Source organism: Pelmatolapia mariae, linkage group LG17 (assembly GCF_036321145.2).
Source record: "Pelmatolapia mariae isolate MD_Pm_ZW linkage group LG17, Pm_UMD_F_2, whole genome shotgun sequence".
Classification (NCBI taxonomy): Eukaryota; Metazoa; Chordata; class Actinopteri; order Cichliformes; family Cichlidae; genus Pelmatolapia; species Pelmatolapia mariae.
Window position 1 is genome coordinate 30,035,098 of NC_086242.1, and position 144,179 is coordinate 30,179,276.

Consider the following 144,179-nt stretch of genomic DNA (forward strand, 5'->3'; position numbering starts at 1 on the left):
CATGTGATGATTAGTTGGTCTAGTGTACATGTCTATCTGTGCAGTGGATATGTCATTCATTTTGCATATAATGTGAGTTTGTGTCATCCTGAAGTATTTCTGTTTTCTCTTCCTGTATCTCTGCCACTCTCTACAGAAGCAAACTATTGAAAAGGGGAGGGAGTGTGTCCTCAGGGCACTACCTCTTTACCTGAATGAAGACCCAAGCATCCTCTTCAAAGAATACCTGGTTGGTAATTTTCGTTTAGCTTTTTATCTGTACTAAACCAAATCTTGAATAACTAATGTTGTCGCATGTTGTAATGTTGTTGTTGTTATAATTTGCATGGAACCTGTTTAAATGTTTTGGTGAATCTTCTTGTATACCCAAATTATTTATATATTTTGTTGAGTCTGTAGTCTAAATTAGTGGTGCACTGGGGTCCATGTTCCTAATATTGTGTTTACTTTATTAAAGGGTAGCTTTGGCTTTTTTTTCTTTTTTTTTTTAACTGGATGCCATTTTTATATGTTTTTGTGTCTAATTGACAAATGGGTTTGGTTTTTGTACTCTCCATTGTAAAGGATTCTGATGCTACAGCTGTTCAAAGGGAGCTGGAACAAGTTACCCTCCTCCAGCCGATGTGGGTATAACCATCGAGGGTGTTCTGCATGACCTGGAAGACATGGCCTCTGCATGTGCACTCTTAATGGGTGGGATATATGCACTGAATCTCAGTTAACCTCGAGACTGAAAGCTTTCTTTGAAGTACTTTAAAAGCTCTCCCTTCATCTGGACGTCAGCAGACTCTTGACAAAGGTACAGATGCTCAAGAATAAACTGAATGAATAAGCCAACCCTTAATTTGGATGATGGATGTTCTGTCAGATGGAAAGAAGTTTTTCGGAGGCTGAATGGGAATAAAATGGTAATTTGTTGAAAATGACAGATAAAGGGAAAACCTACATTTGAGAGAAATTTAGAAAATTTCGAAAAGTTTGTAAACTACTACAATTAGAGAGATTTTACTCTTGTGGGGGGGCTAGTAAGAGACAATCAAAAGTATTGAGATTTAAAGGATTTAATTGACAGATGCTACTGCACCAGAAATGTTGAAGGGTGGTGTGTATATTAACGTTCAAGGCATATTGTTATGAGGTGGAAGTATGTTCATATTGTGTTTGTGCTACTTTGTGTGCATTGTAAAGGTAATTGCAATACATACTAAGAATAAGGGTAAGTTAGGAATCCAGGATGAATGTATATTTTTTGGATTTTTAAAGACGAACAATTGTTTCCATGTTAAAATGTTTGCAACTCGAGTTTTTTGCCCATACAGTGGTAAAATAAATGTTGACAGTGGCAAGTGTTAAATGGTTACTGCTGTGCTGTTGCAAAAAAACTGAAAGCTGACAAGCTGTTTGTTAGACCATAATGTTGGCATGCTTTAAAGTTTTATTTGGGATGGTGATAATTGCTATATCAGTGGACTATTTATTATTATTATTATTATTATTATCATTATTATTATTATTACATAAAGTTTTAAAATTTTGGCTGTTGAGGTGGACACTTCACTTTGCGTTGTTAAAGGAAAGCACTTCATTGGCATTGTGTTATTGGACTGACCCTAAGCAATCATTGCAAAAAGCAACTTTGCTATCTATTTTAGAAACTCAAAGAAAAAGCACTCCACAGACCTTACTAGCATCACATGTGCATAACTCAAGTGTCGTCTTATCAATGTGTTATGTGGTCTTCAATGTTTTTTTTCTTCTATTTTTGGCAGATATAGACATTTAATTTAAAGTCTTGATGTTGCATCTGTCTACATACTGTTAGTTACTAACCCTAATGAGCTGTTGTGTTTTATTTTGGACTGGGTTTACACAAATGCTCACTGAATGTGTTGGCAATAAAAGAAATTAAAAAAAAATAAGTTGGATGTACTTAATTCATTTGTGTGGAACCTGTTGACAAAATAGATTTATGTAAAACTAATTAGTAAAGCACAAGGTGGCTGAAAATATATTATTTGAATTAATCTAACTTAAATTTAACATTTTACTGCCACAAAAAGAAATGTGTTTAAAAAAATTAATCTAAACTATCTAATGTTAAGATTCAAAAGTTAAGGAGAGATATACTGGAAATCCAAATAACAACACTGGTCCGGCCGGGTGGAGTCAGACGATAGTTTTTAATGAACACACGCAGCGTGGGGAGATAACACTGTACGCAGACAGCATCAAAAATCTCCGCCCAGCAATGACACAGCAATGCTTTTTTACATCAGGGTATATTTCTTGACGCCCCCCCATGCGTCAATCAGATACATACATGCATACGTCAAATCAAAACCACAATGACTTTTAACACAGTTTAAAAAGAACATTGTCGGCAGGTGCATCCTGTCATCATCCTGCCCGTGCTTATCTGTCTGGAACATCAAGTTCAGTTCTGCATCAGACAGTCACTCATGCAGGCACAATTTTGCAGTTGCAAGCAAAACATGATTAAACTTTCACCTATAAATGAACCTCTCTAACTGTATGTGTGTGTATGTGTGTGTCAGCCTCTGCTGCACTCATTCTCACTTCTCACCTCTTCAGCTAAGACTTGTAACCTCAAGAACCTCTACTAAAAGCTTAATCGAAAGATATAGATACATAAAAGATACTAAAGAATAACCTGATTGTTCATAACCTGCTTAAAATACTTGCACTCAGACTCTGCTTTCGGTTTCACTTTTGCAAAGCATGGCGCTTCCTGTCAGCCTGCAACCCAGTCTAGTCTGAAGTCTGGACTTCAGTGTAAGAGTATAAAAACATTCAAAAGCATTTAGGATTATAGATTCAACTCAACAGTTTAACGTGGTTCTTACTGGACCTGTAATAAAGGCTAATATGATACCAATATGTTTGAACATCTGAATGCAATATCAATAGTGTTATTAATGGAATGGTAATGATGATTATAAAAATAGCAGCAAATAATAGCAGCAAAATATCTTTCTACTCTTCACACTAACCTGTAAATATATCATTTATGTTCATACAACATGACTTGATTTAAGTAGTCTTACATATCTCTTGTTAATCCTAATTAGTTTTTTAAAATTAGATGACCTAAAGATTTTTGCTTTAAACTAACACAATGCAATTTCGTGGAACCTGTTGACAAAATAATTTTAATTAAAGTCAACGTTTCATTTTTTTGAGTGTATGAGATATTAGCCTTAAATATAAAAATAAATCACAACACGTGGAAATACTAAGCTGTCTGCACATAATTCACTGTGAGGTTTTTTTCCTCAAAAACACTGCAAATGGATCATTAATCCCCCCTCCCACCTGGAAACTTTTCTAACCAGCACGCTGCACTGAGCATGCATGTTTGTATACTGCCAGACAGGGACAAATATGGCATATTTTTCAGACTCAGTGTCATTTGGATTTCACAAAGAGGATGTCCAACAAAATGTGGTAATTTGCAAAACATGCCGTAAAACTCTTATCTCAACCGTAAAAGGTAGCAGCAAAGTAGAGTCTGTTGACATCATGAAAGGTTTATGAAAGACTCCTCAAAGCTGGGGTGCACAGGCCTTGAGTGATAGGTAGGGGAGGGGTCTCAGGACTTTCACAGGAGACTATGGTGCAAGGTGGAGAGAGGGAGAGAGTAGTGTAGCTGTGGATTGTAGGCTGGCTACAGGTAAGTCAGAAGGGGTGAGCATTCACTGCAGTGCCAAATCTGTTGAAAAACACATTCAACTCTCTGGCTCTGTCCTCATGCAGATCTATACAAAATCTGCCATAAAATCCTCATAGATAAATATTTTTTCTGCTTCACCTAATAAAGTTGAGCCCTTATCAAATGATTAAACATTCAGTCAGGATTTCAGGATTTTAACTGTTTAAATGCCAGTTTCATTATTTGAATTGTCAATTATTTATTTTGAAAAATTATTATTATTAATTTCCATATAATAAATAGTAGGGGGATGGAGCATTGGTGGTGATTAGAGTCTTGGATATGTCAAAGATCAGCAACACAATGGATTTGATTGCATTTGTATAAAATACTTAATTCACTTTCATTAAAACCATTTTTTTTATCTCACTGTACCAACACCTTGGTCCATTGTTTTATACTTTGAAAATTATGATATACTGATCATGAATTTAAGTTCATTTGTGAATAAGAGCACAGAATGTTTTATAAACATTTGGATGTGTTTTTTTCTCTTTTCTTTTGGTAATTTATTGATGTAATGACCTTGTCCTCTTTCCACTAAAGATTTTTCTTAACTGGAAGTGACATGAGCTGCCTGAACAAACATGTAAATGAATGACAAGGACAATGGTAAACAAATCACATAAAAATTGCAGAATAACTCTGTGTGTGCCAACAGTGTGCTATATCTTTGTTTAATACTTAGCGATATAAATATTAAATATTTTAGTATACTTATATTTAATACATCTCATGAAGAGTAACCAACAATTGCAAACACAAATAAATCAGAATAATTGATTTTAACAATACACTGTGTGTGTGTGTGTGTGTGTGCCAGGTGAAAGGGTTAAATGCCAGTGTCCCTGAGTAAGTTCACAGCATGCACATATTCATGTGGTAAAAGAGTTCAGTCTATGTAAGTGTGGAGGTAAATCACTTCTTAGGCAGTAATTCCTGAACACAGCAATCCCTTATTTGAATAATGAGACTCTTTGGCCTTCCTTGGCTTTTTCTCCTGTGGCTGAATCCAAATGAATCTTTACAGCACAATGGTAAGAAAGTCTGATTACTAGTTTCTGTCATAATAATAGTTTACAGTCACACAATAGATGTTTAAACAGTGGATTGAAATCAGCCTTTTTATTAGTCAATGACACATTTATTCATATACTTATAATCTTACAGAGCTATAAAAAATGACATTTTTTTGAAAGCAAAAGAAATAACGATTAATCCGCATTAATTGTTAGCAGATTGATTTTTCATTTGATCAGTCCAGTGTCTATGATCATTAGCATAAGAAAAGTTCCCTGGGGAATTAGTTATACATTTTGCATTTTTTAATCCAATTTTAATCTTGTAATTGGCTTGGGAGTTTGGGGGAGGCCTACTGACTTTTGGGAATTCCTGGGGGTGTAATTTTGTTTGTCGGAGTATTTGGACAGATGCTGGGTTGCCCCAGATCTGGCCGAGACAGTTATGTTTACATATGTGGGTTTTTTTGCGTCTCCGAGAATGAGACAAGGGAATTATATGAGATATCTGAATATAATGTGTAATCTGGCAACATAATGTGCAATCTGCCGTTTTTTTTATTTTTTGCCCCACATATTTTGTTCATTCTGTTTAGTCTGTTCCTTTTGCGTTTCCTCCCTTTTTCATTAATTTTTATTTGTATGTTCTATAAACTTGGAACATTAAATCAGTCATTTAAACATGACTGATTTAAGATGACATAGCAGCAAGACCCACAATTGCTGAGGGTCTGTTTCACCCTGTGTCAAAAGTGAGGACTTCATAATACATACTAGTTTTTAAAATGTGTTGATAGGCCAAGTAAAACCAGTTATAATAAATAGATTTTTGCCATGCTTTTTCATGAATATTGTTGATAAGTTTGCTCCAGGAAGGGTTTTCTAAGGACAGTAAGAAAAAAAACATGATTCCCACTTTCCTATTAGTGAAAAAATGCACTATATCAGCCACTCACAAAAACACACCACATTTGTTTGCTAAGGAAATGAGTAAAATTGTGGGATGGACACCAAAAGAAAGAACAGTGAATGAGAGAACAGCAATTATGACAGTTTTTTGGATATTTAATGTGTTTAGAGTGTGTAGTGTGGTTGCTGCGTTTTTTGTTTTGTTTTGTTTTGTGTGTCAAAACAATGAGGCGACTACTGAATGTCACAGATGCTGGCCAAAAAGCCATGAAAGGCAGATTGCAATGTAAACACTGTCTCCAGGTGGGCAACAGGAGGAGCGACACACCCTAGAGGTCTCAGGCATGTGATGTGATCATCTTTCTTGTGGCAGACAGGAGGCCTTGGAAACTGCCAAGTTCACAGTGTTGGCCAGCCACTTAAAGAGGCATATCAGAGAGATAGAAAGCAAGAGAATAAACCAGCTCTCCTCCACGGAACCAGCCAAGGTGTACTTCCAGTGTCAGCTGAACACTATGAGAACAGCACCACCAACGCTGGAGATGGAGCAGTACTGGAAGAGCATATGGAAGAAGGATGCAACTCATAACGGCAATGCTCAGTGGCTAGTGGATCTAAAAAAAAAACCACAGCAACCTCCCTGAACAGGGTCCAGTAACCATTACAGAGGCAAATATCCAAGAGAGGGTCTCCAGAATGAAGAGTTGGACATCACCAGGCCCCAACATGATTCATGCCTACTTGCTGAAGAAGCTGACAGCACTCCGTGAGCATCTGGCAGCACAAATGAACCAGCTGCTTCTGGGACCTCCAGGTACAGACAGACAAACTAGTGATGGCTAACTGTTAAAAACTCCCAGTTGTTTTAATCTTTGGGCTGAAGGAAGGACAATACTCGGTGTATACATGCTCAATCAATAATACTTTATTTCCATATAATTCAACACTTATGAGCATAAGAACCATCATGATGGGGAGAGATGCCTGAAGAGGGTCACAGCATGTCTCAAAATGGTGACGGGTTACTCAGCCTTTTATAGCCCATAGTGGCCCCCACCTATTTGTAAAAGCCTAAACATTCACATGTTTTCTCTCTTACGGCGCCTAAGTTATGACCTCGGCTCCCTGTCTTCATGCTCTAAGGAAGGTGGGGGTATGGAATGTAGTCTGTCTCTCCTGAAATAGGCACAAGGTCTCCTGCACACAACATTCTCTTCATGATTCAGCAGTATAATATGTCAAGAAACAGTATTACACATTCACAGCAGATCAAGGATACAGAGTGGTGCACACTTATCTAATGAACTACGTAATGATTATATTCTTCTAACCCAAACGTATGATGGGAACTTGACCACTCATACAGCACACAGTCTAAACTAAAAGATAATATATGTCCTACAGTTGTTAACATAAATCAGCTATCTTGACTACAGGCATAAAGTAACATATGTTTCTACTAATAATCTCACAATTCCCCCTTTGATCTCTCCTTACTGGAGAGATCACTTACAACATGCACTCCATCGTTACAAGGTCCAGTTCTTCTTGGTCCTGAGGCCCTCTGTCCCCCTTTAACGGGTCGACCATATGCGGAATGACCTCTGCGTTTAGCAGTTCAGATGCAAGAAAAACTATGATTACAACAACAAAATACAGACGACACTCCCATCACTCCCCAATTTTCCCACAGCTTTATTTTGGTGCTCCAGTTTTCCACCCCCATTTTGGTGCCACCTTATACCTTTCAAATGTACTTAGACTAGAACCTCTGTCTAAGGAGCTTTTAACCTTTATTTTATTGCTGCAGCTACCGGTATCTTCCAGTTGGGTGATTCTCAGCTTCTTTCTTCGACCTCTGGGGTTAGACCACCCTTTAGTCGTTGCACAGATCAGGGGATTATTCTGCCCCGATTTCAAACAAAGATCTGTGTAATTTTGGGGTCACAGCCGTGTCCCCCTTTTTACCAAGAGCCTCTCGAACCTCGTTGGTCTGATGTTCCTAGATTTGGCCAACCCCTTCATGGTTATTGCTGTGTTTTATGGGATCCATCTTCTCGAGGAGCCCAAACGCCATGACACTTGACCCCAGTTGTTGTGAAGGATCCTCATCTCCGTGTCCTCATCTGGTGTCTGTTCCTCTCTCTGCAAGAGACAGAAAACGAGAACACCTCTCTCCCTAGCCTTGATAATCTAATGTTGTTATCCATTGTTCTTCCGATGACGCAGAAACAAATTAACCATTTTTATTCTAACTTTATAAGCTTAAGTTTTACCATACCTAAATTATTAAACACACAAATAAAGTCATAAAGTGTTCATAAAACCCATTGTTTGATGTTAAGACCTCGTCATCCTGTGTTGGGGAATACAATCAATTTAATTATCACGTTAGATCTGTTAAACTCCTGGCTCTGCCCAGGGACTGCATCTGCAGAACTACCTAGAAACAAAACCTGTGTGTTAGTATGAACTACACATTTGTCACCCCCTTTGTACCCACTGATTTCAAATCTGTTAAATAGAATCCTTAAACATGAAGTAAACTGTGTCCACAACAAGTCAACACAGCTGTAAATGTGGCCAATTATCAATCAATTAACATTCAATAACAAAATGATTATTTTATGCATGCTTTAGTCAACCACTCACCCTGAGGATCTTTAATGCCAGAAAATTCCCTTGTCCTCATGTAATAAAGTCTGTCATGTTTCCATGCCCTGGTAACTGATCCATCCAGAGCTGTAACATCTTAAAATGTACATACAACAAGCCAAACCACACCTTGGTCACACCAACCCTCTTTCACCCTGAGGATGTCCAACTCCATCCTAGTGGTTTGCCAAATTATGATTATTCAGAACTCCTTTCTGTCTCTAAGTTTTGGAAAATTTTATGCTTGTTGTCAAACTTTTAATTAACCTCGTTTGGTGGTAAAAAACTGTTGGTGTGGTCAAGTGGGAGCTATAGAAAACAAAAGCTCAGGACAGAACAGTTATCAGTCACGTACTTCACACAAAATTTGCATATATTTGATTTTATATTGATTCTCTGAGTTTAATGGTATATTTTAATTTGAATTTAATTTTGAATGTGGCAAGACATTCATAAATATTGTTAAAGTTTTGGTACTTTTCCTTTATAAACCTTAATTAACTTTTTACAGTGGCCTGCTATGGTTAATAGTAACATATTCCAGTCATAAGTGATATCAAAAGTTTTACCCACTGTAGCATTTGGCATTCCCAATAATATAACATGATACCTTAATCAAAACACAGGTAACAAGGCACAGTTGTCTTAATGCAAACATCAGTGACTCAAAATTAGCAACCAAAGGGTTAAACCTGCAGTTCCACACTCTCATGTGAAGCTACCGTCTCTTCCTCCAGTCTCTCTTATCCTCCTGCTCCTGCAAAAACAAAACAAAACAAAGCGAAGCATCCACCCTCTCTTGCCGGCTGGGTGAATTGTTTGTCAGCATTTACTAATCCTAAAGTTTGTGCAGTCTTTGTCTCAGTATCAAGTCAGTCCATCACAGTCCAGTCACATGCATTCATTCACACACATTCATACCAGATGTTGCTGATAATGGAGTCTCACGCGCGACCTATTCGAGCATCCATCACCAGCAAGATGACGTCATCATTTTAAAAGAAAACAATTCCTTGTTTTTTTTTTTTGGAGTGGATTGTCTCACTGCAATCCTTTTAGACTCAGGACTTCTCACGTGATCAGTGTCCCCTATAAGTGAATTTCTCCCAAGCCAATTACAATCATGGAGAAGCACAATCTCCAACTGTTTTCAGTAAGAATGTTTTATAGCGCTTTAAATTTCAATCTCTTAGGCCTGGTTTAAAGAGCTGATTGTTAAATCATGAACTCACAAAATATCAAAATATCACCACCGGTGGATCACACCTCTCAAATGTTCTTATCTCAGTGCACTGTAACAAAAACAAAGACAGACACAACCAACAAAATACTAAAAAACAACACAAACTAGGGCCCATTGTAGACATGTCCAAGCATAAAACTATCTCTCTCTCGCTTAGAGAAAGAACACAAGCCAAAGCTCACTGATAAAATCAAGCTAGCGCTAAGCAAAACCAAAAAATCGACCAGAAATTCGCAGGAAAGTTTTACTTCCTGCTGGGACAATATTGTGTAGGAATGAGAACCTCAGGTACCATAGCACCTTTTGTTCCTCCTTGAATTAAATTTCAATCACAGAAAATGCCGTACTCCGACCTAAAACTTACACTATTAATTCATCACTTTCACTCTGTGCCACTGTTCCTCACCAGGCTGTGTGAAGCACAGCAAAGAATTCAGTCAAGGCCTTTAGCCATAAACAGACATCACGCACAGACATTGTTTTCATAACCAAACTGTTTTAGACCTTATTCCTTAAATCTACATAAATGCTCTTTGGGTGACATAAAACACACAATTTTTATAAGAAACAATGGCTTCTTATAAAAATTATATATTGGCATGTTTGTGTGCAGCATTTTGCATATCAGCATAAGCATTTGTTAGCGAAGCATTCTTCATTGCATCAGCGTGTGTGTGTGTGTGTGTGTGTGCGCATCACTCTACATTGCGCAAGCGTGTTCATGTGTATGTGTATGTGTGTGGATCACTTCTCAGTGAATTGAATCAGCATTTTGATTTGTGTGCGTGTGTGTGTGTGTCATTTCTCACTCAATCAACGAGTGCACATCTGTTCATTTGTGTGTTTCTCTTCATTCTGAGTTAATGTATGTAAATGTGTGTGTTTGTGTGTGTGTTCATCACTTTCCTGTTCTGGTGTCTTGGGTAAACCATGGCCTGAAGCGTGCCCTGGGGTCCTGCCCTCCTCCTTTTCAGTCTGTTTGCGACCATTGCTGCTGCTGCTGCTCAAAGTTCTGTCCATCCTGGTTCTGACCCCAATTGGGGCAGTCCTTTCTCCAATGTCCATGCTCACCGTAGGTGAAACCTGCATCTTCTTCTTCTGTGTTTTTTGTCCATTCTGAGGTGCCTTCTGACCTCAGTTGCTCCTCCTGTCTCGGTCACGCCCTTTTTGCTGCTGTGTTGGTCCATCACTGTCCTGCACAGTGTGAATGCAGAGTTGTTAAGGTCAGCATTCTTTTGTTCAGCCTTACTTTTCATTCGGGTTTGGCGGGCGTCTCGTCACAGCTCTGTCAGCTGAAGCTGTCGGAGAATTTTCCCCCGTGTAGTGAAACGGGCCTCAGGTTTAGTGCTCTCCGTCTCTGCTGCATGAGATCGCTTTCCTGCAGCACTGTTGACATTTTTCAGGTTGTTGTTGTGGGTCCAGCTGTTGCAGCATTTGGTCAGGGTCACGTAGAGGGGAGAGCAGGAGTCCAGGTCAGCCTCGGCTTCTAGGGCCGGCAAAGCAGCCTGTAATTAAACATAAAGAGAAAAAACAAAAAACAAAACAAACACAAACACAAACAGAAGTGTACGAACAGGAAAATGATGTTGTGTTGGCTGTGTTACAAAGAGAGGGGAGAAACACCGGGCCAGGCCCTGTGTCAGCCTTCTCTCCCCCTTTTTTTTTTTTTTTTTTTTCCCTTTCTTACGATATAATCAAGTCATAACCCACCAAGTTGACAGGACAACATGCACATGTTCAAATTTTTTTAAACTCACAAAAGAGAAATTTTCTTTCCGTCAGTAATCACTTGTGTTGTTCAGAAAACATCTCACAGTTTGACTCTTAACCACTAAATTTGTTGTTTCCTCACTGGTTGGTCATACCAATCTCTTTATTTTCTTTTTCTTTGAAGTTAAATTGTTGTCCTGCAACCCAGAGGGTATATTTGTTAGTAATGGATAAACTTGATCATTAAAAAACAACAGGTGTATGTTATTCTTTGCTGCTTTATCCTTGCTGGAAAATCTTCACATGTTCATGAGTGTAAGCTGTTTCTTCATTACGTGAGTGTGCATTTGTAGGCAGGCAGGTTAATTTGAACTTTTTCTCAAACTAGGCATTACCTTAAAAGGTGCCTTTTCGCTCATATTTCTCTGCTTGTGTGTGTTTTTGTTTCACCTTTTGTTGTGATGCTCCGGACGCTTTCCCAACCTCCACAAGTCTGTTGGCCCCAATTTTGTGTTAAAACTTCTCTTAGTTTCTCCTCTAATTCTCTCCTCGCTGCTGTCTGTTTCACAGCTGCTGATTCTTGCTGGGTGTGGTTCCCATTACTATAATTTTGCTTCGGCCGCTGTGCTTGTGGGGGCAGTTGGTCCAGGTCCGTAGCTTCCTGTATTAACACACTAAGAAATTTATTTAATATCATTTTCATCACTGTTTAACAGATAAGCGGGCAACACACCCACCTTGACAGCGTAAACTGCACGCCAGTCTCCCAACACATTCCTCTCTCTACTTTTCCATAATTCTCCACTACACACCTCTTACTATCTCTCTCTCCTCCTTTTTTTTATTTATTTTTTTTTATTTTTATTACACCACAGAGTAATACACCCAATTATGCCCGTCTGTCTCTATGTGGCTCCAAATTCCCTCTTTATTTAATTTCACGCTATCAGGGGACAGGCACACAACAATTTTAACCACTGAAACGTCACTATAACGAGGACTCTAACCTCTATTTTAAGAAATGAGGACTCTAACCTCGGTTTTCTTTTTTGACTACTATAGAACTCAACCTTAGATGTCAAAGCATTTTCTTGTTCTATTCCAGAATAAATGTGAACCCGTGATTACACGGCCGTTCCAGTGTTATTCTGTAGCTATGCGGGAGTCCTCAGTTCCCAAGTCGCCACCTCGGCACCCAGACGACGCTGGACCGGCCTGTGCGTCCACAGACAGGAGGGTCGCCACACCATGAACAAAATTAATTTCCACAGGTACACTAGGCGTCAACCTTAGATCTTAAAGCATTTTCTTCGCGCTAATGTCCTCCTAATCACACATCAACCGTCACTGTCACTGTGTTCACGCTGCACACACAGAAACACACCCAGAGCGCGCCTCACACACACAGCAGCACCCAGAGCGCGCCTTACACACAGCACTTTTCACCAGCGGAAAATTACACAGAAACCTCTTAAGCTCAACTGTTAGAACTATTCCGAAGCACCACCGCACCATACCCCAAGTACCCCTTTCACTGCGCTTATGACCGCCACAACGGGGCAAAATCGCATCATAACACAAAAGTGATGCATACGTCCCCGATGCTCAAAACCGACACCATAAACCAGGTCTGCTTTACCTTTAATCGGGGTGAAGTAAGTATTTTACTTATAATTTTATGGCCGCAACCCTCGAGGCTTAACCGACACCACAAACCACCGTCTAACCTCTATTCAATGTGCTGAAACCAGCTACCCCTCACTACTGCACTTATGACCGCATCACCAGAACACGCCGTATCATAAACCAAAACCTACGGACGCGTTACGCATCCTGCGTAGCTGGCGCTTAACCGACACCGTAAGCCAGCATCTGCTTAACCTTAATCTTATACTAATTTCATGACCGCATCAACGAGGGCTTATATCCGACACCATAAACCAACTTCAAAACCTCTATTCAATGTACTGGAGTTATGGCCGCATCAACGAAAAATTCTAATATCTATTGCTACAGAAGCCAGTCTTAGACTAAGTTAAATGTGGAAGGTAAAGTGGGCTGCAACTAGACTCAACGTAGTATGTAATTACTATCTTGCTAGAAGCAGTTTAGCTGCAACTAGACTCAACGTAGTATGTTATTAGTATCTTGCTAGAAGCAGTTTATTACACACTGGAATTCAGCCTCAACTTATGTTGTTAGTATCTTGCGCCAAAAACCAGACACGGACAAATTTAATGTGAAAATACGTGTGACTCAGCGAACAGATTAATTTGGAAAGCCCAATATGCACATTTGGTATTTATAATACAACAGGCTGTGCTTACCTTTCTATTTAGGCCGGCCCTCTGTTCGCCTCGCCCCACGATCTCACCAAAGGCCAAATCTGCACCTCCTCAGCACACCAAAGATCCGGGTCACCAGGCACCAAGTTGTTAAAAACTCCCAGTTGTTTTAATCTTTGGGCTGAAGGAAGGACAATACTTGGTGTATACATGCTCAATCAATAATACTTTATTTCCATATAATTCAACACTTATGAGCATAAGAACCATCATGATGGGGAGAGATGCCTGAAGAGGGTCACAGCATGTCTCAAAATGGTGACGGGTTACTCAGCCTTTTATAGCCCATAGTGGCCCCCACCTATTTGTAAAAGCCTAAACATTCACATGTTTTCTCTCTTACGGCGCCTAAGTTATGACCTCGGCTCCCTGTCTTCATGCTCTAAGGAAGGTGGGGGTATGGAATGTAGTCTGTCTCTCCTGAAATAGGCACAAGGTCTCCTGCACACAACATTCTCTTCATGATTCAGCAGTATAATATGTCAAGAAACAGTATTACACATTCACAGCAGATCAAGGATACAGAGTGGTGCACACTTATCTAATGAACTACGTAATGATTATATTCTTCTAACCCAAAAGTATGATGGGAACTTGACCACTCACACAGCACACAGTCTAAACTAAAAGATAATATATGTCCTACAGTTGTTAACATAAATCAGCTATCTTGACTACAGGCATAAAGTAACATATGTTTCTACTAATAATCTCACAACCAGATATAGTAGCAGTGGACAATCAGAGGAAGACGGCTGTAGTAATAGATGGAGCTATACTGAATGACAGCAACATCTAGAAGAAAGAACACAAGTAGATGGAGAAGTACTGAGGACTCAGAGAAGAGCTCAAGAACATGTGGAGGGTGAAGGTAACAGTGGTCCCAGTGGTAATCGGCGCGCTCACTGCAGTGACCCCATAGCTGGGCGAGTGGCTCAAGCATATCCAAGGAACAACATCCGAGATCTCTGTCCAGACGAGCGCAGTCCTAGGAACAGCTAAGATACTGCGCAGGACCCTCAAGTACCCAGGCCTTTAGTAGATGACCGTAGGGGCAAGAGGGAAATTTGTTTATATTGTGTGCGTGTGTGCGTGTGCGTGTGCGTGTGTGTGTTCCTGTAGCGTTCACCATTGCCCTTCAAATCTCAGTTAACAAACTGCCATCTTTTATTATAACATATTAATGGTCAAAGTGCCTCATCTTCCAACAATTTCAGAAATGAAATGTCAACTGACGCTTCCACCACTCAGAGGAACCACATATGAACCTGCTTATAGAAGTTTGTTTTCACCCGGTGAGAAGATACGAGTTACATGTGGGGAGGGTTACTGGATTCTGAACACTCAGACAACCTCGGCTGAGACTACTTGCAAAAATGACGGAGACTGGACTATCAGACCAGTGTGTGAAGGTATAAAACTGCATCTGCTTTATACACATATTTTAAGGTTATTGATTCTTGTTTTGCAGCGGTTCATTTATACATGAAGATGATCTGCCCCTATTAGTTAGTCTATATCTCTTTCTAGAGGTTACATGTAGCCATCCACAAGCTCTGTATTTGGATCACTGGGGTGATTCTGGGCAACAACAAAGACTGGGCGACACTGTCAGTTACACATGTGGATCAGACTACAGGAGTACAGATGGAGCTCCCTGGGCCACATGCACCAGAGATGGATGGAAACCAAATCCACTTTGTCAAGGTATTATGAGGTTTAGCTTGTTTTTCTTCGAATTCTGGTTTTATTTCTTTCATTTCATGTATTTGCAAAAGTATGATTTAAAAAATCTTGTGAATAACTGCACATCTTTTCAAAACTTGTCTGTCAATAAATGAATGATGCATGTTGTATTAAGTATACTGAGTGCTCACATAGAGAAGAAATGCACCATATTAGAACCAGTCCACTCACAATATTATTGTAAAAATTTAGTCTGAATAAAAGAAAGATCATAGTGTCCAGTATAAATGCAAGAGAAGTTATGAAGGAAGTTTCACTCCAATCTTTAGGGAAGATGGCCTGCATGGCTCTAATGAATGTAGAGGTAAGAATGTTCAGGATAAATGTGATTGTTCGCATTCATTTGTGATCTACTGCTTTTCTTGATAAAGCTAACTGTTGCAAGGTAGGGACTATTTATTCGGTGTTCGAGCACAAGGGCACCGCAGCTTTTACTTAGCTGACCTTGAACAAAAAAAAACATCATTAGGAATTATTATTCATAATAAAAATAAGAAGAATTAGAAGAATGGGATTTGAATGAGTTAGATGTGGGAGATGGCAGTAGATGAATAAACAAATAAAGCAGATAATTGCAGCAGCAACGTTTCCTTTACGTTTGGCAGGACTGTGAGGAGGGAATTCATTAGAAATCTCAAACATAAATTTGATACCTGTCCAACACAGTTTATCATTAGTTACAATGAGTGCTAACCACTTTCTGAGCATAACAGAAGGACATATATCAATAGGAGAGATCATAAGTAATATCAGTCGTTCAGTGGGCTGTTTGAATCAGAATTGGCAGTTTGTTTGACAAAGCTGTCTTAAAGGAAGGTTATATAGAATATCTAAGACAAATGTTTTATGTTTTATTGTGAAAAAATCTGGGTTTATGAAATTTTTAAATCATTGCATTCTGTTTATATTTACCTTTACACAGCACTAGAGCTCGAATCATAAATACAAGGGACAAATACGTTTATGACCATTGAGTTACTACTAACTCCTTATTATAGGGAATACTGAACCTGATTCTAAAGTAACTTATCAGTGCTTAATTACATGATAGAAGGAGAAGCCACAATTAAATGCACAGCGAAATGGAAGAAGCTCAACATTCAGTGTATACGTACGTACATGAAAATAAAATATTGTTGTGAATAAGCTTTAAAATTGGAGTCTTAAAAGTTAAAAACACTGCTGGCTATTATTCTGCCTGCTGACATATTTCATCTTTATTCATCTTTCTTTCCCCACCCTTGGTTAAGGGTAGAGAAAGAATATAGTCCTGCTTTGAGGGACAAAACAATGGAAATAATATAATGCAACATTGTACCAAAGACACAATCGTTAACTGTCCTTAAATATGCTGTTATACGGTAAAAACAATAACAGTAATAATATTTATATTTATAACAAGGTGCAATAATAATTAATGTGCAATAATAACAGTGTGCAATACACATACACTTATTCTTCATTTTTTATTACTAAGTTAAGTTACTGTGTTGTGTTGTTTGTGTTGCGTTGTGATGTGTCGTATCGTATCGTGTTGTGTTATATTTAGTGCCGACGTAGGACAGATTTCCAATTTCATTGTACTACTGTACTATGTATGACTGTGCAATGACAATAAAGAGTTATCTTATCTTATCTAAAAGACTGGACATTGATTACATCTCCATTACAGCAATGAGAAACTGAATGCCTATTAATAATAAATATTTAAAGAAAAACTTGCTTAGTTTGAAAATGGAGTAAAAAAATGTCTTATTACTGTGAATCTGATTTGGTTTCATGTTTATAATGTAAACCTGATTCTCTTTTTCAAAACAGAGAAATGTAGAGTCCCTGAAACACCACCAGGTCTAAAAATCACCACAGATGTAACAGACAATCAAATAAGAAAAGGACAACATCTAACATTTGCTTGTAAAGACAGTATGTACATCATCAAAGGGAATGCAACGCTTGAATGTTTGGAAAATGGACAATGGAGCAATCCTCTTCCCACATGTGAAGGTACATCACTTGTCCTCTTGTAATCTTACTGTTTATCAGTACAAAGGATGGGAAAAGATTGCTATTGCTGTTTTTGGTATTTCATGGGGTGTCGTGTGAATGAGTGTAAGTTACACACACTTTAAACCAGAAATTAATAGTTGGTTTTGAGGCAAAAACACATTTCAGGTTATCAGTAAAATGTCCTCTGCCTGATCTGCTCTTCTGCTAATTAGTTTGTGTGAACATTGTTTCTAGTTAATTCTATGTCACAGATGGCCACAGTGTTAAGGTAAAGTAGAGTGATGCACAGGGTATATGACAAATATTTCACTTGAAATGAAAAAAGATGCATGACAGCAGATCAGAGTGAAAATGTGATTATTGTGACAAAATAGTATCTAATGTTGGTTTTTCCTCTGTTATTGCCCACAATTTTTAGCTGCCAAGGATTGTAGGACTCCACCACCTCTTTCACATGGACGGACCAAAACATGGACTGGAAACACGCACAGACACAATGACAAGGTTGAATATGTGTGTGACACAGACTACGGCATGGAGGGTGGGCCGTTCATAACCTGTGTGGATGGTGATTGGGTTGGAGAGATGAGATGCCGCCGTGAGTTACATTTCCCTTTTGCTACACACAAAGTTTTTAAATATGTTCTAAGTAAACAAACAGCCAGTGGAGGGACGCTAGAACCAGTTTGAGAAGTTTATTAAATCTGAGAAGTTGGTTAAGTGTGACGTTGAAAAGTTGTTTTCATTAACACAGACAGTGGCTCAAAACTGTTTGAAATGTGGTGCATTTAAGATAATATCTGAACACACCACAATGTAGACTTCAGGGTTAGTTGCAGTTATATCATTAAATAATAATAATATTAATACGAATGAGAAGAATTAGTTTATATAGACACCTGTGTAATAACCCACCATCCCCAAACTGTGCTGCAGCTCTGAGATCATCACAATGGCTTCAGTTTTTAAGTGGATGGATTTTACTTGTTCACCACCCACTAGTTTTCCTATATACACTATTGCAGTCTGCCCAAAGTCACACTTTGACAGATTTAATGTCAGGTTTGCTTTTCCACAATTTCAGTGTTTTTAAGTGGCCCTCTAAAATTGCCACAGACATCACACATTTCATCACCAGTTAACATGGGTTACATGGAGGAACAGGGAAATACAACATGCTTTGGACATGTCAGAGGAAATGTGAGAACCCGATGAGCACACACGAACCACAGAAGAGTTTGAACTTAAAAAATATATATTTTTTTTCATAATAAAATAATTAAAATAATTAAATTCTAGTGCCATACTCCTTCCATTTCTGAATGATCGCTTGAACAGTGCTCCGTGGGATGTTCAAGGCTTGGGAAATCTTTTTGTAGCCTAAGCCTGCTTTAAATTTCTCAATAACTTCATCCCTGACCTGTCTGGTGTGTTCTTTGGACTTCATGTTGTTGTTGCTCCCAATATTCTCTTAGACAACCTCTGAGGCCGCGACAGAGCAGCTGTATTTGTACTGACATTAAATTACACACAGGTGCACTCTATTTAGTCATTAGCACTCATCAGGCAATGTCTATGAGCAACTGACTGCACTCAGACCAAAGGGGGCTGAATAATTACGCACCCCCCACTTTTCAGTTATTTATTTGTAAAAAATGTTTGGAATCATGTATGATTTTCGTTCCACTTCTCACGTGTACACCACTTTGTATTGGTCTTTCACGTGAAATTCCAATAAAATTGATTCATGTTTGTGGCTGTAATGTGACAAAATGTGGGAAAGTTCAAGGGGGCCGAATACTTTTGCAAGCCACTGTATATAGGATGACAAAGCAGTCTTTAAGGCTGATCTGCAAGACTCGGATTGCATGATGAATACTTCACCTGAAATGTAAAATGATATGTGACAGTATATGAACATAAAAATGTGACTAAAAAAATTATGGTGACTAAATGTTGCCTAAACTTTTTTTTCTCTATTGCTCACACTTTTGCAGCTGCCCAGGGTTGTGGGAGGCCACCACCTCTTTCAGATGGAGACACCAAAACAAGTACCAAATACTGGTTCCAACATAATGACAAGGTTGAATATATCTGTCAGCGTTACTACGTCATGGAGGGTGGACCGTTCAAAACATGTAAAGACAGTGAATGGACTGGAGAGATTAGATGCCTCCGTAAGTAAAAGTTTTCTTTATATTTTTCATGTTACATTCTGTGAAGACAAACGTAAAAAGTCATTTTGGTTTCTGTTTTTTAATTTTGTTTAATTCCAGAGGTGTGACCCATTTTTACAAAAATATAGACGACTGCTTGTGAGCCTCTCAAGATGAGAAACTATGTATAAAATATGAAATTAAATATGTTACTCACAAACAGCGACTGCATTACTTTGTTGAAGCCTTTCAATAAACATCTTAAATGTTCAGTTTAAAGTCCACTGTGGTGGTGTACACAGCAAATATTTAAAATACAGACAAAAACATTCATTTCTGACAAAAAGTCCAGAACCCTTTACTGTTAAGTTGAATTCTGGAACTTTGTCAAAAAAAACTAAGACTTTTGAGAATTTAATGTCATAGATCAAAAGCTCACAAAAGCTGTGTCTATCAAATATGATACACTAGGCATCAGTGTATCATATTTGATAGATTTTTGGGAGCATGTTGTTTTGAGAAATGATTTTGTACCTGTTCATTTCTTATGTCAGTGTGTGGATAGTAGGGTCTGAAGTTTACTGAAAAACATTTTTTATGGTTTTCCATGATGAGCTCCAGTAAGACGTTCTTTAATTTTTTTCCTGTTGACTTCAGGTTATGTTATAAAACAGACATGATGAAGTTGAATTATAGTACAGAGCCCTTGTCACACGCATAGTTATACGAGCACACCACGCAGTGAAATGTATCCTGACACGCTTCTTGACTGTGCAAAAAGAGAGAGAGAACATTTTGTACATGCAAAAAGAGAGAACATATATGCATATAACCATAAAAGTGAATTAAATAAGACAATCTGGAAAATTCAAATTGAAACATCTGAAAAATGTACATTGTGCGGGTGGGTATTAAAGTCTCGAGTGCTGTAGTGAGGCTGAGAAGAGTCAGGCTGGGATGAAAAGGATTTCAGCATGTAAAATAGTCACAGAAATATTACATAAAATTAACACTGAATGTAATCACCCCACAAGAGCAACAGCAACAGTAGATCATCTGTGTACCATTCCAGCGTTTGACCACAATTTAGAATTAGGCAGGAGAAAATCAATTTCACTTGTAGCCACAAAGTCCTTTACAGAACACAATATTCTGTACATTCATGTATTGTACTAACATTAAAAGACTGTTTATCTTTTATGTCTTACAGGGCCCTGCACTGTGAATAGAGAAGACATGAACAGACATAATATTCAGTTCAGATATTCAAGTGATGATAAACTGTATTCAGAACATAATGATCTAATCGAGTTTAGGTGTACCAGAGGAAGACCTGTTGGGACAGTGGGAATGCGTCCGAAGTGTGAACATGGTGTGATACATTTGCCGACTTGCCAGTAATGCTTTTGTGTACAAGACTAGTTAAACATGAGGGCACTAATGTGTGAATAATTGAAGACCAGATTAAAGACTTAGACCAGTGAAGTACCAGTGCTGTTTGTGGTCATTTTAATTAAAGCTAATAAATGCTGACTGAGTCTGTTTTCTGCTTCTACGTGTTTTCTGAGTGAAATCTATCTTGCATAAATCTTCTAACACAAATTCAGAACCCTATATGCCTCACTTGGCTTAGCCTGATAATTTTATGATTTAATAAAGGTGAATTTTGAATACTAATGATCTGATTTAAAGAGTTATCAAATGATCTCTACAAAAACATGGCTTGGATGATGTTTGTTCAGTCATAAAAACCTATTGATGGTTCTGGAGTTTCTGTAACTTCTCTCTGGGTAGAATCTTTTTTTTTTTTTAATCCACCTGATGTGTACTTTCCTCTATAAGTTTTTATCTGCTATTATTTGGTGCTGTAAAATAAAATTCAGTTATATTCATTTCAAGAATTTTGAGTTAAAATGTTTTCTGGTCCAAACAAGGATTTTTTCCTATAGTCAAATACAGCCCATACAAGCGTTTGCAAAAATAGCGCCCCTACAGGTGGCAGACCCAACAAAACCAGTTATCATGAGATGGCTAATAAATATTACTTCACTTTAAGAGCATTCATGTCAATACAAGCTGTTTGTGTAGTATCTCATGCCCTTTATTCCTCACACACTCCACTGAAATGAGACAGTGTGTCATTTTATGATCAGCATTTTATTTTAAATAATTTCCCCTAGGGATCAATAAAGTATTCTGATTCTGATTCTGATTAACAGCACAGTCTGCTTGAAATGAAAATCATGACCCCGATAATAACTAAAAGAGCCGAGAAAAAAAAACTGTTAGAGACAGACGTTCTCGTTATTTTTAGCCTCCACTTTGCATTTATTTGTGGGTTTAATATATGTTTTATTAAACAATAATAAATTATTAAACAATTAACATATTCAGTTACATAAAATTTGTCCTTAACTATGGAAATACCACTAGACCCACATCAAAACCATCAAAACCATCAAAATAACACCAAATAGAATCTAAACAGTGCAAATCATTTTCCAATTCAAAGTCTTACTTAAATATTCTACAATTTATACAGAGGCTTTTTAAAACATGTCAAAAATCCTCATTAATTCTTTAGAAAAATAAATATAAGAAAGGGTCACTTATTCCAATTGTGTTGGTTTTTTTCCATGAGCGAGGACAAATATGCTCAAAATAATTAGATTTCACTTTTTATTAGAGAAAAAGAGACAAAGCAGCCAGGCTGCAAACACTTTTATTGCATGTCACAGAAACATAATGTTAACATGACTGGTCTGAACAGTTGAGGGTGGTCTGATATGATCTCATGTTTCTTCTTTTGCACCTCTGAATCTCCTTATTTAGAGATGACCCTCTTGCAGGCAACGCTCCCTTTACCATGGCAACCACCTCTTGCCCTCCGCTCAGGTCTGCATAAAGAGATAGGGAAGGGAGCGAGGAAAAGAAAAGGGGGAGAAAGAGCTTCTCTAACCCCAGAAATTTGCAGTCCTGTTTCCTCTAGCAGAGTGGGCCTCAAGGTTTTGTACCTTCTGGTGCCATCACCAGTCCAGGCAGACGTTGCTCCTCACACATTCCTCAGAAAAGAAGGCTTCTCTCTGTTTACGTCTGTTAGTGGCTGAGGGTAGCAGTCTAAACATAACTATGTTCAGTAAATGATAAAACAAATGTGTGATGCAAATTATGAGGTAAAAGCATTATTGATGAAAATTAATTTGAGCAACTGCCATTCTTAAAACGTTTTTTTTAAAGTAACGCAATAGTTACTTTTCAAGTAATTAATTACTTTTAGAATATTGTAACTCAGTTACTAACTCAGTTACTTTTATGAAGAAGTAACTAGTAACTATAATTAATTACTTTTTCAAAGTAACTTGCCCAACACTGGTAGCAATACTACTCTACAATGTTTAACTATGTGCAATAAAGTATAAAACACAAATATGTGAAGCTAATTATGAGATATTTATTATTTATATTTATTGATTTCTGTTGGCATCATGAAAAGTTTATGAAAGACTCCACAAAGCTGGGGGGCACGGGCTGTGAGCACACAGGGACTCACCCTACTTAGACTTGCCTGAGTGGAGTCTTCTCATTTGTCTTTAAACCTGGGCATGAGTGAAAGTGATAGGTGGGGGAGGGGTCTCAGGACTTTCACAGGAGGCTATGGTGCAAGGTGGTGTAGAATTAAAGAAATTAGTTTACTGCTGAACTGTATATAACCATCATCCTTATCATTACATTAATTATCATTTCATCAAAGCATTTATTGAAGCTGTCGGCATTATGTTATAATTTGTATTACAGGGGTTATCATAATCAAATATTAACATGTTTATGACAGGTGCAGTTATAACCACTTTAAATCGTTGAGTTAAATCTATCATCTTAAAAGCTTAGATGCTGAGTATATTGTTACAGTAAAATAGTAGCTGAGCAAAGGCCTGAATGTATTCAGCTTCTTGGGGCATTTGAGTTTGCCTAGCAACAGGTGACACAAGGAGGACAAGTCCATGGGGACCTCAAAGGCCTGAGATCATCACCATATTTGGATGGATGCCAGAAAGGGGAACTTCTGTGTCTGCAGTTATCTCTTAAAATTGATCATTGTCTGTAAAAGAGGCAAATAATGTTCTTAAGATGCAAATTATGTGCTTGTAAACGCATGAGGGGGCGTCATAATACCCTGATGTTATAAAAGCAATCTAGAGTGTATTTTGGGTAGAGATGTACAACTGTTTTGCAGTTTGCACCTCTCCACGCTGCGTGCATTAAAATCAATTGTTTGAACGACCTCTTCTGGACTATCATTGTTTTACTCTCATCCTCAATTTCGAACCCGTAACATTTGGTGCATTGGCCGAGGTTGAGTAGAGAGAGTTGGAGGTTGAGACCGAGAGGGTCCAAGGTGCTCAAACAGGCAGACACGAGTCAGTGGTCGAAGTGAGTGGACATAAGCCGGCTTATTCAAAGGTAAGGCACTACCTGTTGAATTATTTCCAAACAGTGCTGAATTGGTTCTGACAAAATTGAAAGTCTACTCACTGAAAATTACTGGTAAAGGTCTGTTTTGATTTTGGTGAAAATCTCATGAGAATTGAAGTTGAAGTAATGATAATGTAAGGTTAAGTGACAGTACTGATTAAAGGAAAAGCAGTGGGACTGCTACGAGGATTTAAATGCAGTTGGACTGCTAAGGAAAGAGAATTTAAAGTAGTTGGACTACTGAATTTAGGATTATAGGTAATTTGGAAACTGTGTATGGTAATACAGTCATAATTGAATATAAAGCTGGGCTTGGACATCAATAAAGTCGGTTTGGTGGTTTCATAGGATGTCTTTAACCCTCTGGGGTCCAGGGTATAATTGACCGTTTTTGACTACTTTTGATTTTACCTCTATATTTCACCTTTAAAATATGTTTTTCTTGCCTTGTTTGGTATCATTATTTTCAGCATAACCTCAAATATCTGAAATTTGAGTTATTTTTTCATTTTGGCATACTATATTAGCACAGTTGATCTAAATTCAGACAAAAAATTCAAAATCCGAGTAGAAAAAAGTTATATTTTTTACTGTAAAACCCACAAACATGTTTAACGAATCATTTTCATAACTTGAAATGCAAATAGAAATTGTACATTTCTAAAAATTATGCACAAGTTTTGCAAACAACAAAGTTATATGGTACTATTTACCTAAAAATGCAGCCAAGGCCTCAGGCGTTTTTTATATAACCATTTAAATCTATTTACAGAACAATCAGGTGTGCTGGATCAAATAAGAAGGCACACAAATTATTTGTGCCAGTCCAAAAAATGTAGTTTGTGTTCAGTATAAGACAGAGGAGAACACCAAAGGTCTAAACCCTGCAAGTCTGACAACAGGAGGTGTATCAGTCCAGTTTTACATGTGGGAACAGTGTTTACACTAGAATCTGCCTTTGACGGCTTTTTTGGAGAAAATATGAAATTCAGCAGTCTAACTGACACACAATACAAAACAATAACTACACAACACACTAACTATAGCCTCCAAACACGCTAAACGTCACTAATGTCTCACATATGAAAACTCTCTCTCTCTCTTTCTTTCGCTCGTCCGCTATCCTTCGCGGTTGTCACTCCTAAAAACTTCCCCTACTCCCTAAACAACCAAGTGTCACATGTTGCCATATCATTTTTTTGATTGGCTGACATGGTAAACTCTAACACCAATAGGGAAGGGGTGTTTTATATTTTTCTTTTTTCACTCGCAAAGGGAGAGTGTTTGCTAGCGCTGTCTGTAGAAAACGCCGTTTTTACCGTTCTTCCCGCTGTAAACACCACTGTTTTCTTCAGAAAAAAACATCGCGTGTATTTTTTATCATAACTCTGGTTTTACGTGGCCCATCGACACAATTCAAAAACTGGTATATAGTTTGAAGTCTGCACTTTCGACCCAAGTTGAAATGGAGACTCTGACTTGCTGCATCTTGTAGCTGTGTCGTCTTAAATTGGTCATGTGATTTTGACGCGCCGGCGCGTCCAGCGACCCCAGAGGGTTAAAAACATAATTAAATTTATGTAGAACGGAACTGTGGGATGTTCTAAGAAGCGCATTTCTCGGAGGTGACGCTCCAAATTTCCTGGGGACGCTCGGGATTTTCCTTTGGAAGGGATAGTCCGATTGGCGATCGTGGAGAACTTGGGAACCTCCAAAATAGCTAGTGGTTGGACCACTTTACCGTTTGGAACGGTACTTGCGCTTTTTTGGGTAGCAAAGGTTGGACCTTGGGCGTTGGACGCTTTTAAATTGATTTAGGAACTTTAGGAATTAGACCAGATACAGTTTGGAACTGATACTGTGGGAATTGATGATAAAAAACTTGGAGTTTGTCCCTTGGAGGGTTAATTTAAAATTTGTCGAAATTGTGTAGGTTTTAAAATGTCAGGCCTAATACTGCAGTTGTAATTATAAAGACGTCTGGGTAAAATTGTGTGTCAGAGGAGTCTGTGAGTCAGGCTGGTACTATTTTTAGACTGTGTGTGTGTGTGAAAATGCAAATAAGGAAGCTGAGAGGTGCATAGAGTATGAGGAAGTTTATAGAGACTGCTAGACATTGCTGATGGCTGTATTTAAGACGCTGGTTTTGTTTATTACAATATTGTAAGTAAAGTTTTATTTCTTGCCATGACTGTATGACTTTTTGAGGGGTTTTGAGATAGGATACATAAACTGTTGATACTTAGGACCGTTATTTGGGTTCTGAGAACTGAAATTGAATTTGAGATAATTTAATTAATACATATGTCTGTAAGTGATGTCTCTTTTGGTGTCAAACTAAGATGTTTTAGGATTTTTAGATGGGTTTTGTTTCAGTTTGAGATAATATATACAGTTACATTTTTTGTGTGTCTGTGTGTGTGACAACATGCGCAGTTTAAATTGGGCGCTGTTCCTTCCTGTTTTTAGTTTCAAAACACAAAGGCTGTTAGATTAAAAATTACTGTGTGAGTAACGGTTTGACTTTTGACTAGGGAAATAATATGCTTACTTTGGGGTCTATGAAGATATTTGACTTTGAGTGATGTTATGAGAGGTTGAGTTTATTTTTCTGATTGAAAACACATAAGTATATGCACTTAGTACACCCACTCAAGAAATTATTGTGTGACTGATGCTACAAAACTGACCTAAAGAATGGTGATGTGTGTGGAGAAGTGTTAGTTGTCCTGATGTGTGAAAGAGCGCTATTTAAATGTGTGTGAGTGAAATGAAGGCATATTGTTTTTAGATAAAGATTTAGTAGAATTACTGATTATTTGTAGACTGTGAAATTAAAAAGAAGTCTCTGCAGAAGCTGTAGAAACAGGAAAACGTGTGTGTGTCTGGGACAGGAAATGCATGCCCATAAAAGGGAAGCTCACGGTGACAAGTGTGCACCCAGAGTAGAGAGAGAGATTTAACTCTGGGCAGATGAAGCAAAAGGGAGGTTTTAAGATAAACAATGAATATGATACTAATTATATGCTTTAGTGTGCCAATACAGGTGGACTCTCTCAACATTGGAACCTTGAGTTCAGCAGCAGAAAAGTAGATTAAAAGAATTGGGAGAAAATATGCCAGTCTTTGGCTCGAAATTGTGCAGCTTGAGCTCTCACTTTGTCCTTGACCCCGAGAAGAAACGCAAAGGACAGTCAATTTCCTGATGAAGACCGATAGAACATCGTGGACGTGAAGAAGTTACGGAAGCTAAAAGACAGTGCAGGCGAAAGCAGTAACACTGACAACGACTGATGAGTCCAGCAGCATGGAAGAAAGCACGTGATGCAACATGCATGCTGGTGAAGAACAGCGTGATATGTCTGCTTGAAGGCACTGACTGTCATATTTGCCAAGCTTGGAGCAATTTTGGAAGAAAAGACTGAAAAGATGGATGGAGAAGAAAACACAGCAAATGAAAATAAGACTGAAGGAAGAGGAAATACTGAAAGATCAAAACAGAGAAGAAACAGACTGTGTTTGCTGGGGCTCTGAAGCCCGAACAGGACACTGTGAATGAAAAGGACCAGTGAGAGATGAAGCTGGACGAGTTTGACTGCGAGAAGATAGGAGATGATTGGATTGAAATTGAACCCTGAACTCGTGATAGTTTAGGGATGTCCACCACATCACAACAAAGAGGTAAACAATACAAAAGGTAAAGATAACCAAAATAACTGACAATTATATTAATGAATAGAAAACACACATATACAAATTGTTACATGTGAGATTATTTTCGAAACGATTCAGAAGTGAGATTGAATGTTGAGCTCAGCGAAAAGATGCATAAATTAAATATGAATACATGAAAATGCAATGAATACATAAGGATGCAATGAAGAAGCAGCTTACACTCATGCAATGAAGAAAACAGCTTACACTGCATTTACATGACCACATAACGCAAGGAAGAACACGCTTACATACATGACATAATTGGTATTTTTGACTAGAAAAAGAGAAATGGGTCGTTTAGGCGTCCGTGATAATAATGAAAATGTTTTAGTTTGTTATTTTCAGGAGTAAAGCAGACCCGGACCAATTCTCCAGATGCAGCAGTCTGAAGAAATTACAGGTTAACATGAATGGATATGTTAAGGCAAGTTTCTGGTTGAATTGTTTACAGTGTCCAGGAACCTGACAGCAAGCCCTAACTGGTGGCGGAAGATCAGGAGGGCTGTGATTTAAGGTGGGGAAGTAAAATTTGGGTTAGTGATTGGGGGACGGAGAAAACTGACTCTTTAACTGGAGAATGGGAAAGTGTCTGTGAGACTGTGAAGCCATATATGCAAAATAGCACACACAAACATACGCAATGAAGATCGGCTTGCTACTTGTATGAGTGATAGAATGGTGTGAATGTTGAATAAAGTAGTTTAAAAAGGGTGACTTAGGAGCGCTGTTGCACTGATTGATAAAAGCAAGTGATTAGTATAGAAAGAAAATGAAAATAACTGAATAATGTGATAAGGTTTAAACATGTATTTATCTTGTGACTGAGTATGAAAATTAGTTGGAGAGCTAATGTGAGTGATGACAGAGGAGCTTGCTGTGTGTGTGTGATTGAGGCCTTCAAGGAGAAGTAGACAGTTCAGAGGTGTAAATTTGATTAAGAGGTTTATAAATTAGTGTTGACACATTGTTATAACGTGTTTATATCTTAGGCTGAATCTGAGTATGGTGAAAGTGCTTGAAGGGGGATATTGTTGTGTACTAAACGGTGCAGCTTTTGGCGAGGTTTTCAGTGAGTTGAACGGGTGAAAGTTCAGATTGTTGAAGATTTTTGAGGTTGTTGTTTTTATTTTAATAGAGGGAGTTTTAATAAACATGGACATGTTTAAGGGTGGTTTGTAACAGTGCACTTAGAAAGAAAAAACCTGTCAGGTGATTTTGTTTTGTACTTTGATGAGCTAATACTCAGCTCTCTTTTTTCTCATTTTTGTTCTAAGCAGGCCTGCAAAAGAATGAATAACAGCGCGGACAAAAGTCTCAGGAGAACAAAAACTAAGGTGACCTTTTCCAGATTACAATGGGCGAAGGAAAGAGGCCACGTGTGGGGATCTGATCAGATTGTGAGTCCCTGTCTAAAAGGATTGCAGCGAGCCAATCCAGTCCAAAAGTATAAAGAACTATTTTACTAGAAACAAATAAAAAGAAAATAAATGATTATATAAATAAACTGAGTTTGCTGTAAGTGGGAAATCTAATTATTTGTGTGGAAGTCTATCAACACCCGATGTTAATGCGTGTGAGTGAATGTGTGGAAATGGACAGGTGAATGGACGGACCAGGCAGACCATAGGTTGGACCGACTGGACACTGACAAAAGACTGGACTAAGGTTGGACACATGACTGATAACTGTTCTGTTTTAAGTTTTCTTTTATAACACAGGTTGGATGATAAGTGGGAGAAACTGACTATGAAATGTGAAGTTCTGGTTAACACACAGGTTTTTGTTTCTAGGATGTTTCAAGGATGCAGGCTGTGGATGGAGCCAAGAAAAGATTTGACATGATGATTAATTTGATTTCATTCCTTAAACACAGGTTTGAAGGCCCGGAGCATCTATACCTAATATGATATGATTAACTTTTTGTTTTAATTCCCTAACTTGAGTGAAGGATTTTGAGTTTGTAACACATGAGATGTGTCACAAAAAAGGGGGAGTTACAGGATTTAATGTTTAAGTTGAAATGGGTTTTAGGATTACTTGATGACGTTTGGGGTTTTTGATAATTTAGGTATGGTAAAAATGAGGCAGAAAGTGTTATTTTCAGGTTATTTTTGATTTCTAGAATAAGAGGTTATAATTTAGGCGTGCACATACAGATATGTCAAAGGAAAATTGTATATATGTGATTAGCTACATGAAATGTGCTCTTTTAGGGTTACTAAGCAAATGTCTACGTGACTTTTTACCTAATAACTTTTGTGATGATAAACTTGTTTACCGACTAGCAGTTTGCTCTCTTGTAGAACATACAGACTTAGAAAAGGGGAACCTCAGCTCTGAGTTCTGAGAATAACTCTGGTATCTTTGTAAGTTGGTAGAGTTTGTAATTAAATGTGGGCTTGAAAAGAGGAAGCAAATTTGGTACAGGACGTGCTTGAGATGATCAGATGAGAGAAGGGGAAGGTCAGGAATAGTTTAAAGTCTCTTGAGAAATTAAATTGGGTGAAAGGGGGGTGTAGCAAGTAGATTCAGGGCAGCTCACAGCCCGGCGTAAACGCAAGGTGCTGTCACACAGCTTAAGTTATTTGTTTGATTTATTTTATGACAAAATAATAAGTAAACATTGAAAACATACAACCTGTTGAGGAGACAGATAGGGTTGGCCAATCGAAAGGTTTTGTTTGTTTAGCATGATATCTTTTGTTATATTTTAGCGTTTAACATGGAAGATGCCTCTCTGGAGCTTCTCTCCTGATGCTACCCCACCAAAAGACGCTTATCCATAGAGACTATGTCAGCTCCCAAACAGACAACAACAAACCAAGACTAGCAATAAACAATCTAAATATAAATAATAACAAATAAAGAACAATACAGAATCCAAATTTGAACCGAAGAATAAAATAGTGAAATGTGGATTATTAAATATTAAGTATTTGTCTTAAAAAGTCTCTGTTAGCTGACGCCAAGCGGTAGCAGCAGATGGCTGCCCGTACCTGAGCATGGTTCTGCTGGAGGTTTCTTGCTGTTAAAAGGGAGTTTTTCCTTACCACTGTTGCCAAAGTGCTTGCTCAATAGGGGGTCACAAGATTGTTGGGTTTTTCTCTGTATATATGAAGCGCCTTGAGGCAATTTTTGTTGTGATTTGGCGCTATATTTTTAATATGAATCTGCTCATTATCTTGTTTTATGTACTTTAATAATGAAGGCTGGCTTGTAGAGCAAGGCCACTTTTTACTGACAAACAAGTGCTCAGCCAGACTGAAAAACAGGAAGTTTTAGTGCACAAGGCATATTAATAGATATAGACACAAAAAGAGGAACTCCCCAGATAAACAACGTTCAAAACTGTGTGAAGTATAAAGTACCGAAATAACACTATATAAGTCACAGCTGATGATTCTAATGTTAGAGAGCTCTTGCAACTGGCGTCTGAGCTGTGCAGAGGTCTCTCACCCCCGGAAGAGGATTAAATAAAAAAGCTCCAAATCCGACATTTACACATGAAGAAATCAATATGGCAGATTTAATGGGATTAGGAGAACCTCATGATTGTACCAAGAAAGCAGAACTTGAAGGGAAAGTCAGGGAAGATTTAAAAGCAGGACCTGTTGGGATTTGGGATTTAGAGATTGTTTTATTGCTATCATATAATCTGCCTTGTGATGACTGCATTAATAACATGTTGTACAGTATTATTTTAATAGTATTGAATATGTTTGTCATAACAGTGACGTCTGTATTTATAGGTTGAGTTCATTTTATACACAATGCATAACTGTGCTTGTTTAGAGTTGATGTTCCGTCCAAAAGGGTTTTAAGCTTCACTGGTGAGAGTGTCCAGGTGATACATGTTGAGGGAAGATGAGAACATAGCAGGTTAATTGCATGCACGCTTACAAACACACATGATTTAAATATAGGCGAGGCCAAAGGCCTGGACTTGATGTAGCTTTTAAATTTACAGCTCCTAACTTCCAGGAATGGCGTGGAGTGTAATGAATGAATGCAAAACATGCTTACAGACACAAACATGATATGGATTTATTTTACAGGGTAAAGGTGGACCACATGTTGCTTTGTTTCTGCTTAGCCACTACTGAGGTAAAAGGTGTTGAAGATAAATATGCAATAAGTGAACAGGAAATGTGTGAGGGTGAGCCGGGTGAAACAAAATGTTGTAGATAATAGAAACTTGTCTAAACTGGCATTAACAGTAACTTTTGCATGTTAGGTATATGCTTGAAGCCAAAAGAGGCGTAAATCCTGATAGAAGATTTTGAAGTGTGCTTTCTAGCGGAGATTTAGGCTGACAGGGGGATGGTGTAGATTTTACTCGGGTTGTGTTTAAGAAAACTAAAAGCGTTGCTTACACACATAAAGAGTATTGAGATTAAGTAAAGTTAATATAATGGATAGAGCCCAGAACATGATATTGTGAACCGACTTTGAATAATGACAGGAACCTTAGATGAACACAGTAGGTTAGTAAGGTGTAGCAGAGAGAGGCTGTTTGTTTTTTATCCCTTACAGGAGAAGATTTCCACTAGAGAGGGACCCAGAAAAGGAGCAGGGACCACTTAAGCATGAAGTGTTTTCAAGTGGGAGCTGGTGTTTTATTACTGGACCACCTAGAGGACATGAGGTGGTTGTCTGATTTGCTGAGTCAGGGGACGGCTAGAGAGGGTCAGAGCGAAGGAAGTGGACCTGGGAATGGTGGTTTCGGGGCCCATGATGCCATTAATGGATCTAGAGGTGACAGAGTGGGTCGAGGAGTGACACAAGGAAATGGTGTGGTGATGTCTCTGGGAGAGACATCAAGAGAGGGAATTGTAGAATTAAAGAAATTAGTTTACTGCTGAACTGTATATAACCATCATCCTTATCATTACATTAATTATCATTTCATCAAAGCATTTATTGAAGCTGTCGGCATTATGTTATAATTTGTATTACAGGGGTTATCATAATCAAATATTAACATGTTTATGACAGGTGCAGTTATAACCACTTTAAATCGTTGAGTTAAATCTATCATCTTAAAAGCTTATATGCTGAGTATATTGTTACAGTAAAATAGTAGCTGAGCAAAGGCCTGAATGTATTCAGCTTCTTGGGGCATTTGAGTTTGCCTAGCAACAGGTGACACAAGGAGGACAAGTCCATGGGGACCTCCTAGGCCTGAGATCATCACCATATTTGGATGGATGCCAGAAAGGGGAACTTCTGTGTCTGCAGTTATCTCTTAAAATTGATCATTGTCTGTAAAAGAGGCAAATAATGTTCTTAAGATGCAAATTATGTGCTTGTAAACGCATGAGGGGGCGTCATAATACCCTGATGTTACAAAAGCAATCTAGAGTGTATTTTGGGTAGAGATGTACAACTGTTTTGCAGTTTGCACCTCTCCACGCTGCGTGCATTAAAATCAATTGTTTGAACGACCTCTTCTGGACTATCATTGTTTTACTCTCATCCTCAATTTCGAACCCGTAACAGTGGAGAGAGGGAGAGAGTAGTGTGGCTGTGGATTGTAGGCTGGCTACAGGTAAGTCAGAAGGGGTGAGAATTCACTGCAGTGTCAAATCTGTTGAAAGACACATTCAACTCTCTGGCTCTGTCCTCATGCAGATCTATACAAAATCTGCCATAAAATCCTTATAGATCAATATTTTTTCTGCTTCACCTAATAAAGTTGAGCCCTTATCAAATGATCAAACATTCAGTCAGGATTTCAGGATTTTAACTGTTTAAATGCCAGTTTCATTATTTGAATTATAAATTATTTATTTTGAAAAAATATTATTATTATTTTCCATATAATAAATAGTAGGGGGATGGAGCATTGGTGGTGATTAGAGTCTTGGATATTTCAAAGATCAGCGACACAATGGATTTGACTACATTGGTATAAAATGCTTAATTCACTTTCATTAAAACCATTTTTTATCTCACTGTACCAACACCTTGGTCCATTGTTTTATACTTTGAAAATTTGTGAATAAGAGCACAGAATGTTTTATAAACATTTGGATGTGTTTTTTTCTCTTTTCTTTTGGTAATTTATTGATGTAATGACCTTGTCCTCTTTCCACTAAAGATTTTTCTTAACTGGAAGTGACATGAGCTGCCTGAACAAACATGTAGATGAATGACAAGGACAATGGTAAACAAATCACATAAAAATTGCAGAATAACTCTGTGTGTGCCAACAGTGTGCTATATCTTTGTTTAATACTTAGCGATATAAATATTAAATATTTTAGTATACTTATATTTATACCCAACAATTGCAAACAGAAATAAATCAGAATAATTGATTTTAACAATACACTGTGTGTGTGTGTGTGTGTGTGTGTGTGTGTGTGTGTGTGTGTGTGTGTGTGTGTGCCAGGTGAAAGAGTTAATAATAAATAAATCAGAATAATTGATTTTAACAATACACTGTGTGTGTGTGTGTGTGTGTGTGTGTGTGTGTGTGTGTGTGTGTGTGCCAGGTGAAAGGGTTAATAATAAATAAATCAGAATAATTGATTTTAACAATACACTGTGTGTGTGTGTGTGTGTGTTTGTGTGTGTGTGTGTGCGTGTGTGTGTGTGTGTGTGTGTGTGTGTGTGTGTGTGTGTGTGTGTGTGTGTGTGTGTGTGTGTGTGTGTGAAAGGGTTAAGTTCCAGTGTCCCTGAGTAAGTTCACAGCATGCACATATTCATGTGGTAAAAGAGTTCAGTCTGTGTAAGTGTGGAGGTAAATCACTTCTTAGGCAGTAATTCCTGAACACAGCAATCCCTTATTTGAATAATGAGACTCTTTGGCCTTCCTTGGCTTTTTCTCCTGTGGCTGAATCCGAATGAATCTTTACAGCAGAGCGGTAAGAAAGTCTGATTACTAGTTTCTGTCATAATAATAGTTTACAGTAACAAACAGATGTTTAAACTGTGGATTGAAATCAGCCTTTTTATTAGCCAATGACACATTTATTCATATACTTATAATCTTACAGAGCTATAAAAATGACATTTTTTCGAAAGCAAAAGAAACAACGATTAATCCGCATTAATCGTCAGCAGATTGATTTTTCATCTGATCAGTCCAAGGTCTATAATCATTAGCAGAAGAAAAGTTCCCTGGGGAATTAGTTATGCATTTTGCATTTTTCTAACCCCAAATTTCATCGTTGTTTCTTTATTTTAATGCAGTGCTTTACACATTCACTCAGCTCTCCCAGGAGGAGACACAAATCCTTTTTGGAGTCGTGCCAGAAACGGCATTTGTTTAAGAATAGTTTTATGCAAAATGAAAGATGTCATCACAACGTACAGCTCACATATTTTTATTGTTTATATTTAATATTTATAATCAAAAGTGGCGATGCATGTTATTTAATAGAACCATTTAAAACTTTCATGTAGACGCTGGCCTCCATGGAGAAAAAGGCTGAAAGCCAAACTCATTAAAGCCTGGAAGGATTTTAGTCATTTAACCCACTAGTTGCCCTACATGCTGGTGCCTCTAAATCACATGATTGATTTAAGATGATATGGCAGCAAGACCCACAATTGCTGAGTGTTTATTTCACCCTGTGTCAAAAGTGAGGACTTCAAACTGCGTACCAATTTTTAAAATGTGTTGATAGGCCAAGTAAAACCAGAGTTATAATAAATAATTTTTGCCATGCTTTTTCATGAATATTGTTGATAAGTTTGCTGCAGGAAGGGTTTTCTAATGACAGTAAGAAAAAAACATGATTCCCCCTTTCCTATTAGTGAAAAAATGCACTATATCACCCATTAACAAAAACACATCACATTTGGTTGTTAAGGAAATGAGTAAAATTGTGGGATTGACACCAAAAGAAAGAACAGTGAATGAGAGAACAGATATTTTGACTTTTTTTTAGATATTTATTGTTTTTAGAGTGTGTAGTGTGGTTGCTGCGTTTTGTTTTGTTTTGTTTTGTTTTGTGTGTCAAAACAATGAGGCGACTACTGAATGTCACAGATGCTGGCCAAAAAGCCATGAAAGGCAGATTGCAGTGTAAACACTGTCTCCAGGTGAGCAACAGGAGGAGCGACACACCCTGGAGGTTTCAGGCATGTGATCATCTTTCTTGTGGCAGACAGGAGGCCTTGGGAACTGCCAAGTTCACAGTGTTGGCCAGCCACTTGAAGAATCATAACAGAGAGATAGAAAGCAAGAGAATAAACAAGCTCTCCTCCACGGAACCAGCCAAGGTGTACTTCCAGTGTCAGCTGAACACTATGAGAACAGCACCACCAACGCTGGAGATGGAGCAGTACTGGAAGAGCATATGGGAGAAGGACGCAACCCATAACAGCAATGCTCAGTGGCTAGTGGATCTAAAAAAAAAGACCACAGCAACCTCCCTGAACAGGGTCCAGTAACCATTACAGAGGCAGACATCCAAGAGAGGGTCTCCAGAATGAAGAGTTGGACATCACCAGGCCCCAACATGATTCATGCCTACTGGCTGAAGAAGCTGACAGCACTCCGTGAGCATCTGGCAGCACAAATGAACCAGCTGCTTCTGGGACCTCCAGGTACAGACAGACAAACTAGTGATGGCTAACCAACCAGATATAGTAGCAGTGGACAATCAGAGGAAGACGGCTGTAGTAATAGATGGAGCTATACCGAATGACAGCAACATCTAGAAGAAAGAACACAAGTAGATGGAGAAGTACTGAGGACTCAGAGAAGAGCTCAAGAACATGTGGAGGGTGAAGGTAACAGTGGTCCCAGTGGTAATCGGAGCGCTCACTGCAGTGACCCCATAGCTGGGCGAGTGGCTCAAGCATATCCAAGGAACAACATCCGAGATCTCTGTCCAGACGAGCGCAGTCCTAGGAACAGCTAAGATAGTGCGCAGGTACCCAGGCCTACCCAGGCTTATAGTAGACGACCATTGGGGCAAGAGGGGAATTTGTTTATATTGTGTGTGTGCGTGTTTGTTCCTGTCACACTCACAATTGCTCTTTAAATCTCAGTTAACAAACTGCCATCTTTTATTATAACATACTAATGATCAATATGCCTCATTTTCCAACAATTTCAGAAATAAAATGTCAACTGACACTTCCACCACTCAGAGGAACCAGATATGAACCTGCTTATAGAAGTTTGTTTTCTTCCGGTGAGAAGATAAGAGTTACATGTGGGGAGGGTTACTGGATTCTGAACACTCTGACCACCTCTGCTGAGACTACTTGCATAAATGACGGAGACTGGACTATCAGACCAGTGTGTGAAGGTATAAAACTGCATCTGCTTTATACACATATTTTAAGGTTAAGGTTTCTTGCTTTGCAGCGGTTCATTTATACATGAAGATGATCTGCCCCTATTAGTTAGTCTATATCTCTTTCTAGAGGTTACATGTAGCCATCCACAAGCTCTGTATTTGGATCACTGGGGTGATTCTGGGCAACAACAAAGACTGGGCGACACTGTTAGTTACAGATGTGGATCAGACTACAGGAGTACAGATGGAGCTCCCTGGGCCACATGCACCAGAGATGGATGGGAACCAAATCCACTTTGTCAAGGTATTATGAGGTTTAGTTTGTTTTTCTTCAGATATTGGTTTTGTTTCTTTTGTATCATTAATTTGCAAAAATATGATTCAGAAAATCTCTTGAATAGCTGTGCATCTTTTCAAAACTTCTATCACTGTCTGCCAATCAATGAATGACACTTTTTGTATAAAGTGCAATGAGTGCTCAAATAGACAAGAAAAGCATATAAGAGCCAGCCCACTTACAATATTATTGGAAAAATGAGTCTGAATACAAGAAAGATAATAGTGTCCAGTATAAATGCAAGAGAAGTTATGAAGGAAGTTTCACTTCAATCTTTGGGGAAGATGGCCTGCATGGCTCTAATGAATGTAGAGGTAAGAATGTCCAGGATAAATGGGACTGTTCCCATTCATTTGTGATCTACAGTTTTTCTTGATAAAGCTAACTGTTACAAGGTATAGACTATTTATTCAGTGTTCAGTGTTATAAATGCCACAACCTGATGAGCACAAAGGCACCATAGAAGACAACATCAAAGCAGCTTTTACTTGACTTTGAACAAAAAAAAAAACCTTATTAGTAATTATTATTCGAAGAAGAAGAATTAGAAGAATTTGATTTGAATGAGTTAGATGTCAGAGATGGCAGTAGGTGAATAAATAAATAAAGCAAATCATTGCAGCAGCAGTATTTCCTTTACAATACTTGGCAGGACTGTGAGGATATTTAGAAATCTCAAACATTAAGTTAAGTTTGATACCTGTCCAACAGTTTATCATTAGTTACAATGAGTATGAACACTTTCTGAGCATAACAGAAGGACATATATCAATATGAGTGATCATAACTTAAATCAGTCGTTCAGTGGGCTGTTTGAAATTAAGGTTATCATCTGCGAGACTCCGATTACATAATGAATACTTCACCTGAAATGTGAAATGATGTGTGACTAAATAAAATAATTATGATAAATAATTATTGCTTATACTTGTTTTTTCTCTGTTGCTTAAATTTTTGCAGCTGCCTATGGCTGTAGGAGGCCACCATCTATTTCAGATGGCGACATCAAAACAAGTGCTAAATACCATTACCAACATAAAGAAAGGGTTGAGTATATCTGTCAGCAATACTACACCATGGAGGGTGAACCGTTCAAAACCTGTATCAATGGTGAATGGACTGGAGAGATTAGATGCCACCGTAAGTTAAAGTTTTCTTTGTATGTTTAAAGTTACATTCTGTGAAGAAACAAGTAAAAAAATCATTTTGTTTTCTGTTTTTGAATGTTGTGAATCGCAGAACTGTAATCAGTGTTTACAAAAATATACACAGCTGTTACACATCACAGTCATTGGACATTTAAAAAGACAATTCAACTATATAATGACGGTGACTTACAAATATTGTAACTTTAGACATCTAGAACAGTCACAACAAAATAACCCATAAAAATGCCTGCAAATTTTTAGATCACTAAAACAAAACAAATCAATAAATGGTTAAATACTGTAAAACTTACAGCCTAAACAGACTTATTAACGGCATATCTATAAAAAATATTTAAAAAGTACATTCTGTCCTCTTGGTAATTTTTTGTCTGTATGTAACATTCACTACATTCACTGAGACTTACTTAAATGTGTAATACCGGAACCATAGAAGTAAAAATCAAAGCAGTTTTTACTCAGCTGAGCTTGAGCTACAACAAAGATTATTATTATTATTATTATTATTCATAATAATAATACATTTCAAAAAGGTAAGTATTATAAGGGTATGGACAAAGCTTCCAGGACTGACAAGTGAAACCAATGTGGAAGTTCAGTAAACATCCATTCTCTTAAATGTCCAGCAGAGGAGGAGTCCTCTGGATAGAAATCTACTGAAAAAAGTCTTCAGCTTTCTTGATGGCCTCAATAAACACTTTTTTGGCCAAAGTTATATGAAAGAGTAACATGCATTTTCCATCACGGTAACATATGTATCTACAAACCTGAAAACACAATGTAGTGGTTTGCAAATCGTATAAAACCATCTTTTATTTGCAATAGAACATAGAAAATATCTCAAATATTTAAAGCGAGAAAATTTAGTTTTGATTTTGAAAATTCACTTTGAATTTGATAGCAGCTACATGTCACAAAAGAAGTTGGGATGGGGAAAACAAAAGTCTGGAAAAGTGACTAGTACCAGAAAGAAACAGTTAAAATAAAATTTTGCGACTGATATCTAAGAAAAAGTTTTTGTTTGTTTGATTACAATTTAAACCTCACAGTGAAACAGATTCTCTTCTTTAAAACAGAGAACTGTAGAGTCCCTGAAGTACCAGCCAGTCTAAGAATCACCACAGATGTAACAGGCAATCAAATAAGAAAAGGACAACATCTAACATTTGCTTGTGAAGACAGTAGCCACGTCATCAAAGGGAATGCAACGATTGAATGTTTGGAAAATGGACAATGGAGCAATCCTCTTCCCACATGTGAAGGTACGTCACTTCTCTTCTTGTGATCTTACCTATAGAAAGACTTTTATAGCTATCTGTGGTGTTTCTTGAGGTGTTGTGTGCATGACAGTAACTTACGCCCAATTTTAACCTCAAATTGCCGAGAGGATTTGAAACTTTAGTTTTATGAGACAAAAACACATTTCAGCATCCTGCCACTAGATCAGCAGAGGTTCTTGTTTGAAACTATCAGTTCAAAGGTTATCAGTAGGTATCAATAGTAGGAGGCCTCCTCTTCTTACTAGTAGATAGATATTGCCTCCTTGAGTGGTGGTCAATTTCCTCTGCTCAGCAGAAATGATGGGCAATAAGTTTTTATATTACACCCAACTACTGATTCCTGAGTAATAATTTACAATTTGTACATTTAGCAAAGATATATTGAAACATTTTTCTAGGGTTTAAGAAATCTTGCCTTTTATTTCAGTCATCGTTTCAAAGTTCAAATGTGTTCAAGATTATATTTGAACACGCCACAATGTAGACTTCACTGTTAGTTAACAAGGATAACAATGCTATTATTAAACCACCATAATAGCACAACATTTCTTTTACTCTGTAATAACTCACCATCCCCAAACAGTGCTACACCTCACCATGAAATCCTGAGAACATCACAATGGCTTCAGATTTTGAGTGGATGTTTTATAATTGTCCTCCACCCACTACTTTTCCTAGATACACCACCGTGGTCTGCCCAAAGTGCACTTTGAGAACTTTATGGTCTAGATTGCATATGTCAGTCTCTTAAATCCTTCTCCTGCTAAATAGCCTTTTAGGAGGTCCAGCTCAGTTAGAAAAGCTGGAGAGTCAATTTAGTCTAAATAAGCTTCTGTTTCAGGAGGAGGGTGGCAGTCTTTCTTCATCGTGCTGTTGATCTTTACACAAAAAACTGTCAGACCTATTAGACTCATTGGCCAGCTGACAGGATGACCTCTATTAATTACAAGATGTCACCTCAGAAAAAAGAGACCATTGTGAATTAGGGATCCCAGGGAGTAGTGTGTAGGGACTGTGCTTTGCCAGGATTTACAGAAAAAAATTAAAAGACTATAAATGGTGTGGAGTTGGGTGTAAACAAAATAAACAAAGCTGAAAGGATTGATTTCAGGCATTCTTATTTGCAAAGTTGCATCCAAGCACAGGCCTTGTTTATTCTGTCCTTTGCACAGAAAAATCGATAATGGTGATGTTTTTTTGTTTTTTTTAAAAAAATGCACACCGAAAACCAAATGCAGCATATCAGCCCAAGCATCTCATACTGTACCTATTGTAAAGTCTTTTGTTTACCATGTCTTTGAGGATGGAGGAAGTGAAAGAGAGCAATCTGAGGTGACCCTGTTAAAGAGGTGATAAGGGATCGTAAACTCTTTCCTTGGAGATCAAAGGTGTAAACAGCAGACTTTTGTTCTGTTGACTGTATTTAAATCCCGGGATGTTCAGTCCGTGCAGTGATGGCCTCTCTCTAACTTAGGCTTTGGTTAAAGGATGTTGGCTACTGCTCATTGTATCTACAGGCTTCATTAATTAAATTTCCATAACACTGTCCTTGTGCTAATTAGTTTGTGTGAACATTGTTTGTAGAATAGAATAGAATAGAATAGAATAGAATAGAATAGAATAGAATAGCCTTTATTGTCATTGTACAGGGTACAACGAAATTGGAGTGCCACTCCCTTGGTGCAAAAATACAATAATAAATATAATGTAAAATATAAAAGGTACAATAAAACAAACAATAGTAAGTACAGTATATACAGGATAGCAGCATTAATATAATGACAGTAAGAATAGCAGCATAATAATTGACGGTGACAGTATGGAGTAGCTAAGCAGTTTCAGTTGTTTTTGTGCTTATTTACTATGGTGATAGCTCTGGGAAAGAAGCTATCCCTGAATCTGTTTGTCCTGGTTTTATGTGACCTGTACCGTCGGCCTGATGGTAATAGTTCAAACACTTGATTGCTGGGGTGAGAATGGTCCTTGATGATATTGCCAGCTCTGCTGAGGTACCGAGAGTTTGCAATGACCTCCAGGCTGGGCAGAGAGCAGCCGGTGATCTTCTGGGCTGTGTTGATGACCCTCTGCAGTGCTTTCCTGTCTGCAGCTGAGCACCCTGCATACCATGTTGTTATGCTGTACGTTAGGATGCTCTCTATGGTGGCTCTGTAGAATGTCACCAGCAGCCTCTCCTCCAGGTTGTTCCTCCTGAGCACTCTCAGAAAGTGTAGACGCTGCTGGGCCTTTTTTTACCACCGCCGTGGTATTTGCAGTCCAGGAGAGATCATCAGAGATCTGCACGCCCAGAAACCTCATGGAGTGCACCCTCTCCACACAGCTCCCGTGAATGTACAGTGGGGCCGGGTCTGCTCTGCCCTTCCTGAAGTCGAAGATAAGTTCTTTAGTTTTCGTGGTGTTCAGTTGGAGGTTATTAACTGAACACCACTCAGTCAGTCTGTTGACCTCATCTCTGTAGTCCGACTCATCCCCCCTTGAGATGAGTCCAACCACGGTGGTGTCATCCGCAAACTTTATGATGGTGTTTGAGAGATGGGTAGGGGAGCAGTCGGATGTGTAGAGTGTAAACAGGAGGGGACTCAGAACACATCCTTGTGGAGACCCGGTGCTGAGTGTGATGGTGCTGGACAGGTGTGGGCCGAGTCTGACAGACTGTGGTCTATTTGTCAGGAAGTCCTTGATCCAGAGGCAGATGGGGGTGGAGAGTCCCAGGTGAGACAGTTTCTGGACCAGGATCTCTGGGATGATATGATTAAATGCTGAGCTGAAGTCCAGGAAGAGCATTCTCACATAGCTTCCTCGGTGCTCCAGGTGACTCAGCGCAGTGTGGAGCGCTATGGTGATAGCGTCCTCGGTGGATCGATTTGTCCTGTAGGCAAATTGGTGGGGGTCCAAAGTGGGAGGCAGACTGGCCCTGATGTGCTGACAGACCAGTCTCTCAAAGCACTTCATCACTACAGGTGTAAGTGCAACAGGCCTGTAGTCATTTGGGCTGACCACAGCTGTCTTTTTGGCGATGGGGATGATGGTGGAGGTTTTGAGGCAGGGCGGGACGGTGTTTAATGACAAGGAAAGGTTGAAGATTTTAGTGAAGACTCCGGTCAGTTCGTCAGCACATGCTCTGAGAACCTTTCCATGTATTCCATCAGGACCTGCCGCCTTCCTGGGATTCACTGACCTTAGAACACACCTCACTTGATGCTCCCTAAGTGTTAGTGTGCCGGTGCTGGGGGCGGGTGGAAGTGGTGTGACAGCTGAGGGCCTGGTCGTCTCAAAGCGGGCGAAGAAACGATTTAGATCCTCAGCCAGCGAGGCATCAGTCCTAGATGTCGCCTGGTTATTGCTTCTGTGGTTGGTAATGTGATTGATCCCCTGCCACATTTTTCTGGGGTCGTTGTCAGCAAAGTGATCTTCAATCCTCCTCCTATAGGCAGCCTTAGCTTTCCTGATGCCTCTACTCAGGTCTGCCCTGGCCGCCCTGTACGCAGCCCTGTCCCCTGACTTGAAGGCAGTGTTGCGGCTTTTTAGGAGGGATTGCACTTCGCTATTCATCCAGGGTTTTTGATTTGGAAACACCCTGACCCTTTTGTTGACGGTGACATTATCAACACAGTTCCTGATGTACGAGAGTACAGTGTCCGTGTACTCCTGGAGGTTGTGGCTGGAGAATAAATCCCATACAGTAGATGAGAAGCAGTCCTGCAGTTGAGAGAGGGCTCCTTCAGGCCAGGTTTTTATTGTCTTTGTCTGGGGCTTTGTTTTTCTCAGCAGGGGGGTGTAGGTGGGGGTGAGGGACATGCAGAGGTGGTCAGATCCAGCCAGGTGGGGGAGGGGTGTCGCTCTGAAAGCATGCCTGATGTTTGAATAGACACGGTCCAAAGTGTGTTCTCCTCTCGTAGCAAAGTCCACAAACTGAACAAATTTAGGAAGCACAGTCTTTAGGCACGCTTTGTTAAAGTCGCCGGCGACAATAAAAACCCCATCGGGGTGGGCAAGCTGTTGTTTGTTTATGGTGTTGAGCAAGAGGCTGACAGCCGTGCCAACGTTAGCATCCGGCGGTATATAAACAGCTATCACAATAACTACTGTAAACTCCCTCGGGATGTAAAAAGGTCTGCACGAGACTGCCAGAACCTCCAAATCAGGAGAACAGTGTGTGTGAATGATCCTGCTGTTACAACACTACCTGAGTTGCTGTTTCTGTCGTGCCGGTGTAGCGTGCGGCCTGCTAACTCGACTGCAGCGTCGGGAATCAGCGGGTGAAGCCACGACTCCGTAATAAGAATAATGCTGCAGTTACGTGCAAAACTCGTGGTTGCTATCTGTAGCTCCAATTCGTCTAATTTGTGGGTGATGGATCTGGCGTTCGACAGGAAAAGGCTCGGAAGTGCTGGCCGGTGTGGTTGTTTGCGTAGCCTAGCATCTGAGCCCGACCGGCATCCCCTCTTCTGCTTTCTCTCCCTCCGTCGCCTTCTACGCTTGCTGGGCGGGCAGACCATCCACAGTGACCCCGGCGGTCTCGCTATCTCCTCCAGGATGTTGTGTGTTCGCTGATAGTCACCAGAAACAGACAAACTATATTTGAAACCTAGGTCAATTAGGTTCTGGCGACTGTAAGAGATGGCGGCGTTGCAAACATTCAAAAATATACACAGTAAAAGTAAAAACGAACACCAAACTGGAGAGCTAAGAGCCGCTGCACCCGTGAGCGCCGCCATCTTGCCAAATGTTTTTTAGTTAATTCTATGTCACAGATGGCCACACAGTGTTAAGGTAAAGGAGAGTGATGCACAGGGTATATGACAAATATTTCACTTCAAATAAAAAATGATGCATGAGAGTGGATCAGAGTGAAAATGTGATTGTGACAAAATAGTATCTAATGTTGTTTTTTCCTCTGTTAATGCCCACATTTTTGTAGCTGCCAATCATTGTAGGACGCCACCACCTCTTTCACATGGACGGACCAAAACAGCGACTAGATACACGTACAGACACAATGACAAGGTTGAATATGTGTGTGACAGAGACTACGGCATGGAGGGTGGGCCGTTCAAAACATGTGTCAATGGTGATTGGATTGGAGAGATGAGATGCCGCCGTGAGTTACATTTCCCTTTTGTTACACACAAAGTTTTAAATACGTTCTAAGTAAACAAACAGCCAGTGGAGGGACGCTGGAACCAGTTTGAGAAGTTTATTAAATCTGAGAAGTTGGTTAAGTGTGACGTTGAAAAGTTGTTTTCATTAACACAGACAGTAGCTCAAAACTGTTTGAAATGTGGTGCATTTAAGATCATACCTGAACACACCACAATGTAGACTTCAGGGTTAGTTGCAGTTATATCATTAAATAATAATAATATTAATACGAATGAGAAGAATTAGTTTTTATAGAAACCTCTGTAATAACCCACCATCCCCAAACTGTGCTTTTAAGTGGATGGGTTTTTCTTGTTCACCATCCACTAGTTTTCCTATATACACTATTGCAGTCTGCCCAAAGTCACACTTTGAGAGATTTAATGTCAGGTTTGCTTTTCCAAAAGCACTGATTTTAGTGTTTTTAAGTGGCCCTCTATCATTGCCACAGACATCACACATTTCATCACCAGTTAACATGGGTGACATGGAGGAAGAGGGAAATACAACATGCTTTGGACATGTCAGAGGAAAATATGAGAGCCTGATGAGGACACATGAACCACAGAAGAGTTTGAACTTACAAAAAAAATATTTTTGATAATAAAATAATTTTAAAAATTAAGAGAATAGGATTGGATTTGTAAGATGTGGGAGAGGGCAGTAGATGAATAAATGAATGAATCACATCATTTCAGCAGCAACATTTCCTTTACAACACTTAGCAAGACTGTGAGGAGGAAATTAATAAGAAATCTCAAACATGAGTTTGATACCTGTCCAACACAGTTTATCAATAGTTACAATGAGTGCTAACCACTTTCTGAGTATAACAGAACTACATATATATGATGACAACGCAGTCTTAAAGGCTGATCTGCAAGACTCGGATTACATGATGAATACTTCATCTGAAATGTAAAACAATGTGTGATGATATATGAAAATAAAAATGTGACTAAATATTGCCTAAACTTTTTTTTCTCTATTGCTCACACTTTTGCAGCTGCCCAGGGTTGTGGGAAGCCACCGCCTCTTTCAGATGGAGACACCAAAAGAAGTACCAAATACCGGTACCAACATAATGAACAGGTTGAATATATCTGTCAGCGTTACTACATCATGGAGGGTGGACCGTTCAAAACTTGTAAAGACGGTGAATGGACTGGAGAGATTAGATGCCTCCGTAAGTAAAAGTTTTCTTTATATTTTTCATGTTACATTCTGTGAAGACAAACGTAAAAAGTCCTCTTGGTTTCTGTTTTTTAATTTTGTTTAATTCCAGAGGTGTGACCCATTTTTACAAAAATATAGATGACTGCTTGTGAGCCTCTCAAGATGAGAAACTTTGTATAAAGTATGCTAATCCATTACTTTGTTGAAGCCCTTAAATAAAAATCTGGAAATTTTAAATTGAAACATCTGAAAAATGTATATTGTGCGGGCGGGTGTTAATGTCTCGAGTGCTGTAGTGAGGCTGAGAAGAGTCAGGCTGGGATGGAAAGGACTTCAGCATGTAAAATAGTCACAGAAATATTACATAAAATTAGCACTGAGTGTAATCACCCCACAAGAGCAACAGCAACAGTAGATCATCTGTGTACCATTCCAGCTTTTGACCACAACTTAGAATTAGGCAGGAGATCTTTATTTGTATGGCACGTGGCATCATAGCCACAGAGTCCTTTACAGAACACAATATTCTGTACATTCATGTATTTTACTAACATTAAAAGACTGTTTATCTTTTATGTCTTACAGGGCCCTGCACTGTGAATAGAGAAGACATGAACAGACATAATATTCAGTTCAGATATTCAAGAGATGATAAACTGTATTCAGAACACGGTGATACAATCTTGTTTGTGTGTACCAGAGGAAGCCCTGTTGGGACAGTGGAAATGCGTCAGACATGTGAAAATGGTTTGATATATTTGCCAACTTGCCAGTAATGCTTTTGTGTACAAGACTATATAAACATGAGTACACCAATGTGTCAATAATTACCAGAATGAAGACTTAGAGTATTGAAGTACTCGTGCTGTTTGTGGTCATTTCAATAAAAGCTAATAAGTGCTGATTGAGTCTGTTTTCTGCCTCTACATATTTTTTTCAGGGAAATCTATCTTGCATAAATCTTCTACCACAAATACAGAACAATTATACAGAATTTGGCTTTATTATTTAATAAAGGTTGCTGAGCAACTGAATTTTGAATGCTGATGACAGCAAGACAGGTAGGATCTTACTAGCTTCACAAATTAATTTTTTTTTCTAGTTGAGCTAAGACACTAGAGGGGTAATACAGCTTCTGGGAGCACTTGACAAATTTGAATTCATTTCCAAAGATTTCCTACATTGTGATGGCGTGTCAATGTGTAGCATGGTTAGCTCATTAATGCGTTAGCGCCTTGCAGCCCCACGCATGGGGCGATCCGCACTAACGGAGATTTGCCGCATTAATGCGGTGATGGCGTTAACGTCATTTTAACAAGATTAACACTGACAGCACTAATATGTATATACAGTGGCTTACAAAAGTATTCGGCCCCCTTGAACTTTTCCACATTTTGTCACATTACAGCCACAAACATGAATCAATTTTATTGGAATTCCACGTGAAAGACCAATACAAAGTGGTGTACACGTGAGAAGTGGAACGAAAATCATACATGATTCCAAACATTTTTTACAAATAAATAACTGAAAAGTGGGGGGTGCATAATTATTCAGCCCCCTTTGGTCTGAGTGCAGTCAGTTGCCCATAGACATTGCCTGATGAGTGCTAATGACTAAATAGAGTGCACCTGTGTGTAATCTAATGTCAGTACAAATACAGCTGCTCTGTCACGGCCTCAGAGGTTGTCTAAGAGAATATTGGGAGCAACAACACCATGAAGTCCAAAGAACACACCAGACAGGTCAGGGATAAAGTTATTGAGAAATTTAAAGCAGGCTTAGGCTACAAAAAGATTTCCCAAGCCTTGAACATCCCACGGAGCACTGTTCAAGCGATCATTCAGAAATGGAAGGAGTATGGCACAACTGTAAACCTACCAAGACAAGGCCGTCCACCTAAACTCACAGGCCGAACAAGGAGAGCGCTGATCAGAAATGCAGCCAAGAGGCCCATGGTGACTCTGGACGAGCTGCAGAGATCTACAGCTCAGGTGGGGGAATCTGTCCATAGGACAACTATTAGTCGTGCACTGCACAAAGTTGGCCTTTATGGAAGAGTGGCAAGAAGAAAGCCATTGTTAACAGAAAACCATAAGAAGTCCCATTTGCAGTTTGCCACAAGCCATGTGGGGGACACAGCAAACATGTGGAAGAAGGTGCTCTGGTCAGATGAGACCAAAATGGAACTTTTTGGCCAAAATGCAAAATGCTATGCGTGGCGGAAAACTAACACTGCACATCACTCTGAACACACCATCCCCACTGTCAAATATGGTGGTGGCAGCATCATGCTCTGGGGGTGCTTCTCTTCAGCAGGGACAGGGAAGCTGGTCAGAGTTGATGGGAAGATGGATGGAGCCAAATACAGGGCAATCTTGGAAGAAAACCTCTTAGAGTCTGCAAAAGACTTGAGACTGGGGCGGAGGTTCACCTTCCAGCAGGACAACGACCCTAAACATAAAGCCAGGGCAACAATGGAATGGTTTAAAACAAAACATATCCATGTGTTAGAATGGCCCAGTCAAAGTCCAGATCTAAATCCAAACGAGAATCTGTGGCAAGATCTGAAAACTGCTGTTCACAAACGCTGTCCATCTAATCTGACTGAGCTGGAGCTGTTTTGCAAAGAAGAATGGGCAAGGATTTCAGTCTCTAGATGTGCAAAGCTGGTAGAGACATACCCTAAAAGACTGGCAGCTGTAATTGCAGCAAAAGGTGGTTCTACAAAGTATTGACTCAGGGGGCTGAATAATTACGCACACCCCACTTTGCAGTTATTTATTTGTAAAAAATGTTTGGAATCATGTATGATTTTCGTTCCACTTCTCACGTGTACACCACTTTGTATTGGTCTTTCACGTGGAATTCCAATAAAATTGATTCATGTTTGTGGCTGTAATGTGACAAATTGTGGAAAAGTTCAAGGGGGCCGAATACTTTTGCAAGCGCATATATATATATATATATATATATATATATATGAGATTGATTGATTGATTGATTGTAGTATATTGGTAGCCAGTGTAGCAACTTCAAAACAGGTTAAATGGGCTCCTTTGTTTGGGGACTCAGTAATCTCACTGCAGAGTTTTGAACAATCGGGAGACAAGCCAGTCCTTTCTTGTTAAGAAAATTAAGTAGACTATTACGGTAGTCGAGTCTAGAAACAAAAGCATGGATTATCATCTAAAGACCAACAAGACTAACAAGACCAGGACTGTGTATTCTCTGGAGTCTGTTGACATCATAATATCATTGGTAACTTTTAGTAGTGCTGTTTTAGTGGAATGCATTTTAACAGAAACGGTCATAGATGTTGTGTTTATCCAAGTACGCTGTTAGGTGGACAGCAACTGCATTCTCTTCTGACATAAAAGACATATATACATCTTTTGATTTTATATAATAACTAATTGATACTTTTAACATTTTTCCACCTGAAAGAGCTGAAAAAATGTTCAGTCTGTAATCTGTTCTTCTGCTTAGCCAGGAGAAAAGAAAGACGAAGGCGTGAAGGTCAGAGTGGCCCTGCCTCTATGAGCTCTCTGACCAGACCAAGACAGGAATGGAGAAAATGGCCTCAATATTGGCTTTGTTGGAAGGCATGTCATTACTTTACATAAAGAAGACTGATTGTGAACATTTGTTAATCCTGGCTAATCAGCCTCTCCTCTTGTATAATTTTTAATATGTCACAATCACAAAGGCAGGAATCAAACACAGGACTCTAAATAGTGCAATCAAAAGAGGTTTATTTACACAATGCCACCAGGTGAGACATATAAATATATACCGTGTTGGGGGTAAGAGGGGCTCCAGGGAATCCAAGGAGGTACAAGGGAAAAAAGGCAAACACGATTACACTCCTCTTCACATTAGCACTCATTCACAATCCACGGAGGTCCACTCACACTCACTCGATGGGGGTCCGGAGGGAAACAGGGAAGGGTCCAGGAAGTTCTGTACATGGAAAGGAAACACACGTAGAGAGAAAACAGGAATCACAAGGCCAGCTGACACTAACAGAGGTAAGTACAACAATCCAGCGGAGAATATCACTCTGCCATCACCTTAAGTAGTAGGCAGGGTAATCCAGGACAATGAATTACAGGTAAGTCAACTGCCTTCAAGTGTGTTGGTCAAGGGCCCTGTAAATGAGTGACACCCAGGAGGAGAGGAGTGTGTAAAAGAGAGATAGAAAAACACAAACATAGACAACACAGAGAGGAATGGAGGACTGTGACATAATATTCATATTGATATAAGATTCACTCCACTGGGTGAATACGGTAGAAAGACAAAGAGAGAATAAAACAATATTTATTTTTGTTTGGTCACAGACAAACAAAAATAAATTAACCTTTCATTTAAGGTAAGTAAAAAAATTATATACTTTATGCCAGTAATGTTTAAGATTTCCATTCACGGAGGAAGCTATTATATGAAGCATGAAAACCGTGTACAAGAATTGCATAATCTTCTTTTTACACAGCATATTTCCCTTTTTATGGCCTCTTTATACATACCTTATGTACACTGCTGGTCAAAAGGTTTAGAACACCCCAATTTTTCCAGTTTATTATTGAAAATTATGCTGTTTATTGTCTGATTGCACTTTGAAATGAAAGTATAGTAAAAAAAAAAAAAAGCAATTGGAGTTGAAAGAGAAATCATGGCATTAATTTGTAGACCAAAATGTATTTTGAACTTTTGACTTATCAAAGTAGCACCTTCGGCAGATATAACAGCTGAACACACCTGTGGCATTCATTCTACAATAGAAAACAAATATTCTTCAGAGAGTTCTTCCCACATCTGTTACAGATGTTCCCATAAATGTGTAGCACTTGCAGATTGCTTTGCTTTCACTCTTCTGTCCAGGCCATCCCAAACTCTACGGGGTTTAAGTCTGGACACTGTACAATACAATACAATACAATACAACTTTATTTGTATTGCACATTTAAAACCAGAGGTACACCAAAGTGCACAACAAAATCCAAGAAAACAGTAGCAATTGGCCACAGTTGTCTTTCCTAAATAACTAAATTAATACATCAAGCTATTTTCTCCTACTGCTGCTCTCCTAATTGCTGCTTCTCTTATGGGATGATTACATTATTATATATTTTATATTATATATCATAAAATATAAAAATCATAATGATGAATGCATTCATGTGTGGCCTAGACCACTGAACATTTCATAATGGTTGTGCTTGTATGACTCTTTTTTTTTTCCTTTTGGTTATTTATTGATGTAATGACCTTGTCCTCTTGCCAATAAAGCTTTTTTCCTTAACTGGAAGTGACACAAGCTGCCTGAACAAACATGTAAATGAATGACAAGAAGAAAACGGTAAACAAATCACATAAAACTTGCAGAATCATTCTGTGTGAGCCAATATCTTTAATACTTATATCAATATTTCAGTATACATATACTAATATTTAAAACATTTCATTAAAAAAAGAATCATTTCATACAGTAATAAGTCTGAATAGCTATTTTCACAAAAATCAACTAGAATTTCGGATTTTAATAATACAATTCAAAAAAGTATATTACTAATAGTATAAAATGTTGTGGTTGTGGGAAGCCACCACCTCTTTCAAATGGAGACACCAAAATAACTACTAAACAAGAGTACCAACATAATGAAGGAGTTGAATATGTCTGTCAGCAATTCTTGCTCATGGATGGTGGACCATTCAAAACCTGTATCGATGGTGAATGGACTGGAGAGATTAGATGCCTCGGTAAATTACAGTTCCTTTTATATGTTCCCTTTTTATTTTATTAAATACAGAAAAAGAAGAAAAGATTTGTAGTTTATTCTGAATCTTGAGTTTGCATTTGTTGTCTTTTCATTCTTAATATGAGGACCAGAGAGATGTTGATGCAAGTGAAGGTCATCATTAGGCTTGAAAGAAACACAGAAAACCTTGGGAGAGACCAAATCAATAATCCGAGAAATTGTTTTAATTTGATAAACAAATGTACTGACCAGGTCAGAAATAGGGTGGATAATCACAGAATTCTTTCAACTTCACAACATCTACCCGAGAATCGTGAGGAGATAGGAATATCACTGTCAAAATCAGGAGATGCTTCATGAATTTAAAAACTGATAGTTTACAGCTGGTCCACTCAAGTACAAAAATACCAACAACAAGAAGGCCAGTCACAAAACCTCTAAAAGAGCCAGCACAGTTCAGATATTTTTTCCTTTGTAGAGATGAAACAAAGATTAATGTGTAATAGAATGATGAAGAAGAGTATGTAGAAGGAGAGAAAAAGCATTATCTGAAGCATATTACATTTGATAATATATGAGCTATTAAATATCAGCGATCAGCGAGCTCCAGAATGCACACCCCAATGGATTGTTTATTATTGCCAAAGATTTCAACCACACAAATCTCAAGTCAGTGCTTCTGAAATTTCATCAACACGTGGACTTTGCGAGAAGGGGGGAAAACGCGCTGGATCTTGTTTACACAAACATTTCCAGCACGTACAGAGCATAGCCCCGTCTCTACCTCGGACACTCAGAACACTGAGCTGCTAAAGACTCGAGATTCCGCCTTCACAGCAGGCGACAAGGTGGCCTTAGGAACAGCAAGGGCCAAACTGTCTCGAGCCATCAGAGCAACGAAGCACACGCATGGAAGAAGAACCCACAGCCACTTCCAGGACAGCAGTGACACGCCACGCATGTGGCAGGGCATCCAGGCCATCACCAACTACAGGAAGACAACACCTGCCTGCGATTGTGACCCCTCCTTACCAGACACACTAAACAACTTCTATGCACAGTTTGACGCACAGAATGATGTGTTGGTGAGGAAGTCCTCCGACCCTCACAACAACCAGGTTCTGTGTCTGACCTCTGCTCATGTGGGGAAAACTCTTTGCAGAGTTAGCCCATGGAAAGCTGCTGGTCCAGATAACATTCCTGGAAGACTACTCAGAGAATATGCAGACCAGCTGAAAGATGTCCTTACTGACATCTTCAACCTTTTCCTGAGGTGCCTCAAGGCCACCACCATGGTTCCCGTGCCAAAGAAGTCCTCAGTGTCCTGCCTCAACGGCTACCATCCTGTTGCACTCACACCCATCATGATGAAGTGCTTTGAGAACCTCATCATGAGGCGCATTAAGACCCTGCTGCTACCCACACTGGACCCACTGCAGTTCGCCTGTCACCATCATGACGCCATCGCCACCACTCTACATCTCGCCCTCTCCCACCTGGACAATAAGGAAATAGTGTACGAATGCTGTTCATAGACACAATCATTTCTCAGCACCTGATCGGAAAAGTGAGCCTACTGGATCTGAACACCTCCCTCTGCAACTGGATCCTGGACTTTCTGACAGAAAGACAGTTCGGATCGGCGACAGCATCTCCAGCACCACCACACTGAGCACTGGAGCCCCTCAGGGCAGTGTGCTCAGCCCACTGCTGTTCACTCTGCTGACTCACGACTGTGCAGCAATGCGTCATCAAGTTTGCCAATGACATGACTGTAGTGGATTTCATCAGCAAGAACGACGAGTCAGCATACAGAGAGGAGGTGCAAGAGCTAACGGACTGGTGTATAACCAACAACCTGTTTCTGAATGTGGACAAAACAAAAGAAATGATTGTTGACTTCAGGGGAGCACAGAGAGATCACTGTCCACTTAACATTGATGGATCCTCTCTGGAGGTTGTCAAGAGCACCAAATTCCTTTGTGTCCACCTGTTTTTTTGCAGTCTTTGCAGACTGCACTTTACATAGTCCTGTGTTGATTGTCTGTTACATGTCATATGTAGCACCGTGGTCTCGGAGGAACGTTGTCTTGTTTCACTCTGTACTGTACCACTGTACATGGTTGAAATCACAATAAAAGCCACTTGACACTTGAAATGTGGTGGAGGTAATATTATGGCATGAACATGTATGGTTGTCAGGTGAACTGGGTCACCAGTGTTTACTGACAATGTGACTGCTGATAGAAGTAGCAGGATGTCCCAAAAGATTGATTCTATTCATGTGGATGTAGTGTTTTCAGTGGTCGAAATAATTAATCACTCATCCAAGTGACTTCTTCAGTCTCAGCTAAACGCAGGTTTTTTCATCCTGAAACTAGCACCACTGACTAACAGTGGCCTGTTAGGTCAATTTCATGATCACTAATATACAAATGGTCATTGATCAGTGGTCATGAGTACCATTCACAGAGAGTTTAAGAATGGCTGAAATTACAGCACCGCAGCCATACAGGTGTGCAAATTTCTGACTTAAAATTCTGAATATTTGTCTAACAAATAACTCTGCTCTAAAATCCAAAAATAAATAAGTACATAAATTAAATAACTGGCCCACTTATTTAGAGAAAGCTCAGTTTAAATCCAAATGTGACTTTTAAACATTTCTTATTCTTCAAAATTTCAGTACAGAAATCTATGTTAGAGACGGCATGTAAAATAGCCATAGAAAGACAAGATAATAACATTTATAGTTAGGCAGGAAAAAATAAACTAAAAAATAAATCATACCCATAACGTCCTTTAATGAACACAATATTCTGTGCATTCCTGTATTTTATTAACATTAAAAGACCTTTCTTATTTTTTGTCTTACAGAAACCTGCACTGTGAACAGAGAAGACGTGAACAGACATAATATCCAGTTTCGATATTTTAGTGTTGATAAACTGTATTGAGAAAATAATAAAACTGAGTTTGTGTGTACCAAAGGAAGACATGTTGGGGCAGTGGGAATGCATCAGAGGTGGTCGAGGGTGTGATACAGTTGCCAACTTGCCAGTAATGGTGTTTTTGTACTAAATTAGATAGAAATGGGTCTATGAATTTATCAGTAATTATTCTGAGAGAATAATTAGATCACTGAAGTACTAGTGCTGTCATTTTAATAAAAGCATATAAGCTCACTGAGTCTGTTTTCTACCTTTACATGTTTACTAAGTGAACTCTATCTTGCATGCATGCTGTGCCAAGCTACTATCTCTGCACTCCCTTACATTTTCAATATGTATGGAAGGCTGATGGACAGTGTTGGGGAGTAATAGGATATATTTACCACCGTGATATATTTATTTTAAAATACAAAATATGAGTAACTGTATTCCAAATCAAATCAAATCATATCACTTTTATTGTCACGTCACATTACTGTTACACTGGTACAGCAGAGGTGAGTGTGATTCTTGTATATGTATGCATCTATATATGTGTGTGCGTCTATATATATGTGTGTGTGTAAAATATACAGAGGTCAGCAGTTTAAATACTGTGCAAAAGGAATAGCATATATGTAGAATATGGAGTGCATAGTGTTCAGGTTCCGGCAGATGAGAGTGAGGTGTCTATGAAGTGTTAGTGGTCAGTGTTCAGCAGTCTGGTGGCCTGATGGTGGCCAGTCTGGTGGTTTGGGACTGGATACTGCAGTACCTTCTGCCTGACGGAAGTAGTTTGAACAGTTTATGGCTGGGGTGACTAGAATCTTTGATGATCCTCCCCACTTTCCTCAGGCACCGCTTCTTGTAGATGTCCTGGAGGGAGGGAGGGAAGCTCACCTCCAGTTATCCTTTTGGAACACCACACTGGAGAGCTTTGCAGTTGTAGGCGGTGCTGTTGCCATACCACGTGGTGAGGTATGCTCTCAGTGTCACAGCGGTAGAAGGTCCTGAGGATGCAGGGGCTCATGCTGAATCTCTTCAGTCTCCTGAGAAAGAAGACGCATTGCTGCGCCTTCTTCACTGTTTTGTTTGTGTGTACTGACCATGTGAGATCCTCCGCCACATGTACACCTAGGAAACGAAAGATACTCACTCTCCCCACAGCAGCACTGTTGATGGTGATGGGGGTGTGTGCTTCCCTACACCTCCGGAAGTCCACTATCAACTCCTTTGTCTTTGTGACATTGAGGGTGAGCTAGTTGTCTTGGCACCAGTGTGTCAGTTTCCTGCAGTTTCCTGTCCAGCTTTGAGGGACCGATGGTATTGAATGCTGAGCTGTAATCTACAAACAGCATTCTCACATACGTGTCTCTCTTCTCCAGGTGCGAGAGGGCAGTATGTAGTGTCAATTCCGTTAGAGTTACCATTTAAAAAGGTGATAATTAGAATACAGTTACTTTGTTGAAATTAATGGATTGCACGACAGTCTTTTCCTGTTTCATATGTTAGGCTATCCACTCTCTAATTCTGGTAATTCCACGCATTGCCAGAAACCAAAACAAAACACGCAATAAGAGGCTCTAATGTAAGCGTCTTAATAATGCTGGTGGTGTCAGTTACATAATTGACCTGGAGCCAGCACAACAGAGCCAACAGTGCACAGGCACGAAAGCGTTTCTTACTTGGAAATTCCGACACCACTTCACATTTAAAGAAGAAAGGGATGGGCGAAATCTGACCCATGCAATGCAAAGTCTGTTTGCCAGCAACCAAGCTGCTCTCAGCGTCAAAAGACTCCACCTCCAAGCTAAAGAAACATCTGGAAGTAAGTTCTTTCTTAAAAGCTAACATTAGCCTACTGCAACTACCTTGTTTTAGTTGTTGTAGCTACCTGGGTTATGTGCCACTTCAGCATCTTTGATGTACTATTGCTGTGTGATTTATTACTATTACTGAAGGCTACTTGCCACCAAGCTAACATTGTTACCTGGCATTAGCTGAGGTTAGTTCATAGACTGCAGGCTGTTAGACTTGATGGCTAGCATTAACAACCCTGCTAGCTGCAAATAATCATGTGCAGTTCTGAAAGCAGTAGCCTTCAGTAACAGTAATAAATCACACAGCAATAGTACATTGATGTAGTTTTTAAAAGCATTACAATATAATAAGCAATCCAAAATATTCAGAATACCTGACTTGCATTTAGGAACTGAACGGAATACATTACAGACTACATTTTGAGGCATGTATTCTGTAACGAGTAGTGGAATTCATTTTAAAAGTAACCTTCCCAACTATGCTGACGTACACCAACAAGGCACAAACAGGGCACAGGGCCACCTGGCACTGAGCTGCCACCCAGTCCCAGCCCTGAGTGGGAGCTGACCATAGATCAACTGACTGGGATAGGTGGCATTTGACAGAGCCTTTGGAAGGAAAATAGAGTTGGATCAAAGGAAGACCAATTCCCGTACAGCAGCAACCTGCAGCAATCCCTGTGGACCAACACCAGTGGAGAGTTGCCGTTTTCCAAGAAGAAGAACAGGTGGCAATGTGTCGACTCCCTGGAAACAACAAGGTCAACTTCCACCCTCCCGAAGTGGTACCACCTGCAGTTGGACTCTCCACTTCGCTTGCCTTGGATCCCCCTTCGAGATGATGTCTGCTGCCATGTTCAGTGGCCCTGTTACATGAATGGCTCTGAGCGAGTGGAAACAGGGGGTGGGACGAGTGGATAACCCAGAAATGCTTTGAACTGGGAAGGCTCTAGCTTGCACTTTTTGACATTCAGACACACGCCCAGAGTCTAAACATGACACACTGACTATGTGGCCTCATAGGAGCAAGAGCAGTGCCCATGCACTGCATAAGGTCCATGCATAATAATGAAAATCATGAACAATGAAATAATGAAAAGGCTGAGTACGTCTGTCAAAACTACTGCTATACTATGGAAGGTGAGCCATTCAAAACCTGCAATAATGGTGAATAGACCAAATCAATGAAATGCCTCAGTATGATACAACACTAAAATATGTTTATATCTTTGTATTTTATCATGTAATGACTCAGTATATGATAGGATATAGGAGTTTAATGAAAAACCATGTATTCATTACACGGAGTCATTGAAAATCATATGGTAAAGGTGAACAACAAGCAGAGGCTGAACATATAAAATGTCCTGTGTTCAATAAACATGTCAATGATTATGGTGGTGTGAAATGGTCAAGAACTTGTAGAATAGTATTGTATAAGCAAACAGTTTGCATTCATCTTCCACAACTATAGTTGACTTATATTGGTATTTGATACCAAGGAATAATCTGGAAAACTGAATCCCAGAAGCAAATCTATTAGAAAAAGAGTTGGACAACAGACTTCTACCAATTTTGTGAAATTTAAATAGAAATGGTTTTCTGTTCCTAAAAATTCAAAAATTTCTTTCAAATTTTCAAAACTAAGTTTCATCTTGGTTGAAAATTTCTCTAAAAGACATAGATATTGGTTATGTTTGAATTTAAAGATGTTCTCTTAAACAACAACTTCTTTAAAACTATTTACCGACCTGAATCTCTGGCTGACTTTTACAATGGACTTTGTACCTCAGTACCATCTCTATTTATGACTTACTAGTCGTGGTGATCAAACTGCACAGTAACCTTTTCAGCGAACACTAATCATTCTATCACAAAATAAGATATAACATCTATTATATTTTGCAAACTTGTTTTGAGCATCATAGACCAGTCTATATTTTCAGGACTAATTAATCTCATATTTTAATTTAATTATAAGAATAGATGGATTAATTTATATGATGTTTGAAAGAGGACACAAACCTTCTTTTGTAGAATGTTATAAATTATTTTATAGGCAATGAAAGAAACTCTATAAAGTCTATAAATTATTATAGGGTGAGTTTTGTGAAGTGTTGTCTGTGAACTCCTCTGGCGTGTTCAGTGAAACTTGTTGTTTGCGATATGTCATTTTGAGGCTTGTGCAATTCCAGTAGGGAAGTCCATATTTTAACCATTGGCCTCGAATACTGTGATAAACACACAGCAGTTCTGCACAGAAAACGCACAGTTTGTCAAAGGACTTGTGCACAGTGAAAATTTGATTTGCAGTCCACTTGACAGAATGCGACTGTCATTAATCCTTCTGTTTCTCCAGCTATGGGGACATGTGGAAGTTTCTTTCTCAGAAAACGGTAAGTCAGACTTTTTTAAATGCTGTGTTCTTTGTTTAGTTTAAAAGAGAAGACATTTCTTCTCCTTCTACTTACCCTCTTTTTTATTTGTGCTACTATCTCTTTACATAAAAATGAAGATGTAAATTTGGAATCCTTGGTCAATCTATGTATACATCTCTTTCCATGTTGTTTTTTTCAGTATGTTCAAGGCTTCCAAATGTTCCTCACTCCTATGTGTCAGAAAATACTAAAAAAGTTGAGTACCGCGAAGGAGATGTGATACATTTCACATGCGAGACTGGTTATATATCTGGTCCAACCCTCAGATATATATGCACAAATACTGGCTGGGAGAGTTTGCGTCAGGGAAAATGCAACTGTAAGTTAAATGGTTTGCCTGCTATTTTGCTGTTACTCTTATGACTGTATTTATAGGGTTACAAATAATCCTTAATACCTTCTAAGATTCAATTCATAACATTTCACAAAATATCAATTACCAAAGTTTTATCCCAAAACTTTAGTTTTTTGGAATTAGAAACAGTGGTACTGAGAGAGTTGTAAAACTGCTGCAGTATGCTGCTGATAGTAATCTATTGTATGAAAATAGCAAATCGCTTCCTCAAATCCCTGCATCAATAACATTGTACCCACACTTCAATATTGTTATTAACTGAAGAGTTATGTAAAATAGCATAAGAATATATTTATGTCAATGTCGGCAAGCACCTGATTTCATTTAAAAATAAGCAATAATAAGAGAAGAATAAGGTCTAATTCATACTTACTCATGAAAAATATTCTCTTTTCTTTTTTTTCAGTAAAGCCATGTAAACTCCCTGAGGACATTCCCAATGGCTATTATGAAATTATCCGCGGAGAAGAGCTCGTTTTTGGAACAGTTATCAAATACTTTTGCAATCCAGGGTATGTGGATCTATAATGATTCAGTGTCATAATGTACGCTCTCTGAAAGTCCCATGAGGATCACTTATATTTGTGTGTCAAAACAGAAACTCTTCAAGTTGTTTTAAGACAAAAGTCCCGTAATACAATGCTGTTTGGAAAATGTCAACAAGAATGGGACAAAAGGAAGCCATTATTCAAAGGAGCTTTGAAGAAGCCTGGCAGACTACATTAACTACATTATTCCTAAGACTACATTAAAGAAATTACAAGAAAGCTTGCATAAGAGAGTTCAGGCTTATTTTTAAAAATGTTTAAACATAAATTTAGAACTCACTGTTGGTACGACAGTGAGTTCCAAGACCTGTTTCTGCTAATTTTTGCTGTACTTCTTGTGTTAGGTTGACATACCTCAGTCTTTTTTCCCAGTTTCCTTTCCTGAAGAATGGCCACACTTCCACTCAGGTCTTTTCCGATGAGGCTTCAGTGAACAGCAGATAATCAACAGTGTTAAGTGATTTAACAAACAAACATTTCTCTGAAAATGTTTAGGTACAAGGGAAGACCTAAAAATAATTCAGTGTCCAATCACTGATATCCGATCTCAAGACCACTTAAAATGGTTACTTGGAAGCAAAATGATTGCTCAAGACTTGTGCATAGTACTCTATAATTTTTAGTGTGTGGATGAAAATACAAAATGAGATATGAGCTGTAATTGCAGGTATACAATGGGAGATAGCGATGGCACCCGAACTTGTCAGTTGGACGGATGGAGTAGTACTGTGCCAGTATGTGAAAGTAAGTCTTTCAGTCAACACCCCAGCAATGTTACTTTTATCGGCATTTGTAGTTTGAACTAGCTTAACAGTGTATATTTATAAGGTCCTCTGATTACACTCGAAAAATGTGAAAATTTCAGTCGTCCTGTTAGGTATGAGAAATTAGCCTGCTGTATATACCCTGTGTACTACATTTTATATATATTGCTCAAGATTTGTACCAATTCCTGTGGATCCATATTGCACCTGCGATGGTATCACATGACATATAAAGCAACAACTGGTGCTTGTATATAACCCTACCAGTCACTTAGGACAGTGTTTACCAACCACTGTGTCGCAGCACATAGGTGTGCTGTGAGCAATGATCAGGTGTGCCATGGAAGATTATCTGATTCCACCTGATTAGTACTCTAAGCGATCGGTGTAACGGGCAGAACAATTTCATTCTCTTCCAATAGAGGGTAGTACAACTACCTGCTCTAATTAAATGGATTGCCAACTGCCATTAAAACAGAAGAAGACAAAGAAGAAATTACATAATACTCATGCTGTAAAACAATGGAGCACGTAATAGAAACAGATAAATATTTGAAAAGAAAAAGTAATCAGTCTGACCTGGTCCTGAGGAAAATTCTGACCCAGATGGAGGCCCTAGCATGAGTAGTGGTCAGAAGAAAGCAAAAAAGGTATACTGGGAGCAAATCGAACCAATTCTGCTATGCTTGGTGCGCGGGGAAAAATTATCAATATGCTTTTGTGACATTTTTCTTTGGTGGTGTTTTTTCGAATGTGAAATATGTTCCGTGGCTCCAAAAGGTTGGGAAACACTGACTTAGGACACCTAATACACCTTTTGGCTTTTTTTTACATGAACCTTGAACTCATGAACTTATACTTACAGTCCAGTACCTCAGTACATCTTTTTGCTGTTTTCAGGCATTCAGGTTATGCTACTAGAGGTTCATATTTTTAGCACTTCTTCTTCACTCCCCTCTATTTATTTATGACTTGCTTCTTTCTCATATAGTTTATTTATCTTTCCTTATCTTTTTGTGCTCTTGCGTCTTCACCTTACATTATGAAGCATCTTGAGAAAACATTTTTTATGAATTCTTGGTATATGAATAAAACGTAATTTAATTTAATTTAATTGATCAAGGTCAGTGATGTGTCACTCATGGTGAAATGTGATTATTGTGATGAAATCATTCTTAAACTTGTATTTTTGTTGCCCATATTTGTAGCTGCCGAGGGTTGTGAGAAACCACCACATCTTTCAAATGGAGACCCGAAGGAAAGTTCCAGACTGCAGTACAGCCATAGTGAAAGGGTTGAGTACATCTGCCAGGATTACTACAGAATGGAGGGTGGGTCGTACAAAACCTGTGTAAATGGTCAATGGACTGGAGAGATGAGATGCCTCAGTAAGATGTAGATCTCTTTATATTTCTCCATAGTCCATTCTTTGCATTCTGCTTTCTTGCAATTCAGAGGGGAGCACTATGGAGCCATTTTGCAGCCGCTATGTGCAAAACTATAAAAATAGTATAAAGGAAGTATTGTTGCTTGTGTTTAACTCTCAAAATGCATGTTTGGTTATCTTTAAATAAGCTTCTCCATGTTTAACAGTAGCATTCACGGGGCATAATTAAAAAAAAACTTTATTATGTCTACAATCACAATAATGACTCTTACTTATTGTTTTCAGGAATCCCTTGTGCAGTTGGAGTAATGGACCCTAATCTGCAGGTAACTGGATTACCACAAGGGAATGAAGCGATAAGGACTGGGGACACATTACATTTTCGTTGTGCTGATCAGTATAAACTGGAAGGTTCTAAAGTAATCGAGTGTTTAGAAACTGGGTACTGGAATGCTTCCTTTCCATCCTGCTCTGGTATGTTTACTTTAACTGAGAAAAGCTGAAGTGATTAAAGTGATTTGACATGTTTTTTAAATGTCCATATATTTGAGTAACAATTATGTAATCATTATATTTCATTTGTTGAAATTATATAATGATTAAGATTTACATTTTATTTGGTTCCTTTGGGTCTAGACTACTGCTGCATTACACTTTAAACTGAAAGATTAAAAGACTGTCTTCTTTAAAACAGATGAATGCAAAGTCACAAGAATATCAGACAGTGTAAGAATCACATCACACATACAAGGCAATGGGCTAAAGAAAGGACAAAAGCTAACCTTTACTTGCCTTAGGCGTAACCACTTTATGCAAGGCAATAAAACAGTTGAATGTTTGGCAAATGGACAGTGGAGCGATCCGTTTCCAACATGTGGAGGTAAGCCAGTTTTTTTCTACTGTCCACTCACCCGTTATATGTGACAAGAAAAGATCATCCAGTCACAGTGCACTGCAATTTCAGGAGGCTTTAATCACATTTTTTTAATCCCAAAACAAGTTACGGTTACTCAGGCAAAAATTCCATCGGAAATGTTTTTGGACAAGTCTTACGGTTGATCCTAATTACAATCACTGTGTAGGAAATGTCATGTACATATGTGAAGCCCAGTCAGTAATAAGCGCCCAGATAAGCTGCTCATGTTAATAACAGCTGTAAATATAAAAAAGAGAAGTCAGAATAAACCCACAGTAATTTGGAGAGTTGAATCTCTAAAAGGTTTACACAAAAATTGACTGTAAGATGTTGCATAATAGTACTAATAGTACTGCGAATAGATATTAAAAAATATTATATTAACAATTTCAAGTTTTTTGTTTGTTTTTGTCCATATTAATTTAAGATCCTGTGGGTTGTGGGAAACCACCATTACTCTCAGATGGAGACACCAAAACCAGTACTAAAAGGCAATACAGCCATGGAGAAAGGGTTGAGTATATCTGTCAAAATTACTACACAATGGACGGTACACCATATAAAACCTGTGAAAATGGTAAATGGACTGGACAGATGAATTGCCTCAGTAAGTTATAGTTCCATATTATGTTGTATCTTCTAAGATTCTGCATATGTGAAAGTATTTTGGGGTCCCAAGTTTTTTTTACCCTTACATTTAGAGAAAATTGAGTTTACACAGGAATCAGCCTTTCAAGCTGTTGTCATAATTTATTTGAGAAAGGATGCAGAATTTGGGGGCTTCATGTTCTTAGATGTGCTCTGTTTTATGTTATAAAAAAAAAAACGGGAAATTTAAGACAATTTAACTTTAGGATGTTTCACAATTTGATGTTGTGTGATTTCTGTGCTATATCTGGAGTTTTGATACAGATACAAATTGCATTTGATCAGACTTGCTTGGTTTTAAGCACTGTGCCTTTGTAATCAAGACTTGAATAGTTATATATGATATATGTTGTACATTCCTGCATTGATGTACTGTACTGACATTAACAAAATCTTTTCTCTTAACTCTTACAGAACCCTGCACTGTAAATAGAGACGACATGAACAAACACAATATTCAATTCAGATTTGTCAGGGATGATAAGCTGTATTCAGTACATACTGATGTAATTGAGTTCAGCTGTACCAGGGGAAGACCTGTTGGCAGTTTGAGAATGCGTCAGAAGTGCATTGACGGTGTAATGCATCTGCCCACATGCCAGTAACATTTCTGTCTATTGGATACGATGAGCATGAGCACACAAATATATAAAGGATTAGTGCACTGATGTGTGTGGTCATTTTAATAAAAACCTATATACTCAGTCTGTGTTCTTCCTGTACATCTTTTTTTGTGTAAAATCAAAGTCTTTCATAAATCCTTTGTGGACAAATACACAAAATGGTGGCCCTATCTTTCCAGTCTGAACATTTTCTGATTAAACAAAAAGAAGTAAAAAATAAATAAAATTACAAACTCCCTCCCTTTGGCAAGGAGAATAAACAACAAAAAACACTCAACTGTCATTAGACCCTTCCTTTCCCAGATCTTACCTGCCATTATAGTGTTTTGGTAACCCAGATTTGCACACATGCATGTAACAGTAATTGCATGTAATGTTATTTTAATAAAAGTATCACGGGGTCTGTTTTAATTCTTACATAAGTTTAACTCTGCTGAAAGTCTTGGGGCTTTGGGGTCCATGGCCTAACAATGAAATAACCCCTTTTCCACAGACTTTTTAGGCCTGGAGTCCAGCATCCACATGTTGATTAATTGAGTTCACTAATCATTTAAGTTGAGTTACTTTTGCCTTCCCATCAGCTTGATGCATTCTGGCCATTCTCCCTTGACCCCTGGCATCAGCGAGGCTTTTTCAGCAAGAAAACTGCCCATCACTGGATATCTTCTCTTTTTCTGAAAATTCTTTGTAAACCCTTGTAAAGTACATTTGAAAGTCCTGTGCTTTGTACACCTAACCACCAATCCAGTCCTTCTCCGTAGCACTTGTACAATAGGAGTCCAAGGTTGTACTTAAATAGAAACATTTGGACAGAGCCACTGGACAGTCTGTGCTGTGACCTGATCTCTCTGGGTGGAGTTCGAGCTGGGGGAGGTCACTGAACATTGAAGCTACTGAAATTCTCCTCAGAAAACATTCGCCAAAAGAACATGAAGTTGTCTTTAATCCTTCTGTTTCTTCAGCTGTGGGGGTGTGTGGAAGTTTCTTTGTCACAAAATGGTAAAGTGATCTGTAATTGTTTTTCAGTGTACCTAAAATCACATGTTTTACCTTTGTGGAAAAGCAGTTAAAGAAGAGTGCTGTATACAATGCATGTGGTCATTACAGGTATTTACTTACTGCAGGGGAAAAGCATGGTATGAATGTAATTGTCTTATTTTTACACTATTACAACTACTTGACTTTGCATGCATTCACACAACCCTAAAATATGTATATTTTTGTGTTTACATACATATATGTGCTAGTAATATAATGTAGGACTAAAAAGTAATTATAGTTGATTTTACTACTTGCTATGTTTTGGGGTTTTTTTTGGCTTGTTTTTGTTTTATGTTTGGGGTTTTCTTTGAAGGGGTGGGGGGCTCTAGTACTTTTATACTTATACTTATTTTTTCCCTTTACCATTAATGGTAATTGATGGTTAATTTCTTATATTATTCTTTAATGATGTATGTCATACATAAATCCTGCTATCTGTGTTATTAGGTGAAGTATATCCACAAATTATGTAGATGCAACTGAAATACATGTTTTGTGGTCTTAACCGTTTAGGAGAATGGTTGTAGACATACTTTGATTTTGTAACTGTTTTCCTTATAGAGCTTCAGTCATTCTTTTTTAACATCTTTATATGTGACGAATTGTAACTTTTTGTCTTTTAGTGTGTTCAGTGCTCCCAAATGTTCCTCACTCTCACGTGTCAGAAGGAACCAGCAAAGCTGTGTACCAGGAAGGAGATGTGATACATTTTTCTTGTGAATCTGGTTACATATCAGATCAGATCTCAACCTTTGTATGCACAACTGATGGTTGGCTGGTGCTCCGTCAGGGAAAGTGCTACTGTAAGTTGCATGGCTTCCTGTTTTTATCATCACTAACTAAACTTGTGCTATTGCTGCAATGTGGATGTAATAACTCTAACCCTTAATGACAGCATTACCCTGACTCTTACTCTAACTCCAACCATACTGCATGCCATGTACCCCTAAAAATGTCAAACACAAAAAGTTGTAAAGCATACCAAGAGCAACATTATATGGATTTTCATAGGATCGACCCATTAGAGGTCAGGGAAGGCGTTGGGTTTATAGCTAAATAGTAGGGGTGCAACGATACACAAAATTCACGGTTCGGTTCGGTTCGATACTTTGGTGTCACGGTTCGATATTTTTTCGATACAAAAAATGTTCATGCCTTTTTAATTTGTCATTTATTAAAATTAAAAATATATAATTTAACTCAAAAGTACAGTTTTTAAATGTAATGTTGCTGAAACAACAAAGTAATAAAAAAAAAAAAATCTATCTGATCGAGAAATCCCTCATCTTTGGAAAAAGAGAGTTTATTACAGAGAAATGGCTCTTTCCAAAATAAAAGCTATACTATACGCTTCTTCTGGGGTATATTCTCAGCAGCATATTAAACATATCAGGTCCCCATAAGGAGAATCATGTGCTAACGGCTGTCTAAATGACTCGGGTAAAGTTTGTAGCATGCGTGCTTGTTGTTTTTGTCTGCTTCCACTTGTCTTTGCACTAGGATGATGTCGGAGTAAATGTGCAGTCATATTCGTTGTGTTCCCACTAGTGTTGTCAGCGTTAATCTGAAATGACGTTAACGCCACAACACGGCAAATCTCCGTTAACGAGCTACCGCGGATCGCCCCCTGCCTGGGGCTGGACGGCGTCAACACCTTAACGAGCAAACTGCGCTAACGCAGTAGTTCCCACCCATGTAATTGAGCATTGCGTGGCACATCCGACATACTGTTTTACTTTTGTCCATGACGCGCTTACCTTCAGGGTCATACTTCACATGAAGACCAAAATAGTTCCAAAGGCCAGATATGAGTGAGGGTGGGGGAGGTTCAATTTGCTTTGTTGCAACAAGTTTAGCTTCTGTCTTGCTAGCTTGCGCTGCGCTCAGTGGATCTGCGCTCGACAGTGCAGCCTAGGCGGAGTAGTCGAACGCAGATCCACTGAGCGCTCAACACAGACAGCATCGTCAGAAGAAAAGTTGATAAAATTAATTAAAAATTTTGTATTGTTCGATACACATGCATACCGAACCGAAAGCACTGTATCGAACGGTTCAATATCGATACGAGTATCGTTGCACCCCTACTAAATAGGTACATTTTCTGGAGGCACACAATAGGCCTGCTTATAAAAGTGTCTTTAAGAGGAAATTAAATGATGAAAAAGGAGCTGATCGCATCAGAAAGATTGTTCCAAAGCATGATTACCCATGGTCCTCTGCTGAAATTTGGCGATGGCCAGCAGAGCTTAGGACTTTTAGTTTCTGTTATTCACATAGATTGCAAACTACCAACCTTAACAAGCCTTGACAGCCATTGTCCTAAAACAACTGCACATTACTGGCATTACTATTGTTAGTAGTAATGATGGGTAGTCATTTCCTTATACATACATATATCTTGGCTTAGTCACTCAGTATGTTTTTAATCTTTGTGTTTTTTTCTCTTCTTTTCCCATTTTACATTGTTTTGTGTATTAGCATGTTTAACGCTTCCAGATGTTCCCAATGCCCAAGTAACACAAGAGACAAGAAAATCTCAGTATCGAGCAGGAGACATGATACATTTCGCTTGCGAACCTGGCTATACATCAGCTCTCACCATCAAATATGTATGTGCGACTGAGGGCTGGCAGCCACTCCACAAGGGATCGTGCTACCGTGAGTTCAAAAGCTTTCTGTTCTTCTCTCACTCTCATGTGATTGACTACAATTCAATAAGCAGAGATCATTAGAAGGGATTTAACATGAATTATTGATATATAGAATTCAATTTAGGTTTTTAGTGATTACACTCCAGAAATGAAGATGGAGGCTTGGATGGAAGCCTGGGAGAATGACCGCAGCTGCCCTGGGGCGCACTGACAGAGGCAAGGCTGCCGGACACTGGCGCCACCGGGCCCTCTGACCACCACCAGTAGGCAACGGGTGAAGTGTCTTGCCCAAGGGTCTGTCAAGACTGTCGGAGCCGGGGCTCAAACCGGCAACCTTCCGATTACAAGACAAACTGCCAACTCTTGAGCCACGATCGCCCCTACGTAGAGACTTTGTCATGTCAGATCAGATTCCAAATATATTTGAATTCACATCAGTCATCATTTTATTCAACAGTGTTTCTGTCAAGTCATTATGAAATATGACCCTGCATCTCAATGACAGAAAGATCAGTTTAATAACTGTATTACAAGAGAAATTTTGAAAACTCCATTTTTTAAAATAATGTCAGTTGTCACTGGTGACAAACACTAACCGTAATTGTAACACTAGATAATCAGAATTTTTTTTTTTTAATTAAATAGTTCTCCCAAATCTGGGCAATAACGGGAAAAATCATGCTTACTGAAAAAACTATTCACATATTTTCCAGAAACATTCTATTTTTTGTTTCACCAAACTATAGGCTAGAGTTAAAGTTACCCACACTACATAAGGGAACCTATAGGGTTAATGACTTAAATCTTAGCGTGTTTAACTGACACAGCAGATGGTTTGCTTACACAGGTTGTCCTTGTAAACAGTTTGCAAAGGGCAGCTATTTTGAAACTATTTGCCTGGAAATTAGATAAACGTTTAGTGAGTTAGATCCATGAACAAACTCATGGGTATGGGTGTCACGTCTTTGAACTGTTTCCATTCCAGGGTGGAATGATTGTACGGCATACATCTTTAAAATCTATTAAAAAAAGAAAGAATTGTGTGCACAATGTTAAATCAGTCATTTCACACTTAAAAATAGCATTTCAAGGTAATCATTAAAAGCCCCAAATTACAATGATATCCATGTTCATGATGATTGTAAAACTTTTGACTACAGCTGTAGTTTTCACAGTGGTTTATCTCCATTGGTTTGAACCTTCGTGTCTCAAGCACAAATACGTGCACACAGGTTGAAGCCTGGCAAAATGGATTCTGACATGATCTGGCAAATATAAAAACTGCAGCAAATATAAAGATTCTGGCCAGTGATTTCTTGCCTTCTGAAGTCTTTTCTTTTCTCCTTTAGTTTCATCTTCCACATGTGACCCTCCTCCTACACTTCAAGGGTTAACAGTGAAAGGTTTACCGGAAAATTCTATTCCCATACGTCCCGATCACATCCTTACATTCAGCTGTGATGGTCCTGGGAAGTATCTGAATGGCGTTTCTGTGCTGATATGTGGACAAGACGGACAATGGAATAATCCATTCCCGACTTGCGTAGGTAAAGAACATGTTTAAATCCCTTTACTGACAAAATGCAATACCTGTTTAAACAATATGGCAATAGTTCAGGTTTGACCTGTGTGTATTTTGAAGCATAATTTAAATATCCAATAAGATTTTTTCTCTCTTCTGGTGTTCACTAAGACCAACTACTCTCTTGCTTTAGCTCTCATTCTTAGTGCTATGCAGTTTTGTTACATAAACTCACGTATATTTCTACATGTTTTGCTCTTTTCAGATAGATCTTGTAAAGTCGGTGTTATGCATCCTCATCTCTACGTAGCTGGATTACCACCATCAAATGAAATAATGGCGACTGGACATAAGTTGCATTTTCTTTGCAGCAATACACATGTACTAATTGGGTCTACAGAAATTGAGTGTTTAGAAAATGGACAATGGAATTCCCCCTTTCCTACTTGCTCTGGTATGTGCACTTTTACAGTATTACTGCAATAATGTGAGGTAACAGAAATGAGCTGTTACTGTGATAAGGGTTTCTGTTTTTAAGTTGCTGTTGGGAGCAATTTTGTATTGCAGGGAAACATCAGCATTCTGTAGCAGTTGTGTTGTTGCCCTTGTATCACATAAATCATTTATTTAATGATTCTGATGAACCTGTAAGGTCAAAGTCATCATAGGAAGTATTCTACTCCCAATACTCTATTTTTTAGGCTGATCTGCTGTTTATGTCTAATATTGTAGGTTCTTGAGATAACGGCTCTTGTGAACTAGCATCACATAAATATTACTGAACTAGATTCATTCTCCAGCTGTTTTCCAGTTTTCATCTTTCCTAAGAAAGAGACACCTGTCTAGTTGGAAAATGTCTCTTCATGGACTTTTTATTTTGGAGTTATTTTTTATATTGAAATCTTTTACTTTCAAGGTTTTTTTATATATTGAGAATAGATTATAAAATTATTTACCAAAGTAGACGAAAAGTAATGCTGATTTATGCAGACACTTGCATCACATTTGGTTTCTTGTTCATACTGTAAACCTCACAGTACAACAGATTCTCTTCTTCAAAACACAGAAATGTTCATTCCCTTAAGTACCAGCCAGTTTACACCGCGTTCCAAATTATTATGCAAATGATATTTTTCTCTGTTTTTCCTAAATAGTCGATTCAAATGACAGTCGGTATAATTTTCGAGTCATTAACCAATAGACTATAATTCAAATGTTACTGAACAAAACTCCCAATGAAAACAGTATGTTTTTCAAAAACAAAAGACTTGAAATGCACTGTTCCAAATTATTACGCACACAGAATTTCAAAAGATTTTATAGGCTGTAGAGAATTGAAAATGGTCATTTGTTGAATTTGCAGCATTAATAGATCAATTTTACTGAAATCAAAAGGTATTTCAATCCAAAACATGTTAACAGGTCAAGTTACAAATTAACATAGGACCCCTTATTTGATAGCAGTTTTACAATTCTTGTATCCATGGAACTTGTAAGTTTTTGGAAAGTTTCTACTTGAATGTCTTAACAGGATGTCAGAATAGCCTCCCACAGCTGCTGTTTGGATGTGAACTGCCTCCCACCCTCATATTTTTTTGCTTGAGGATGCTCCAAAGGTTCTCAATAGGATTGAAGTCAGGGAGGAATAGGGACCACACCATGAGTTTCTCTCCTTTTATGCCAATAGCAGCCAATGATGCAGAGGTATTCCTTGTAGCATGAGATGGTGCATTGTCTTGCATGAAGATGGTTGTGTTGCAGAAGGTACAGTTCTTCTCTTTTTACCATGAAAGAAAGTGGTCAGTCAGAAACTCCACATACTTTGCAGAGGTCATTTTCACACCTCCAGGGACCCTAAAGGGTCCGACCAGCTCTCTCCCCGTGATTCCGGCTCAAAACATGACTCCACCACCTCCTTGCTGAAGACGCAGCCTTGTTGGGACATGGTGGCCATCCACCAACCATCCACCACTGTATCCATCTGGACCATCCAGGGTTGCACTGCACTCATCAGTGAACAAGACTGTTTGAAAATTAGTCTTCATGTAGTTCTGGGCCCACTGTAGCCATTTCTGCTTGTGAGCATTGGTTAGGGGTGGCCGAATAGAAGGTTTATGCACAACTGCAAGTCTCTGGAGGATCCTACACCTCAATGTTCGCAGGGCTCCAGAGGCACCAGCAGCTTCAAATATGTGTTTGCTGCTTTGTAATGGCCTTTTAGCAGCTGCTCTCTTAATCTGATGTATTTGTCTGGCAGAAACCTTCCTCATTGTGCCTTTATCTGCACGAACCCATGTGTGCTCTGACTCAGCCACAAATCTCTTAACATTTTGGTGATCATGCTTAACTTTTTGTGAAATATCTAAGGTTTTCATTACGTGTCCAAGGCATTCAACTATTTCACGCTTTTCAGCAGTAGAGAGATGATTTTTTCCTTCCTAAATTGCTTGAAAATGGTGGTCTGCTTAATAATGTGGAACATCCTTCTTTAGTAGTTTTTCCTTTAATTGGGCTCACCTGGCAAACTAATGATCATAGGTGTCCGAGATTGATTTCAGTGATACAAAGAGTCCTAAGACACAAGTCCATCCATGGGTTTAATTGAAAAACAACTCATTTAATCTTTATGACACTTAAACACAATTTGCATAATAATTTCGAACGCGGTGTAAAATATATCTTTGCTAGTTTTGTTCTCTCTGTTATGCTGTAGCTACAGGAGATTTGTTGAGGTTTAATATAAATGACTGAAACTTAGATACCATTTTAATCTAAAGTTAACAAGGGGATTTGAAAGCGTAGTTGTCTGAGGCAAAAATGCATTTCAGCACACTGAAACTGGAATGAAATTAGAATATCGGGTTTTTGTTTAAAACTATCAGTTTCAAATGATATCCAATGACTGAATAGTTGTGGTTATCAATATCTGTCAACAATAGGGAATTTTCTCTGCCTAGATATCATCCCATTCAGTGTTGATCAGTCTGCCCTGCTTAAAGGAAATAATGGGCAACTATTGTCCACATTACAGCTATTTGAGCTCACCAGCTATGTGAGTGAAAGTTGTTTGGATTCTGTGCTGTAGATGGCAAAACTGCCTTTAAGAACGGCAATAATGTGCAAGAATCAGGTTACATGATAGAAACTGTTACTAAATAAATTTATTGTGACAAAATGATGCCTGAACCTGATTTTTTTTTTCTCTGTTGCTCACATTTTTGTAGGTGACCAGGGTTGTGGGAGGCCACCGCCTCTTTCAGACGGAGACACCAAAACAAGTACTAAACAGCAGTACCAACATAATGAAAGGGTTGAATATATTTGTCAGCGTTACTACGCCATGGATGGTGGACTGTTCAAAACCTGTGTGGATGGTGAATGGATTGGAGAGATTAGATGCCTCCGTAAGTTGCAGTGCCCTTTTCAATTTCTGCATTCTAAGAAGATAATTATTAAGTAATTTTGATTTATAGTTTTAGTATTTTTGCGTACTGCAGAAGTTTAATTAACGTTAACAAAATTGTACAATGCTGCTACATATCAGAGTCATTAGACACTGAAAAGGAAACGTAACCATATTGTGATGATAATTTATATAGGGCAAGTTGCCCTGTATACGAAAACCACTTTGGTGCATGTTATTCACTAATGGACTTTGTGGTAAAACTATGACCTTTAAAAATATATATGTATTTGTTTGTTTGTTTGTTTGTTTGTTTGTTTTTTTACGTCCTGCTCCGTGAGTCCTGCATTTGGGTTCGACTTTGCCTGCCACACAGCAAACCCTGGAAAAACTAATCACAGAGAAATTCGATAATGATAATAATTAATAAATAATCATTATTTAATAATTATTAAATATAATTATTAATTACTAAATAATTTAATTATTATTAGCCATTAAATATTTTTAATTATTTAATTAATTATTTATATGGCATGTTTCAAATCATGGCCAATCAAGTCCTTTAAAGAACACAATGGTTTTTGATTCACCCCAATATTCTGTACATTCCCATATTTAACTAACATTAAAAGTCTGTTTATCTTTTCTCTTACAGAACCCTGCGTTGTGAATAGAGAAGACATGAACAGACATAATATTCAGTTCAGGTATAGAGTGCATGATAAACTGTATACAGAACATCACGATACAGTCCATTTCATTTGTACCAGAGGACACAGACATGTTGGGACACTGGGAATGCGTCAGAGGTGTGAACACGGTGTGATAAATTTGCCAACTTGCCAGTAAGGAGGTTTTGATGTAATACGTTAGTTAAACATGAGTACACCAATGTGTAAATAATTAACCAGAGTGAAGTAATAGTGCTGTTGTGATCATTTTAATAAAAACATATAAGCTAAGTCTGTTTTCTGCCTCCACATGTTTTCTGTGCATAAATCCTGTGCCACAAATACAGAACAAAATCTGCCCTTACTTGGCTCAGCCTGTGCAGTTTCTTATTAGAGAAATAAAAATGTACATAAAAATGAATTATTAAAATACATTTAAATACAAAAAACAGTTGCACAAATCTTCCCAGTAACTGGATGATAAAAACAAGTGACCAGCAAGATATTCTTTGGCATGCTGGACCTCAGGTAGGATCTGTTTAGCTTTGAAATCTCTGCATCAGCTGAGATACTGAAAGACTGACAGAGTTTTTGAGAACACCTCACAAATTTGGATACATTTCTTGGAGTTTCAAGTTTGGGTTATGGTTTTCTATAGCAACTATAGCAACTCAAGTTCTCCCCCAACTCTGAGTGGTCTTTATAGCCCAGTGTGATACTAAAGTTCTGTCAGGTCACATGAGAGACTAAAAAAGCCTCCAACCTCTAGCCTCTTCAGCAACTCACTCAAAGTCTTAGCAAATAATCTGTACTTTAAAAAAAAAATGCCACATTGTTGACCTCTGACTATCTTTGTTCAAGAATGGCATCTTCATTTATTTCTTTGCAAACGCCCATGGCTGACATTTGTGCAGTCTTACAGTCTTTTACACCCTGCAGTTGCTGAGGTGCTGAGTTTCTGTCTTTCTCTCTTTTTGAAAAGACTAACTGCACTACAAAACTGTAAAGATGCTCAAATAGTTTTAGCAAACATCCTCTGACAGAAGATGTTCTGTTTTGAAAGGGCAAATGTGTAACATGACATATACTGATGAAAAAGAAATATATCCCAGAATCCTAAATAACTAATTCCCTTTAATGTTTTCAAAGGAATTGTAGCAGAATAAATGTTATATTTAATATTGAATAGCTGCTTACAGGTTGATGGTCAATCACATTATATGGTCATTCTGTAAATAGTAGCCACTATCTGGGCATTCGTCACTCGCTCACTATAAATCGGGGGTCGGGAACTCCAGGCCTCAAGGGTCGTTGGCATGCTGGTTTTAGATATCACCCTGGGTCAACACACCTGAATCAAATGATTAGTTCATTACCTACCTCTGGAGACCTTCAAGACATGTTGAGGAGGTAATTTATCCATTTAAATCAGCTGTGTTGGCTCAAGGACACATCTAAAACCTGCAGGACACCAGTCTTTGAGGCCTGGAGTTCCCCCACCCCTGCTATCAATAGTAGCCACTATCTGGGCATCCCTCACTCACTCACCTGTTGCTGTATGCATCCGGGACTCAAGTCACAAGACCTCCCTAGCTGTTACAGAAAGGAGTTGCGTACATGCCGCTGCTGCCTCAGTATGAACTGGATACATGTTTTTGAATTGGCAATGATTTGTAAATTCTTATTTTTTGTTACACCGTTGGAAGGAAGCCCTTTTTATTTTGCAGAGTATGTGTGTGTTTCTGCAGTAGGATTGCAAGAGGGTTTAGATGTGTTATTAACTTGTGTTTTCTATTCTGAAGCTGAAGGCCTAAAGTGGAGAGGACTGGGTGCTTTGGTGTTGGGATCTTCAGTGTGCCGTGGTCATTTATGCACCCCTGGTTTCAGCTGCAGCTTAGTGTGTGTGTGTGTGTGTGTGTGTGTGTGTGTGTGTGTGTGTGTGTGTGTGTGTGTGTGTGTGTGACATCAATAGCCTCATATTGATATAGCCTCAGTGCTCAGGGTGATGACGCTGCTCTTTTGCCAGTAAAAGCTTTAGATATCTGGAACTGACGTGAGCTGCCTGAAAGAAAAACAACATGTTATGAATAAAATTGCTAAAGGTGGTTCAGAACAAACTGTGGGGGTGTCCAAATTCATAGGCTGCATCCTCCTGAGGCCGCATTTGTAGACTACGTAGACTACGTGTGACTACGTCACGAAGGCTGTCCAAATTCGTAGACTCCTCCAAATGCGGCCGACAAATGCGTCCTCCTTTATTACTCCTTTATTACAATATTACTCTCATTACTCTTTCTGGGTCACAAAATAAACTTTTAAGATATTTTCAGGCAAGAATGTAGCTGTGTAAACTTCAAATATCTGCTCGGTTTATCAAGATATCGCATATTTGCAAAGCGCTCTCGATAGCTAGCCGGTTCACTAGAGCCAGCGAGAACAGCGAACTCCTGGTGCATCGTTTTCAAACCCCCGTGGTTGTCGCTACTCAGGTTAAACATGATATATAGGTCACTTAGATAACTAACACCCCGGTTCTGTTAGCCGTCAGGGCTGGGGGGCTGGGAGGAGGTGCTGGCCGTCAGATTGGGGTCTGTGATGCGGGGCCTCCCTGCTACTGCAGATAAGGAGGCGGTCCGCTTGCCTCCACCCCAGAGAGAAGGGTTACACCTCCTGGGTCTAGGTGCGGCTTGCCCCTCTGGGGGCGGGGGTACCTGGACCTGGGATATAGAGTATGTTTGGGGAGTGTGATTGTCTGTGCAGTGTCTATTTGTGTCTGTCTACACGTTGGGTAAGTGCCGAGTATTTGGTTGTGTATATGGGGGTGGGAATACACGTTTGAGTCTGCGTGCGCCTGTTCGTCTGTGTCTATATGTCAGGTTGGGTCTTAGACTCCACCTCTCTGGGAACATCTCAGGCCCTCCAAAGTACGGAGGCCTATCTCCCCTCACCACACTCCCTGCCGGTGGCTGATGCCCTCAGACGTTGGTGTGCTGGTGGTTCTTGTCGACTGGGGCTGGGCACTCATGTATGTACCGGCTCACTCCTGGTGGCCGATTGGCGGGGCCTGGCGCCTGTGGCCCGGCTGGACCCCTTCCGGGGGGTGGGGTGTCCTCAGGCCTCTGGCCTCTGGGCCTGAAGCTCGGTCCTCTCTGGCGCAGCTGGCTGCTGGCAGAGCCCGCGGGCACGCCACTGCAACCCCCTCTGGCCTCTGCTCTGTGGCTGCTGGGTGACCTCTCGTTTGGGGCTCTACTCAGCTCTTCCCAGGAGGGTGGCACGGTTCCCCCCCCTTTGGTGGCCCTCCTTGGGTCCTCGTACTCTGGGGCCTCTAGATGTCTGGGGCCTGGATCTCCTCCATATCTGCTTCATGCCCTGGGGGACGGGGCTATGGCTCCCCACACTCCCTAGCAGATCGTTACATGGAGAAACCTTTGGAATACAAGCATGCTTATCCACACAGGTGTACACACGGGTGTTCACAGACACAAACTACACCTTTCTTGGCTGCTACCTCAAAGCACATTGTGCGCTGTCTATCTTGCGTGCTGCACAATAACATTTAATATTTAGTATCTACTGTTATCTACTGCTAGCTAGTTTATTGTGATGGTGCTGTATTTATTATGTTGCTGTTTTTTGTTTGTTTGTTTTCTCTTCTGTTTTTGTTCTCCATACAGGTGATCCAGGTGTTTTGTTTGTTTTCTCTTTCTTTCTTCTCCCCTTTCTCACCATCTCTTCTCCCCTCTATTTTTCTTTCTCCCCCTCTTTCTTTCATTCTTTCTCCCTGTCCTATCCCCCAGTCATGTCTGTCCCGACTGTAACAACCGAAAATAAAATAAATACATAATTATAATAAAGGTCAATCAAATGGACCAATATGGCAAGGCCATGATGATCCACTTGGTAAAGTAAATCCACTTGGCATCTCTCTTGGCCTTAAGACAACAATTCTGATGGCTAAAGATCCAAACGGGACAGGGGGAAGAAAAAAAAAAAAAAAAAAAAGATAACTTAAAAATGTTATTGTTTGGCTTTTTTCAGTGTTATATTTGTTCGTGAGTAAATCGGTTTGGCTGAGATTACAGCTGAATAAACGTCAAACGGAAAACTGATAAAACAGAAGTGTGACATGATCGAGAATTTGCACCAGTGTCCTGTTATATTTTAAAAAGTAAGGAGCAGACAGCTGAACTCCACCGAGACAGCTGGTGATGCAAATCTGAAGGCTAGACCCTCCAATTTCACAGCCGCTCACTTCCAGTTTACCCGGCCTTCAGAGGACCCGGCCCACGCAGACCGTGAAGGCCAGGTCCGCAGGAGGATGCAGCCCCTGAATTTGGACACCCCTTCTCTCTTTCTCAACTATATAGTGCTGTGAAAAAGTATTGGTCCCTTCCTGATTTTTTGCATATTGTTTCAGACAATCAAACAAATTTTAATATTAGACAAATATAACAGGAGTAAATGCAAAACACAGTTGTTAAATTATCATTTTTTTTATTAAGGGAAAATCCATTCAAACCTACCCGGCCCTGTGTGAAAAATTCATTGCATTCAAATTCATTAGAAAAATAAATGAGACAAACTACAAATTCTAATTATGATTTCTGATCTCACAACTGTTTTTGGCTAAACTATTACAGTATAATATTGGAGTCATAATAAGCGTTCCTAATCTGGGACATGATATTACCAAATCTATACAACAATTCTTACATCAGATGAATTGAAAGGTAAATGGAAATGATAATGGAAAGAGATGTGAGTTTGACCATTTTTGCTGTTTTTAGGTTGAACATAATTGCAAATATGGAGTGGATCACTAGAGACAAATGTTTGCTGACATTCTGTATTCACTCCTTCTTTACTTCTGATTTTATTTCCATTAAAAGACAGAAAACATTTGTCTCTTTATTGAGTTTGTAGCTGTTCCTGTCACTACACACACAAAACAAATCTCATATATACTGACTGCCTCGTGACACAACACAACATTAGTGACGTGCAGTTGTTTCCAAGCCTGGCCTCTTATCTTCTATGAGTTTAGGTTGAACTGAACATGTACATTTGAGTTAGAACCAAGTCGTGTCCAATGGCAAAACATCAAAATTAGAAAATGATTCACAATTTACCATCACAAATGTTTTAGACCAACCAAATGTGACATTAATCTCTTCTTTAGAAGGAACTTGTTAAGTACAAAAGCTGGAAAAGGTTAGATTTACATTACAATTCAAATCAAAATGACTGAAGATGTGCCGGGTAATCGGTTAAGGAAAGGACCAAACTGCCTGGACATTTCATTCACGACAGTTACTTGAGTTTTCTTTAATTTTTCAAAAGCCTACATCATTTCAACATTACTCTACTTTGTCCTCTCTGTCTCCCTGCTTTAAATGCTATAAATTAATATATTAATTAATAGACAAACAACTTTTTTATACTTTCCTACATATGCATAAAATCAAACCAATGTTTTCTGTAGCAAACACAAAACACAGGAAAATACATGTGTTAAAGAGTGAAAACATTGAGCACTGGCCTACTTTCTGTCTTACGTTTCTTGGAACAAAGTGGTGCTGGCAGGGACACGTTTTTGAACTTTCTGTTTACTTTTTCTGTAAAGTATGCTGACAAGAAGTAGAATAAATAGCGTGAGGCCATATTAAGAAATGAAGGCAAATCCTACAATGCTCAACAGCTACATTTTGTTTTAGTAGTTTGCAAGAGGTCAGAGTTCATCACTGTTGACTTCGACTGCAGTTCTCTCCTTTCTTATAAGATTATCCAAGTTTTTCCCAGTTTGTACCTAAGTGTGGTTCAGACTGTTCATTTATATTCAGACTGCTTTACTTTAAAAAAAAGAATCCAACTCAAACCTTGGTGAAGTCAAAACTTTTCTTTGCTCTATTGATTCCTGCAGATGATTAACAGGAACAAAAAATCAAATCAACATTTAGCCATTTATAAATATTTGTTTTCACCAACTGGTGAATTGTATTTTTAATGGCATGACATAACTTCATAATAATAATTTATATAACAGCCTGAACAACTGAGTTATCTAATTATCTAGTTTTTGCAGTGTGCGACTTTTTTTATGTGTACCAATATTAGGGAAGCATTATGGTGTTTATAAGAGTTTGTTAGGGTCTCACTGTGTCTTTAAAGTGGCAGCATGTGATCACAGTATTTATATCTGTTTCCAGTGAGCCTGAGATTGTTTTTGGAGGCAGAGACAGACTTGTGTAAATCATTGAACAACATTTTTTTTTCGCAGTCTGCAGTGTTTAGTTTTCTTTGATGGATCAGACGCACAAAGACAACATGCATGCAATAACCAAAAGCAGGATCCTGTTTTTGTGCATATGTTCACTGATGTCAGTGAAGAGCCAAGGTAAGTACTTCAAGTGATTTCACTTATTACATGATGTTTTGATGGTAATGTGAATAATGGGAGCTTATCCAGGAGTTAGTGTCATGAACTAGCTGTGTAATGCAGGCAGGGTAGGACTTAAATGCAGACTTTCGGAGACAGGACTTACCAAATGAACCTTAAAAATACACAACACCTCAACACATAAGAAACATAAAATGCTGGGTCAAAGCACCCAGAACCATCACACTTAGACCTGGGACCTTTCACTCCTGATTTATCAAAAAATAAATAAATCTTGCATATTCTTTATTTAGCAAGTTGAGTTTGAGTTTCATCAATTAAATTAAGTCATTCTTACTTATTTAAATAAAGTATATAGTTGTTTGATGTCTGGATGTCCTGGTATTACTTTGAGAAATAAAAACTAACCTGTATTTATGTCTTTGTCATGATTTTGAGGGGTTTTTCTAATGGTTTTCACACCAGCTCAGCAGTGTCCATCAATTAATGTTCCAAATAATGTGAACGTGATAGGAGATGCAGAAGAAGCAGCCTACGGCAATGTAGTTTGATTTAGCTGCAAGTCCAGCAATCACATTCTGACAGGGGCAAGAGAAATTTATTGTGATGAAAATGGGGATTGGAAAGCAATCCAACATGTGACAGTAAAGCAAAGATTGCTTTTAGAAGCGCCTTCTTTCAGCAGTTAAATAGTAACATCCAAACAATCACCAACCACCTGAAAGAGAATACAGCAGCAACTCTATATTGTTTATTTCATTTTGAGCTATATGAAAGTATTAATCATATCGCTCAGTAATAAAATGGTGTTAAATGTATCACACTCTGTGCCATATATAATCCTGAACACACACGTCATTAAATTACTCTACTGAGTATGGCTACAGTTAGCAGTGTTAGCAGCAGTAGCTCTCCTTCCTTGAAGGTTAGTGCGCAATACATGCATGTGCATATAATCTCAGTCAAGTGGTTTACAGCAGAACTGCAGCTGAAATAATTCAAATAATTATCGCTTGCAAATAAAGTGAGTTTATTTATAGAATGTGAAAATAGAACAGATTTAGGACTGTAAAAAATCTTCTTCCTCTTGGCTATTAGTTTGGAGAAATATTTGCCTGTTTTATTAAAATATAAGTACCACTATGGACTACACACTATGTACATAGCAAGAAGTCCAAAAATATCAGTTGCAAACAAAAACAAAAAAAATAAAAAAAAATCATGAAATTGTTCTGAAATTGTAATTAATAAGAAAACATTGCAGCTGCTTTGCTGGTTTTGCTAGTAAAATGATCGCTTTCACTTTATCAGAAATCTTCCTTTCACAACAGGTTAATCAGCAGTTGCCTTTTATGTACCTTTTTATGACCAATTGTTGCGGTTGCATTCATGACTTTGACTTTACTCTACAGCAGCTTCAACATGTGAAGCACCAGTGATTGAAAATGGTTTTGTACTTGGAGATATCAAAGAGTACAATGATCGTGAAATCATAAACTATATGTGCAATCCTCAACATAAACGCGCTCAAGAAATACCTTCAAGGTGCACAAAGATAGGAGACAGAGCAGAGTGGATCCCCAGACCTGATTGTGAAGGTAAACTTAAACAGAATTACATACAGTTTATACATTAAATGCCACTGACTGGAGCTGGATGTCTGGATGTCATGGTATTGCTCCGACTTGGTACAACACATGTGCTTCATTTCCCAACATATGCAGAAATAAAATGTCAGCTGACACTGCCACCACTCCCAGGAACCACATATGAACCTGCTTATAGAAATAGGTTTTCACCTGGTGAAACGGTAAGAGTTACATGTGAGGAGAGATACTGGATTGGGGGAACTCGCACACTCTCAGTTGAGACTACTTGCAATGACAATGGAGAGTGGAATGATGGACCAGTATGTCAAGGTATAAAACTACAAAAGCTTTAGACACATATTCTAAGCTCACTGTTCTTTGCTTTCATGTAGTTCAATCAGCCATGAGGATGATGACCAATTTTATGAGGATTATCAAGTCTTTCTTTCTTTCCAGAGGTTACATGCAGCCGTCCACATGATAGACTTTTGTCCTCCTGGGAGGGCTCTTGGCATTGGGAGACAAAGAAATTGGGCGATACTGTCAGGTACACATGTAGATCAGGATACAAGAGGAAAGATGGCGTCACTCGGGCCACATGCACCAGAGATGGGTGGGAACCGAATCCACTTTGTCAAGGTATGGTGAAGTTTAGTTTGTTTGTTTTTTTCTAATTCTGACATGATCTTTTTAATTTCTTTAATTTTAGTCCATATTTGAGAAAACAGGAGAGAATTGCAAAATATCTTTGGTCAAACAGAAGCCTCAAAGGATCATTCAATCACAGAGTAAAATCATGCGAGCCAGCTATATAAATATTAGAGACTGTGTGATAGTTCGTAGTGAGAGAAAATGGCAATAACATTCATTTTTTTGTTTATTTGTGTGCTAACCAAACACTAACCAAAAGAGAGTACAAATACTCATTACATATTATTTTCTGTACAGATTGCAAGAAACATTTCTACCACCACAACAACTTTCAGCTGGATGTTGAATCCACAACTGAATATTTTTCTTTTCCTTTGACTGAACATATTCAAATATGAAATACAGAACTTTTAAATGGAATCACATTTACACTGGGGAGCTGCTGCTTTATTTAAATGAATATATGAAAGTATCTGAATGTTTTACATGACAAAATTATCTGAATCAAAGTAAATGCAGAAGCTTAATAAATGTGTTTTTGTTCTTTTCAGAGATAAAATGCAGAAGGCAACATTTTAATAATGCAGATATTACTGGAAAAATTCAGGCTGAATACAGGTACAATGATCGTGTCCAGTATAACTGCAGGAGAGGTTATGAAGGAAGTTTCACTCTAATCTGTGGAGAAGATGGCTGGCATGGGTCTAATGAATGTACAGGTAAGAAAATGCTATAAACTTAAAAGGATACATTTATTTATTTATTTGTGGGCTCTTGTTTTTCATTACGAACATGAATATTTTAAAGAACTGATGACAAAAGACAAATGTATAAACTGTGTATAAAAGGTGAACATTGCTTTCACGACTTAAAAGTGAATCCAATATGAAAGTTCAGTCAACATGAATTCTCTCAAATCGGGGAACTCGCAAAAAAACATCTGGTTCTACAGAAGTCTGTTGAAAAATATCTTTAGAGCCCTCCATGAGCTCACAAACATTCTTCATTTTTGAAGCTCATATATATCAAAGAGTAACAAGTATTTTCCTTGACATTGATGTCATCGCCTTGTCCATCTTCTTCCGGGATTTCTTGTCCTGAAAATAAAGGGTTATACTTTCCACACAAATCTGCTTGGGGATCACTTGGATCCCAGTGCCATAAATTTTGCTTCATTCATCTTTTTTCCTATGATTTAAAACAATCTGAAATGCATCTCCAAAGTGGTACCTGCTGGCCAGTTTGGCTATTGCTATATCTTGTCATTCTCTCCTTGCTGATATGAGTGAATGGAGCTCAAACACCAGTCTCTGTCTAACTTTCAATCATCTACATGACAGTAATCATTAAAATAAGATATTTATATACATTTATTTATATATTTATTTATATAATATTTCTTCAACTACCCTTTGGATTGCAGTGTTTAAGTGATTGGATAGTCTATATTGGTCTTTACCATACACAACAAAAATAAGAATAATGAGAGATGAGGTATTGTTTTCTTTTACACATGCCGCTAATATCAAAAATTCTATTATTTTACTTGTGTTTTGCTGTATGGACTTTCTATCAGTTGAAATCAACAGCTCATGTTTTGCTTAGCTCCGTCTGCTTCCCTGAGTCTGCATTTTGTGTCCTCGCTCACTAACATCTGACACATCATGGGAAGGCTTTGCGCAACTAAAAGCCTATTCCACAGAGTGGCTGTCCAAAAGTCCAGCACCTGATTTCCTCAATTCTATCATATTTTCAAAATGCTGTTAAAGAAGAAGGGATGCTGCACAGTAGAAAGGATGGCTCTTTCCAACTTCTTTCAGATGTGTCGCTATCGTCAAATATAAAATGACCTCATTTTTTTCCTAAAATGGTACATTTTTTCCAGTTTATGACATTTGCAAATAATTTCAGTATGTTTTCATTTACCTTTTGTACTGCACCTCAACATTTTTGATATTGGGGTGGTAAATACAAAAGAGAAGTATGTTTGTTAATGCCTACTGAGTTCACTAGTTTGTTGGAGGCGTAGGCCCGGGTAAGCCCATCCATTAAGACGGCAGAGGTGAAAGTTCAGTCTCACTTGTGGCTGAGGTTTTTGCTGTTTTGGTAAGAATCTAAAGCTACAGTCTGAAGTCTAATAGTAGTGACAGTCATGAATCAAACGGATGAACATGAGCCAAATTTCATTCAAACATCTCACGTAAAGACAATCAAAAACCACACCAAATGGAGGATTGCCAAAGTCAGCAGGATTCCCTGCTAGTCAACTAATAACAGACATTACACAGTCTATTCAGTAGTATTAAGGATATTTAAACCTAGTCCAACGATAGTTGAAGAATGTTATCTATGAGTCACACTTGTAATGTATTCTGACTGCTCTTTGATAATATCTAAATGTAATATCTGTCTTTCTGATAGCTATAACAGGATGTCCAACAATGAACTTTGACCACAGACTTAAAGTTTGGCCACATGGTGACAAACTTTACTTCACGTGCGAGGATGGTTACAAACCTCTCACCAAAGGCTGGTGGGGTGAAGCCACATGTGTGGACGGTGTTTGGTCTGGAGTTGAACGCTGTGTCGGTAATAAAAGTTTCTAATTAAAGTATCTTCTGTTATTAGCATGAAGCAAACACAGTGATTTGTTCAATACCAATGTCAAGATGGGGAGTATAAGATGTTTAGGTAGAAAAAATATATTTTGGAATCTGTTTTAAACATTTTTTAACATTTAAGTTTTATCTGCAGTCATGTTTAAGAAAATTGGAAAATCAGTGTGAATATGTTTTCTGTAATATCTTACAATAAGTGCATTGATACAGAGTTTCTTCCACTGCTTATTCTGATCACGTTTTCAAATGGAGAAATGGATTTCATCCATCTGTAATTTTTTTGCCTGATTGTTTGTAATCATATCCACCTTAGAGGAACAAAAGTGTGGAGAAGTTCCTGTGATTCCTAATGGGGAAGCGACACTAGGGAGTATTGAACTACAAGGACAATCCCAAGAAATGATATGGATTACTTGCAATCCACTATACTCTGCTAAGATTGAGGAAATAACTTGTCGTGACGGACGATGGGATTTAATTGGATCACTTGATGATATCTGTAAAGGTGAGTCACCTTAACCATTATTTTTACACATATTGATAAAGAGATTACAGTGTGTAAATTAATAGTTTACATGTTTGACATGTTCATGTCTTGCAGCTAATCAGACCTGCAGCCCTCCACCCAAAGTTGAGAATGCTGTTATTACATCTCCTTATCAGAAGGAATACCCCTCTGGGTTTGAAGTAACTTATCAGTGTCATGATAAGTACACAATAGAGGGGAACGCCACAATTAAATGCACAGCTGAGAGATGGGAGCAGCTCAACATTCAGTGTATACGTACGTACATAAAAATAAAATATTGTTGTGAATAAGCTTTAAAACTGGAGTCTTAAAAGTTAAAAACACTGCTGGGTGTCATTCTGCCTGCTGACATATTTCATCTTTATTCATCTTTCTTTCTCTACCCTTGGTCAAAGGTAGAGAAAGACTTTAGTCCTCCTTTAAGAGACAAATCAATGGAAATAATATGACCCAACATTGTACCAAAGGCACAATCTTTAACTGTCCTTACATATACTGTTTTGTTTTTGTCATTCTGCACATGTACCTCAGTTTGCTTATCTGCCCTTATCTTTGCTTTCAAATCAAAGCTACAAGGTTTCATGTATATAATATTGACAATACTATTATGTATTTTCAGTGTACTGTGAAAAGCTTATGGATGAGTCACAGACGATGGACTTCACAGCAGAGAAAGAGAAATACATGACTGGAGAGATCATCGAATATCAGTGTAAGAATAAAGCAGGATTTACTGGCACTGCAATGTGCCAACATGGCAAGTGGGCTAAAACAATACAATGTGATGGTAAGGAGAAATTAAACAAATGTAGTTTTCATACAAACACCCCCATGTAAGACAGTTTGTAGATTTAGACAATTCTGCTTCACTGGAATAACTTTTAAAAGAATTGACATTCTTTTCTGACTGAGCATTAAAAGACTGGACATTAATTTCATCTTCATTACAGCAACGAGAAACTGAATGGCTATTAATAATAAATATTTAAAGAAAAAGTTGAAATGTAGTGAGAAAATGTCTTATTACTTTGAATCTGATTTGGTTTCATATTTATAATGTAAACCTCAGTAAAACAGATTTTCTTTTTCAAAACAGAGAAATGTAGAGTCCCTGAAGCACCATCAGGTCTAACAATCACCACAAATGTAATAGACGATCAAATAAGAAAAGGACAACATCTAACATATGCTTGTAAAGACAGTACGTACATCGTCAAAGGGAATGCAACGCTTGAATGTTTGGAAAATGGACACTGGAGCAATCCTCTTCCCACATGTGAAGGTACATCACTTGTCCTCTTGTAATCTTACTGTTTATCAGTACAAAGGATGGAAAAAGATTGCTATTGCTGTTTTTGGTATTTCTTGGGGTGTCGTGTGAATGAGTGTAAGTTACACCCACTTTAAACCCAAAATTAACAATTAACAGGATTTCAACCCTTAGCTTTGAGGCAAAAACACATTTCAGGTTATCAGTAAAATGTCCTCTGCCTGATCTGCTCTTCTGCTAATTAGTTTGTGTGAACATTGTTTCTAGTTAATTCTTTGTCACAGATGGCCACAGTGTTAAGGTAAAGTAGAGTGATGCACAGGGTATATGACAAATATTTCACTTGAAATGAAAAATGATGCATGACAGCAGATCAGAGTGAAAATGTGATTATTGTGACAAAATACTATCTAATGTTGGTTTTTCCTCTGTTATTGCCCACATTTTTGTAGCTGCCAAGGATTGTAGGAGGCCACCACCTCTTTCACATGGACGGACCAAAACAAGGACTAGATACACGTACAGACACAATGACAAGGTCGAATATGTGTGTGACAGAGACTACAGCATGGAGGGTGGGCCGTTCAAAACATGTGTCGATGGTGATTGGGTTGGAGAGATGAGATGCCACCGTGAGTTACATTTCCCTTTTGCTACACACAAAGTTTTTAAATCTGTTCTAAATAAACAAACAGCCAGTGGAAGGACGCTGGAACCAGTTTGAGAAGTTTATTAAATCTGAGAAGTTGGTTAAGTGTGACGTTGAAAAGTTGTTTTCATTAACACAGACAGTGGCTCAAAACTGTTTGAAATGTGGTGCATTTAAGATAATATCTGAACACACCACAATGTAGACTTCAGGGTTAGTTGCAGTTATATCATTAAATAATAATAATATTAATATGAACAAGAAGAATTAGTTTATATAGAAACCTCTGTAATAACCCACCATCCCCAAACTGTGCTGCAGCTCACCATGACATACTGAGATCATCACGATGGCTTCAGTTTTTAAGTGGATAGGTTTTTACTTTTACTATTCTTCCTAGATACACTATTGCAGTCTACCCAAAGTCATGCTGAGAACGTTATTGTCAGGTTTGTTTTTCCAGGATTTCAGTGTTTTTAAGTGGCTGTCTACAGAAGAACAGGGGCATACAACATGCTTTGGACATGTCAGAGGAAATATGAGAACCTGATGAGCACACCCGAACCATAGAAGAGTTTGAACTTAAAAAATAAATTATTTTTTATAATAAAATAATTTAAGGAATTAAAAGGATAGGATTTGTGAGGTGTGGGAGAGGGCAGTAGATGAATAAATCAGAAAAGAAGACAGCAATGTTTCCTTTATAACACATGAGTTTGATACCTGTACTACACAGTTTATCAATAGTTACAATGAGTCCTATGAGTGATGACAAAGCAGTCTTAAAGGCTGATCTGCAAGACTCGGATTACGCAATGAATACTTCATCTGAAATGTAAAACGATGTGTGACAGTATATGAAAATAAAAATGTGACTAAATAAAATTATTGTGACTAAATATTGCCTAAACTTTCTTTTCTCTATTGCTCACACTTTTGCAGCTGCCCAGGGTTGTGGGAGGCCACCACATCTTTCAGATGGAGACACTAAAACAAGTACCAAATACTGGTACCAACATAATGACAAGGTTGAATATACCTGTCAGCCATACTACGTCATGGAGGGTGGACCGTTCAAAACATGTAATGACGGTGAATGGACTGGAGAGATTGCATGCCTCCGTAAGTGAAAATTTTCTTTATATTTTTCATGTTACATTCTGTGAAGAGAAACGTAAAAAGTCCTCTTGGCTTTTGTTTTTTAATTTTGTTTAATTCCAGAGGTGTGACCCATATTTACACAAATATACACAACTGTTTGTGAGCCTCTCAAGATGAAAAACTCTGTATAAAATATTAAATTAAATATGTTACTCACAAACAGCTAATGCATTACTTTTATGAAGCCCTTAAATAAACACGGGAAAGTTGCATTTCAATCTTGACTGTTCAATTTAAAATCCACTGTGGTGGTGTACATCATTTTTCACAAAAAGTCCAGAACCCTTTACTGTTAAGCTGAATTTTGGAACTTTGTCAAAAAACTAAGGCTGGATTTTTGAGAACTGAATGATCAAAATCTCACAAAAAGCTGTATCTATCAAATATGATACGCTAGGCATCAAGGGGATAAAATACTTTGGAGCATGTTGTGTTTGACATAAGAAATCAACAGGTACAAAGTCATTTCTTTGGAAATATCCTTTACCCTCAGTGTGTCGATAGTCCAGTCTGAAGTTTACTGAGCATTACTAAGAAATTATTTATTTATTTATCATTTTTATTGTTATTATTTTTTTATTTTATAAAAATATACACATTTACAGATAAGTATACTTCTACAAACATATTTGCTCAGCCACACACATATATACATATCGCTGTTGTGAAAATACTGGGTGAGTACACCTGATCAGAGCCCTACCTGCTCCTTGTACCATATTTTTAGACTGAGTTACTGAGCTACTGAGAGTCACTTTTTAGACTGAGTTATGCTGGGACATTGCTTCAGTTCTTCACTTAGTCTATTCCACAGCTTCATTCCACACGCAGAGATGTAAAACCTTTTTAGTGTTGTATGGATACAGGGATGTTTTAAATTTAATTCCCCAATAATTGTATCCCTGTTCTCTACTGTCAGGAAGTAGGTTGTTTCTTCCTTTATACAAAATTTGCACAGTAAGAAAATGGCCCAGATCTGTGAATTTTACTATTTTGAGTTTAAGAATCAAAAATAAAATCAAAATAGACCTTCCAGAGAATCTGTGGCTGCATACTGGCCTAAAAGGAGTCAGTGGGTCTGAAATGTTTCAGAGACTCAGATTGTGGATGGTTTTAGTAAATAAATCAAAAAGCAGCCAGCGAAGGGATGCTGGAGTCAGTGAATGAAAAACTGGTTTACTTATTTGGAGAATGAGTAGGTTTACATTGAAATATGACTTCAGCATCCAAAGTAATCACAGGGAAATTAGACAAAATTAGTAGTAAATGTAATCACCACACAAGAGCAACAGCAACAGTACATCATCTGTGTATCATTCCAGCTTTGGACCACAAAATAAACTTTATTTTGTATGGCACGTTTTACATCATAGCCACAAAGTCCTTTACAGAACACAATATTCTGTACATCCATGTATTTTACTAACATTAAAAGACTGTTTATCTTTTATGTCTTACAGGACCATGCACTGTGGATAGAGAAAACATGAACAGACATAATATTCAGTTCAAATATTCAAGAGATGATAAACTGTATTCAGAACATAATGATAAAATCACATTTGAGTGTACCAGAGGACACAGACCTGTTGGGACACTGGGAATGCGTCAGACATGTGAACATGGCGTGATACGTTTGCCGACTTGCCAGTAATGCTTTTTTGTACAAGACTAGATAAACATGAGGGCGCTAATGTGTGAATAATTGAAGACCAGAATGAAGACTTAGACCAGTGAAGTACCAGTGCTGTTTGTGGTCATTTCAATAAAAGCTAATAAATGCTGACTGAGTCTGTTTTCTGCTTCTACATGTTTTCTGAGTGAAATCTATCTTGCATAAATCCTCTAACACAAATACAGAACAAATATACAGAACTTGGCTTTACAATTTAATAAATGTTGCTCAGCAACTGAATTTTGTATACTGATGATCTGATTTAAAGAGTTATCAAATGATCTGTATAAAAACATGACTTGGCTGATGTTTGTTCAGTCATAAAAACCTATTGATCGTTCTGTAGTTTCCATAACTTTTCTCTGGGTCATTGTAAGGAAAATCATTCAGACAAGAAAAAAAATCCATCTGACATGTACTTTCCTCTATAATATAAGGTGTGATCTGTTATTGTTTGGTACTGTAAAATAAAATTCGATTATATCAATTTCAGGAATTTTAAGTTAACAGGTTTTCTGGTCCAAACAAAGATTTTTTCCTACAGTCAAATACAACCCATATGAGTGTTTGCAAAAATAGGCAGACCCAACAAAACCAGTTATCATGAGATGGCTAATAAATAGTACTTCACTTTAAGAGCATTCATGTCAATACAAGCTGTTTGTGTAGTATCTCATGCCCTTTATTCCTAACACACTCAACTGAGATGAGACAGTGTGTCATTTTATTATCAGCATTTTATTAACAGCACAGTCTGCTTGAAATGAAAGTCATGACACCGATAATAACTAAAAGAGCCGAGAAAGAAAACTTAAAGACAGACGTTCTCGTTATTTTTAGCCTCTCTATCCATAACTACCGAAATACCAGTAGCCCCACATCAAAACCTTGCGAAATAACACCAAACAGAATCTTAAACAGTGCAAATTGCTTTCCAATTCAAAGTCTTACTTAAATATTCTACAATTTATACAGAGGCTTTGCCTTTATCCTCATTAATTCTTTAGAAAACTAAACATAAGAAAGGATGATTTATGCCCATTGTGTTGGGTTTTTTCATAAGCGAGGACAAATATGCTCAAATTAATTAGTTTTTACAATTTATTAGAGACAAAGCGGCAGCACCCAGGCTGTAAACACTGTTATTGCATGTCACAGAAACATCATGTTAAAATAGTTGAGGGTGGTCTGATATCAGCTCACGTTTCTTCTTTTGCACCGCTGTGGATCTCCTTATAGAGATGACCGTCTTGCAGGCAACGCTCCCTGGCAGAGGTGGTTACCATGACAACCACCTCTTGTCCTCTGGTCAGGCCTGCATAAAGAGATAGGGAAGGGGGAAAGGAAAAGAAAAGGAGGAGAAAGAGCTTCTCTAACCCCAGAAAAATTGACAGCCGTGTTTCCTCTAGCAGAGTGGGCCTCAAAGTTTTGTTCAGTCCAGGCAGACCTTGCTCCTCATACATTCCTCAGAAAAGGAGGCTTCTCTCTGTTTATGCCTGTTAGTGGCTGAGGGTAGCAGTCTAAATCCAAAACTACACTACAATGCACATAACTATGTTCAGTAAATGATAAAACAAATGTGTGATGCAAATTGTGAGGTAAAAGCATTAAAGATAAAAAATTAATTCAAGCAACTGCCATTCATTAATCTAGAGCAAAAACCAATCATCCTAATGTAGTGCCCCTGAAATAGCTAGGCCCGCCTCGAGTTCGTTTTACTTTATCTTACTAGTGATGGGTCGGTCGCGAACAAAACGGCTTTTACAGCCATTTTTTTTAAAGTCAAGGACGGGACGGGAGCCGCGTTCTGTTTTTGTTTTTCTCTCACCCTCTCTCTCTCTTACTTTTTTTTCGCTTAATGCCACACGTGACTGGTCAGTATGTCTTTGTTCTTTGTGTTTGTGCTGAGCAGAGGGGGGAGGGGCGATAGTTACACTCACAGCAGCAGTAGCACATGAACAGAGCAAGAGGGAGAGAGAGAAAGAGAGCCAGGGGCAACAACAAGAAACAATATCAACAGAAAGGTATAGTAAAGAAAATGAGTGACGCAAAATCTGGAACCATTTCAATTCTACTGACATTACAAAGGCAGAGTGTAGAGTCTGCAAGAAAAGAATATCATATAGGCCCCACAAATAACCTGCACAGGCACCTGAGAACTGTCCACCCATCAGTGCAATGGGAAGATAAAACACAGTCAGTTGAGTGTGATATTAATGAAGGTGCCAGTGTGTCTACTGCAGCTGCTGCTGCTGCTTCTGATGCTGCTTTCAAAACAAAACTGTTTTATAAGTTAAGTTTTGTTTAGTGACCCATCCCATGCCCCTGTTATTTCTTCTCCAGATCTGAACCAGTGTAAAGGTTGCAGTTCAAGGGCCTGAGGTATGAAATTCTTTTCAGATCAGCTGTGATCAATATTTTTTGGATCTTGATAAATAACAATAAAAGCTGTAATGGCTTCATTAGCATTTTGTGTAAATGTTTGTGTGAAATTATAGCTTGTTAATGGAAAATTGTACTTAGTAGTCAGTATAAGCTTTTAATGATATAAGTTTACATATGATAGAATACTGCATAATAACCTTTTGATGACTTAGACTGTTGTTACTTGTTCTGTTCTCTTTTATCAGTTCTCACAACGATAGTAAGAGCTGAACAAGCAGTTTCACTCCCCTACCAGGAAAAGGAGCCGCTTCCCACAATCACACACACACACACACACACACACACACACATACGCACATGCTCACGTATCAACATTCCACTGAACAAATGACAGGAGAGAGATCACACTCCCGGGACAAGCCCGCTGGGTCCAGGTTGTGGTCGCGTCATTCTGTCAAGGCTGTGTGCAGGCAGGCAGGGAGAGAGGACCCAAAATGCAGGACTCACAAATGCAAAAACTAAAGGGTGAATTTTAGTTGATGTGCTTTTAGTTGATGAAGCTTTATTGATGTGCACAAACTGAACTGAACTGGGAATACAAATCTAAACTAGCAAGCAGGCAGGTAGGCAAACTGAACACACAGGGGAGGTATGAGGGTACGACGCGACAACGAGCAGGGGAAGACGCAGACACTAAATACAAGAGGTGAACAGAGCTAAGAGGAAACAGCTGGGAGACACAGCTGACACTGACGAGACAGGGAGAGCACAAAGCTGAATGCACTAGTGATGTGTCGGTCGCGAACGAAATGGCTCTTAGAGCCGGATCTTTGACGTGAACGACGCGAGCCGGCTCCTTATCGCGAGCCTTGGGGGGTTTTTCTTTCTCTCACCCTCTCTCTCTCTCGCACTTTTTTCCTGCTTCACTCCTCACACTAGCCTTGTGCTTGCGCTGGGCAGAGGGGGGAGGGGCGGTAGTTACACTCGCAGTAGCCAGTAGCGGTTTTAGATACGGGCGACACGGGCGGTTGCCCGGGGCGGCATCGTGGTGGGGGGCGGCATCACGGGCATCGGCAAAAAAAACCCCAAAACATGCTTGTACTCATGCTGCCCCGACGTCATGCTAGCGCATATTGGGAATGGCATAGGCACCGATCGGTTTTCTATCACCCATTTGCTGGGAGTAAGGGCGCCCTCCGTTTGCGAGGTGCGCCTGCTGCGTGCAGCACAGGGAGGAGAGGGCGGGGCGGCGGGGGATTCTCTGGCTTGCTGGAGCAGCATCTAATAACCAACTCGCAAAATAAAAACAAACCAACAAACACGAAAACAGCAGACATTATGATACAGACTTATAATTTGCACCGATGTTTTTTCAAAATTCTATACGCGAAAAGGTAGCGCGAGAGCCCTCGGTGCGCCTGCTCGCTGCTGAAGTCAAAGTAAACTTTATTGTCATCTCCGGTACATACAGTCCAGTATATAGAGAGGCGAGACATCGAGGCTCCAGTTACAGCAGTGCACGTAAACGAACAATAAATATTTAAGAGTAAAAAAATAAATATACACTTTAGGACTTGGGGTAAAGGGATCAATAACAATTTAAAATGTATATTTTATATTTTGTTGATTTAAAGTCTCACACACAACCCGTTTTTAAAGTTTAAAAAAAAAGAGAAAAGAAGAGGAGGAGTGTAGCGACTTCCACAGTCGCTAGAGGCCGGGGACTGAGCCTGCCTGACGCGCTGTCAACTTTACGCAATAATGCGAGAGGTGGAATTGCTTGTTTGTTTATTAAAGTGCTTGAAAAGTTTACAGAGCAATGCGATCGGCTCGCGATTCAAACTCTTAAAACATCACAGGCTCTAATGCAACAAGGGGAAACTCGTTGTGCTGCGATCAACAAAAACTACGGCTACCCAGCCCTCCTCTCTGTCAAAATCAAATCAGTGAAATACAGACTGACAACGCCCTCTTAATGTCACCGCTAGCACCCACGTGACTCCCGTTACACATCACTATAGCAACCAAACAAATGAAAACCCAGTGATCATTAAAATTCAATACATTTAATTATGGCTCCTACAAGGACAAACGAGCAAAAGATACAGGTAAGCAGATGTGTCATTGGATAATGGCAGGTCATGTATCCTAAAACATTAAGAATCAGAACACTTTCTTAATTATGTGGGTTACAGTTCCTCCAAGGAGAAATGGTAAAAATAGTTACAGTAACAGACTAAACTCCAAACAATATATACAATAATATAATATTAATTAGTCAGTGTCAATTGCTGATTTGTCCTGTTCTCATTGTATGACGAATTATGATGTCTGTTTAGTAGCCGTTTGCATACTATGCATTCTCTCTCTTCATATGTGTGTGTGTGTGTGTGTGGGGGGGGGGGGGGGGGCGCCAGAGGGAGTGTTCGCCCAGGGCGCCAAACAGGCTAGGACCGCCACTGGCAGTAGCACAGGAACAGAGCAGGAGGGAGAGAGAGAGAAAGAGAGCCAGGGACAACAACGTCACATTAGAAAGGTATAGTAATCATCTACAACTATTTTCAGTTGCAGATGATAAAGGATTCAGAAAGTTTATTCATGCAGGCCCATATGACAGAGAATGTGCATCTTCTTTGTGTTTTCATATTTTAATTTATATTTAATTGTGTTGTGGTTTGCAGTGTTTTGTGTTGTTTCACTTTAAATTTGTTTAAAAGGAAAAAGCTGAAAATTTAAACAGATAAAAATTGAAATGTGAATAGTTGGTTTTTGTATTATATGATTTATTTATTACATTTTATGTGGAGTGAATAAATAAAAGTATATTTACGGTGGCCCCTAGAGACAAAGCACGTACAAACTTCAAAACACGTAAAAACTCCAAAACACGTAAAAACTCCAAAACACGTGAAAACTCCAAAGCACGTACAAACTCCGAAGCACGTACAAACCCCGAAGCACGTGCAAACTCCAAGACACGTAAAAACTCAGACGCACGTAAAAAGAAGCACTCTTTTTCTGACCAAGGAGAACGGCGGCGCGGCAGTAGCACGCAGCGGCCGCTCCGGAGCCAAAATGGTGCTACATTGTTTACGTTTTGTGTGTAACGTGTTTTATTTTACTCTATGTATGGATATCGTCGCAACTGGTGTCCGTACATACAACAGCCAGACACTTTTCAACCTAAATAACCCGGTTAACGACATCCAAGATGGGCTGCGGGAAACGCTACGTGAACTCGGCTTGCTCCGCGAACCAGGCCTCGAAGCCTCGGCGTTGCCTGATGCCGGCGACCGGAGGAGGGGACATCGGAAGCGGTGCGCGAGGAAGCGGAAGCGTGGCAAGCGGGCGGGAGTCTGTGCTAGGCTAAAAACAAACCCTAGCCGGCCGGCTCTCCCGTCCATCATCTTATCCAACGTCTGTTCCCTGGATAATAAACTGGATTACATCCGACTCCAGCAGGCTACACAGCATGAGGTTAGAGACTGCTGTGTCTTTGTTTTCACGGAGACATGGCTCAGTGACAGAGTACCGGACGCCGCTATTCAGCTAAACGGGCTGGCCTCGTTTCGCGCCGACAGAAACGCAGCTCTGTGCGGTAAGACTCGCGGTGGCGGCTTGTGTGTTTACATCAACGCGAAATGGTGCAAGAACTCTGTGCTAGTTTCTAGTTATTGCTCATCGCTGGTGGAGTTTGTGACTGTTAGATGCAGACCTTATTATTTACCACGGGAATTCACCACTGTTTTCATTATCGGAGTGTACATTCCACCTAGCGCTAATGCTAAGGAAGCGCTAGGGGAACTGTATACAAAGATCAGTGAACTGCAAAATACACACCCGGATGGACTGTTTATTGTTGCTGGAGATTTCAACCATGCAAATCTCAAGTCAGTGCTTCCTAGATTCCATCAGTATGTGGACTTTGCAACGAGAGGGGAAAACACGCTGGATCTTGTTTACACAAACATCCCCGGCGCATATCGGGCAGAGCCCCGCCCCCACCTCGGCTACTCAGACCACATCTCTGTTATGCTAATTCCAGCATACAGACCACTCGTCAGGCGATCAAAACCGGTTCTGAAGCAGGTGAAAACCTGGCCAGCAGGCGCCATCTCTGCTCTTCAGGACTGTTTCGAGAGCACTGACTGGAACATGTTTAGGGAGGCTGCAACTTACGGCGACTTCACTGACTTGGAGGAGTACACGTCATCAGTGTCCAGCTACATCAACAAGTGCACCGATGACGTCACTGTCTCCAAGACCATCATCTCACGACCCAACCAGAAACCGTGGATTACTGCGGAAGTACGTGCACTTCTGAGGACCCGAGACTCTGCCTTCAAAGCGGGAGATAAGGTGGCGCTTAGAAGAGCTAGGGCCGAACTTTCTTGGGCCATCAGAGAGGCGAAGCGCGCACACGCCCAGAGAATCCACAACCACTTCAAGGACAGCGGCAACACACAGCGCATGTGCCAGGGCTTACAAGCCATCACTAACTACAGGACGACATCACCTGCCTGTGACGGTGACGGCTCCCTCCCAGATGCGCTGAACAACTTCTACGCTTGGTTCGACAGGCAGAACGACGTGGCGGCGAGGAAGACCACCCCTCCTCCGAACGACCAGGTGCTGTGTCTCACTACAGCTGAGGTGAGGAAAACTCTACGCAGAGTCAACCCATGTAAAGCTGCTGGACCAGACAACATCCCAGGCAGAGTGCTCAGAGAATGTGCTGAACAGCTGGCAGATGTTCTCACCGACATCTTCAACATCTCTCTGAGCAGTGCCGTCGTTCCCACGTGCTTCAAGGCCACCACCATCGTCCCCGTGCCCAAGAAGTCTTCTGTGTCCTGTCTCAACGACTACCGTCCTGTTGCACTTACACCCACCATCATGAAGTGCTTCGAGCGGCTCGTCATGAGACACATCAAGACCTTGCTGCCCCCCTCACTGGACCCACTGCAATTTGCGTACCGCCATAACCGCTCAACGGACGACGCCATCTCCACTGCACTCCATCTTGCCCTCACACACTTGGACAAGAAGGACACACACATTCGAATGCTGTACATAGATTTCAGCTCAGCATTCAACACGATCATCCCCCAACAACTGATTGGAAAGCTGAGCCTGTTGGGCCTGAACACCTCCCTCTGCAACTGGATCCTGGACATTCTGACCGGAAGGCCTCAGTCAGTACGGATCGGGAACTGCACCTCCAGCACCACCACACTGAGCACTGGGGCCCCACAAGGCTGTGTGCTCAGTCCTCTGCTGTTCACACTGCTGACTCATGACTGTGTAGCAACACACAGTTCAAATCACATCATTAAGTTCGCTGATGACACGACCGTGGTGGGTCTCATTAGCAAGAACGACGAGTCAGCGTACAGAGAGGAAGTGCAGAGGCTAACGGTCTGGTGTAAAGACAACAACCTGTCTCTGAATGTTGACAAGACAAAAGAGATGGTTGTTGACTTTAGGAGGACACGAGGCGACCATTCACCGCTGAGCATCAACGGCTCCTCTGTGGAGATCGTCGACAGCACCAAATTCCTGGGCGTCCACCTGGAGAAAGACCTTGGCTGGTCCCTCAACACCAGCTCCCTGCACAAGAAAGCCCAACAGCGTCTCTTCTTTCTGAGAAGACTGAGAAAGGCCCAGCTTCCACCACCGATCCTGACCACCTTCTATAGAGGAACTATCGAGAGCATCCTGAGCGGCTGCATCACTGTCTGGTTTGGGAACTGTGCCATATCGGACTGCAAGACCCTACAGCGGATAGTGGGAACAGCAGAGAAGATCATCGGGGTCTCCCTCCCCTCTATTGAGGACATCTACACCACACGCTGCATTCGCAAAGCCACCAGCATTGTGGCTGATCGGACACACCCTTCTCACACACTCTTCACACTCCTGCCATCTGGAAAAAGGTACCGAAGCATTCGGGCACACACATCCAGACTGTGCAACAGCTTTTTTCCACAAGCCATCCGTCTCCTCAACAAAAAGGGACTGGACTGATAAACACACACGCGCGCTCACACACACACACACACACACAAACATTATCACTCAGCTTAACTCAACTACCTCAAAGCATTGAGACTGGACTGACTAATCAACACAAGCGCAAACACACTGACCTACACCACCAAACTATCGTATACACCAACCTGTAAATGCTCTTTTGCACAATATTATTACTGGATTTTTTTGCACTAATTTCTTTACTTCCTAGTCTTCCTTAGATAGTTAGATAGTTAGTTTTTGTTAATTTATGTTGTAATTTATGTTAGGTCAGTCTGTCTTGTCTCTGCTAGCCAGCTAACTAGGCCTCTTAGTTAGCTAGTTTAGTGTTTTCTGTTAACTTATGTTGTTTTGAATTGTTTGAATATATATGAGTGCTTGTGTATAAATATACAAACAATACACATATGCTTTCTATGTGTAATTTAAGTGATCTAGGTAGCTCTGTTTTGGAAGTTCAGTTAACGCTAGAAATGTGTTTTGGAGTTTGTACCTGCTTTGTCTCTAGGGGCCGCCGCATATATTTATATATAAACATATATCAATAAAACCACTTTTTTTTTTTTACATTAGTAATTCCTTTTGTGCATAATTTATTATTGTTGTTAATAATAAATTAACTAAAGCAACAAAACAACCTAAAGAGCCAGTTCGGAGCCGAACAAGCCGGCTCTTTTTATTGAGTCGAGCCGAAAGAGCCGGTTCTCTAAAAAGAGCCGGAAATCCCATCACTACTGCAAATGGATCATTAATCCCCCCTCCCACCTGGAAACTTTTCTAACCGGCACACTGCACTGAGCATGCATGTTTGTATACTGCCAGACAGTGACAAATATGGCATATTTTTCAGACTCAGTGTCATTTGGATTTCACAAAGAGGATGTCCAACAAAATGTGGTAATTTGCAAAACATGCCGTAAAACTCTTATCTCAACCGTAAAAGGTAGCAGCAAAGTAGAGTCTGTTGGCATCATGAAAAGTTTATGAAAGACTCCACAAAGCTGGGGTGCACAGGCCTTGAGTGATAGGTGGGGGAGGGGTCTCAGGACTTTCACAGTAGGCTATGGTGCAAGGTGGAGAGAGGGAGAGAGTAGTGTGGCTGTGGATTGTAGGCTGGCTACAGGTAAGTCAGAAGGGGTGAGCATTCACTGCAGTGTCAAATCTGTTGAAAGACACATTCAACTCTCTAGCTCTGTCCTCACACAGATCTATACAATATCTGCCATAAAATCCTCATAGATCAATATTTTTTCTACTTCACCTAATAAAGTTGAGCCCTTATCAAATTATTAAACTTTCAGTCAGGATTTCAGGATTTTAACCGTTTAAATGCCAGTTTCATTATTTGAATTGTCAATTATCTATTTTGAAAAATTATTATTATTAATTTCCATATAATAAATAGTAGGGGGATGGAGCATTGGTGGTGATTAGAGTCTTGGATATGTCAAAGATCAGCAACACAATGGATTTGATTGCATTTGTATAAAATACTTAATTCACTTTCATTAAAACCATTTTTTATCTCAGTGTACCAACACCTTGGTCCATTGTTTTATACTTTGATAATTATGATATACTGATCATGAATTTAAGTTCATTTGTGAATAAGAGCACAGAATGTTTTATAAACATTTGGATGTGTTTTTTTCTCTTTTCTTTTGGTAATTTATTGATGTAATGACCTTGACCACTAAAGATTTTTCTTAACTGGAAGTGACATGAGCTGCCTGAACAAACATGTAGATGAATGACAAGGACAATGGTAAACAAATCACATAAAAATTGCAGAATAACTCTGTGTGTGCCAACAGTGTGCTATATCTTTGTTTAATACTTAGCGATATAAATATTAAATATTTTAGTATACTTATATTTATACCCAACAATTGCAAATGCAAATAAATCTGAATAATTGATTTTAACAATACACTGTGTGTGTGTGTGTGTGTGTGTGTGTGTGTGTGTGTGTGTGTGTGTGTGTGTGTGTGTGTGTGTGAGTGAGGTGAAAGGGTTAAATGCCAATGTCCCTGAGTTTCACAGCATGTGGTAAAAGAGTTCAGTCTGTGTAAGTGTGGAGGTGAATCACTTCTTAGGCAGTATTTCCTGAACACAGCATCCCTGATTTGAATAATGAGACTCTTTGGCCTTTCTTGTTGATCCCATATTGTGTAACTAGTCTGTCAAATGAAATAAATTCTGTTCCTTCTAGTATATGTTCTAAATATTTGATTCCTTTACCACTCCAATCTGAAAAGTTTATCATATTATTGTTTTGTAATATGTCAGGGTTGTTCCAGATAGGTGTACGTTTGCATGGGATTAATGAAGACTCTGTCAACTTCAGAAACTCCCACCATGCTGTCAGAGAAGAGCTAATGTTGACGCTTTTGAAGCATTTCATGAATATTGTTGATGAGTTTGCTGCAGGAAGGGTTTTCTAATGACAGTAAGAAAAAAACATGATTCCCACTTTCCTATTAGTGAAAAAATCCACTATATCACCTGTTAACAAAAACACATCACATTTGGTTGCTAAGGAAAAGAGTAACATTGTGGGATGGACACCAAAAGAAAGAACAGTGAATGAGAGAACAGCAATTTTTTCAGTTTTTTGGATATTTAATGTGTTTAGAGTGTGTAGTGTGGTTGCTGCATTTTGTTTTGCTTTGTTTTATTTTGTGTGTCAAAACAATGAGGTGACTACTGAATCTCACAGATGTCGGCCAAAAAGCCATGAAAGGTAGATTGCAGTGTAAACACTGTCTCCAGGTGGGCAACAGGAGGAGCGACACACCCTGGAGGTCTCAGGCATGTGATGTGATCATCTTTCTTGTGGCAGACAGGAGACCTTGGGAACTGCCAAGTTCACAGTGTTGGCCAGCCGCTTGAAGAATCATAACCGAGAGATAGAAAGCAGTATGGGAAGAGCATATGGGAGAAGGACGCAACCCATAACAGCAATGCTCAGTGGATCTAAGATAAAGACCACAGCAACCTCCTTGAACAGGGTCCACTAACCATTACAGAGGCAGACATCCATGAGAGGGTCTCCAGAATGAAGAGTTGGACATCACCAGGCCCCAACATGATTCATGCCTACTTGCTGAAGAAGCTGACAGCGCTCCATGAGCATCTGGCAGCACAAATGAACCAGCTGCTTCTGGGACCTCCAGATACAAACAGACAAACTAGTGATGGCTAACCAACCAGATATAGTAGCAGTGGACAATCAGAGGAAGACGGCTGTAGTAATAAATGTAGCTATACTGAATGACCGCAACATCAAGAAGAAAGAACACAAGTAGATGGAGAAGTACTGAGGTCTCAGAGAAGAGCTCAAGAACATGTGGAGGGTGAAGGTAACAGTGGTTCCAGTGGTAATTGGAGCACTCACTGCAGTGACCCCATAGCTGGGCGAGTGGCTCAAGCATATCCAAGGAACAACATCCAAGATCTCTGTCCATAAGAGTGCAGTCCTAGGAACAGCTAAGATACTGCGCAGGACCCTCAAGTACCCAGGCCTTTAGTAGATGACCGTGGGGGCAAGAGGGGAATTTGTTTATAGTGTGCGTGTGTGTGTGTGTGTCTGTGTGTGTGTGTGTTTGTTCCTGTCACACTCACAATTGCCTTTCAAATCTCATTTAACAAAATGTATCTTTTATTATAACATACTAATGGTCAAAATGCCTCATCTTTCAACAATTTCAGAAATAAAATGTCAACTGACACTTCCACCACTCAGAGGAACCAGATATGAACCTGCTTATAGAAGTTTGTTTTCTCCCGGTGAGAAGATAAGAGTTACATGTGGGGAGGCTTACTGGATTCTGAGCACTCAGACCACCTCTGCTGAGACTACTTGCAATAACAACGGAGACTGGACTATCAGACCAGTGTGTGAAGGTATAAAACTGCATCTGCTTTATACACATATTTTAAGGTTAAGGTTTCTTGCTTTGCAGCGGTTCATTTATACATGAAGATGATCTGCCCCTATTGGTTAGTCTATATCTCTTTCTAGAGGTTACATGTAGCCATCCACAAGCTCTGTATTTGGATCACTGGGGTGATTCTGGGCAACAACAAAGACTGGGCGACACTGTTAGTTACACATGTGGATCAGACTACAGGAGTACAGATGGAGCTCCCTGGGCCACATGCACCAGAGATGGATGGGAACCAAATCCACTTTGTCAAGGTATTATGAGGTTTAGCTTGTTTTTCTTCAAATTCTGGTTTTATTTCTTTCATTTCATGTATTTGCAAAAATATGATGTAAAAAATTTTGTGAATAGCTGCACATCTTTTCAAAACTTGTCTGTCAATAAATGAATGATGCATGTTGTATTAAGTATACTGAGTGCTCACATAGAGAAGAAATGCACCATATTAGAACCAGTCCACTCACAATATTATTGTAAAAATTTAGTCGGGATAAAAGAAAGATAATATTGTCCAGTATAAATGCAAGAGAGGTTCTGACGGAAGTTTCACTCCAATCTTTAGGGAAGATGGCCTGCATGGCTCTAGTGAGGTAGAGGTAAGAATGTTCAGGATAAATGTGATTGTTCACATTCATTTGTGATCTACTGCTTTTCTTGATAAAGCTAACTGTTGCAAGGTAGGGACTATTTATTCGGTGTTCGAGCACAAGGGCACCGCAGCTTTTACTTAGCTGACCTTGAACAAAAAAAAAAACATCATTAGGAATAATTATTCATAATAAAAGTAAGAAGAATTAGAAGAATGGGATTTGAATGAGTTAGATGTGGGAGATGGCAGTAGATGAATAAACAAATAAAGCAGATAATTGCAGCAGCAACGTTTCCTTTACAACGTTTGGCAGGACTGTGAGGAGGGAATTCATTAGAAATCTCAAACATAAATTTGATACCTGTCCAACACAGTTTATCATTAGTTACAATCAGTGCTAACCACTTTCTGAGCATAACAGAAGGATATATATCAATAGGAGAGATCATAAGTAATATCAGTCGTTCAGTGGGCTGTTTGAATCAGAATTGGCAGTTTGTTTGACAAAGCTGTCTTAAAGGAAGGTTATATAGGATATCTAAGACAAATGTGTTATGTTTTATTGTGAAAAAATCTGGGTTTATAAAATTTTTAAATCATTGCATTCTGTTTATATTTACTTTTACACAGCACTAGAGCTTGGATCATGAATACAAGGGACAAATACGTTTATGACCATTGAGTTACTACTAACTCCTTATTATAGGGAATACTGAATCTGACTCTAAAGTAACTTATCAGTGCTTAACTAGAAGGAGAAGCCACGATTAAATGCACAGCTGAGAAATGGAAGAAGCTCAACATTCAGTGTATACGTATGTACATGAAAATAAAATATTGCTGTGAATAAGCTTTAAAATTGGAGTCTTAAAAGTTAAAAACACTGCTGGCTATTATTCTGCCTGCTGACATATTTCATCTTTATTCATCTCTCTTTCCCCACCCTTGGTTAAGGGTAGAGAAAGAATATAGTCCTGCTTTGAGGGACAAAACAATGGAAATAATATAATGCAACATTGTACCAAAGGATGGGAAAAGATTGCTATTGCTGTTTTTGGTATTTCATGGGGTGTCGTGTGAATGAGTGTAAGTTACACACACTTTAAACCAGAAATTAATAGTTGGTTTTGAGGCAAAAACACATTTCAGGTTATCAGTAAAATGTCCTCTGCCTGATCTGCTCTTGTGCTAATTAGTTTGTGTGAACATTGTTTCTAGTTAATTCTTTGTCACAGATGGCCACACAGTGTTAAGGTAAAGTAGAGTGATGCACAGGGTGTATGACAAATATTTCACTTGAAATGAAAAATGATGCATGACAGCAGGTCAGAGTGAAAATGTGATTATTGTGACAAAATAGTATCTAATGTTGGTTTTACTCTGTTATTGCCCACAATTTTTAGCTGCCAAAGATTGTAGGAGGCCACCACGTCTTTCACATGGACGGACCAAAACATGGACTAGATACACGTACAGACACAATGAAAAGGTCGAATATGTGTGTGACAGAGACTACGGCATGGAGGGTGGGCCGTTCATAACCTGTGTGGATGGTGATTGGGTTGGAGCGATGAGATGCCGCCGTGAGCAATGTTCCCTCTAATTTTTCATGTGTCTGAGCGAACACACAAACTCTCTGAGCGATCCCTTGGACCACTGTGAGCGACATCAGACGTGTGCACTGTGGTCAAGCCAGCATCTAATCCATTCAAGTTACATGGTTTATTAAAATAATCAAATTACAGCATTTACATTTATGTTAGACTACTTTTAATTAACTGCTTTAGCCCACTTACAATGACAATGTAAAAAAATCTAGTCATTGACCTGTGCAGTATGTTAACACTATTGGAAATAAAAATAACTTGAACTCCAATTTTGAAAACACAACCTTTTATATATATATATATATATATATATATATATATATATATATATATATATATATATATATAAGCTCTGATTTGTATTATGAGTCTGTGTTCTGGGAGAGAGTCCTGTAACTCTCTGTCTGCAAAATACAGTAAATAATCACCAATGTTGAGCAATTAATTATATAGTTACTTCTTCAAAAAAGTTACTTAGTTTGGCAAACAACAAATTTTTTGCAGCTATTTTTTTTTTTAAATGCAGCCAATGCATTTTTAAACAAACATTTGAAACTATTTACTGAACAATCAGGTGTTCTGCATTAAATTTGATGCCACACAAAAAGTAATTTCTGTCCACTTTGAGATAAAGGAGAACAACAGCCTGATACCTGCAGGCCTGACAACAGGAGATGTATCACTCCTGTAACACCTGTAACATTCAGCAGTCGCCTCATTGTTCTGACACACACAGCAAAACTATTGACTACACTACACACTAACTACACAAGATTTGCGCTAAACGTCTCAAATCTCTCACATCTCAAAACACCGCCGTCACTCCTAAAACTTCCCCCCATTTCTTAACAACTAGATGCCATATCATTTTTTGATTGGTCGATATGGTACTTTTTTCGACCAATAGGAAAGGGTGGGGGGGTTTGGTTTTGTTTTTGCTCACAGGCGGAGAGTGCTTTCGAGCGTTTTCCTTATAAAACGCCATTTTTACCGTTTCTTCCCACAGTAAATATAAACAACGATAGTATTCAGGAAGAAAAACAAACGTTGCATATAATTTTATCATAACTCTGGTTTTACGTGGCCTATCAACACAATTTAAAAACTGGTATAAAGTCCACACTTTTTCCGTCAATTGTTCCGTCTGTCCTGCTCACATCTCCAATGGTTGTACACGTTGTCATTAACGTGGCTTCACTCCACATCAGCCACGCCACTTTGCTAGCTAAAACACCGGTGTGGGCACATAAGGACGCTGTCATAGCCTGCTGACGACGTTGATTAGCTGCATATATACGAATGTGAATCGCATTATTGGCTGGACTATGGGATAAGGTGGCATCGTTCTAATCCCACACAGGAGCAGCCAGCCACTTATGACTAACACTGCAAAACAGAATTGTTGAAGTTTTAATTTTAATTTCAATTCAGGTTAGATTTTTTTTTGTGCGCAACGCAGATTTTCTGTGCGCAGAGACCGTGCCAGCAGTGCGCAATTGCGCACGTGCGCAGCTTAGAGGGAACATTGGGTGTGAGAAACCACCACATCTTTCAAATGGAGAATGGACTGCATAGTCCATTCTTTGCATTCTGCTTTCTTGCAATTCAGAGGGGAGCACTATGGAGCCATTTTGCAGCCGCTATGTGCAAAACTATAAAAATAGTATGAAGGAAGTATTGTTGCTTGTGTTTAACTCTCAAAATGCATGTTTGGTAATCCTTAAATAAGCTTCTCCATGTTTAATAGTAGCATTCACAGGGCATAATAAAAAAAAACTTTATTATGTCTACAATCACAATAATGACTCTTACTTATTGTTTTCAGGAATCCCTTGTGCAGTTGGAGTAATGGACCCTAATCTGCAGGTAACTGGATTACCACAAGGGAATGAAGCGATAAGGACTGGGGACACATTACATTTTCGTTGTGCTGATCAGTATAAACTGGAAGGTTCTAAAGTAATCGAGTGTTTAGAAACTGGGTACTGGAATGCTTCCTTTCCATCCTGCTCTGGTATGTTCACTTTAACTGAGAAAAGCTGAAGTGATTAAAGTGATTTGACATGTTTTTTAAATGTCCATATATTTGAGTAACAATTATGTAATCATTATATTTCATTTGTTGAAATTATATAATGATTAAGATTTACATTTTATTTGGTTCCTTTGGGTCTAGACTACTGCTGCATTACACTTTAAACTGAAAGATTAAAAGACTGTCTTCTTTAAAACAGATGAATGCAAAGTCACAAGAATATCAGACAGTGTAAGAATCACATCACACATACAAGGCAATGGGCTAAAGAAAGGACAAAAGCTAACCTTTACTTGCCTTAGGCGTAACCACTTTATGCAAGGCAATAAAACAGTTGAATGTTTGGCAAATGGACAGTGGAGCGATCCGTTTCCAACATGCGGAGGTAAGCCAGTTTTTTTCTACTGTCCACTCACCCATTATATGTGACAAGAAAAGATCATCCAGTCACAGTGCACTGCAATTTCAGGAGGCTTTAATCACATTTTTTTTATCCCAAAACAAGTTACGGTTACGGTTCCTCAGGCAAAAATTCCATCGGAAATGTTTTTGGACAAGTCTTACGGTTGATCCTAATTACAATCACTGTGTAGGAAATGTCATGTACATATGTGAAGCCCAGTCAGTAATAAGCGCCCAGATAAGCTGCTCATGTTAATAACAGCTGTAAATATAAAAAAGAGAAGTCAGAATAAACCCACAGTAATTTGGAGAGTTGAATCTCTAAAAGGTTTACACAAAAATTGACTGTAAGATGTTGCATAATAGTACTAATAGTACTGCGAATAGATATTAAAAAATATTATATTAACAATTTCAAGTTTTTTGTTTGTTTTTGTCCATATTAATTTAAGATCCTGTGGATTGTGGGAAACCACCATTACTCTCAGATGGAGACACCAAAACCAGTACTAAAAGGCAATACAGCCATGGAGAAAGGGTTGAGTATATCTGTCAAAATTACTACACAATGGACGGTACACCATATAAAACCTGTGAAAATGGTAAATGGACTGGACAGATGAGATGCCTCAGTAAGTTATAGTTCCATATTATGTTGTATCTTCTAAGATTCTGCATATGTGAAAGTATTTTGGGGTCCCAAGTTTTTTTTACCCTTACATTTAGAGAAAATTGAGTTTACACAGGAATCAGCCTTTCAAGCTGTTGACATAATTTATTTGAGAAAGGATGCAGAATTTGGGGGCTTCATGTTCTTAGATGTGCTCTGTTTTATGTTATAAAAAAAAAACGGGAAATTTAAGACAATTTAACTTTAGGATGTTTCACAATTTGATGTTGTGTGATTTCTGTGCTATATCTGGAGTTTTGATACAGATACAAATTGCATTTGATCAGACTTGCTTGGTTTTAAGCACTGTGCCTTTGTAATCAAGACTTGAATAGTTATATATGATATATGTTGTGCATTCCTGCATTGATGTACTGTACTGACATTAACAAAATCTTTTCTCTTAACTCTTACAGAACCCTGCACTGTAAATAGAGACGACATGAACAAACACAATATTCAATTCAGATTTGTCAGGGATGATAAGCTGTATTCAGTACATACTGATGTAATTGAGTTCAGCTGTACCAGGGGAAGACCTGTTGGCAGTTTGAGAATGCGTCAGAAGTGCATTGACGGTGTAATGCATCTGCCCACATGCCAGTAACATTTCTGTCTATTGGATACGATGAGCATGAGCACACAAATATATAAAGGATTAGTGCACTGATGTGTGTGGTCATTTTAATAAAAACCTATATACTCAGTCTGTGTTCTTCCTGTACATCTTTTTTTGTGTAAAATCAAAGTCTTTCATAAATCCTTTGTGGACAAATACACAAAATGGTGGCCCTATCTTTCCAGTCTGAACATTTTCTGATTAAACAAAAAGAAGTAAAAAATAAATAAAATTACAAACTCCCTCCCTTTGGCAAGGAGAATAAACAACAAAAAACACTCAACTGTCATTAGACCCTTCCTTTCCCAGATCTTACCTGCCGTTATAGTGTTTTGGTAACCCAGATGAGCACACAGGCATGTAATAGTAATTGCATGTAATGTTATTTTAATAAAAGCATCACGGGGTCTGTTTTAATTCTTACATAAGTTTAACTCTGCTGAAAGTCTTGGGGCTTTGGGGTCCATGGCCTAACAATGAAATAACCCCTTTTCCACAGACTTTTTAGGCCTGGAGTCCAGCATCCACATGTTGATTAATTGAGTTCACTAATCATTTAAGTTGAGTTACTTTTGCCTTCCCATCAGCTTGATGCATTTTGGCCATTCTCCCTTGACCCCTGGCATCAGCGAGGCTTTTTCAGCAAGAAAACTGCCCATCACTGGATATCTTCTCTTTTTCTGAAAATTCTTTGTAAACCCTTGTAAAGTACATTTGAAAGTCCTGTGCTTTGTACACCTAACCACCAATCCAGTCCTTCTCCGTAGCACTTGTACAATAGGAGTCCAAGGTTGTACTTAAATAGAAACATTTGGACAGAGCCACTGGACAGTCTGTGCTGTGACCTGATCTCTCTGGGTGGAGTTCGAGCTGGGGGAGGTCACTGAACATTGAAGCTACTGAAATTCTCCTCAGAAAACATCCGCCAAAAGAACATGAAGTTGTCTTTAATCCTTCTGTTTCTTCAGCTGTGGGGGTGTGTGGAAGTTTCTTTGTCACAAAATGGTAAAGTGATCTGTAATTGTTTTTCAGTGTACCTAAAATCACATGTTTTACCTTTGTGGAAAAGCAGTTAAAGAAGAGTGCTGTATACAATGCATGTGGTCATTACAGGTATTTACTTACTGCAGGGGAAAAGCATGGTATGAATGTAATTGTCTTATTTTTACACTATTACAACTACTTGACTTTGCATGCATTCACACAACCCTAAAATATGTATATTTTTGTGTTTACATACATATATGTGCTAGTAATATAATGTAGGACTAAAAAGTAATTATAGTTGATTTTACTACTTGCTATGTTTTGGGGTTTTTTTGGCTTGTTTTTGTTTTATGTTTGGGGTTTTCTTTGAAGGGGTGGGGGGCTCTAGTACTTTTATACTTATACTTATTTTTTCCTTTTACCATTAATGGTAATTGATGGTTAATTTCTTATATTATTCTTTAATGATGTATGTCATACATAAATCCTGCTATCTGTGTTATTAGGTGAAGTATATCCACAAATTATGTAGATGCAACTGAAATACATGTTTTGTGGTCTTAACCGTTTAGGAGAATGGTTGTAGACATACTTTGATTTTGTAACTGTTTTCCTTGTAGAGCTTCAGTCATTCTTTTTTAACATCTTTATATGTGACGAATTTTCTCTTTTAGTGTGTTCAGTGCTCCCAAATGTTCCTCACTCTCACGTGTCAGAAGGAACCAGCAAAGCTGTGTACCAGGAAGGAGATGTGATACATTTTTCTTGTGAATCTGGTTACATATCAGATCAGATCTCAACCTTTGTATGCACAACTGATGGTTGGCTGGTGCTCCGTCAGGGAAAGTGCTACTGTAAGTTGCATGGCTTCATGTTTTTATCATCACTAACTAAACTTGTGCTATTGCTGCAATGTGGATGTAATAACTCTAACCCTTAATGACAGCATTACCCTGACTCTTACTCTAACTCCAACCATACTGCATGCCATGTACCCCTAAAAATGTCAAACACAAAAAGTTGTAAAGCATACCAAGAGCAACATTATATGGATTTTCATAGGATCGACCCATTAGAGGTCAGGGAAGGCGTTGGGTTTATAGCTAAATAGGTACATTTTCTGGAGGCACACAATAGGCCTGCTTATAAAAGTGTCTTTAAGAGGAAATTAAATGATGAAAAAGGAGCTGATCGCATCAGAAAGATTGTTCCAAAGCATGATTACCCATGGTCCTCTGCTGAAATTTGGCGATGGCCAGCAGAGCTTAGGACTTTTAGTTTCTGTTATTCACATAGATTGCAAACTACCAACCTTAACAAGCCTTGACAGCCATTGTCCTAAAACAACTGCACATTACTGGCATTACTATTGTTAGTAGTAATGATGGGTAGTCATTTCCTTATACATACATATATCTTGGCTTAGTCACTCAGTATGTTTTTAATCTTTGTGTATTTTTCTCTTCTTTTCCCATTTTACATTGTTTTGTGTATTAGCATGTTTAACGCTTCCAGATGTTCCCAATGCCCAAGTAACACAAGAGACAAGAAAATCTCAGTATCGAGCAGGAGACATGATACATTTCGCTTGCGAACCTGGCTATACATCAGCTCTCACCATCAAATATGTATGTGCGACTGAGGGCTGGCAGCCACTCCACAAGGGATCGTGCTACCGTGAGTTCAAAAGCTTTCTGTTCTTCTCTCACTCTCATGTGATTGACTACAATTCAATAAGCAGAGATCATTAGAAGGGATTTAACATGAATTATTGATATATAGAATTCAATTTAGGTTTTTAGTGATTACACTCCAGAAATGAAGATGGAGGCTTGGATGGAAGCCTGGGAGAATGACCGATGGGCAGTGAGATTTAAAGTACATGAGTGGAGACTGACTGGCCTGAAGACAGCCAGCAGAAATCTGATCGGGCTAGACCAGTGATTTCACAATTAGCTTGACAGCATGGGAAAGTGGAAGAGATCTAAAGCTTAGATTAGCCACCAAACACCTGGGAAGCCAAAAGATGTGTGATTATCAGTGTGTGACTATCAGTGTGTGACTATCAGTGATGGGAATAACGGCGTTACAACCACGTTTTTCAGTAACGAGTAATCTAATTACTATTCCTATCGTTACAACGCCGTTACCGTTACTAACAAGAAAATGCGGCGCGGTTGCGTTACTATTTTTCAACAAACAGACGGTTGACGCTGTCTTCAGCTTACCACATCTTATATCAGTTGCACGGAACTAGCTGACTACGTAAGTAATCTGGGAGCTACAGCTTTAAGCAGCTACGCGCGCTCCGGCGGACGGCAAACACTTTCTGGCATACGATCACTTTTTGGCACAACACCTGGAGCTAAGGGGGCAAAACAACAATCGCATAAGTGCTGCTGTTTGACTGAGGAACAATAAAGTAGTCGTGGTAAGCCAATGACCCCTTCACGATGACAAAGCAACAAGGTGATATATACCAGTTTTAAATTATTGATAGGCAATGTAAAACCAGAGTTTTTTCCTGAATAGTTTCGTCATGTTTACTGTCTAAGGACAGCGCTAGCAAGCACATTCTGCTTATGACCAAAAAATTAAAAACCAAAACACTGCCCTTTCGCGTTGGCGGAAAAATGCACCATGTAGAACAATCAAGAAATGGTATGGCAACATGACATATGGTTGCTTAGGAAGAGGGGGAAGTTTTAGGAGTGACGGCGAGAGAGAGAGAGAAAGACAGCAGAAAGAGAGAGAGAGAGAGCGAGTTTTGAGATGTGAGAGATTTGTGACGTTTAGCGTGTTGGAGTGTGTAGTTAATGTGTTGTCTTTTGTAGTTAGTGTGTAGCGTTGTGGATAGTTTGTGTTGTGTGTCAGAACAATGAGGCAACTGCTGAATGAAAACAGGAGCAGTGATACACCTGCTGCTGTCAGACCTGCAGGTATCAGGCTGTGATGTTCTCCTTTATAATGGACAGAGTTTTTTTTTTTTGGAGTGGCACAAATAATTTGTGTGGCATCTTATTAAATGCAGAACACCTGATTGTTATGTAAATAGTTTGAAATAGTTATAAAAAGAGAGTAAAGGTAAATGGCTGCAAATAACTTTGTTTGGAAAACTTGTGCATATGATTTTAAAATTAACAATTTATGTTTGTATTTAAAGTTATGAAATATGATTCAATAAACATGTTTGTGGTTGTTATAGTAAAAATAACTTTTTCTACTTAGATTTTATATTTTTTTGTCTGGTTTTAGATCAATTGTGTTAATACAGTATGTTAAAATGAAAACAAAACTGTAAATTCAGACACGTGAGGTTGTGCTGAAAAGGATGATACCAAACAAGGCAAAGTAAATAGTTTTTAAAGGTGAAATGTAGAGGAAACATCAAAAGTAGTTAAAAATGGCCAATTATACACTCAGAAAAATAAAGGTGCCAACTGGAACCAAAAGTGGTTCTTTAGACTGATGCCATAGAAGAACCTTTTTTGGTGCCACAAAGAACCTTTCAAACAATGGTTCTTTGAAGAACCATTTCTTTCAGTGGTTCATTGAAGAACCTTTAAAGGTGCCCCAAAGAACCATCAAGAAATGGTTCTTTGGGGCACCTTTAATGGTTTTTCAAAGAACCTTTTTAAAAATGGTTCTTTAAAGAACCATTTTTAAAAAGGTCCTTCAAATGGTTCTTTAAAAAACCATTTTAAAGAACCTTTTTTGAAATGGTTCTTTAAAGAACCATTATAAATCTTTCAAAATAAAATGTATCATAAATTGAATTTGAGTAGGGTAGAATAAATACGAGCACAGCATAGACATATATTAATGGTTTATTGACATTTCGTAATATACCAAAAGACAAAAAGGCATTTTAACCCTCAGCACAACATCACTACTAATACATGTCACATATTAGTCATTTAAACAATAATAATTAAACATTTTTACTATACTATAAATAAATATATGTAAATACTATATCTATAGATAACACAACAATTAATACATGTATTATTTACTTAATAAAACATCAGAAAGTGATAAAACATATTAGAAATAGCAATAGCTTCATAACAGACCAATAAATCAAGACATTTTCATCAGCAGATGTTTGCATGTTCAGTAAAAATATTTCAACAACAAGTTTTTGATTAAAATTATCAATGAACTTCAGCGTTATGTAAGGTAAGTTTCATGTTGGACTCATGGTTCTTTGTTAGTCCAGTTTAGGATAATGTCTCTTGACGTATGTATCATATCAAATATATGTCATATCAAAAAAACCCCAACACCTGCAGTTGTTTCAGCTTTTCACAGGTGTTTCCTGTCAGCTGGTCAACCTCACTCAGGTGGACATCCATATCAGCCAACCAAATGACAAGCTCCTCCCTTTGTGCTTCAAATCCCTCCCACTCTGAGACAAGGAGCTGAGAGAGAGAGAAAAAAAAGGTCAATTATAAAGAAGAGAGAAAAGTGAAACCCTCCTCAGAAGGTCTGACTCGCATACCTGCAGTCGACCTGTGATGGACTCCTGTTTGGCGTTCACGTCATCCCAGCGATGGCCGCACTCCCTCGCTGTTGCCAGCAGCCGAGTCTGCAGGGTGCCCTGGAAGAGCAGAGTTAATGTTCGACACCTCCTGATCAGGCTCTCCAGCTGGATGAGTTGAGGTCCCGCCTCTCGCCGCTACCTCTGAACACACAAACATAAATTGCATGTGAAGCAGGAGGTGCAGATTTTTTGCTGTTCTTTTCTAAATCCAGGCTTGATCACGTGGAGGTATTTGGAAAACCTTTTTCCGACTGTTGTCTCGCAGAAAGTCAAATCAAATGTATGCAATACACAAGTAATTCACAAGAATACATTATAAAAAAAGTCCCGTTCTTACGTGATTTCAAGTAAATTCTGCATCAAAACAGGGTAACAGAATTAAAACGAGTGTTTGCAGCAAATGTGAGCACAAAGCCTCACTTTGTACAAGCCTGCTATTAAAGTTCTCCTTTAATGACTTTCCTGTTTTCAAGGCACAACTTGGATCTGCTGTACAAATCTTATGTATACAAGCTAAATGACACAGTAGTGTGCACGATTCGGATCCCTCATCCTAATATGGTCCCAAAAGGCTCACAAAAAAAACCATAGCAATAGCAATAAAGCAAATGTTGAGGCTTCTAAATACAAAGTCCATAAACCAATGACTGACATGGGTTTTATCATAAGGGTGATAAATATACAACATGTGTTTTTAAGACTAAAAGTATAATACAGATTTTCAGTCTGAGAGATTTGATGTTCATTTACCTGCAGATGCCCTATACGTGCCTGCTCTGTGGTTTTCCACAACGTTTTGCAAATAACTATTTAATACAGGTGAACTAAAACAAGTCATCTTTCTTTGTGAGAGGACAATATTAATGAAACAACCCTCTATGACATCATAGAGATCCCTAAAAAGATTCTGCTGCTTCCCTTCCTCCTCATCCGAAGCTTCCTTCTCCTTGTCCTCGACTTCCATCCAATTGTAATTAAATCTAATTGTGTTTCTCCCTCCTCTTCCTCATTTTGTTGGAGCTGTGAACAGAATTAGTGAATCTGAATTAATTTGTGCAAACGAGAAAAATCAGCTTTTTGGTCAGAGGTGCTCTTGTGATTTAAGCCGGGTAGAGTAGATTTATGTGTTGATGCTACCTGCTTCAGCTCTGGCTGGATTACAAACTTTAACCACGTGCTGAACTTTGGCCCAGTGTTGATACCTCTTGTTAGTATAATGGCCTCTTCTTGGCTTAATGTACGATGGTGGATAAATGAACTGTACAAAGAAAATTTTACTATATTACAAAAGGACATCCATCTTGGTAACATCAATGACCGGAGCATAACTTGTCGATTAGTCCGAAAATAAGTTATACAGGAACAGTCACACCTTCTCATGTGTCACACTTCTATTCATTCAAAACACTTATGCATTGCTGTATTTTATACAGCTCTTACAGAATTCAGTACAGGCTCATGTGAGTATTTAATGTAAGGCTCAGCTCTACTGAATTTCTGAGTTTCTAGAGCAGACACAGAGCTCATGTCAAAACAGGCTTCAGGCGCCATATTAGTGACTTTAACAATATTATAAATTTTAATATCGGTCTAGCTGACATTACGTTCTGTACGCAGCACGCAATTGAACCACATATTTTAGAAGCCAAAGGTTCAAATTAGTTGGGAGCACCTTCACTTAATTATAACAGTGGTTTTGTTAGGAAAACAGTTCTGTATACCGGATACTGAATTGCGTTAACGTCAACGGCTAACGTATCTAACATAGCTAACCGTTATTGTTAGCACAACATTAACAGCAAGCTACAATGACCTAGTAACAAAAACAAAACAGTAAAAAGGTTTTAATGAAAATGTTTTACCTTTCCCAACAGTCCCAGAATCCAGAGCTTCAAAGATCAGCAGGTACTGAAGACTGCTATCCGTTTCGCTGTCACCGTCGGTGAGAAAGTGTTTTTTCCCTTAGAAAGTTCAAGGCCCGCAGCTCGCGCGATCTGTCTGCACATGCGCATCCCAACGATTGACCCCCCTCCCCTCTCTTTCGGGAGGTTGCCATAGTTTGACGTGTTCTAACGTCTCTCTCTCTCTCTCTCTCTCTCACATTTATTTGGCTCGAAACACATATTAACAAATTGCTCAGTGATGAACAAGTACTCAGAGCATTTACCTAAGCAGTGTGCTTTGTCAAAACTAAGTAAGTGTGTTCGTTGTGCAATTGTTATTTACTTGTATTTTATAATTTGACTTTACATACTGCTGGGTGGTTTGTAAAGTTTACAATAACTAGTATTATCATTATGCTATATTTTCTAATATATATAATAATCTCAAAAGTAATGCCTTGAAGCAGAAAATAGTAATACTTTATTAAAATTTAAAACTAAAGTACAGTATTTGAATGTGTGTATTGTGTCTACTACTACTACTCATCATATTCATAAACTTCTTAATAATAAATTCCATAGTCCATATAAATCCATAAATTCCATAGTCCATATAAATTCCATATTCTATTACCACATTATTTGTGATCAATGGGTTTGCGGGGTTAGGGGTGTTGGGGGTAGGGTCTTTAGGCTTTGGCCCCCATCCCTGCCGCCAGTATATTTTTAAGCAAGTATTTCTAACTTTTATTTGAATATTCAGTTTCCTATAATCTGCTCTTAAAGGGTAACCCGCCCTCCCCCTTCGCACACACATGCACACAAACAAAACACACAAACAAAACACACAGTATAATTCACAACCTCATTATAGTGAATAAATATTTATGCCATTTTACACCATCAAACTTAGCTAAGGATGAAGAACCTTTTGTTCTTTAAAGAACCATTTGTAATAGCTGAAGAACCATCTACAAAATAAAAAGGTTCTTTGACGTATGATGGTTCTTTAAAGAACCATGAAGACATCTGAAGAACCATTTAAGAACCATAATTTTTCTGAGTGTACCCTAGACCCCAGAGGGTTAAACATTTTTTTAAAGTAACACAATAGTTGCTTTTCAAGTAATTAATTACTTTTAGAATCTTGTAACTCAGTTGCTAACTCAGTTGCTTTTTTGAAGAAGTAACTACTAACTATAATTAATTACTTTTTCAAAGTAACTTGCCCAACACTGGTGACTATAGAGAGTTTTTATTGAACTTACGCATGAACTTCATTTGGTATTATCTGCTTGGACATAATCTCATTTACTAAGATGTGTCCTACCTTCATTAAGACACTGCTATGACGGTCTTTATTGCTATATATTTTTTCCTGCACACAGACAAAATTAGAATTTAATTCTAAATGATTTTTAAGATGTGGATGGCCTGTATTTGTGTAGCGCTTTACTTAGTCCCTATGGACCCTAAAGCGCTTTACACTACATTTAGTCATCCACCCATTCACACACTGGTGATGGCGAGCTACATTGTAGCCACAGCTGCCCTGGGGCACACTGACAGAGGCAAGGCTGCCGGACACTGGCGCCACCGGGCCCTCTGACCACCACCAGTAGGCAACGGGTGAAGTGTCTTGCCCAAGGACACAACGACCGAGACAGTCTAAGCCGGGGCTCAAACCGGCAACCTTCCAATTACAAGACAAACTGCCAACTCTTGAGCCACGATCGCCCCTACGTAGAGACTTTGTCATGTCAGATCAGACTCCAAATATATTTGAATTCACATCAGTCATCATTTCATTCAACAATGTTCCTCTCAAGTCAATATGAAATATGACCCTGCATCTCAATGACAGAAAGATCATATATAACTGTATTACAAGAGAAATTTTGAAAACTCCATATTTTAAAATAATGTCAGTTGTCATTGGTGACAAACACTAACCGTAATTGTAACGCTAGATAATCAGAATATCTTTTTTTTTTTAATTAAATAGTTCTCCCAAATCTTGGCAATAATGGGAAAAATCATGCTTACTGAAAAAACTATTCACATATTTTCCAGAAACATTCTATTTTTTGTTTCACCAAACTATAGGCTAGAGTTAAAGTTACCCACACTACATAAGGGAACCTATAGGGTTAATGACTTAAATCTTAGCGTGTTTAACTGACACAGCAGATGGTTTGCTTACACAGGTTGTCCTTGTAAACAGTTTGCAAAGGGCAACTATTTTGAAACTATTTGCCTGGAAATTAGATAAACGTTTAGTGAGTTAGATCCATGAACAAACTCATGGGTATGGGTGTCACGTCTTTGAACTGTTTCCATTCCAGGGTGGAATGATTGTACGGCATACATCTTTAAAATCTATTAAAAAAGAAAGAATTGTGTGCACAATGTTAAATCAGTCATTTCACACTTAAAAATAGCATTTCAAGGTTATCATTCAAAGCCCCAAATTACAATGATATCCATGTTCATGATGATTGTAAAATATATATCCATAATATCCATGTTCATGATGATTGTAAAACTTTTGACTACAGCTGTAGTTTTCACAGTGGTTTATCTCCATTGGTTTGAACCTTCGTGTCTCAAGCACAAATGCAGACACACAGGTTGAAGCCTGGCAAAATGGATTCTGACATGATCTGGCAAATATAAAAACTGCAGCAAATATAAAGATTCTGGCCAGTGATTTCTTGCCTTCTGAAGTCTTTTCTTTTCTCCTTTAGTTTCATCTTCCACATGTGACCCTCCTCCTACACTTCAAGGGTTAACAGTGAAAGGTTTACCAGAAAATTCTATTCCCATACGTCCCGATCACATCCTTACATTCAGCTGTGATGGTCCTGGGAAGTATCTGAATGGCGTTTCTGTGCTGATATGTGGACAAGATGGACAATGGAATAATCCATTCCCGACTTGCGTAGGTAAAGAACATGTTTAAATCCCTTTACTGACAAAATGCACTACCTGTTTAAACAATATGGCAATAGTTCAGGTTTGACCTGTGTGTATTTTGAAGCATAATTTAAATATCCAATAAGATTTTTTCTCTCTTCTGGTGTTCACTAAGACCAACTACTCTCTTGCTTTAGCTCTCATTCTTAGTGCTATGCAGTTTTGTTACATAAACTCACGTATATTTCTACATGTTTTGCTCTTTTCAGATAGATCTTGTAAAGTCGGTGTTATGCATCCTCATCTCTACGTAGCTGGATTACCACCATCAAATGAAATAATGGCGACTGGACATAAGTTGCGTTTTCTTTGCAGCAATACACATGTACTAATTGGGTCTACAGAAATTGAGTGTTTAGAAAATGGACAGTGGAATTCCCCCTTTCCTACTTGCTCTGGTATGTGCACTTTTACAGTATTACTGCAATAATGTGAGGTAACAGAAATGAGCTGTTACTGTGATAAGGGTTTCTGTTTTTAAGTTGCTGTTGGGAGCAATTTTGTATTGCAGGGAAACATCAGCATTCTGTAGCAGTTGTGTTGTTGCCCTTGTATCACATAAATCATTTATTTAATGATTCTGATGAACCTGTAAGGTCAAAGTCATCATGGGAAGTATTCTACTCCCAATACTCTATTTTTTAGGCTGATCTGCTGTTTATGTCTAATATTGTAGGTTCTTGAGATAACGGCTCTTGTGAACTAGATTCATTCTCCAGCTGTTTTCCGGTTTTCATTTTTCCAATCTTTCCTAAGAAAGAGACACCTGTCTAGTTGGAAAATGTCTCTTCATGGACTTATTTTTTTTATATTGAAATCTTTTACTTTCAAGGTTTTTTTTATATATTGAAAATAGATTATAAAATTATTTACCAAAGTAGACGAAAAGTAATGCTGATTTATGCAGACACTTGCATCACATTTGGTTTCTTGTTCATACTGTAAACCTCACAGTACAACAGATTCTGTTCTTCAAAACACAGAAATGTTCATTCCCTTAAGTACCCAGCAGTTTACACCGCGTTCCAAATTATTATGCAAATGATATTTTTCTCTGTTTTTCTTAAATAGTCGATTCAGATGAATAGACTATAATTCAAATGTTACTGAACAAAACTCCCAATGAAAACAGTATGTTTTTCAAAAATAAAAGACTTGAAATGCACTGTTCCAAATTATTACGCACACAGAATTTCAAAAGATTTTATAGGCTGTAGAGAATTGAAAATGGTCATTTGTTGAATTTGCACCATTAATAGATCAATTTTACTGAAATCAAAAGCTATTTTAATCCAAAACATGTTAACAGGTCAAGTTACAAATTAACATAGGACCCCTTATTTGATAGCAGTTTTACAATTCTTGTATCCATGGAACTTGTAAGTTTTTGGAAAGTTTCTACTTGAATGTCTTAACAGGATGTCAGAATAGCCTCCCAGAGCTGCTGTTTGGATGTGAACTGACTCTGACCCTCATATTTTTTGCTTGAGGATGCTCCAAAGGTTCTCAATAGGATTGAAGTCAGGGAGGAATAGGGGCCACACCATTAATTTCTCTCCTTTTATGCCAATAGCAGCCAATGATGCAGAGGTATTCCTTGTAGCATGAGATGGTGCATTGTCTTGCATGAAGATGGTTGTGTTGCAGAAGGCACAGTTCTTCTCTTTTTACCATGAAAGAAAGTGGTCAGTCAGAAACTCCACATACTTTGCAGAGGTCATTTTCACACCTCCAGGGACCCTAAAGGGTCCGACCAGCTCTCTCCCCGTGATTCCGGCTCAAAACATGACTCCACCACCTCCTTGCTGAAGACGCAGCCTTGTTGGGACATGGTGGCCATCCACCAACCATCCACCACTGTATCCATCTGGACCATCCAGGGTTGCACTGCACTCATCAGTGAACAAGACTGTTTGAAAATTAGTCTTCATGTAGTTCTGGGCCCACTGTAGCCGTTTCTGCTTGTGAGCATTGGTTAGGGGTGGCCGAATAGAAGATTTATGCACAACTGCAAGTCTCTGGAGGATCCTACACCTCAATGTTCGCAGGGCTCCAGAGGCACCAGCAGCTTCAAATATGTGTTTGCTGCTTTGTAATGGCCTTTTAGCAGCTGCTCTCTTAATCTGATGTATTTGTCTGGCAGAAACATTCCTCATTGTGCCTTTATCTACAAGAACCCATGTGTGCTCTGACTCAGCCAAAAATCTCTTAACATTTTGGTGATCATGCTTAACTTTTTGTGAAATATCTAAGGTTTTCATTACGTGTCCAAGGCATTCAACTATTTCACGCTTTTCAGCAGTAGAGAGATGATTTTTTCCTTCCTAAATTGCTTGAAAATGGTGGTCTGCTTAATAATGTGGAACATCCTTCTTTAGTAGTTTTTCCTTTAATTGGGCTCACCTGGCAAACTAATGATCATAGGTGTCCGAGATTGATTTCAGTGATACAAAGAGTCCTAAGACACAAGTCCATCCATGGGTTTAATTGAAAAACAACTTATTTAATCTTTATGACAATTAAACACAATTTGCATAATAATTTTGAACGCAGTGTAAAATATATCTTTGCTAGTTTTGTTCTCTCTGTTATGCTGTAGCTACAGGAGATTTGTTGAGGTTTAATATAAATGACTGAAACTTAGATACCATTTTAATCTAAAGTTAACAAGGGGATTTGAAAGCTTAGTTGTCTGAGGCAAAAATGCATTTCAGCACACTGAAACTGGAATGAAATTAGAATATCGGGTTTTTGTTTAAAACTATCAGTTTCAAATGATATCCAATGACTGAATAGTTGTGGTTATCAATATCTGTCAACAATAGGGAATTTTCTCTGCCTAGATATCATCCCATTCAGTGTTGATCAGTCTGCCCTGCTTAAAGGAAATAATGGGCAACTATTGTCCACATTACAGCTATTTGAGCTCACCAGCTATGTGAGTGAAAGTTGTTTGGATTCTGTGCTGTAGATGGCAAAACTGCCTTTAAGAACGGCAATAATGTGCAAGAATCAGGTTACATGATAGAAACTGCGACTAAATAAAGTTATTGTGACAAAATGATGCCTGAACCTGATTTTTTTTTCTCTGTTGCTCACATTTTTATAGGTGACCAGGGTTGTGGGAGGCCACCACCTCTTTCAGATGGAGACACCAAAACAAGTACTAAACAGCAGTACCAACATAATGAAAGGGTTGAATATATTTGTCAGCGTTACTACGCCATGGATGGTGGACTGTTCAAAACCTGTGTGGATGGTGAATGGATTGGAGAGATTAGATGCCTCCGTAAGTTGCAGTGTCTTTTCAATTTCTGCATTCTGTCAAGATAGTTATTAAGTCATTTTGATTTATAGTTTTAGTATTTTTGCGTACTGCAGAAGTTTAATTAACGTTAACAAAATTGTACAATGCTGCTACATATCAGAGTCATTAGACACTGAAAAGGAAACGTAACCATATTGTGATGATAATTTATATAGGGCAAGTTGCCCTGTATACGAAAACCACTTTGGTGCATGTTATTCACTAATGGACTTTGTGGTAAAACTATGACCTTTAAAAAAAATATATCTATATATATATCTATATATCTATATATAGATATATATATATATATATTTATTTTGTTTGTTTTTTTACGTCCTGCTCCTGCCTGCCACACAGCAAACCCTGGAAAAACTAATCACAGAGAAATTCACTAATGATAATAATCATTATTTAATAATTATTTAATAATTATTAAATATAATTATTAAATACTAAGTATGTTAATTATTATTAATTATTAACTATATTTAATTATTTAATTAATTATTTATATAGCGTGTTTCAAATCATGGCCAATCAAGTCCTTTAAAGAACACAATGGTTTTTGATTCACCCCAATATTCTGTACATTCCCATATTTAACTAACATTAAAAGTCTGTTTATCTTTTCTCTTACAGAACCCTGCGTTGTGAATAGAGAAGACCTGAACAGACATAATATTTGGTTCAGATATTCTAGAGATGATAAACTCTATACAGAACATGATGATGTAATCGAGTTCGTTTGTACCAGAGGACACAGACATGTTGGGACACTGGGAATGCGTCAGAGGTGTGAACACGGTGTGATAAATTTGCCAACTTGCCAGTAAGGAGGTTTTGATGTAATACGTTAGTTAAACATGAGTACACCAATGTGTAAATAATTAACCAGAGTGAATTAATAGTGCTGTTGTGATCATTTTAATAAAAACATATAAGCTAAGTCTGTTTTCTGCCTCCACATGTTTTCTGTGCATAAATCCTGTGCCACAAATACAGAACAAAATCTGCCCTTACTTGGCTCAGCCTGTGCAGTTTCCTATTAGAGAGGCTACATAAAAATGAATGATTAAAATACATTTAAATACAAAAAACAGTTGCACAAATCTTCCCAGTAACTGGATGATAAAAACAAGTGACAGAGAGATATTCTCTGGCATGCTGGACCTCAGGTAGGATCTGTTTAGCTTTGAAAATCTCTGCATCAGCTGAGATACTGAAAGACTGACACAGTTTTTGAGAACACCTCGCAAATTTGGATACATTTCTTGGAGTCATGGTTTTCTATAGCAACTCAAGGAAATTCCTACATTCTTGTACAAGTTCTCTCCCAACTCTGAGTGGTCTTTATAGTCCAGTGTGATACTAAAGTTCTTTCAGGTCACATGAGACACAAAAAAGCCTCCAACCTCTAGCCTCTTCAGCAACTCACTCAAAGTCTTAGCAAATAATCTGTGCTTTAAAAAAAAATGCCACATTGTGGGCCTCTGACTATCTTTGTTCAAGAATGGCATCTTCATTTATTTCTTTGCAAACGCCCATGGCTGACATTTGTGCAGTCTTCAAGTCTTTTACACCCTGCAGTTGCTGAGGTGCTGAGTTTCTGTGTGTGTGTGTGTGTGTGTGTGTGTGTGTATGTATCATCCATAGCCTGATATACCATTTGAACTTGTCATGAACATTTCATAGCGCTCACTCCAAAAAATACATTCCAAAAAACCTGTCGTGCTTTGACTGACATGTTCTCGAAGTGGGTGGAGGCCTTCCCAATATCGAAACAAGACAGTCCAGCGATAGCACTATTGAGAAAGTGCAGTCCCAGCAGGGGAATCCCTACAAAAATTAGCACTGAAAATGGCTCACAATTCTAAGTGACACTATAAAATAGCTAGGACATTTTTTAGGAATATACGGTGCTGTTCTTATCTTTCACCCAACAGTGAAGGTCAGTGAGTACAGTGAGACTGTGTCAGTGCTCAGGGTGATGATGCTGCTGTTTTGCCAGTAAAAGCTTTAGATATCTGGAAGTGACGTGAGCTGCCTGAAAGAAAAACAACATGTTATGAATAAAATTGCTAAAGGTGGTTCAGAACAAACTGTGGGGGTGTCCAAATTCATAGGCTGCATCCTCCTGAGGCCGCATTTGTAGGCTGATTACGTCACAGCGACACGACGAAGGCTGTTCAATTTCATAGACTCCGACAAATGTGGCCGACAAATGCATTCTCCTTTTCCCCAGATTTGAAGGATAACTCTGGTATGTCCTTCGTGATCCACCATATCCCAGAATTTATTGCGCAGCCCAGCCAATTCCAGTTTCCAACAATGGCGGCCGCTACTTAGTTTTAATATTAATCTTATTATTCTTTCTGGGTCACACAATAAACTTTTAAGATATTTTCAGGCAAGAATGTAGCTGTGTAAACTTCAAATATCGGTTTATCAAGACATCACATATTTGCAAAGAGCTCTGACATTTTCAGAGACGTCTGTTACCCACCAGCTCGATAGCTAGCCGGTTCACTAGAGCCGGCGAGAACAGCGAACTCCTGGTACATCGTTTTCAAACCCCCGTGGTTGTCGCTATTCAGGTTAAACATGATATACAGGTCACTTAGATAACTGAGTAAATCGGTTTGGCTGAGATTACAGCTAAATAAACGTCAAACAGAAAACTGATTAAACAGAAGTGTGACGTGATCGAGAATTTGCACCAGTGTCCTGTTATATTTTAAAAAGTAAGGAGCAGACAGCTGAACTCCACCGAGACAGCTGGTGACGCAAATCTGAAGGCTAGACCCTCCAATTTCACAGTCGCTCACTTCCAGTTTACCCGGCCTTCAGAGGACCCAGCCCACGCAGACCGCGAAGGCCAGGTCCGCAGGAAGGTGCAGCCCCTGAATTTGGACACCTCTTCTTTCTTTCTCAACTATATAGTGCTGTGAAAAGGTATTGGTCCCTTCCTGATTTTTTGCAGATTTGTCACACTTACATGCTTCAGACAATCAAACAAATTTTAATATTAGACAAATATAACAGGAGTAAATGCAAAACACAGTTGTTAAATTATCATTTTTTTATTAAGGGAAATCCATTCAAACCTACCCGGCCCTGTGTGAAAAATTCATTGCATTCAAATTCATTAGAAAAATAAATGAGACAAACTACAAATTCTAATTATGATTTCTGATCTCACAACTATTTTTGGCAAAATTTATTACAGTATAATACTGAAGTCATAATAAGCGCTCCTAATCTGGGACATGATATTACCAAATCTATACACTGTAAAATGTAATATTGTGTTTAATTAAAAATATTAAATAGGCTGAACTCAATTTTTATCAATTTGTTATCAGAACTCGATTTAAATACGTTACCAGTACTTTTTATGCAAAAACGCTGATAAACTCAATTTATTTGAGTTGTCTTAACTTAGAAAAACTAAGTAAGCTGGAAGTTTTGGTTCTCAGTGCGGAAGGATGAAAGATGTGTTTTGAAAATGCCACGTGACTACCATCCTCCTCCCTCCCGGATCAGTCTGCATGTTCATGGCGCCAGCATTTGTTATGGAATATATTGAGCAAACCTGGAGATATTATTGTTGTCATTGCTGTGGATCTTTACTGACTTGGTGAGTAAATGTTTACTCTTATTCAAACTGATTTTGTGGCTTCTCTTAGTTTAGCACCAGGTTTCTAATCTTGCTAGCTAGTTAGTGTTAGCCTAGCGTTGCTGCTGCCGCTGGGCTCATGTTACTTAAAAAATAACACCACAGCTTTAAAAACCTTACATAAAACTATGTCTGTGAAATTTTCTGTTGATTGTTTGAAATAAAAAAGTGAGATAAGAGCCCAGACAAAATTCTTCGGGAGGTGCAGCCGTTAGGGGTGGGGTGGGGTGGGGTGTGGGGGATATTTTCAATCCATAGCCATAACTAACTAACTAACTAACTAACTGACTAACTATATATATCATGTTTAACCTGAGTAGCAAAAGAGTGCAGGGGGGTTGAAAAGAATACGCCAGGAGTTAGCTGTGCTCCCGGACTCTATCAAGCCTTGACCTCCCGGTCAGCTATCGTGCTGGTGGGTAACAGAGCTGTTTTATACCAAATGCAGAAAAAAATGTTTTAAGAAAGCAATTAAGTTCATGTTCCAAAAAATATGATTGTTTGCTTGCAGGACAACAGGAGAGATGAGTCCTCCGTCACAGATGGTGTGGTCAGTGAAGATGGTCGCCTGCAGGTTCAAGCTCATTGCATCTCCAACCCACATCCACTGCCACTGTACTTAAGGGAAGTTAAAGACTTTCTTCTGCACCTACATTTGGATCACCTCGATCCATGACAGTCATTCAGGCAGTAATGCATGGACTGGAAACAAACCATCCTTAAAATATTACAACATTCCAGCTCCTGTGTTGGAATGCAAAACAAATGTGTTGTTTAAATTAGAGACTGCACTTGTGACAGAACAACAAATATTTTATTTTGATTATATAAGTAATGTAAGTACAAAACAAACTTGTGGTAGGCCTAAACTTATTTTCAGAATAATTACATCTGAGACTTTGTTTCATTGTAAGATTATAACAGTGATGGCAATATAATTGTTTGTTGTTCAGCAGAACAGTGTCCAGTATGTGGGCTGTTATACTTTATTGTGTTTGAAAATAAAAGTTGGGCTGATTTTAACATCATTACCAAAAGTGTTGTTAATTATTTTTAGTCATAATCAGGTTACCACAAATTGTTTTTTCATTTAGTTGAACTTGAAATGTTTGTCAGTAGGTAAACAATTAGTATTGTACAGTCAGAAATATCAAGTTATTCTTAATGCTGCAGACTTGCAATGTATAAGTTGTCCTAACAGTCATCCTAAGTAAGCTTTACTTAGTTTTTTTGAGGCAACGAGTTTCCTCAATTTTTTTGAGTTCTGGGAACTAACAAGACTGTACAGTGTACTCAAAATGAGTAAGTTGCCCTAACTTGGTCATCTTACATAAACTTGATCCAATTTTTTTGAGTTCTGAGAACAAATGAGCTTGTACAGAGTACTCAAAATAAATAAGTTGTCCTAACTTAGTCATTTTTAGCTAAGCTTTACTCAATTTTTTTGAGGCAACGAGTTTCCTCAATTTTTTGAGTTCTGGGAACTAATTAGATTTTACAGTGTACAACAATTCTTACATCAGATGAATTGAAAGGTAAATGGAAATGGTAATGGAAAGAGATGTGAGTTTGACCATTTTTGCTGTTTTTAGGTTGAACATAATTGCAAATATGGAGTGGATCACTAGAGACAAATGTTTGCTGACATTCTGTATTCACTCCTTCTTTACTTCTGATTTCATTTCCATTAAAAGACAGAAAACATTTGTCTCTTTATTGAGTTTGTAGCTGTTCCTGTCACTACACACACAAAACAAATCTCATATATACTGACTGCCTCGTGACACAACACAACATTAGTGATGTGCAGTTGTTTCCAAGCCTGGCCTCTTATCTTCTATGAGTTTAGGTTGAACTGAACATGTACATTTGAGTTAGAACCAAGTCGTGTCCAATGGCAAAACACATGATTCACAATTTACCATCACAAATGTTTTAGACCAACCAAATGTGACATTAATCTCTTCTTTAGAAGGAACTTGTTAAGTACAAAAGCTGGAAAAGGTTAGATTTACATTACAATTCAAATCAAAATGACTGAAGATGTGCCGGGTAATCGGTTAAGGAAAGGACAAAACTGCCTGGACATTTCATTCACGAGAGTTACTTGAGTTTTCTTTACTTTTTCAAAAGCCTACATCATTTCAACATTACTTTGTCCTCTCTGTCTCTTCCTGCTTTGAATGCTATAAATTAATATATTAATTAATAGACAAACAACTTTTTTATACTTTCCTACATATCCATAAAATCAAACCAATGTTTTCTGTAGCAAACACAAAACACAGGAAAATACATGTGTTAAAGAGTGAAAACATTGAGCACTGGCCTACTTTCTGTCTTACGTTTCTTGGAACAAAGTGGTGCTGGCAGGGACACGTTTTTGAACTTTCTGTTTACTTTTTCTGTAAAGTATGCTGACAAGAAGTAGAATAAATAGCGTGAGGCCATATTAAGAAACAAAGGCAAATCCTGCATTGCTCAACAGCTACATTTTGTTTTAGTAGTTTGCAAGAGGTCAGAGTTCATCACTGTTGACTTCGACTGCAGTTCTCTCCTTTCTTACAAGATTATCCAAGTTTTTCCCAGTTTGTACCTAAGTGTAGTTCAGACTGTTCATTTATATTCAGACTGCTTTACTTTAAAAAAAAGAATCCAACTCAAACCTTGGTGAAGTCAAAACTTTTCTTTGCTCTATTGATTCCTGCAGATGATTAACAGGAACAAAAAATCAAATCAACATTTAGCCATTTATAAATATTTGTGTTTTCACCAACTGGTGAGTTGTATTTTTAATGGCATGACATAACTTCATAATAATAATTTATATAACAGCCTGAACAACTGAGTTATCTAATTATCTAGTTTTTGCAGTGTGTGACTTTTTTATGTGTACCAATATTAGGGAAGCATTATGGTGTTTATAAGAGTTTGTTAGGGTCTCACTGTGTCTTTAAAGTGGCAGCATGTGATCATAGTATTTATATCTGTTTCCAGTGAGCCTGAGATTGTTTTTGGAGGCAGAGACAGACTTGTGTAAATCATTGAACAACATTTTTTTTCACAGTCTGCAGTGTTTAGTTTTCTTTGATGGATCAGACGCACAAAGACAACATGCATGCAATAACCAAAAGCAGGATCCTGTTTTTGTGCATATGTTCACTGATGTCAGTGAAGAGCCAAGGTAAGTACTTCAAGTGCTTTCACTTATTACATGATGTTTTGATGGTTTTGATGGTAATGTGAATAATGGGAGCTTATCCAGGAGTTAGTGTCATGAACTGGCTGTATAATGCAGGCAGGGTAGGACTTAAATGCAGACTTACGGAGACAGCACTCAGAACTCCAAAACATTATGTTGACAAAAAGTACTGGAACTGGAGGGCGACACAGAGGACAAAGACACAATTGGAGCCTAGGTGTACAAAAAGGTAATATAGAATAAACTCAGGATTACCAAATGTACCTAAAAAACACACAACACCTCAACACATAAGAAACATAAAATGCTGGGTCAAAAGCACCCAGAACCATGACACTTAGACCTGGGACCTTTCACTCCTGATTTATCAAAAAATAAATAAATCTTGCATATTCTTTATTTAGCAAGTTGAGTTTGAGTTTCATCAATTAAATTAAGTCATTCTTACTTATTTAAATAAAGTATATTAGTTGCTTGATGTCTGGATGTCCTGGTATTGATCTGAGAAATAAAAACTAACCTGTATTTATGTCTTTGTCATGATTATGAGGGGTTTCTAATGGTTTTTCACACCAGCTCAGCGGTGTCCATCAATTAATGTTCCCAATAATGTGAACGTGATATGAGATGCGGAAGAAGCGACCTACGGCAATGTAGTTCAATTTAGCTGACAGGGGGAATCACATTCTGACAGGGGCATGAGAAATTTATTGTGATGAAAATGGGGATAGGAAAGCTTTGGAGTACGGCAATCCAAAATTTGACAGTAAAGCAAAGATTGTTTTTAGAAGCGCCTTCTTTCAGCAGTTAAATAGTAACAGCCAAACAATCACCAACAACCTGAAAGAGAATAGAGCAGCAACTTTGAAATTGAACCTCTAAAATTGTAATTAATAAGAAAACATTGAAGCTGCTTTGCTGATTTTGCCAGTAACACGATCGCTTTCACTTTATCAGAAATCTTCCTTTCACAACAGGTTAATCAGCAGTTACCTTTTATGTACCTTTTCATGACCAATTGTTGCAGTTGTATTCATTACTTTGACTTTCCTCTTCAGCAGTTTCAACATGTGAAGCACCGGTGATTGAAAATGGTTTTGTACATGGAGATATCAAAGAGTACAATGATCGTGAAATCATAAACTATATGTGCAATCCTCAATATAAACGCGCTCAAGAAATACCTTCAAGGTGCACAAAAGTAGGAGACAGAGCAGAGTGGATCCCCACACCTGAATGTGAAGGTAAGCATAAATTACATACAGTTTATAGATTAAATGCCACTGACTAGTGAGATCTGGAGCTGGATGTCTGAATGTCATGGTATTTGTCTGTCTTGGTACAACACACTAACTCATGTGCTGCATTTTCCAACATCTGCAGAAATAAAATGTGAGCTGATACTGCCACCACTCCGAGGAACCACATATGAACCTGCTTATAGAAATAGGTTTTCACCTGGTGAAACGGTAAGAGTTACATGTGAGGAGAGATACTGGATTGGGGGAACTCGCACACCCTCAGTTGAGACTACTTGTAATGACAGTGGACAGTGGACTGTCAGACCAGTATGTCAAGGTTTAAAACTACAAAAGCTTTAGACACATATTCTAAGCTCACTGTTCTTTGCTTTCATGTAGTTCAATCAGCCATGAGGATGATGACCAACTTTATGAAGATTATCAAGTCTTTCTTTCTTTCCAGAGGTTACATGCAGCCATCCACAAGATAGACTTTTGTCCTACTGGGAGGTCTCTTGGCGTTGGGAGGCAAAGAAATTGGGCGATACTGTCAGGTACACATGTAGATCAGGATACAAGAGGAAAGATGGCGTCACTCAGGCCACATGCACCAGAGATGGATGGGAACCGAATCCACTTTGTCAAGGTATGGTGAAGTTTAGCTCGCTATTCTTCTAATTCTGACATTGTGGTGGACCACTAGAGGGCTCCACTCACACCCAGTGTTGAGGAAGTGTGTTCCTCTGTTTTGTGGCGCGATATGTTCAGTTGATGTTGGAGACGAATAAAGAAGGAGTGAGAACTGAGAGCTCTGTGTCGTTGATGCTTACCTCCACATTGGTGACCCCTGACTCGAGCATGCAACGGGCCGCAGATAACGCAGACTCCGCTATGGAGGCATCAGCGGCCGCCGGACCTCCGCCTCCTGTTGCAGCTACATTCGCTGTGGCGCTGAAACTGCCGGACTTTTGGCTCCATGACCCCCCATCGTGGTTCGTACACGTGGAGGCTCAGTTCGCCCTTCGCGGCATCTCGGCTGACGACACGAAGTATCACCATGTGGTGGCCTCGCTCGACCCGCTGGCCACCCGTCGCGCGATGACGCTCCTCCGGGACCCACCCGCCCAAGGGAAATACGCCGCCCTTAAAGAGCTGCTTCTTCGGCGCTATGCCCTCTCCGACGCTGAACGAGCCAAAAAGCTCCTCAACTTGTCAGGCTTGGGTGGCGGTACCGCGCTCGAGCTCATGGAGAACATGCTATCGTTGCTCGGGCCGGATGACGGGGGATTCCTCTTCGCCCACCTCTTCCTCCGCCAGCTACCGGCCGCCGTGAGAGCTGTCCTCGCAAACTCCCCGCTTCTGCCTGCGAAAGATTATCGCTCCCTGGCTGAAGAAGCGGATCGCATTCTCCTGGCTAGCCGCACTTTCAACGTTCACGCCCTGGCTACGGACTCGCCGGCGGCGCCTTCCACTGCTCCACCTGCCTCCCCCGGAGCATCCGCCCCCTTGCTGACGGCAGGGATTGCTACACGCCGGCACCGCGGAAAGAACATCTGTTTCTACCATCAGCGTTTTGGCGACAGAGCGCGTCGCTGCTTGCCGCCTTGCGCTTTCACGGCCCAGGGAAACGGACCCGCCAGCGCGCCATAGCAGCCGCGACCGCTGGCGACACAGAAAGGCTGCTCTTCATAGAGGACTCGCGCCCCGGGAGACGTTTTCTCGTGGACTCCGGCTCCCAGAAGAGCCTCCTTCCCCCTACCGCTGCCGACGGACTAGCAGCGAACTGTGGGCCACAGCTCATGGCAGCTAATGGCTCTCCCATCAAAACGTTTGGGGAAAGGTTGGTGACTGTTTGTTTTCATGGCCGGGATTTCCAGTGGAACTTTGTTGTTGCCGCTAGCTCTGTACCTATTTTAGGTGCTGATTTTCTGTGCGCTCATGGACTGCTTGTCGATGTTGCTAACAGATGTTTAATTGATGCTCTCTCGTTTTCTTCCCTACCGTGTTTTACTCGGGCCGCCGAACCCGTAATTCGGGCTAATGTAGTGACCTCCGGGGATGCTTTTCAGCGTTTGCTTTCAGAGTTTCCATCACTGTCTGTCCCTGATTTCTCTGGCACGGTAACGAAGCATGGGGTTGAGCATTATATTCCCACGGTCGGGCCCCCGGTGTTCGCGCGCGCGCGTCGCCTCGACCCCGCGAAACTGTCCGTCGCTCGGGAAGAGTTTGCTGCCATGGAGCGCCTTGGCATTGTACAGCGTTCGAACAGTGCATGGGCCTCTCCGCTTCACATGGTGCCCAAATCGGACGGTCGGTGGCGGCCGTGCGGAGATTTCCGCTGTTTAAATAATGCCACGGAGAATGACCGTTACTTGGTGCGGGGGTATCACCAAGTTCCCGTGCGCGCCGAAGACGTTCCTAAGACCGCTGTCATTACCCCGTTCGGCTTGTTCGAGTTTTTGCGCATGCCGTTTGGCCTGAAAGGTGCCGCCCAGACCTTTCAGGGGCTGATGGACTCAGTTTTGCGTGGGCTGCCGTTCGTTTTTGTTTATCTGGACGATATATTGGTGGCCAGCTGCTCAGCGAGCCAGCACGAGTCCCATCTGCGCCAGGTTTTCCAGCGTTTGGCAGCGCACGGCCTGATCATCAACCCTTCCAAGTGCCAGTTTGGGTTGCCTGTTCTGGATTTCCTCGGGCACCGCATTTCCGCTGAAGGTGTGGTTCCGTTGCCCGACAGAGTCCAGGCCGTTTCAGCTTTTCCGCGCCCCACGTCGGTTAAAGCGTTGCAGGAGTTCTTGGGGATGATAAATTTTTACAACCGCTTTCTCCCCAGAGCTGCCCACCTGCTACAGCCACTCTATGCTGCCTTAAAAGGTAAGACAGCCAAAGATCCGGTTGACTGGCTGCCAGAACGCGTCCATGCGTTTTCCGCAGCCAAGTCTGCGCTGGCTGACGCCGCCCTGCTGGCACACCCGCTTCTGTCGGCGGAGATCGCGTTGACCACCGACGCGTCCGACGTGGCAGTGGGTGGGGTGTTGGAACAGCGGGTTTCAGGTCTCTGGCAACCGCTCGCCTTTTTCAGTCGTACGCTACGGGATGCCGAACGCAAGTACAGTGTTTTTGACAGGGAGTTGCTGGCCCTGCACCTCGCGACACGACATTTTCGTTTTTTCCTCGAGGGTCGCAACTTTACTGCATACGTTGACCACAAACCTTTAACGTTTGCGATGTCCAAGGTCTCTGACCCATGGAGCGCACGCCAGCAGCGCCAGTTGGTGGCCATTTCGGAGTTTACCACAGACATTCAGCACGTGGCTGGTAAGTCCAATCACGTCGCTGACTGTCTGTCACGTGTGTTCGTTTCTTCGGTGTATGTCGGTGTCGACTACGCTGCTATGGCCGCCGAGCAACGTGCTGACCCGGACATCCTGGCCCTTCAGTCAACGAAAACGGGCCTCGTGCTGGAGGACACCCCGGTGTGGGACGGCGGTCCGCACCTTCTTTGCGACGTTTCCACCGGCCGCCCCCGCCCGGTGGTTCCCCTTTCGTGGCGTCGTCGTGTTTTTGACTTGGTGCATGCCCTCTCTCATCCCGGCGTCCGGGCCTCGGTCAAGCTGGTCAGCGCTAGGTTCGTTTGGCCGGGCCTTCGCAAGATGGTGAAAGAATGGGCGGCGGTTTGTATCCCATGCCAACGCTCAAAAATCCACCGGCACACGCAGGCACCCCTTGAACCTTTCCGTATCCCCGGTAGGCGTTTCGATCACGTTCATGTGGACCTGGTTGGTCCCTTGCCGCAGTCACAGGGTTTCACGCACCTTTTGACTGTGGTGGACCGCACGACCAGGTGGCCAGAGGCGGTACCCCTGGCGTCCACGACAGCGGCGACGGTGGCCAGAGCATTTTTGTCGACGTGGGTTTCCCGTTTCGGTCCCCCTGCTGACATTACCTCGGACAGGGGCCCCCAGTTTGTTTCTGAGCTTTGGTCTGCTATGGCTGACGGTCTGGGAGTCAAGGTCCACCGCACCACAGCATACCACCCGCAAGCTAACGGGATGTGCGAACGGTTTCACCGGTCTCTTAAGGCCGCGCTCCGGGCTTCCTTAACAGGTGGCGACTGGGTCGACCGTCTTCCGTGGGTTTTGCTGGGATTGCGTAGCACGGTTAAAGAAGACCTTGGGGTTTCCCCGGCTGAACTGGTCCTCGGCCAGCCCCTCCGGGTCCCCGGGGAATTCTTGCCTGAGAGCCCTCCCCCATGTTTTGATGCCTCTTTGTTGCCTTTTCGCCCCCCGAGAGACTCATTTCCTGTTCCCGGTCCTGTGCACCACTGCCTGCCTGACACTTTTGTTCCGAGTTCGTTGGACTCTGCTCGTTTCGTTTTCGTCAGGCACGATGCCCATAGGACTCCGCTGTGTCCACCATATGACGGGCCATACAGGGTTCTTAAACCAGGCAGCAAACATTTCATTTTGGACTTTGGCGGTCGGCAGGAGGTTGTCTCTGTTGACAAACTTAAGCCTGCACATGTTATGCAAGAGGATCAGGTGGTCCCGGCCCAGGCCCCTCGCCGCGGCCGCCCACCTGCCACCGGGCTGATGGATTCTGTTTTTTCCCCCAGGAGCGACGCACAATCTACGGAGTCCGAGTCGCCTGCAGCTTTTTCTGACCGCCAGTGCCAGCCTCGCTTCCGGGCTGGGTTGCCCTCTGTCAGTTCCCCACCCCCCCGGTTCAGCCGTTCCGGCCGTTTGCTTAAGCCCCGGGTCCTAGACTAGTTCTGCTGGGTGTTCGGGGGGGGGCATGTGTGGTGGACCACTAGAGGGCTCCACTCACACCCAGTGTTGAGGAAGTGTGTTCCTCTGTTTTGTGGCGCGATATGTTCAGTTGATGTTGGAGACGAATAAAAAAGGAGTGAGAACTGAGAGCTCTGTGTCGTTGATGCTTACCTCCACAACATGATCTTTTTAATTTCTTTAATATTAGTCCATATTTGAGAAAACAGGAGAGAATTGCAGAATATCTTTCGTCAAACAGAAGCCTCAAATGATCATTCAATCATAGAGTAAAATCATGCGAGCCAGCAATATAAATATTAGAGACTGTGTGATAGTTTGTAGATAGAGAAAATGGCAATAACATTCATTTGCATTTCTTGAGTAGACGAAGTAAACGTAGAGGAGAATGAGCCTTTTCAATTATGGCCCACAAACTTTGGAATATGCTGCCTTTAAATATTAGACAGGCATCTTTGTTTCCTGTTTTTAAGTCGCTTTTGAAAACACACCTTTTTTCGATAGCATTCAGACTGGTGTGAGTTGATATGTTTATTATGTGTATTATTATGTGTTTATTTGAGTGTCAGTGGTTTTATCTTGTGTTTTACCCTTTTGTTTCTGTACAGCACTTTGGGCAAACTTTCTGTTTTTAAATATCCTATATTAATAAATTGGATTTGGATTTATGTATTTGTGTACTCACCAAGCACACTCTAAAAAGAGTGTACAAATACTCATTAGATAATATTTTCTGTACAGTTTTCAAAAAGCATTTCTACCACCACAACAACTTTCAGCTGGATGTTGAATCCACAACTGAACATTTTTCTTTTCCTTTGACTGAACATATTCAAATATGAAATACAGAACTGTTAAATGGAATCACATTTACACTGGGGAGCTGCTGCTTTTATTTAAATAAATATATGAAAGTATCTGAATGTTTTACATGACAAAATTATCTGAATCAAAGTAAATGCAGAAGCTTAATAAATGTGTTTTTGTTCTTTTCAGAGATAAAATGCAGGAGGCAACAGTTTCCTAATGCAGATATTACTGGAAAAATTCAGGCTGAATACAGGTACAATGATCGTGTCCAGTATAACTGCAGGAGAGGTTATGAAGGAAGTTTCACTCTAATCTGTAGAGAAGATGGCTGGCATGGGTCTAATGAATGTACAGGTAAGAAAATGCAATAAACTTAAAAGGATAAATATATTAATTTATTTGTGGGCTCTTGTTTTTCATGACAAACATAAATATTGTAAAGAACTGATGACAAAAGACAAATGTATAAACTGTATATAAAAGGTGAACATTGCTTTCAGGACTTAAAAGTGAATCCGATATGAAAGTTCAGTCAACATGAATTCTCTCAAATCGGGCAACTTACAGAAAAACATCTGGTTCTACAGAAGTCTATTGAAAAATATCTTTAGATCCCTTGATGAGCTCATAAACATTTTTCTTTTGTGGAGCTCATATATATCAAAGAGTAACAAGTATTTTCCTTGACAATGATGTTATCACCTTGTCCATCCTCTTCTGGGATTTCTTGTCCTGAAAATAAAGTAAGGGTTATACTTTCCACACATACAAATCTGCTTGGGGTTCACTTGGATCCCACTGCCATGAATTTTGTCATCAGATGGTTAGAGCAAGGTTTCGTGCCAAGGTACTGATTTTTTTTAATTAATTTTTTTGACAGCGCTAACTTATCCAAAAAGAATTTCTATGGTATTGCACCAGGTGGCAGACGTCAAGCAGACATCAAAGAAGTATAACAGGAATAACAACTAGGCCTTTGGGTCTCCAGTTGTCCATGTCTGCATCAGAGTATAACCCAGGCTTAACACACACATACGTATCTACAAACCTAAATATGGAAAGTTGGAACACTGCATAAAATGTCAATACAAAGACGAGTCAATGATTTACAAATCTCATATTTTAGTCACAGTAGAAAACAGAAGACATGAAATCAATCTACCCAGTGAATTGAATTATTGGACTTTGAAGTTTGGTTTATTTAAAGTATCTGTTTGAATCCTGGTTTGTTTAGTGTTCACATTTACTTCTATTCCTAATTCCCAGTTCTATTAGTTTAATTCCTCCTTTAGTCTTCCATGCTTTGTGTCATCTTCCTTTTATTTAGTTAATTCATATGTCTTCCGTGTTTTCTGTGATAGCTCACTTCCTGTTTTATTTTGAGAGTTTGTGTTCCTTATGTTTTGCTTCTGGTTTTGCTTCATTCATCTTTTTTCCTCAATCTGAAATGCACCTCCAAAGTGACATCTGCCAGTTTGGCTATTGTCATATCTTGATAATGGGCATGATTTTTTAGTTTTGAGCTTTTATTATAGTGAACCTCCTGCTGTTCTTTATGAGATATACACACCAGAAGCGTCAGTGAGAATTTAAAAAAAAAAAAAAAAAACTCATGAAAAATTGTTAAGAAGTAGGTCACCTGTAATTAATGAATGTGATTTTCTAGCATTTATTTTTAAGGTATAAATATATTCTTTATGTCAGTGCAGTATATGAGTAACGTGATATACTAACCATGAAGTCAGTTAATGCAGCAAATAACATTTTCTATGAAAAGTAGAAAAAACACAGAACAGATGGAGTCATAGCTGAAAAAGCCTGTTTTATTTTTCTCGTTAAAAGCAGAGGCAGTTTTATTTTAATGAATTTACAGTACAGTGTGCCATTCTGTCCATGCTGATATGAGTGAATGGAGCTCAAACACCAGTCTCTGTCTTTCTAACTTTCACTCATGACAGTAACCATTCAAATAAGATATTTATGTATTATTTATATATTTATTTATATAATATTTTTTTAATTACACTTTGGATTGCAGTATTTAAGTGACTGGATAGTATATATTGATCTTTACCATACACAACAAAAATAATAATAATGAGAGATGAGGTATTGTTTTCTGTTATACATCCTCGTGTAAGAAATAGAACTGCAAATATCAAAAATTATATTATTTGACTTGTGTTTTGCCGTATGGACTTTCTATCAGTTGAAATCAACAGCTCATGTTTTGCTTAGCTCCGTCTGCTTCCCTGAGTCTGCATTTTGTGTCCTCGCTCACTAACATCTGACACATCATGGGAAGGCTTTGCGCAACTAAAAGCCTATTCCACAGGGTGGCTGTCCAAAAGTCCAGCACCTGATTTCTTCAATTCTATCATATAAGAAGGGGTGCTGCACAGTAGAAAGGATGGCTCTTTCCTTGTCAACTTCTTTCAGATGCATCACTATCATCAAATTTAAAATGACCTTATTTTTTTTCGTAAAACGGTACATTTTTCCAGTTTATGACATTTGCAAATCACTTAGGTATGTTTTCATTTACCTTTTGTACTGCATCTCAACATTTTTGATATTGGGGTGGTAAATACAAAAGAGAAGTATGTTTGTTAATGCCTACTGAGTTCACTAGTTTGTTGGAAAGTTCAGTCTCACTTGTGGCTGAGGTTTTTGCTGTTTTGGTAAGAATCTAAAGCTACAGTCTGAAGTCTAATAGTAGTGACAGTCATGAATCAAACGGATGAACATGAGCCAAATTTCATTCAAACATCTCATATAAAGACAATCAAAAACCACACGAAATGGAGGATTGCCAAAGTCAGCAGGATTCCCTGCTAGTCACTTAATAACAGACATTACACAGTCTATTCAGTAGTATTAAGGATATTTAAGCCTAGTCCAACGATAGTTGAATAATGTTATCTATGAATCACACTTACTAGTAAGACAAAAATGTATTCTGACTGCTCTTTGATAATATCTAAATGTAATATCTGTCTTTCTGATAGCTATAACAGGATGTCCAACAACAAGCTTTGACCGCAGACTTAAAGTTTGGCCACACGGTGACAAACTTTACTTCACGTGTGAGGATGGTTACAAACCTCTCAGCAAAGGCTGGTGGGGTGAAGCCACATGTGTGGACGGTGTTTGGTCTGGAGTTGAAAGCTGTGTCGGTAATTAAAGTTTCTAATTAAACTATCTTCTGCTATTAGCATGAAGCAAACACAGTGAATTGTTCAATACCAATGTCAAGATGGGGAGTATAAGATGTTTACGTAAAACATATTTTATTTTAAAATATATTTTGGAATCTGTTTTAAACATTTTTTTAACATGTAAGTTTTATCTGCAGTCATGTTTAAGAAAATTGGAAAATCAGTGTGAATATGTTTTCTGTAATATCTTACAATAAGTGCATTGATACAGAGTTTCTTCCACTGCTTATTCTGATCACGTTTTCAAATGGAGAAATGGATTTCATCCATCTGTAATTTTTTGCCTGATTGTTTGTAATCATATCCACTTTAGAGGAAGAAAAGTGTGGAGAAGTTCCTGTGATTCCTAATGGGGAAGGAATACTAGGGAGTACTGAAGGACAAGGACAATCCCAAGAAATGATATGGATTAGTTGCAATGAAGGATACTCTGCTAAGATTTGGGAAATAACTTGTCGTGAGGGACGATGGGATTTAAATGGATCAATTGATGCAATCTGTGAACGTGAGTCAACTTAAGCATTATATTCACACATATTCATAAAGTAATTACATTATGTAATTGTGTACATTAATAGTGTACATGTTTGACAAGTTCATGTCTTGCAGCTAATCAGGGTAACTGCAGCCCTCCACCCAAAGTTGAAAATGCTGTTATTACTACTCTTTATCAGAAGCAATACCCATCTGGCTCTGAAGTAACTTATCAGTGTCGTGATAAGTACACAATAGAGGGGAAAGTCACAATTAAATGCACAGCTGAGGAATGGAAGGAGCTCAACATTCAGTGTATATGTACGTATATCAAAATAAACTATTGCTGTGAATAAGATTTAAAACTGGAGTCTTAAAAGTTAAAAACACTACTGGCTGTCATTCTGCCTGCTGACATATTTCATCTTTATTCATCTTTCTTTCTCTAGGCTTGGTTAAAGGTAGAGAACGAATGTAGGCCTGCTATGAAGTCTACACTGTACCAAAACAGTATATTTAAGGACAAACTGTCCTTAAATATACTGTTTTGTTTTTGTCATTCTGCACATGTACCTCAGTTTGCTCATCTGCCCTTATCTTTACTTTCAAATCAAAGCTACAAAGTTTCATGTATATAATATTGACAATACTATTATGTATTTTCAGTGTACTGTGAAAAGCTTATGGATGAGTCACAGACAATGGACTTCACAGCAGAGAAAGAGAAATACATGACTGGAGAGATCATCGAATATCAGTGTAAGAATAGAGCAGGAATTATTGGCACTGCAACGTGCCAACATGGCAAGTGGGCTAAAACAATAGAATGTGATGGTAAGGAGAAATAAAAAAAATGAAATTTTCATGCAAACATCCCCATGTAGGGCAGTTTGTAGGTTTAGACAATTATGCTTCGCTGGAATCACTTTTAAAAGAATTGACATTCTTTTCTGACTGAGCATTAAAAGACTGGACATTAATTACATTTTCATTACAGCAATGAGAAACTGAATGCCTATTAATAATAAATATTTAAAGAAAAAGTTTGCTTAGTTTGAAAATGTAGTGAGAAAATACCTTATTACTTTGAATCTGATTTGGTTTCATATTTATAATGTAAACCAGCGGTCCCCAACCCCCACCGCTAGTCGTTTGGTACCGGGCCGCGAGAGTTGAGGCTCGGGTGTGAAATGTATGGTTTTCAGGGTTTTTTTTATCGGTTTTTAGCGTTATTTTGTTATCGTTTTTATCGTTAACTCGGTTTTCCTGGGTCTTTCCACGTGTGTTATGAATAAATCTTCTTTTTTTCGGTACCGGTACTGGTTTTATTTTGTCGTATTTATCCGCGACACCTAAAAGGCCGGTCCGTGAAAATATTGTCAGGCATAAACCGGTCCGTGGCGTAAAAAAGGTTGGAGACCGCTGATGTAAACCTCAAAGTAAAACAGAGTCTCTTTAAAACAGAGAAATGTAGAGTCCCTGAAACACCAGCAGGTCTAACAATTACCACAGATGTAACAGACGATCAAATAAGAAAAGGACAATATCTAACATTTGCTTGTGAAGACAGTAATCACATCATCAAAGGGAATGCAACGCTTGAATGTTTGGAAAATGGACTCTGGAGCAATCCTCTTCCCACATGTGAAGGTACAACACTTGTCCTCTTGTGATCTTACTATTTATCAGTACAAAGGATGGAAAAAGATTGCTATTGCTGTTTTTGGTATTTCTTGGGGTGTCGTGTGAATGAGTGTAAGTTACAACCAATTTAAACCCAAAATTAACAAGAGGGTTTCAAACCTTAGTTTTGAGGCAAAAACACATTTCAGGTTATCAATAAAATGTCCTCTGCCTGATCTGCTCTCGTGCTAATTAGTTTGTGTGAACACTGTTTCTAGTTAATTCTTTGTCACAGATCACCAAACAGTGTTAAGGTAAAGTAGAGTGATGCACAGGGTGTATGACAAATTTTTCACTTCAAATGAAAAATGATGCATGACAGCAGATCAGAGTGAAAATGTGATTATTTTGACAAAATAGTATCTAATGTTGTTTTTTTCCTCTGTTATTGCCCACATTTTTGTAGCTGCCAAAGATTGTAGGACGCCACCACGTCTTTCACATGGACGGACCAAAACAAGGACTAGAAACACATACAGACACAATGACAAGGTCAAATATGTGTGTGACAGAGACTACGGCATGGAGGGTGGGCCGTTCAAAACATGTGTCGATGGTGATTGGGTTGGAGAGATGAGATGCCGCCGTGAGTTAAATTTCCCTTTTGTTGCACACAAATAATTAGTTTTTATAGAAACCTCTGTAATAACCCACCATCCTCAAACTGTGCTGCAGCTCACCATGACATACTGAGAACAACACAATGGCTTCAGTTTTTAAGTAGTCACACTGCGAACTTTATTGTCAGGTTTGCTTTTCCATGATTTCAGTGTTTTTAAGTGGCCCTCTATCATTGCCACAGACATCACACATTTCATCACCAGTTAACATGGGTTACAAAGAGGAACAGGGGAATACAACACGCTATGTACATGTCAGAGGAAATGTGAGAACCTGATAAGCACACACGAACCACAGAAGAGTTTGAACCTTAAAGAATATATATATATGTATACATATATATATATATATATATATATATATATATATATATATACATATATATACATATACATATATATATATATATATATATACACATATATATACATATACATATATATATATATATATATATATTTATATATATATGTTGTACCTCGTCAATCTCTAGAAAGGGTCTCCAGTATGAAGAGTTGGACAGCACCAGGCACCGACATGGTTCACGCCTACTGGCTGAAGAAGCTGACTGCACTCCGAAGCGTCTGGCAGCACAAATGAACCAGCTGCTAGTCAACGAGAGACACCCAGAATGGCTAACCGAAGGTCCGTCGGTCCTGATCCCCAAGGACCCCAAGAAGGGACCGGTCCCATCCAACTACCGACCAATAACCTGCCTCAGTACTACATGGAAGCTCCTGTCAGGCATCATATCGGCTAAGATGAACAGGCACATGGGTCAATACATGAGTGGGGCACAGAAAGGGATTGGCAAGAATACCAGAGGCGCAAAACACCAGCTACTGGTAGACAGAACAGTCAGCCGAAACTGCAAGACCAGACTGACCAACTTGTGCACTGCCTGGATTGATTACAAGAAGGCCTATGACTCAATGCCCCACACCTGGATACTGGAATGCCTAGAATTGTACAAGATCAACAGGACCCTAAGAGCCTTCATCAGGAACTCAATGGGGATGTGGCATACAACACTAGAGGCCAACTCCAAGCCCATAGCACAAGTCACCATCAAGTGCGGGATCTACCAAGGAGATGCTCTGTCCCCACTGCTGTTCTTCATAGGCCTTAACCCCCTCAGTGAGATCATTAACAAGACTGGCTACGGATACCGACTACGGAACGGAGCAGTTGTCAGCCACCTTCTGTACATGGATGACATCAAGCTGTATGCCAAGAGTGAACGAGACCCACACTACCAGGATATACAGCAATGACATCGGGATGTCATTCGGGCTGGAGAAGTGTAATCGGATGATAACAAAGAGAGGGAAGGTAGTCAGAACTGAGGGGATCGAGTTACCAGAAGGCAACATTGCAGACATAGAGGACAGTTACAAGTACCTGGGGATCCCGCAGGCGAATGGGAACCATGAAGAGGCCGCTAGGAAAGCTGCAACCACCAAGTACCTGCAGAGGGTCAGGCAAGTCCTGAGGAGTCAGCTGAACGGTAAGAACGAGATCCGGGCCATCAACACCTACGCCCTGCCCGTGATCAGGTACCTGCTGGGGTAATAGGCTGGCCAAAGGAGGAGATAGAAGCCACTGACATAAAGACAAGAAAGCTCCTTGCCATGCATGGAGGGTTTCACCCCAAGTCCAGCACCCTGAGGCTGTACGCTAAGCGGAAGGAAGGGGGCCGGGGACTGGTGAGTGTCAGCACCACAGTCCAGGATGAGACAAGGAACATCCAAGAATACATCACGAAGATGGCCCCAACTGACAGCGTGCTCAGTGAATACCTCAGGCAGCAGAAACCCAAGAAAGAGGAGGGAGACGAGGAACCATCATGGAAGGACAGGCACCTGCACGGTATGTACCACCGGCAGATAGAGGAGGTGGCTGATATCCAGAAATCCTACCAGTGGCTGGACAAAGCTGGACTGAAAGACAGCACGGAGGCACTAATCATGGCAGCACAAGAACAAGCTCTGAGTACAAGATCCATAGAGGCTGGGGTCTATCACACCAGGCAAGACCCCAGGTGCAGGCTGTGTAAAGATGCCCCTGAGACAATCCACCACATAACAGCAGGGTGCAAGATGCTAGCAGGCAAGACATACATGGAGCGCCATAACCAAGTGGCCGGCATAGTATACAGAAACATCTGTGCCGAGTATGGCCTTGAAGTTCCGAGGTCAAAATGGGAGACGCCCCCAAGGGTGGTGGAGAATGACCGGGCTAAGATCCTGTGGGACTTCCAGATACAGACGGACAAAATGGTGGTGGCTAACCAACCGGACATAGTGGTGGTAGACAAACAGAAGAAGACGGCCGTAGTGATCGATGTAGCGGTTCCGAATGACAGCAA

General features: G+C 39.2%; 4 protein-coding genes across 4 annotated transcripts; all 4 read left to right on the forward strand.

Moving 5' to 3' along the window:
- Positions 1 to 36,181: 36,181 nt before the first annotated feature.
- Positions 36,182 to 46,865, forward strand: LOC134646686 (complement factor H-related protein 4-like). The gene is made up of 5 exons (XM_063500547.1): positions 36,182 to 36,269; positions 38,268 to 38,447; positions 39,550 to 39,735; positions 45,920 to 46,099; positions 46,675 to 46,865. The coding sequence occupies exons 1-5, from the start codon at positions 36,182 to 36,184 to the stop codon at positions 46,863 to 46,865; spliced, it is 825 nt and encodes a 274-aa protein (XP_063356617.1).
- A 12,061-nt stretch (positions 46,866 to 58,926) lies between these two features.
- LOC134646781 (complement factor H-like) lies at positions 58,927 to 64,262 on the forward strand. Its single transcript, XM_063500710.1, has 9 exons — positions 58,927 to 58,997; positions 59,179 to 59,358; positions 59,801 to 59,906; positions 60,610 to 60,686; positions 61,915 to 62,094; positions 62,379 to 62,567; positions 62,788 to 62,973; positions 63,437 to 63,616; positions 64,072 to 64,262. The coding sequence occupies exons 1-9, from the start codon at positions 58,928 to 58,930 to the stop codon at positions 64,260 to 64,262; spliced, it is 1,359 nt and encodes a 452-aa protein (XP_063356780.1). The 5' UTR covers position 58,927.
- Positions 64,263 to 65,368: 1,106 nt separating this feature from the next.
- LOC134646687 (coagulation factor XIII B chain-like) lies at positions 65,369 to 77,946 on the forward strand. Its single transcript, XM_065469464.1, has 8 exons — positions 65,369 to 65,387; positions 65,945 to 66,124; positions 67,800 to 67,979; positions 69,322 to 69,519; positions 69,760 to 69,948; positions 72,719 to 72,898; positions 73,556 to 73,607; positions 77,745 to 77,946. The coding sequence occupies exons 1-8, from the start codon at positions 65,369 to 65,371 to the stop codon at positions 77,944 to 77,946; spliced, it is 1,200 nt and encodes a 399-aa protein (XP_065325536.1).
- A 29,685-nt stretch (positions 77,947 to 107,631) lies between these two features.
- On the forward strand, positions 107,632 to 119,043 carry LOC134646689 (complement factor H-related protein 4-like). The gene is made up of 6 exons (XM_063500549.2): positions 107,632 to 107,740; positions 108,195 to 108,356; positions 110,059 to 110,238; positions 110,882 to 111,061; positions 118,561 to 118,754; positions 118,999 to 119,043. The coding sequence occupies exons 1-6, from the start codon at positions 107,677 to 107,679 to the stop codon at positions 119,041 to 119,043; spliced, it is 825 nt and encodes a 274-aa protein (XP_063356619.1). The 5' UTR covers positions 107,632 to 107,676.
- Positions 119,044 to 144,179: the final 25,136 nt, after the last annotated feature.

Bases quoted from the DNA above. Each gene is read 5' to 3' on its own strand.
- LOC134646686 (XM_063500547.1), top strand. From the start codon at position 36,182: ATGATTCATGCCTACTGGCTGAAGAAGCTGACAGCACTCCGTGAGCAT. The intron at 38,448-39,549 runs GTAAGTTAAAGT...TCTTTAAAACAG, and splicing joins TGGAGAGATTAGATGCCACC to AGAACTGTAGAGTCCCTGAA. The intron at 46,100-46,674 runs GTAAGTAAAAGT...TATGTCTTACAG, and splicing joins TGGAGAGATTAGATGCCTCC to GGCCCTGCACTGTGAATAGA.
- LOC134646781 (XM_063500710.1), top strand. From the start codon at position 58,928: ATGCGACTGTCATTAATCCTTCTGTTTCTCCAGCTATGGGGACATGTG. The intron at 59,907-60,609 runs GTATGTGGATCT...CTGTAATTGCAG, and splicing joins AAATACTTTTGCAATCCAGG to GTATACAATGGGAGATAGCG. The intron at 63,617-64,071 runs GTAAGTTATAGT...TAACTCTTACAG, and splicing joins TGGACAGATGAATTGCCTCA to AACCCTGCACTGTAAATAGA.
- LOC134646687 (XM_065469464.1), top strand. The intron at 69,949-72,718 runs GTATGTGCACTT...ACATTTTTGTAG, and splicing joins CCCCTTTCCTACTTGCTCTG to GTGACCAGGGTTGTGGGAGG. The intron at 73,608-77,744 runs GTATAGAGTGCA...TTAAAAAGTAAG, and splicing joins AGACATAATATTCAGTTCAG to GAGCAGACAGCTGAACTCCA.
- LOC134646689 (XM_063500549.2), top strand. From the start codon at position 107,677: ATGGACGGTACACCATATAAAACCTGTGAAAATGGTAAATGGACTGGA. The intron at 107,741-108,194 runs GTAAGTTATAGT...TAACTCTTACAG, and splicing joins TGGACAGATGAGATGCCTCA to AACCCTGCACTGTAAATAGA. The intron at 118,755-118,998 runs GTAGGTAAAGAA...TGCTCTTTTCAG, and splicing joins ATAATCCATTCCCGACTTGC to ATAGATCTTGTAAAGTCGGT.